We start from the raw sequence: 117,500 nt of genomic DNA on the forward strand, positions 1-117,500 counted from the left end.
CAGGCAGTGACCCGTTTCTGATCAAACCATTATCCTGGTAAGCGGGTTAGCCCGGCTGAATTCCCTCACAGGAATGAGTTCACCTGACTGGGCCTGTTCAATCATCCAGTCTAAGATGTGCTGCTGCATCATTGAGGATTAATGAAATTTGTGATCTCCCTTCTCTGATTCTTCAAGCTCAGATGGTGACGGTGGTGCATGAGATCACTGAGAAGCCTGTTGGTTGAGCTGAGACTGAAATAATAACAAAATAAATAAACCAAACCCGGACTGGTCACCTCACCTCTTATGTTACAGCCACATTCTAGTAATTACTTTGTAGGTCAGTCAGTTGTGAAGTGGACAGAAAAAATCTGTGGTGTGCATTGTTTAGAATATTTCACATATTTCAAACTAAATATTTAGTTGGCAAAGTAAATATTTAGCTCCAACTTAAATTTGTGTTCTGAACAAGTAAGGTAAGCTTACAGACTAAATATTAGCTTGAAATAAAATATTTAGCTCAGATATAAATATGTAGTTTAGATCTAAATATTTAGCTGCAAACTAAATAGTCATATTTTCACAATGTTTTTATGCATTTATAAATGTCATGTTCAAACTACATTTTTAAAAAGCAAGTTAAATATTTAATTTACAAGCTAACTATTTAACTCAGACATAAATATTTAGATTGCTATAAAATGATTTCATTTTATACTTTGACATTTCTAAATGAATAATGTGAAAATATGTCTTTGAAAAATGACCCTCCATTTTCTCTCTTATGGTGGGATACAGAACCCACCATTGCTGTTCTCATTTGTGACTGTGAGACTTTATAAACGGCAAAACCCATAAACTTAAAATGCCGTTTATTTGTTGTATTTCATTTAGGGGAAGCAGAGTGAAGCATGCTGAATGCCATTACCCCTTTCAGGTTATTAGTGGGGAAATAAATAATTAAAACAGTATAATTTCCTTCCACTTCAAAGTTATGCACTACTTGGTGTTCTGTCAAATAAAACCTCAATAGTAAAATTAGAATTTTCTTTGTTTTGCTTTAATGTAACAAAATGTGAAAAACCTACTGGTGTGAGCACGTTCTGATCCTGGTGACTCAGTCGTGACCTCATAGTCACAGTGAGGTCAGTGTGAGAACAGGTGGCAGGTCCAGTTTGACCCCCTCACCGTTAGAGTAATGCAACCAGCAGCTCCTGGCTGAGAACCACGGTGGCTGATGGGAAGAGCGTGGAGGTGTGTGGGAGGAACGGGAGGAGCTCATCACGTCTGAGGGGGATATCCCTGACTTCCGGGTGTTCCTCCGATGGCACTGGGCCGTAGCTAACACACACACTGAATATATGTCATGAGGTTTCGAGCCAAGTGAGAGTGATGAACTCTAAAGCCTAAAAATAAGCGCCGTATTGTAAATAATAAATCTCTGGATTCCTGCGTCACTGCAACAGTGAGTGCCCCTCCTGCACCTGTTGCTTTTAGCCTGGGCAACCCATTAAACAGATGGTTGGAACCTACAGAAACTACAGTCTCCATTATCCCCAAAAATACAAACACGCCACATTACGTAACCTGTAATAGCTGGAGGTTTTCATATCTAAGAGCATCATCACTCTGTGACTCTCCTAACATGGTGCTTTGTTACGTAAGCTTTAACATCTAGACATATCTAAGAGTGTGTGGATCGTCTTCTCCATCACGTGACTCCGAAATAACATCTAAGCAGATGTTGGTTAAATGAACAGTCCCATGTTGGAGCCATAGATCTTGTTTCTTGTGTTTTTCTCCATTAGGGAGCGTTTTAACCTGTGAAAGGGACAGGACCTACTTAAAGTGTGATTCTGTTCAGGTGTAGATATCGTGAAGGAAATAAATGACTATATGGTTACAAGTTCAAATGAAGGTCATCACAATGAATCGTGATTAAGAGCACGTAAAACCAAAGCAGACCAGGAACAACAGCAACCAAGAGCCTCGTAGCAACTTAGCTGCTACATCGTCGTCTCATGAACAGAACTTAGAATGATTTAGATGACTTGTTCTATCAAATCTTCTAAGTGCTGCTCCAGTGAGACATCTCTGGCTTTTGGCAGGTTATTGAGCTTCAGTAAAAGCTCTGATTTTAAAGCACACTTCATTTGGGACATGTTGGCATTTTGAATGTCACAAATATAATAAAACTCCCAGTAAGGTCCGTTGTTGGCTGTATGTTTGCAGTTGTTAATACTCCACCCTTTCTTGCAGGGAGCAAAAATGAGCATTAGATATATTGATTTATTATTAACATCCATGTCCTAGATAGAAATATTTTAAAGTTACAACATCTGAAAGCTGTGTTTGCTCAAGGAATATATTTAACTGAGTGCATCCTGAGGTTTGTCCTACACAAAGTTGTCATTTGCATAAGGATAGAAAATATGAATATAATCCTGACATATGATGATGATACTCAAAACACAATTGTTGTATGTTTCCCTATATTACTTGAGTAATTTAGATTTTTTTTTAAACTAGGATGTCTTGATTCCATCTTGAATGCAGCAGCTTAACACCCTGACAAAAGTCAGAGTTACTTAGTTATCTAAGTAAAGCAGTGCTGACCTCTAGTGTTGGTACCACATTAGAATAAGTACAACCATGCAATAAAATTAATTATGCTTAATGGGCTCCAAAAAGCTTTTTGTTTTTTCCCTCCACAAAGTTTAAAATGAAAATCTTTGTCTCTTTCAAAATTGTGTCAAACACTTTGATGTCTACTGCACTCTTTGAAAAATCTGCTAAACTTTAGATGACTGCTGGTTTGAAGCTTGTCACACAGCAGCTCTGACCAGTCCAGATGAGCGAGTGTTTTCTCATGAGGGGAGAGTCATAGCCTGGCAGGAAGCGCTCAGGAATCTGGGCTGAGATGTTTCTGGAAACGCTGCAGTGAAAGGATGCTGTGAGTCTGTGATGAAGCAAACAAACAGTTTCTCCCCATAATCCTCCTTATCAAACCAAACAAGTCCCACAGGAATGGGGTCAGCGCTCAGCAGAAATCAGCCTCACTGCTCCGGATGCTGCTTCATTTCTACTGGAGACTGAGGAGTTCTTCATTACTGACCTCACAACAGGCAAAATGTGATTAATAGGATTTTATGTGACCCATCAACATAAAGTAGTGCATAATTGAGAAGTGGAATGAAAAGCATCATTTTCACAAAGACAAACATTTTTTAAAAATAAAACAACATTGGGACATTTTACTCACAGCAAGATTTTAATTCATGATAGTTCAGTGTTACTATGGAAACCCTTGAGACAGTAGTCCCAGTTCTCTTCAGGTCTTTTAGCAGGTCCTGCCGAGTCGTTCTGGGCTGATCGCTCTTCCTCATGATGATTGAAACTCCATGAGGTCTAGATGAGCAGATCCAGTCTTAGACTGACAGGCATATGGACGTCCTCTGATTTTCTAATTGTCTCACCAAACTGTTTACCAATCATCACCCATCCCAACCTTGGTCAGGTCGACACTTTGTCCCGCCTGTCCTAAGACAGCTCGGTGGTCCTGTCCCAGGCTTACTGAAGATGCCCAGATGTCTTTTATGAAGGCAACAAATTCAAATAGGTGCAAATAATGATATAAAAGACCGGAGAGCAGCTTCAGGTCTAAGAAACTCAACTAAAATCACACTGAATGAGTTTTGTCGTGGTATAAATAATAATCCTACCACTACTTCCTGTTGTGTTTGTTGTGTTTTCCAGCAGTAGCAACATCCAGTTGTTGATCACATGACCGGTGTGATGTGAATAAAGTGTCTCTGTTGCAGTTTTGTGAAATGCACCAATTTTGATACGGTTGGAAAAAAAACAAAACAAAACAAAACAAAACAAAACACCTCATCCTAGAACCAAAACATTTCAGCAAAAAAACTTTTTTTTTTCTATTAAGCCAATTTAATAAATTGGCTCATGAGGGAACATGAGGACCCTCATGTGGCCCTCATGTTCCAATTTGCTCAATTTTAAGAACAAATGTGGGAGACAAGAATTTGGTCGTTTAACAACCAGTAAGAATTCTGTTTTGTGCAACAACAAAAAATGCAAGGACATAATTTAAAGATCAATGTGATTTTTAAAAAAAACTTTCTTTTAGATTCTCTTTCACAAATACTTATTTTCTCTTCAAGGTCTTTATTTTCTCAGGGCAGAACAAAATTTTCAATGAGTAACTAAAAAGATCCAACTAATATTCTTTTATTAATCTGCTGTGTGAAAAGCAGTTTAGAATGAATAAGTAATTTATGACTTGTAGTTAAGAATGATCAATTTAATATTAGTAATCATATACTGAATGCAAAATATTCAGTATATGAATACAGTATTAGAGGTGTTGCATGCTGATAACATTTGCTGTGTCGCTGCGTCTGGGACAAAATACAGAAAGAGTCCAAACTGATAAACGTCCAGATGAACTGAATAACATTCCAACATTTTGAAAACCAAAGTAAGAATTCATATAGAAGCTATTCGTGTCCTCTCACATGCATTAACAGGAGCTAGCTCCCTCATGTGGCCAGTCAGGTGAAATGCAGCATGCTGTCCTCACACTCCCTGGGCACGGTCACCTTGTAACTGTGGCATGCCAGTTTGTAATTGTTGCCGTCGTTGTTATCCCAGAAGTCCCATCCATTCACACGGTAGCAGACGGCAAACTCCAGGATGGCTCCTGGCTGCAAGATGAAGGGCGGGACGGGCAGACGAAACCTGAAAACATCCGTGCCTGGAGCTCTGCAGTCGCCAGGGTACCCACCTGATACCCACAAAGCTGTTGTGTGTGTTTGTGTTCTCCAGTTGGTGAAAGAGTAGTGCACTTTGACCTCTTTCTGATAGGCTAAATTAAGTACATGAACAGTTCCTGTTATGCCTTGGTCTGAGCACGTCACACGCTCCAGAGAGACTTTCTGAGAGCAGAGACGGTTCTGGAAGTTTGGCAGGGCCCCCGGGTGTTCTGGGAAACAGGCTCTGAAGTAAGGCATGTTCAGCTCAGGTGACTTTCCAAAAGTCAGTTCAGAGCTCATCAGCAGCTTGAACATCACATGTGGGGGTATCAGGGGGTCTTCCTGATGTCTGAAGACTTTCACCTCCTCCAGATCAAGACCCAGCGCATCCACAAAGCGTACCTGGACCCTCCGGGGTTCTCTCTTCCTGCCTGAAGCAGAAGACAGAGACTGGGCCCTCTTCCTCCGGAGGGACGGATCATCTGAAGGAGTTTGCTGCTGACCTCGTTCTCTCAGAGAGGCGGGTCTTGGAGACGGCGGCTGGATCCTCACCGGGGCCTTTGAAGGTGGAGGCTTTGGATCGTATATGTCTCGCAGTATGATTGTTGTGGTCGGTCTGCTGGGACCAGTGATGACCTGTGCTTGCCTCCAGTTCTTCTCACCAGCTGACCCAGACATTTTTCACTGTAAATTCAACATAATTACTACATAACCCAGTCATTTAGACTACTGTTGCCACATGCTAAATATGCTGAAGAAGAATCAGACCTTCCCAGTTGTGTCCTGTTGCTGAGCTCCTCTCTGCTGCCTGACCGTGTTGCTATCTTGCAGTTGCGTTGAGTCCAGCTGGAGTCACCTAGCAGTTAGGAGGAGATGACCCCTGCAAGCACATATTTGTGAAGCCCTACAGGAAGCAGGGTGCAAAGTTCCCACAAAGCACCAAGAACAGAAGAGCCCAAAGAAAGACCCGTGAAGCCCAGCAGCTCAGCAACAAACAACGACTCTAGTGACATGAAGACAGACTGTAATGTGTGGCCCCTTCGTGTTTGAGCTCAGTGTTTGACATATAACATGAGACGTGAACTGGGGTTGAGGTCTGTGTATTAATAGCAGCTGGGCGGTGAAGAGGCCTTTCTTGTTTATTTATAGTTACTAAAATTAAAGTTGGAAGAGTTTTGCACTTTGAAATGCCTTGAAGTGTGCTATATTTGATTTGATTTTAATTTAATTTAAGATCATTATAAGTATCTTAATTAACTCCTGTGTCAAGTCATAAACCAGTTTCAGATGTTGGGCTTGTCAGAGCACGCGCCCCATTGGCTGCTTGCGTTTTCTTTAGTGTTTGGAGACAACATGACTTAACAACCCAACCAACATGGCAGACAGCAGGAAGAAAGAGCAAGGCTGGTGTCCCGGAGGCTAAAATGAAAAAGAAGAAGCTTTAGAAACAAATTCAGCTAAATGTGCAAAGTTTGTAACCTTTTCACAAAACTAAGCTCACAGTTGGCAACGTCAAATGAAAGTGGTGAACTGTTCAGTTAAGTCAATGAACAGCGCAGGGATAACGTCATGTTGCGTAACTAAATATCTCTCAGACAAGATGCACAGTAAATTGAAAATTTTGCCCTATATTTTTACTTAACTTATAAGATTATAACTACATGATTTAAGTAAGGATAAAGTGGCCTGGTCTGAGACATGAAACTGTAAGCGTGTCACTTCATGACTCTGGCTGCTTTGGTTTCATGCCGGCTGTTTTCATTTTAAATCCACTACATTCCATCTATCCAAAAATGAATCCAAAAATTTACATTCATGAACTTCATGAATGTAAATTTAAGAATTTCAGATAGTTAGGGATATCTTAAGTAACTATAATGTCTACTAATTTCGGATGGTTGGAATGTAAAGGTGTCCAGAGTTGCCGTGCTAACGAATCTCTACAGAAAAACTGGTGTGTCACAGATCCAGCTGCTGCTGATGTGGAGTGACCTGTGAAACTGGCACACTGAAAGACAAACAGAGTCTGGGCTGGGGGTCGGACTGAGAGGACTAGAGGTGGTCAGTCTGACAGTATGAACCTGGGCAGCACTGCTGTCTGGTCCGAACAAGATGAGGGAGGAGAAGCTCCACCTTTCCTGTGGACAGTCATCCTGGACGATGTGCCTCCAAGTTCTGCCTTCGTACCTGCTGGCCGGTCAGGGTATGGTGACAGCCGGAATGCTGTTGGACCGCGCACAGGTTAGTGACACATGAACTAGAGTTTAGTACATGACATCTGTGGGAACCGAAGAGGTCCAAAAAACATTCTGTGAGGTTTCTTTATGATGAAGAGTTCTTTGTAGGCAGGAATGATTTGCTTACAAATTCCCCAGAGTTAAAATGGATTTCCAAAAGCCAACATGGAAGCTGAACACAAGTCCACTGTTATCTGGTTTTAACTCAGAATGGGGGTCAGGAGGTCAGGATGACCTGTGAGGTGACCTCAACTCGACCCGTGAAAAGAAATAAACACATTTCAGAGATAAGACAGAGCTGCTGCTTTTTGTTAGTGTCATCATGCAGGTCTAAATGTAGAAAATGTGGGAAAAGCTGTTCAATTTATTTTATTATAATTAATTCACTGAGGAAGTTTAGAAGTTTGTATTTTTCCAAAGATGCCAGTAAAAGCAGTGTCAGGTTCAGGAACATGAATTTATCAACCTGCACAAATGACATGTGACAGTACAGAGGTCGGATGATTTGGTTTGTAAACGTTTTGAGACACTTGGTGAGAAAAAAGTTACACACAAAAAAAAAATGACATCAATTTTAATAAAAATTTTCAAACACACATAAAGAATTGTGTTGAAAAAAATGTTTTGTCATCATTCTGCTGATGTGACGGTGAGCTGCAGGCTCTGTTTGAAACTATTGATTACAAATGAAACGTTTTGGAGTCACAGGCAGATGCTCACTTGCTTCATGACTAACAATGTATGACAAAGATTTCTGTCATCTTTAAACAGAAATCTTGGCTACAGTGTTCCATAAAATCATATGATGCAAGAACATATTTCCCTGAAGTTATCCATATCCACTTCTCCAACGACTCTGGCTGCCTGCCCTGCATCTGCTAAAAACAACCCTGCATCTCCATATCATGATGCTGCCACCACCACCTTTCACAGGTGGTTCAGTGGTTCACTGTTGTAAAGTTCTGCATTAATTATCAGCAACAAGCAGGAAGCACCAACTCTTAACTGAAAACATGCAGCTCTGCATTGCAAACTCCCCAAATGTGAAAAGGTATTTTTGGTTAGCTGCTGTGCAAATCCCTTAGCACAATAAAACCATCAAATTTCTTTTATGTTTGATGTATACAGAATTTTTCTGACAACCAAAGTTTACATAGCTACTTGATTGTGCAATAAAATGGCCCCATAATACCAATATATAAACCCCCGCCTCCTGTAAGGCAATCATCCTTAATATTGATTAAACAAATTCTAGTTCCACTGCTAGATTATTTCCACTTAAAACAAAACATTGTTTTCAGTGAAAACAATCAGCCAGTGGAACTCGTCCTTTGTATCAATATCCATAGAATTTATTGATCTAAAACAAGCTCCTGCATCTTAATGACAAAGAGACTTTTCAGTTAATTTTGTTTTATTTCAAGTGTCATCAAGATATTTGCACAATAAACTAGACAGAAACTAAATTCTTGGAAAGATTCTTTTGTATTTTATGGTGTGTGTTGCGCAAAAGCACAACACACACGTGTCCTCACTGTGTCTTGTTGATGTGGACACACTGAATACAGTGTGTCCTCCCTGGACACACTGCCCACATCAACAAGGGTCACTGCTGGAAATGAACCACACAGATCAACTCAGTTTACTAATTTGGCGTTTCTGAATGGAACTGAGTTTTATTTAGGAGCGTCACAGTCAGTGGAGTTGAATTCAGATGCATATTTTCTTCATATTTTAATAAATGAAACATGTCATTTCTTCACCTTCTCCATACTTTGTGCTGATCTGTCACATAAAACCTCAATAACATACAACAGGTTGTATTTTGTGGTGTTATTGTGTGTGAGCTGTGACGCCGAGGTCATTAGGGGGCGCTGCAGTAACAGCAGCCATTGTCTTAAGGACAGGTTTCAGCTGAGTCATTGTCCTGCTGTCGGTGTGTGTGAGGACTTTTAGGACACTCACTTGTTGATCATCTGCACTCATCAGACGTCACACACTGCAGGAACAGATTCAATCTGCACTAGTGAGGGTTTTTATCTCCCTGCCTGACCTGCACTGACAAACAACCTGTGAGGGGTTTTGATTGTGTGTGCGAATTTATATGAGTTGGCAGATTATGTGGGGAAACCAGCTGACTAATGACAGACAGCAGGTGGGATCTGTTTGTGTGTCTCCCTCCCCTCCCAAGTCCAGTCCAGGGTAAGACTCGTCCTTCCCACACAGAGGCAGCTCCACGTGTCAGCGACAGGTCCAGCACCTGCTGCCTCTCTGAGTGCTGCAGGAGGAAGAGGAGGAGGAAGAAGAGGAGGAAGAGGAGGAGGAGCCTGCTCCACCTGACCAGAGAGGGAAAAGTCCTCCTTCACACTCCCTCCTTTGTCTCAGATCAAAACATCGTTGTCTCTATTCATCTGGAACTTGAGAGACACGCAGCATCACAGAGGTCAGTCAGAAGGTCACAGCCTGGACCAGACCTCGCCGACATGAAGAAGGGGCTCCAGGCTCAAGCGGGACATCATGGGATGGGGGGCAAAGAGAGGGACATGTGGAGGGAGACGGAGGAGACGGAGTGGCAGAACGGGAGGACAGAGAGGAAGCTCCTGGCCTTCTGGATGTCCCTGTCCCAGAGGAGGTGGAGCCTGTTCAGGCCGTCCGTCCAGCGCTCCGCCTCGGCCGCCCGGCTGCTGAAGACCGAGGCGTGAGGAGACAAAGGGGGGCTTTGTGTGTGTGCGCGTGCGTGTGTGTGTGGGTGTGTGTGTGCGTGTGTGTGTGTGTGTGTGTGTGCGTGTGTGGGTGTGTGTGTGTGCGTGTGTGGGTGTGTGTGCGTGCGTGTGTGTGTGTGCGTGTGTGTGTGCGTGTGTGTGTGTGTGTGTGTGCGTGTGTGGGTGTGTGTGTGTGCGTGTGTGGGTGTGTGTGCGTGCGTGTGTGTGTGCGTGTGTGTGTGTGTGTGTGTGTGTGTGTGTGCGTGTGTGTGTGTGAGTGGGGGTGAGGGGGGTGGAGGTTGGGGATATGTGTGTGTGTGTGTGTGTGTGTGTGTGTGTGTGTGTGTGTGTACACTCCACTTCCACGCTGAACTTCCCTCTGAGTTAAAGTCAGATTAACTTTTCAAAGTGAAGGTGGAGGTGACAGGTCCTGGGGCTGAACAGGAAGTGATGTCATCTCACACCTGAGCTGATCCTTGAAGCGGTGATGGGTTCAGACAGATGTGCCATGGCGGTGGCACATCTGTCCCTGCAGCTGCATTTCCAGGGGAACAACCTCAGAGGCCTCGGCTGCAGACGGAGCCACTCTGCCGGGGGCCTCATGGTGCCGCCGGTCCGACTCCACATCCTGCTGGCCGGGCCGGTCAGAGACGCCGTGCAAGTATGGAGAATTATACGTCAGAGTGAGATTTTTGTAGAGAAGCAGGTCAGGTTTTCAGTGACTGCTGAGGTAAACGTGCTGCATGAAGTCAAAGAAATCAGAAAAGATGTTACTATTTAACTTGGTAGGATCCAAACTAGAGGCTCTGAAACTCTTTATGACTCATTGTTGCTCAGGAAATAAGTTTTCTAAGCTCCACTGTAAATGACAAGAGGACTGAGACTTTCATTCATTTGATGCCATTCAAAAAGGAAGAAAACACAACAGGACAAAAAACACAGCAGTTTACAAATAAGACGTTCAAGTCGTCTGACAAAAGGAAGATTGACGTGTTTAAAGTTAAAGAATTTTGTTACATTTGGAGGGAAAATTATGCTCACCTAAGAACACAAAACCAGCAGGCAACCCTGGCGCAGCTGGAGGGCCTGGTGCACTGCACAAAATATCACAGCATGAGGAAAGAATTACATGGAAATTTGGAGTGATGTTTAGATTTTTATTATTGTTGAATTTCTGTTGGTTTTCTACGTTTTCTCTTGATGTTTCTCTTTAACGTTTCCTTCATACACTTTAAGTGGCAAATGAACAACAAAGTCATGATTTTGGAGCCACTCGGTTACAGCAGCTTTTGATTCAGTCCGAAAAACAGATCAGTCTGATTTAATGCCAGGCAGTAAGAAATAAGATTGTTTATACATATACTTATTAAAGTTTGGCAGATGGATTCAAAATATAAAAAAATTGATACCAAGTAGATGTTAGTGTTGGATCGATAGTAGCATGGTAAGAATCCCTCTTGACATTTAGCTTTTAGTTTCTTAACTCTATTTTGAAAAGATTTTGTTTTAATTTGCCCTCAAATTATATTTTTTTGCACTTTGTTTATCTATGAAAAATGAACACAGGTTTTCTGTTGTTTCTGTTTTGTCGTCTCATTAAAGCATTTTGTAGACGCCTATGAACTTGGCATGAATTTTTAAAAGCTCAATAATAAATAAACCATGAAAACATCTAAAGATTAGAAGTTTGATCATGTATCAAACTTATAAAACAACCCTGTATTGGTATCAGATCAATACTAAAATTTGAAGTATTACACACCTGTAGTAGATATCTGGCTCACATGGTCCTCATTCAGGTGACCTGCACTCTCTCTCTGTCTCTGTCTGTCTCTCTCTCTCTCTGTCTCTGTCTGTCTCTCTCTCTCTGTGTCTCTCTCTGTCTCTCTCTCTCTGTGTCTCTGTCTGTCTCTCTCTCTCTCTCTGTCTCTCTGTCTGTCTCTCTCTCTCTCTCTCTCTCTCTCTCTCTCTGTCTCTCTGTCTGTCTCTCTGTCTCTGTAACTCTCTCTCTCTGTCTCTCTGTCTGTCTCTCTGTCTCTGTCTCTCTCTCTGACTGAATGAAGGACATGAGGATAAGCTGAACATGTGGATTAGAACTTTGTGATTTGTTTATGCCACTCTGTGCTTGTCGGCACTGGCAGGTGTTCCAGTAGATCTCTCAGGTGTTTGTGTTGGTTCCGGCTCTTGTGGGGCTGAAGGGAAACCTGGAGATGACGCTGGAATCCCATCTGTCAACAGCAGTGAGTGCAGCACTCACACTAAACACACACTGCAAAATAAAGTCTGTTATGAGACGAGGTGTTCGGCACTTTGAAAAGTTTCTCCAATGACTGGTGAGGAAATGGGATCATTCTGTAAATCTGCTCCCTCCTGCAGGCCAACACAGGACAGATGGACGAGACTCGGCAGCGCTGGAGGATGGTGCTCTGTAATCTGGCCCTCATCCAGGTGACCTGCACTAACTCTCTCTCTCTCTCTCTCTCTTACACACATACACACTCTATCTTATTAATAACTCACTCCAAACCTGTGGCATTTAATCTAGATCCAGAAACTCTACAGCTGTTCATATGACTGAAAACAGAGAAAATTCATCCAGGTGTCATTTGGATGAATGGATAAGATGCTGACCTCTGGCTAAAGTAGAAATGGAAGGAAGGAAATAGATTTAGAGAAGTTGAATTCATTTAAAGCAAAACCCACTTTCATTTTCAAGTCAGTCAAAGGTCAACCTTCAGCCTGACCTCAACAGCCTGAGCTCTTGAACACATAGCCAGCTAGCAGGGTGCTGTGGTGGTGCAGGGCCAGGGCACCACCCTCGTGTTGAGGCCTTGTTCCTCATGGCGATGGTCGCAGGCTCGGTTCCCGGCCTGGTGACATTTTCCGCGTGTCTTCTCCTTCTTTCGTTGCTCTGTTTCCTGTTGCTCTGCTTTCAAATGGGGCCACTAGAGCCAACAAAACCTTAAAAAAGTGAGCTGCTACATAAAGTTGATGTACTTGCATAGTCTTGATGAATGAAGCATCCAGGTTTGTGGGTCCTTGCCTCCATGTCTGAATTTAACGATGTGTTGAATTGAATGTGAATCCAGGTTCAGGCTACAGTTGTGGGCTTCCTGGCTGCCGTAGCTGCAGTAGCTCTGGGCCGTCTGAGCAGAGAGAGGGTGAACGGTATCCAGGCTGCCATCCTGTGTGCCAGCAGCATCAGCACTGCTTTCATCGCCGCGCTCGCTCTAGGTCAGCCCGACGCTCAACACTTTCATTTACACAACAGAACATAGCTGATGTGATGCGACGGCTTCAGCCGGCTGTCCTGTGGGCTGAGACAGGGCTGCTGGTGGTGGCCGTGATTATTGGCTCCAGGAAGCTGGGCGTCAACCCGGACAACGTGGCCACGCCCATCGCTGCTGGCCTCGGTGACCTCATCACCCTGTTCCTGCTTGCTGGGGTCAGCAGCTTCTTCTTCACCTTCAGAGGTCAGAGACACAACCTACCTTAAGGGGGCAGTACAGTATAAAACTAACTTTTAAGAACCTTACATTGTGTCGTAATGTTATTCCCTCATGCATGTTTGAAAAACCCTTTCATCTCCACAGCAACCGTTCAGATGAAAGGGTCTTCAAGGACAAAGTTCCTCACTTTCTAAGCTTCCGTCTCACAGAGCAGTCCTCCCCAGGAATCCTTCAGACTAGTCAGCAGCAATTAGCAGTGGTGATGTGCAGCAGCTCATTACATAAAATACTTCTCAGAGCAATGCTGCTAAAAATGTTGTTAATAAAGGAGCCATGTTGAAATAAGTTCCTGGAGTTTCAAAAAGAGCAGCAGCTTTTAAAGAGACATGGGCCCAATTTAAAGGAGTTAAATTAGGAAGTCAATTTTTTTAAAAGTCATATTTGAAACAGTCAGCATTTTTCTAGCAACTGAAGGTAACATCGTTACTTGACTTTGCTAAAAAAAACCCGATATGACTGGGAAACACATACAACTGCCACTTTAAAGAATAAAGAACAAAACGATCCCAGAGGTGGAGTAGCTGAAAGGGATTTTTTGTGATACAAACATGTGGAAAGCTTTTTACAGAATCATCATTAATGAATTTGAACAGTTTGTTTTAACCAGAGGAGGGCAGCAAAATCCTGATTAACTTCTTGCTAAGAGCTAGAAAAGAGCTGAGTCATCACAGGCAGATTGCTGTCTTCTGATTCTTTCTTTCAGATGTGTGGTACCTGCCCACCGCGGTGGGGGGCTTCTTCCTGCTGCTCACCCCCGTGTGGGTCATCATCGCCAGCCGCAGTCCACCAATCAGAGAGGTCCTAAAGTCAGGATGGCAGCCAGTCATTTTGGCCATGTCTGTCAGCAGGTGGTCCAGTGATGAGTCACCCGATCATTTCCTCAACTCAAAGACTGATTCATGAGCTTTTTAGATAACAAGCTTCATTTCCAAAAAGTCAAAACTGTAACTCATTTTTAACAAAACCATTCTATTCTGATTGATATGTCGTCATATTTTCATCTTCTTAGTATTGGTGGCCTGATTCTGGATCAAACTGTGAGCAACCCCAGCTTTGCAGGCATGGCCGTGTTCACCCCCATCATCAACGGTGAGTTAAAATAGACTAGACAAACTTTGAACCCTTTAACTAGTCACACAGCAGTGATGACCTAAAAATCAAGAGATTATTAGAATGAACACAATCTTGTTGTTACGTATGTGTGAAATGTATGTTTTTATAAAAAATTTTGGAACAAAAAATTTAACTTTTTGTTTGATGGATAAACATTGACAAAAAAAAACAAAAAAAAACCTTCAGCCTGACCTCAACAGCCTGAGCTCTTGCACACATAGCCAGCTAGTAGGGTGCTGTGGTGGTGCAGGGCCAGGGCACCACCCTCGTGTTGAGGCCTTGTTCCTCATGGCGATAGTCGCAGGCTCGGTTCCTTAAATAGGTATTATTTAAGCTTTTCTCTTAAATAATACCTATGGATAATTTTAAAGTTGACATTTGGAAAAATCAGAAAAATTTTGAAAGATTTGTCAAAATCACTTGAAGGAATATTAAAGTTCAGAGAAATGTGTCAAATTGCAGTGAGAATAAACAGTTTCCAGAACTGATTCTCCACTCATTTTACATGCAAGCTCACCTCATCCATCGCAGCACAGCTAGAGGCTGCAGGAGGTTACACAAGTAGAACAATTGTTTAAAAATAGATGTTTAAGGATGTTTTGTAAAAAGTGTTCTTATAAAGCACTGATGATCCAATTCAGTTGCTATAATCCTTTTCATTGAGCTAAAACAATGGTTTAAATTACAGTGACTGGATTTATAATGATAACGTTTCTCTCTCTAAAGACTTGCTTTTAAGAGAACAACTCTGAGCAAAGCAGAAAAATGATGACATGTGGAAATGATTGAACCACGCTGGAAGCCAGCAGTAAATCTTATAATAAATAACAGGATTAAGTGTTTTTAACTCCTCCAGAGCCTGACTGTAAACCGAAGCCCTGCTGAGGCCGAGCTCAGCGTCACATCTGAGTCCGTCATCAATCATTAGCCATGAAAGAGCTACTAGAGTCTGATTGGCCTCCGTGTCAGAGGATCCTCAGAGGGGCGTAGAGGACCAGATCGTCTGTGACCCGAGTCCTGCTGACCACAAAGCGGCATGCTGAACGGAGAGCAATAACAACGGCCTTTACATAGACCACAAGCCTGATCAGAATGCCAACTATGCCTTCACTGGCTGCTGTTCTGTGCCATCCCGCTCCAGGAAGTGCATTTGCATTCCTATGCAGGCTCTCCTCTCACGCCTTGCTGACCAGAAACACTTTCCCTGTTTTGTTCCAATGATCCTTGTGCTTCAAAGCTCTGAGAGCAGAGAGCAGTCACTCTGCTGCTCATGAAATCAGCTGGAGAGGTTTTAAGGCAAATGGAAAAATTCAAACATACTTGACAATGTCTTTTTAGACAGTTTAAGGGGAAAGAAAGGAGTCATGGAAAACAGGATTGGATTAGATTTCCAGTAAAGTGATTGTCTCACCTCTTCCCAGTGATCCTCAGAGCTCTGCTGTCTGGGGCTTTGTGCCCCTGGTAGGGTCACCAAGGTAGTGAGGTCCTGGGTCAGGGGCCTGAAGACCCCTATGACATTGGACTTGGTGTTCCCTCGTCAAGCGCAGGTCACTGGAGCCCCACTCTGGAGCCAGGCCCACAGGGGGGGCACGATGGCGAGCGCCTGGAGGCCCTGCAGCTCCCAGCCCAAAGAGGAGACACTGGGCTGCCAGGTCCCAGTGTGACCGGTGTCAGGGTCAAGTCCGTGTCGCCAGTAGTGAGTCGGGCTGGGTTCTGGTGAGAGTTGGACTCTGCCAGGGCTGCCATTTGTCACCGATTCTGTTCTTTACTTTCATGGACAGAATTTCTAGGTGAACTGAGATGTTGAGGGGAAAATGACAAAAACAGCAGGTTGACTAAATTGATCAAACATGTAAAAATAAACTGCAAACGGTTCAGAAAGTATGACTAGGAATTTTAAATATAAAATAAATAATAAAGCATGATGTCACTTGGAGCACAAAGCATAGAATTAGATTGAATAGATCTGCCCTAATGGAATGTTCACATTTCCACTGTTGCCTGAATTTAGTGGCAGCAGAGATCATTTCCACAGCAACCTGTCCTGGATGACATCAGTCGTTGACCGGCTCAGCTACTCCATCTCATTTGCTTTTGCCGCTCCTCCTTAGAAGCGATGACCGTTGCTCTATGCTTGCATGTTCTCGCAGGAGTTGGAGGAAATCTGGTGGCGGTCCGAGCAAGCAGGATGTCCACCTACCTGCATTACTGCAGCGTTCCTGGAGCTCTGCCAGTGAAAATGAGAGCTGACTGTCCTGGACCCTGCGCCGCCTTCTGCTCCTCAGGTCAAACCAGCAACGTTACATTAAAACGGTGCCTGGGTCTTTACTAACCCCTTCTCAATAAATTAATATCAGAGCAGCTCACTAATGTCTGTGATAGTGAGCTCTAGTTGGGAAATAAAAATACAACTTTCATGAGTTTTGATATTTTTCAGTGGGAATGTTCACTAAAAAATCTCATTTTCAGGTTCATTATTTATGGTGCCTTAAAGAAAGATTTGTTTACTCACAACATTAAAAAATTAACAAATCCAACATTTACACAGACAGGCCAAAAAAAGAAGTTTAAACCCACTAGTCTGCAGTTACTGCAAGTTACTATGTTAACTTTATTTATTTATCTTCTTGTAAAACATCTTGGAATGACTGAAAAAGCCATATAAAAATTATATATTAGTATTACTACCATTCTTACTAGCATTCAGTTGTCATAAATGTTATAAATATCAAATATATAAATAATACATATAGTCTCGAATAAATTTGACTTCATAATTTAACACCTTGAAATTGGGCCTCTGTCTCTGTGAGAAACTCCTTCTTCTAAAGCTCCGCCTTCAACAAGTCACCACAACATTTTTAGCGGTGAGAGTTGCTCTGAGCTGTAGCTCCTATAATGAGCTCAGGTGTTTAGTTTCAGGTGTTTGCTAATTGCTGCTGACTAGTCTGGAGGAGCTGAATGGGGGAATAGCAATGGAGGGTTGTCCTGTGAGGCAGAAGTTTGGAAACTGCAGAAGGAGTTCAGCAGGTGTTTGCTAATTGCTCTGTTTTGCATAGCTGAGTGGTTGCCATGGAGATTAAAGGACTTCTCAAATATACCTTTAAGAATAAAAGCAACACTCCAGGTATGTTTACTGATGAGGGAATAGATTTATAACATGATGCAAAGATTAAAGAGTCAATTTTACTTAATACTTTTCCTTTATTAGTGTCTTAGTCAGAGAAATTAGTGTTCAGTTCAGTTCAGTTCAGATTTCTTCAAGTCCTGTATGGACAGTTAATGTTGTGTTCAGAACATATTCATACGTAAAACAATCAAAGTTAAAACAGCAAGAGACAGAGTGTGCCCAAACAACAAAATGTCTGCCACTTAAACCAACACAACTGAATGAAGTTTCCTCCAAACGGCCCCAGGCATCGGCTTCCTCCCACTGAACTAACACACTTGTTGGCTAAATCGGTGATTCTACATTTTCTGTCTCTGTAGCTGTGAGTGTCAGTGATTGTACCCACTGGAGGTTTGCTTCTCTGTCCACGTTTGAATAGATGTGAACTCTAAATCAGCCAGAGTTCTTGTGGTACCGGGTCACCTCCTCTTCCTCTACACAGTGCAGCTGCTGCCTGCCTTCATCATCTGTTACCTGTGTGCAGCTGTGCTTCAGGTTAGAAACACTTTACTGCAAGAAGTAATAATAAAAAGTGGACAGTGTTTGAAGCCCAGCGTCGTCCTCCAGCTGGTGATTCTGCTCTACTGTTCCGTCCTGATGATCCGCTGGCTGTGGAGGCGGAGCTTGGATCCAGATAACTACTCCATCCCCTACCTCACGGCTCTGGGGGACCTGCTGGGAACTGCTCTCTTGGCCCTGACCTTCAGGTTTCTAACGACCGGCAGCCCTAAAGGAGCCGGGCTTTGACACATGTGTTCAGCACCAGGATCTCATGTGAAATGAAATAAAAAGACTGGTGGTGACTTAATAATTAGAGATGCTATAATCTGACTTTTGATCAAACCATAATTCTATCATAATCATTATTCACTATGTGGGAAAACAAAACGCTCACATAGTGAGCAGCTTGTTCAGGTGATCTTCAGTGAACTCTATGTCTTTGGCGAGCTGCAGGAAGTTCTTCTCAAAGGAGAAAAGTTCTGCTCCACAAATTTGCCCTCAGTATGCGGAACATCAGAGGTTCCCATAATAAAAGAAACTTTTCAAACAAACTGGAATAATTAGCTGAGCTTAATCCATTGTTTGATCATCAGGATGAGAGGAAATGTATGTGAGTGAATTAAAATGACCTCCTTTGTTCAGCATTGAGACATTTGTTGTCAAATGGCACTAAAGAAATAAACTGAACAGAATTGAAGCTCAGCAAATAATAACCAATTATTCCTCCTGATCCCTTTATGCAAAATAAATATTTATTACAAGATTGATGTAGGTTACAATGTGGGTCGTTTAGCATAGAAAAAAACTTAAGATATGTAAAACGACACATCACAAAATGTGTATAAACTCACATGTGAGAACTTTTATTGCTCTTCTGTATAAATGTATTAATAACAGATAAATTCACCACTAAATCTTAGTTTTATGAAGCCATTCCTCACAAGTGGTGTTTCCATTAACCATTAAATTGCGCAGATTGAAATTATGAATATAAATTTGCCTAATGGAAGACACGTCCATTAAAAAAGATTGACTCTGATGATTGATTAGCGCAAGCTCAACTGTTGAATTATGGATGTATTTCATTGAACTGTTTACATCAGTAGCTGCCAGGATTTTTAATGACTAATCATGTGAACAAGCTTATTCACATGTGATTTTAATTTCATGTAAACAATTTAATTGTGAAACTGTGTTTTTTCGACATTAGCAGAATACTGACAAAGGTTTGTTCACATATCAATGGGTTCACATATCAATGGGAACGCAGCTGGCATTTCATTCTGCTATGATGATCACTTCCTGGTCAGAATCAGGTCACAGATCCAACCAGGTCAATAGAAACAAGTGTTTATGTTGACCTGAGTATTTCTCCATTGTTCACATGCAGTTTAATGGACTCAAGCAAACACCAATTATTGCACGTCTATTATTATTGTTAGATGGCAGATGATTATATTATGAGTGTGTGTCAGTCAACATAAAACAGACTCTATAACGGTCTTGTATTTAACTTGTTTGTGTTATTGTCTATTGACAAACATCAGTATTTCAGGTCAGATGGTTTATTCTTGTCTGGAGCCTTTTTTCTTTTTCTTTGATTTCCATAAAGAAAAAACTAGTAATAACAGCGACATCCGGCTGAATTTGTAGACCTTCTGCATTTGTAAAAATAAGAAAAAAAACTATTTGTTCAGTTAAATAAAACACATGGAACCATCTTGGTGAAAATGCATTTATTTGAAAGACATGGAAGAACATATCTAGTTTGGTTTGGCTTTTTTTTAGAGCTAGAAATAATAAATTAAAATAATAGTTACACAAAAAAAAAATCTTTTCCTACAGTAAAAAACCCCCAGAACAATAGTCACAGTTAGAAAAACTGTCTTTATGCCAAGCGACAAAATGAAGGCCCACGATCCAAGGCACATGTCTGGAGACATTCGCTGTCCACACACGATCTGGATACGATTCGTTCTCCTCCTGCTCGCTCTAGAGCAGAGCTGTCCAAACAACGCAAACTTTGCTAACAAATGGTGGCAAAAGTGAGTATAATTTAGTCTTACATTAATTATGTAATGATAGCTTCTTTCTATCATTGACACATTCCATCTATAGTTCATTGTCGAGCAAAGAACCTAAAACAAAACAATTCAATTAGATCTAGCATTTTTAAAAAAAATTTAAGTTTGTGTGGCAAATGGATACTTTCCGCTTTACAATTTTGGCCAACATGGCAAAAAGTGTGGACACCACTGCTCCAGAGAGATTATCTATTGTGCAAATTCACCTTTGAAACAGCAGAAAACCAAAACTTGAACAGCATTTCACACATTCAGAGCCAGTGACTAACAGTTAACTCCACGTTTTCCATAAAATCTCATTTGCCTCGGGAGGCAGAAACTCCCATCTCCTCATGGGATGTCCTCACCAACTTTTGTTTTTCTCACCTGCTCAGATATAAAAACTTCATGTTTTTTCATTGAAAGCAGAAAGAGAAGCAGGTCCATACGTTTGTGTCTGAAAGACGTCCCGGCCTCATCTGAACTTGAGGTAGGCAGGAACCGAGTAGTTGAAGAGCAGGAAGTCCATGCGATACAGATTGTAGAGCTTTTTCTGGTAGAAGGGGCTGATGTTCTGGAAGAAGTTGGCCGCCATATCTCCAGTAGTCCTGGTGCTTTTGGACGAGGCGGGGAAGCGGACCTGCTGGTCCGCCCCGGCCAGCTGCAGCACATAGCGGGAGTCCTGCTCCAGCGTCTCATACTTCCCCACCACGTCGTAATGGATGAGGCAGGGGTGGCACAGCGAGTGCACCCGCTCCCAATGTTCGTTGAAGGGCTCTTCCCGCTGGGTCGCGGGGTCCACGAGGTAATACACAAACTCCTCAAAGGAGACGTCGTCCCCTTTCTCCAGGGCTTCTGGCCGAGGGTCTGGCCTGTGCCGGCGGACGATCTTTGTGCCGTATCGTTTGTGGAAAGCTGTATTGTAGCTCCGCGTGAATTTGTTGCGGTATGCAGAGACCAGCCGCTCAAAAGGCTCACGCACAAAAATGAACTTCAGGTATGAGCGCAGGCGCTGGTTGATCTGGGGGGTGGAGTACTCGGACAGAGTCCGGAGGTTTCCCTGGACGTGGGCCTCATTGGCGGGGATGGCTAGCGGGTCTTTGTGGTCACCGGAGACTCCCGTCAGAACCATGAGCACCCTCTTCCAGTTGGTGCAGGCCACTTTGGGCACGTAGCAGTACAGCAGGCCATGCTGGTCGTCCACAATAATGTGCTTCAGGTCTTCGGGGATGAGGACTCTGCGTTTGCGGGTGTAGGAGCGACAGGCCTCCTCCAGCAGCTCCCGGCGACCCTGATGGACGGCTGCCACAGCAGACTCCACCTGATGGGGAAAAAAAAACAGGAGCAGATTGATTCATTTGGTTCAGGTTTGGATGGTTTCAGAATGATTTTGGACAGAAAAGTAGCACACTTTGTAAATTACAGTCATGACATTTTGATAAATGCATGTCACACATATCCGATGGTTTGTTTTTTAGGACCATGTAATATTTTCCTACGATTTTACACATTTGCACTACTTGGTGTTGGGCTCATAATACACAGCACATCTGGAAAACCTTATTCCAGATTCTACTAATGAATCTCTTTACTCAACAATATACACAAATATCTCCCATTATGACAATGTGGTAAAGGATTTTTGCCAATTTAAAATCAAGAATCACATTTATATTAACATTCACGGCCTGTTATAAATACTTTGTTGTTTTCCCTTTGACAGCAATTCCAGCCTCAAGTCTTTTTGAATATGATGTCACCAACTTAGCTCCACTTTCGTTTTTTTATTTATTTATTTATTTTTACAGTTTATTAGATTGGGACAGATACTAGAAACATGGCTGCATCACAGTGTTCACAGTCCCTAGAAACGGTAGAGAGGTTCAAGTCTGGACTCTCAGGTGGAGAATGATTAATTAATTCTATTTGGAAAAAGGCTGCAACATAACAAAATGTGGAAAAAGTAAAGTGTTGTGGATACCTTCTGGATGCACTGTACCGGAGGATGTCCTCCTCATTAAATCAGATGCAGGACAGTCAGTTACTCTGCATGTCATGAGGACTTCGCTTCTCCATGGTGAGTGAAGCTCTGACTCCACAGAGGGTGGTCTCACCTCCGCTGGAACGTGCAGCTATCTGGTAAGACCAGGGGTCATCTAGTTCATCCTGTTCTCCTACTGGCACAAATGTCTTATTTACTCTTTTTATTTACTCGGGCCGGCTTGGCACTGCAGCAGCCACAGCCCCACAGCTCAGAGTCTGACTCTGTGGCCGACCCGATGACTGGCTCTCTGTGTCTGCCGACAGGCACTGGAACATCCAGGAAACACTGAGGGGCTACGCTCTGAGCAGCAGAACCTGGCCCATACTCTCACATAAACCTACACCTCACCTTTAAGTCTGTCCAAGTGGACAATGAGGGGACATTAGTAGCAATTGGGACCGTCCAAGTCAAACATGTCCTTGGGAGACAGCAGCAGGGTTTGGTACTGCTGCTGAGGGTTAACACAGAGGGTTTGGTTTTCAGGTGAACCAAATGCAACAAGGCCTGTCACCTTAACAAATGTTACTGGATGATAAACTACCCCAAAAGATATTGCGGTAAACAATGATCTTGTTTTGAGACCATTTTCAAGTAATATAATGACAATGACATCATAATGCAAGAACACCCTCTCAGAGGTCAATACATTTTAAATTTTAATAATCTGAAACTGGAAGACATTTTAAATATCACTGGACCAGCTGCGCTATGAAGCTTACAGGAAACATGTGCTGCATCCGATCACATGGTGAGTACGACCATGACATCATTGCTGGCCATAAAATGTCTTAATCGTTCCTCTTATTCTGACTTTATTGCTCCATTTTTGAAATATTCCTTCTTTATGTAAACAAAAATGAAGTGGCATCAGATTTTAGCAGTGGTAGGATTTTGCTGTGGTAAAAAACCTCGGCTCGTTCCTCCTGGTAGCACTCGACATGCGTGTTTGTATTTTACCCAGAATTCCCTGCACTCTACTAAATATTTAATAGAGAACAATACTAAATATATTGAGCCGATACCAAGTAAGTAAAGGCCAATATCATTAATACTGATACCAATATCAATACCTTTTATTACGTAGGTTTTTATATCGTTATACTGCTGACCTCTAAGTGTTTTTTTTTTCCTTAAAATTATTTTATTAAAATCAGAACAGAATCCGGACAAAATTTATAGACATCTACAAAATACAAGACAATGGAAATAATAATTAAAAAAACAAAAAACAAAACAAACAAAAAAAACAAAGCAAATTTATGTGCATATTTTTCTTAAAGTACAAAAACTATAATTTGAGAGCAAAACAAAAATCTGTTTTTGGGTAGAATTGAGAAACTACAAAACTAATACCGATTTAAAATTCAAGTAAAAATTGTAGAATTCAATAAGTTCTAAATTTCTCAAAATGTCTGACACTAGGAGCTCAGGTTCTATGAAGCCAAGATCTCTCCGTTTTTCAGAAGGGGAAACATGATAAATTGGTGGTTTGTTAAACACCAACTTTCCCCACTTTAACTATTTACTCTGCAATATTTATTGCTTATTTTTCCCAAACCTCTAAGTTTTAAGAGCTGCAGAAGATTGAGTTGGGACAGACAAACACGTTTGGCCAATAGTTTACCTCCTAATTATCATCCTGAGAGATTAGCAAGTTTTTCTATCAGGAGGAAGGAAAATTTAGAAATTATTACAAGCAGTTAAATTTAAGGGGAACCTGCTGGAGCTTGTTTGTTTTATGAAAATTAAACCTTCCTTCTCCACACAGACAGACTTGTCTAACTGTTGTGTCTTTACACAAACAGTGGATAGGTTTGAGATCTCAGTGTACAACCAACACAACCAACAAGGAAGGAATCAAAGGATAAAATGCAGGTGATAAAATAGAATATTTAAAGGTCTCGTCATCTGGTGAAGCTTTCTGTTGTTAAAAATTGAAAAATATTGATAACTATCAAATTCAAAGAGAAGGTTGAAATAGTTCAAAAAACTATTTCTGAGCACATTCTGAACAATAATAAAATGGGAAGAGTTAATTAGATCAATAACTGAAAAATATACATTAAGAGAATAACTTATATTCTGTGACTTATGTAGTTGTAAAATGTTTCAACATTAACTGCAAGAGAGGGAAGTGGTTCTTCTTTCTAAATCAAATATAAAATGGCGTTGATCTGCAAAGTCGCGTCTTAAGGCACAAAACGTCTGAAGCAGTGCAATTTTACTACTAGACATAAAAATCAAAGGGGCTTTTAACGTTGCCACAAAATAAAGAAACAAAGAAAAACAAAACGGCGTTCAGGTTTCTGAAAGAAGGGAACGTGTTCCCACACCACTGACCTGTTCCCCCTCATAGAGGCTCTGCAGGGGGCTCCTCCGGGTTTTCTGCCCACCGCTCCGCTCCGACAAATGTTCTGAAGAACAAAACACATCAGTGACAATGTTCAGCTCACAGAATACACACACTAGACATTAGTAGGTGTTGGCATATTTAAAGAGATGGGAATCACAGTCAACAATGCTCTAGCATCACAACACGTCAACAAACAATGAGGATAAAAAGTCTGAAGTTTAAGAATGAATAAAGCGGCTGAGTGCAAAGCTAACCTAACAAGGAGGCTCAGGGTGAAGAGGAGAGGATCAGTCTGAGCCTTCGGGTCGGCATCGTTTTACCACACACACACACACACACACACACACACACACACACACACACACACACACACACACACACAGACCATTTCACACAACCACACACACCCCTCCACAGCCCCCCCCCCCCACACACACACACACAGACACACCCACACCCACACACACAGACCATTTCACACAACCACACACACACACCACACACACACACACACACACACACACACACACACACACACACACACACAGACCATTTCACACAACCACACACACCCCTCCACAGCCCCCCCCCCACACACACACACACACCCACACCCACACACACAGACCATTTCACACAACCACACACACACACACACACACACACACACACACACACACACACCACACACACACACACACACACACACACACACACAATCACTGATGAACACTCACACTTGCTGAAGCATATATTTGCTTTGCTAGATTAGTGCAACAATCTGTAACATCTAACTGCCCAAACAACTAGCAGGAACCACACAACATCCCCGAAAACTTAAAAAGATCTGCATTAAGAATGACTTTGTCAGACTTTCAAAGCCAGGAGGACCAGGGAACAACGGAGAAACTCAAAAAGGGCAAGGAGAGAAATCTGTTCTACAAAATCCTCTCATTTTAAGCAACAGAGACCAACAAATCGGCCGAGAGTCACTTCATTTTAGGTGAGCTGCAGGTAACAGATACTTCCATGTAAAGCCCATCTTAGGTCACGTTAGTGTGTAAGGTAACGATAGTCAGCCCAGTGTTGCCAACCTACTTACTTTGTTGCCATATTTAATGACTTTTCAGACAAAGAATAAAAAAAATGAAAGAAATAAAATCAAAATTCAGAATCAGCAGGTCAGACCTTTGAAAGATCAGCCAGAGAAATTCAATCAGTGCACCCTTAAATTTAAGATCCTTTTTTAAATCATTCTCATCTTCCAAAAATACTGTGCACTGGTTTAGTGGCTAACCCCGTTTTATATTCAGCTTCAGAAATATGATGCATGAATTAGAAAGGGAAATATGAACCATGGAAAGGTGACATGGGCCTTGGCTCTATCATTTGCTGTTGTGTCATTCTATTTTTACCAGCACTGTAAGCTACAGCTAACATGCTAAGAATGTAAAGAAATCCTTCTTTAAAAAAAGTTTAAAGAAGGATTTTTCTATCTTGGATTAAAAAAACAAAAAACAAACATATATTCACTTTTCTTTTTTTTTTTATCATTTCAATGATCCATTTGACTTAAATCAACCCTTAAACATATTATACTAAATATTATAAATATATCCACTTGCATAAAAATGAGCCTTTATTCAAGCTTTTTTTATTATCAAGTTCTGAGTTCATTTAAAATGGGTCTCCTTAACAATGACCTCAATTCAACATTTTATTTCTCATTAATATCTACTCTGTAATAGGAGGTATGACACATGTAGTCCATAAACAGCAGCATAAAACCTCCAGATGTTATATTAACATCTGGAAACAGACCAGAGACTGCTCCACTTATGAGTGGATTATTATAAATTAATATCATTTGAGAAAAAGATGAAGCAGCAGAGCTGGCAGTTTATGGCTCTTCCAGAGGACGAGCTGCAGCCGTTTCACATATTACTCACTCGCTATGCTCCAGAGAGCCCAGAGCGCCACACACACAGCACACACACAGCACACACACTGTAAAAATGTAATGTCTGACTGCACTGGGAGTATGAAGGGCAGACAGGATTGTAAATTCTAAAATGTAATGTGTCAAAACAAATTGATGTAGTCTACATATATATATGCCTGTCTCTTACATGATCTATAAGCAGTCCTACTCAATAAGTCAGAATTTTATGAAAAAGTTCATGTATCTCAGTAATTCAGTTCACTAAATGAAACTCAGATTATTTCAAGTCTTTATTTCTATAATGCTGATCATAAAAGCCAATGAAAACATTTTGGATTAGAAAACAGAGGATTTTACACTGACCCACATCTGAACGCAACAACAACAAAAAAAACATCATTCAGTGCTTTAAACTTTACATTTCCCTCAAGCCCATTCTCAGAAAAGTCACAACATTTAGTATAGTGTGTTATAAATCCATGGAGCTTTAACTCTGTGCAGTGAAGCTGGAAGGTTTTGATGTTTTAATAAATGATCTGTCCTCATGTTTGGTTATTATTCACCAGCTACTATATATATATACACACTTTCTGTTTTTATTTCTTGTTATTCTTTTTAAATCATACATGGTTTTTACCATTACAATGACATATAAAAAAATAAAAAATAAAAATATCCTTCCTAAATTAGCTGATGGTACTTGTGCTTCTGGAACAGATCGTCCAGATAGCTGCAGTTTTTGAGGAAGAAGTGTGGAAATACTGTAAAGTCTCTCAATATTACTCCCAGGCCATTGCTATGTCAGAAACAATCTGCATTGGCTTATAACTCAAATACAAGGATAACGCTTATTTTCCACCGTTGCTCTTCTTGCTAAGCAGAGAAGAGCAACGAAGACAGCAGAAGGTCCAACCCAACATTTTTCTTTAACACTTCGATTTATCTGCTGACTCAGAACCACATTTCATGCATTAAAACATCCAAAGTCACGTTTTTCTCCTCCTCCATATAAAGGCCAATGAGCAAAGGTAATGTCTGCCTGGGTTTAGGAAATGACTAACACCTGGCAGACAGTGAGCTTCAGCAACAAGCTGAGATGGCACACACTGAATGCACACATTGTGTGACATCATCTCCCTGCTAATGTAGCATCATGGGAAATCTGAGTGGCTCTCTGGTGAAGATATTAGGACATTAAGCTATCAATTATTCTACCGGAATAATTAGATAGCTTATTCCAGTAAAATAAGCTATCCTATTCTACTGGATAGCTTATTCTACTGAATAAGTATCCGGTAGCTACAGTGATTGATTCCATATTAATCACTGTAATATATAATTATATATATATATATATATATATATATATATATATATATATATATATATATATATATATATATATATGTATATATATATATATATAGGTATATATATATATATATATATAGGTATATTATATATATATATATATATATATATATATATATATAGGTCTGACCTGCTGATTCTATATATATATATATTATATATATATATATATATATATATATATATATATATATATATATATATATTATATATAATATATATATATATATATATATATCCATCTAAAAGAGAGAGAGAGGGAGAGAAGTGAATTGTTCAGTAAAGCTCAGCTAAAGACGCTGATCGATCGCTTTGGAACTTTTCCATTTGAAACATTCTGGTTTCACCTGGTCTGGTGTGAAAACCCTGCAGCTCCACGAGTCACACAACCACAGCGCAGGAAATTAAAACGCAGGAAGGCCCATGTATGTTCGTCCTGTCTTGGCTATGAACGGAGCTCTGTTTGAATCCCACTGGGGAAACAACCCCTCTTTCTCTCCCCCCTTCAGCTTTCATGCCAAGGAGTCACTTTGCTAGAAATGCTGTAAAGTAAAAGCCTCATCCTTTTATGTGAAACATGAGTGTAAATCTTTCTTAACCTGTCAAAAAGTGTAGAAATGATGTAAGTGTGGAGCCAGAGTAGTTCTGGACAAAACTCAACAGTAAAAATCACCAATCAAGTCTTTCTCACTCACTCTAAATACTATGATTATGAATAATGTTAGTTTTATTCTAAAATGTTCAAGCATGTATTGCACATTTCTACAAGGAATACATAGAAGCAAGTTATTAATTTACAAATATAATACTCTCCAGATCTCAGACAGGACATTACAGTTAAATAAACCTGTTATGTTCCCCTCCCGTATACCGAACCTGAAGCTGAACCTGATGTTTGATACATAAATTCTCCATAATACAAATCTATAAACAGTTTCTGTTAATTATGTCAAGATGCAAGGAAGGGCAATTTTCTCTCGTATTGATCAATGGTTTTATTTTAAATATGCTGTAGGAGCCGTAGTTTGATGGTTGTTATAAATACCACCACGTTTAATTAGTTCACCTTTTGTCGCTTGTTTAATTTTTAGAAATTGAGCCACAAAAAAGCTGATAAACACAAGAAGAAGAAAACTAGACAAAACCATTTCTATTCTGCTTTTTCTCGCTCTGCTTTTTCACGCTGCTGCTGATGCTGACGAAGTGTCAGCAGTCTCGTCTAAATGTGGAACCTTTCCCCATTCAACAAACAAAAACATGATCTGATTAGTGCGTCCATACATGTCAAATTCAGGCTTCTCTACAAGTAGGTCTTTTTATATCTGCAACAGCGTGCATGATGTAAATTTTGCGTCTGCTTTTATTAGTTTCTGCAGGCATCTGTTTGCAGCCTGGACGTTGGTACATGTGGTGCCAAACACACACAGCTGATGAGAAAAACATTTAGCTCCAACATGAGCAGAGATTTGTTTGGAAGAAAACAAAGTGTGGGAGGATTTCTCTTGTTTTCCTCAGTTGCATAAGTCCATCTCTTGGGGGACTGCAGGGTCACAAAAACTGCTGAGAAACCAACTTTATTATTCCTCGTTACTCGTCTCTCGACTAGACCGTCGACCAAACCATCGCATCATCATGCATAGAACAGTCTGTCAGGTATAGTTGTGAGTGGAACGCTGTGCTCAGTAACAAGCCGTCAGGTCCAGGTGGGCTGTGTTCCCATGTGGAGAGTGTTTAGCTGAAGGAAATGTTATCTGTGCTGCTTGTTTTGATGGGTTCTGAAAAAGTCCAGGAGTAGTTTTATCTGCCACAGGGCAAATCTGCAAATCATTTGACAATAACAGCTTTCAAAACAGATGGTCCTGATCAGATTCAGAGGAAGCAGAGGACTGCTTGTATAATAACCTCAGACAGGCTGAGGGAGAGCAGTCCTCTACACACGTCCTGCAGTACATATGTGATGCTGTTATGTAATAAAGCAGTAAAATCTTCAAAAAGTGATAAAACATCACTGAAACATTATGTAATGATCAATGCAAAACATAATAAAATCCTATTGCAAAATGTAAGAGCCGATTATAATAATGTGGGTTGTAGGTTATAGAAGAATTTAAATCGAACTTTTGGTCATCTAGTTCCCTTTTCAGACACAAAGCCAGAACCTGCAGCATTAAGCTCCATGTAAACCATGAAAAACAAAATGAAATCTTGCGAGAAAATACATGTTCTAAAAAAACTTGCAAATTTATGAGTTTGAAAAGTCAAGATTTTTCTGTAAAACTCCTGAGAAATGTTGATATTTATCTAAAAATAAATTCTGCCTCCAACCTGCAACCTGCAGCATCCAGCCTGCAGCCTCCAGGTTGTTGCTAGGTAACCCAAGAGCGTGCTAGTTGATGTCATCGACTTTGTTTAGCCAGTTGTGACAACTTTCCTCAGCCTACATCCCCCAGAATGCTATGCAGCTCCGGATCAGAGTTCAGTGAAATTACTGACCCGTTTATTGGACTTATCTACTGATATTGATCACATATTTACTGCAACATATTGTTTATTGATTTATCAGATGAGAATGGTAGCTTTGAGTCATTTTTAAAGTAATATTTAAAATGGCATAATAATACAAGTTTGATCAACTCATTTTGTAAAAATTCTCAACACTGGAACTTCTAAATATTTGAAGTAAAACACAGAAACTAAATACAATATATAAAACAAAAACAGAAATAAATAGATAAAAAGGATTATGAAGTCTGAAAAAAAAATCTTCCTTCAAAAAATATGAATCATCCGAACGGAAATTATTGAGCTCATTTTAATTCATCTCTCAATTAAAGATGACCTGCTCATTGCAACAGGCTTGTGAGACTAATACAGCACCTGTATCAGTCAGAGGCCTCTTCAGACTCACTGCAAAACTGACTGCTACAGGAGACACTTCCTGCCTACAGCATCAGCCTCCAAACCGACCGCTTGCACATGATTTGAGTTATAACAACATGTAATTTCTCTTTGGCAAAAATAAAGTATTTGTGAATCGAATTATCAGGATGTTTCTTTGAAGATCTCCACTTTTCTCTTGGACTAAAGTGGACCAATGCTCACATCTGCAGTACATGCACTGGAGAGCCGCACTGAGTCCGTAGCTTAGTGTTGTGGGTTCAGAGTTCCAAAGTACATAAAAAACTGCAATCCTATAAGTGCAAGTGGAGTATTCCTCCGTTTACTGAGCATCTTGCTGTTTCATAAAGAGTTTAGACAAACAGCCTGACCTTTAGCCCACAGTGAGCAGAAAAGAACTGTTCAGCTGTTCCAAATATGGATGAAGTGTTCATGCTTATTTCTGAAATCAATCTATTCAAACTGAAAGCCAACAGGCTGTATTAATTTGTCAAAAGCATGCTGCTTTCCAAGTGCATTGAAGTGCATGAAAGCAGAAATACCAGAGTGAGTGTTCCACCGTTCTGCACACGGCTTCATTCCTGCAGACGCTCCAGAACGGATCCGGGACACGAGGCAGGACAGCAGCAGGTGAGGAGGAGCAGTCAGCAGAAAACTGACTGCAGGGACCAGATATTCACTCATTCAACCCTTCATTGACACGTTCATCTCCATGGTTACATGGATTTTGACGTGTTAAAAAAACTGAATACAATTCATCGCTTTTTTTTAAATACACAACAACTTTCACAAGAGATAAAATTTGGCTGACATTTACGCCTGCTGCAATAAATCAATTAGTCTTATGAAAATTTAAAAGAAGCTCAATAATTTCCATTAGTGTGACTTTTTTCATTTTCTGAAGGACAATTTGTTTACAAAAACTTCATTTATTTTACTTACTTATTTCTTTGGATGTTTAAATGTCTTCCAGTTTCAGTTCTAAATGTTCATTAGAATGAAAATGTATTGATCTTTCACAATGTGTGCCTGCATTATTATTATTATGCTATTATATGCCACCAATAGTAACAGCATAATTTCATGTTCCAATCAGCGTTAGAATAATGGGGCTTTTCATTATAGTTTAGTTTTCTTTCATTATGATATTTTGTTTGTTTAATTCAGTTTGTTTAAATTAGTTTTTAGAGAGGGTTTGCTAGTAACACTGTTTAACTTTAGTTCAGGTTTTAACCAGCACCACCAGGATGAGGACGGAGTGCAGTAATTTTAGACGTAAACTGCTGTTGTGGAAAGAAAAAAGAAATCGGTTATAAAAGTTGACAAATTTATAAACACAAAAATGAAGAATTTCATTTTTGTGTTTATGCATAACCATCACAGGGTTATGCATGTTATTTATATCTATAATAGCAGTAAGTTTTAGAAAGCTTTATAAACACACAATATAGTTCCACATTAAGTCATACTTTTTCCACCAATAATTACCATCATTTTTGACATTTATTTAAATGAATGGAAATGTTCTCTCAATTTCAGTCGTTATTATTTTGTTTGTTTTAGTTGACTGTAATGTTGACAGCTGATCACAGCTGGGTTGATGTTGTGTTGGACATTCTGCTAAAACCAGCTGCTGCTCCGTCCGGATTATAAAACTGATGAACTATTGAGCTGTGGGCTGTTGAATGTTGGAGGCAAAAATAATCCTAACCAGGACGTCCAGCACTATGAAGCATCTGATTGGTTAAAATCCACAAAGATAAAACATATTCAGGAAACGCTACAAAACAGTACAAAGAAGAAATCTCTATGATTATTACGACACATAACTCCACTCTGTGACATCACAGCAGGGACCAGATATCCCTCTGTTATTCCACAGTCTGTGTGGATGAGGAGGAACAGAGAGTAACCACGGTGATAATCAATGATGCACACAAACAGGGAAATGCTGCATTGCAATAAGAATTTACACTCCATTGGACTATTTCACCATTGGTCCAGTGGCGCCCCCAAGGGGAGACCAGAGGGGCCATGGCCCCCCAGGAAAACCCGCTCCAGAGAGTAATGTTCAGGCTGAAATTTTTCAGTCAAGACATAAATGTAAGTCCAATAAATAATAAATAACCCTAACCATAAATATATATATATATATATATATATATATATATATATATATATATATATATATATATATATATATATATATATATATGAAAATGACACTCACATTCAGGACACTCTTGGATGTGCAGGAGTGTCCATTAACTCCACCCCACTTTGCTGTGCTGAAGCCTCCCAGCAGCATGCTGCTGCCACTACCGTGCGTCACTCCAGGGGATGTACTGTTCTGATTGATTAGTGGTCCCATTGGATTTTATTAATGAGTATCAGAGCAATTTGGTTGCTGGATTCATATACCAATGGTTTTACATTTTTATTTATACAAAGAAATTATGATGATAATAATAATAGAAGGAAAAATGTGAATCTCATCATTCCTTCTACTTCACATATGTGTGTAATATAGATTATACTTTTAATAAAATTCCATTTTTAGATACAGCATTAAATATGGAAACAGAAACACAAAATATTGAAAAAGACTGAATGGACTTATTCAGAAAATGACTTAGTGCTCCAATGTGCAGAATGCACATGTGCACAACAGGGTCCACTGAAGCACAAAATAAGATTTCTTAAAATATAAATATAGAAAATGACCTAAATGTAAATGAATTCCAATTTGAATGTATTATGATGGCTGCAGGAATGATTGCTTCACATCTAATGATTGATAATTGCAGTCAACCTGATGGGATTGGCCACACCTGAATGGATTTGACTGGAAGGTGTTCTTTTGTCTCTGGTTGGGATCCAACACGTTCTGGTGAATCAGGCTCAGACTGGGCTTTTTACCCCAGATAAAGATGAATGTCAAACGGACACACTGGAACACAGACGAGTATTTCTGTTCCATCACAGGGTTATGCATGTTATTTGTGTTATCGCTCACCTGGCCTCAGACTGCTGTTAAAGTAGAAGATGACCACAATAAAGCATCCCAGACACAGGGCAGAAACCATCCGAATCCCTCTGGGTTTTCTCATTCTGAGTGTGTGGGCCGACTGCTGCCCGGGCTCAACCGGCGTCCGTCCTCTTCCTACTTTATTACCGATAACAGCACCGAGCCGGCCCGCTCACAGCTCCCGGCCCTGGTTATTTCCTCGCGCATGTTTGCATGTCCTTACCGGAGGACAAAGCCACGAAAAGAAAAGGAGAGAGAGAAAAAAAAGGTGGGGGGGGCGGGGAGGCGGCAGCCGTAGCGAAAAGCCCGCCGTCCTCCTGTATTTTTAACAATTACTGTGGCGTTTCTGTGCGCTGCAGGAAAACCAGCCGGACGGACTTCATTACTGCCTGCGTCGTCCGAGCGGAGGTCACCGGCTGCCGGGTTCCGTTAAGGGGCTTTTATGTGACCCTGCGGGCATTTCCTCCCGCTCAGTTAACCCCTTTCTGCCCAAAACCCAGAGGCTTGCGGTTACTCTTTAAGTAAATCGTCAAGCTATTGTCTCAGCGGGTGGACTTCCGGTCACCTTTTTCAAAGTAAAAGCTTTCCCCGAAAGGGACCGGATCAGGTTCACAAGCTGCACAAAACAAATAGATTTTTTTTTACTCCGAGTCCTGACCATTTGAAAAAACAAAACGAAAAAAAAAAAAAAAAAAAAAAAAACCTAATAATAATAAATATTTTTTTTAGAAATACTTGTTTTAATGTTGTAATAACAAAAACACATTTCCATTTTTAGAGGTTAAAATAAAGTCAAATATATGTTCAAATGAGGATGAATATAGTTATTTATTTATTTCAAGGATAACCCCTTAACACCATCTCAAATGGGGTATCAAAAGGGTTCAGTATTTTATGGGATGTTGGTATTTTTTTGAAAAAAGTTTTAAAAAAATTTAAAAAATCAGTTTGCAAAATAATTATAAAAAATTATCTAGAACTATATTACTGATACTTTTCACTCCAGAAATTCAGTGCAATTTCTTTTTAAAAAATTGAAAAAATACTACAACCTGATTTTTTATCATATAAATTACATTAAAAATATTTGTTGGTTCCTTAAATTTTTACCCATAGTTCTAAACGGGGAACGTATGTGACATGTATACATCATGTAATTTGCATGACTGCTGTACATATGCAGTGTCTTATAAAACAGACTTATAACAGAAACAAACTACTGTTCAGTGATGAAACAAATAAAAAAGTGTGAAATATATTCTACTAGCTGGTGTAGTCAAAAGCAGTTTGGCTGGTTACAGTCAAATCCCACTGGTTTTCAAAATTATATCAGCAACTGTGTTAGATTAGGTAAGATGTTATACCTAGGCAAATAAAATAACATTATGCATTCCCATAATGAGACTTTTATATAGTTATTAATTACGTCATTCTAGGCACATAAAAAACATCAATATAATAAACATAATGAAAGTCCTGCATAAAAAAAAAGACAAAACTAATTAATTATAAATAATTTTTATTATGATTTGCTTTGAAATGTATCATTTTAACTGAAACACAAGTTACCAAGCAATTTCTAGGAAACAAAAATAAATTGTATTTACGGAAAGCTTTGAAAAAGTTGGAAAAGCTAGAAAAGAAAAATTCAAGAAGAATGTTCCATGCTTTTATTTTAAAGTCACAAACAAATCCTCATCCGGGGTGTTTCTGTTCTTCTTTACTAAACTTCAACCCTGCAAACACTCACACGTGTTATACCTCAGTGTGACAAATTTAATGGCTGGTCAGGTTTTTCCTCCCAGTTTAGTGATTGACTGGGTTCTCTGCCAGAGGTCAGAACAAAAGCCAAGGGTCACAAAAAAAGAAAAAAAAAAATACTCTCTTCACTTAAACAGAGCTATGGGTGGAGGAGCAGTTATGGTAAGTAGAGTTTTAGTTACAATGAGCACTTCTGTTTTATTGCTTTGCTGAACGTTTTTTTTTTTGTTATGGAATCTATCCAATAAAATGTTCCCTTTTGTCTTCTAACAAAAAAAGAGAGAAAAAAGCAGCATTTAAAAAAAAAACACATTTTGTTAAATCTTCACATTGTGCCAGGGTTTCAGCATCTAAAGTGAAATACACAAGTAATTCTTCTCTATTCACAGAACCAAGTGTCAAAAACAGCTTTTCATCATCAGAATAATGTTTTGTTGCAAAGTAGAGCCAAGGAACTTTATGTGTTTCAGTCAGAGCCAGATGTAAAAAAACGAGGTAGTAAAAAAAGTATAAAATGGATCTCAGTGAAACTATAATAAATAGTGACTGAAGATGTAGAGTTCTGCATGTCTAAACATGTTTAGAGAAATGAAGGAATTCAGAGTTAGGATGGTAGAATGCGTCTCATTATCATACTGTACATCCTGAACCGACTTACAGAAGCTTAGAAAGCTATTCCCATTCCAAATCACGTTCCTTATGATGCTCCAGATAATAATAAAAAAGATTCTTTTTCAACAGATAATACATTTTACTTTTATAATGAGAACAAGTTTTCTTTGTTTCTGTATGAAGTATGAAAATGTTTGTTTTTTCTGTAATTTTTTTTCAAGACAACATAAGAATTGTCTTATGTTGTCATACACAAACATTGTTATCCTGTGATAACTGACACTTACATGTTGTCATCCATATCATCATTTTGTTTCAGAAACTATAAACTACAGTTGACTACATTGAATATTAGTCTTTATATTATGTGGAAAAACTGTCACAGAAAGAAACATGAAATTGAACTGACACGACCTGCACACTTTCTGTCATCATCAAACACGTACATGGAAGGTAAGCTTAGCAAGCACAAAATTACAATGTAAGAAAAACCCCCAAAAAACACTTCTAAGATAAAAAAAAACATATCAACCAAATCTTTTTTGGATGTCCAGAATTTTATTTTATGTATTTGTGAATATCTATTGCTGAAAACCAAATATATATGTATGGAAAATGTGATGTAATTTACCTATTAGATATCTAAACATTATTTACAATAATGCCTAAGATTTCAGAATTATTGATTTGTACCATGAAGATGTGGTCTATGGATATTTGGATACATTCCCATTCTGGGTTTAAAATGTCAAAATAGCCACCTAAGCTTTATAGAACCTGTCAAACTCAGGGCCCAGGGGCCAAATCCAGCCCACCATTGCATTTTATGTGGCCCTCTCCATTCTACACTACAATCTAGAGGGCCTGCAAGATAATAGAGCCTTCAAGATAAACAGTTATGTGCTTTAATATTATTTTAGCAGTCAGATCATAGCAGTTTTTAATCATATTCTGCTTTACATCAATTTTATGCTATTCCACAAATGTGGAAATTCACACAAAATCAACAGATCTACACATTTTCAAACCCTCTAATGCATAAGTGTGAGTTTATTGCACATTTTCAACAATGTCCAAATCATTGAGTTTTGCTACTTCCGCCCTGCAGGCGGCAGTGTTTCTGACTTCTGCTTCATTGAAGCTTCACTTTGCCTCAAGTCAGAAACGGTTTTATGAACCAGCCCTTGAGAACTTTCATGATCTAGATATGGCCACAATGAAGATGACTTCACATTCTTGTTTATAGGAACTTTAGAAACTTTAGAAAGGATTTAGGATTTCTAAATTTTATTAATATATTTTTATTATATTAATAAAAATATAAATATAACTGACTTACCACCGTCCCATGCAAGTAACGTAATCACTGATAGCTTGATTTTGACAAATAAGAATGTATTAATATTTTCAAAAAAGTGTGTTTTGTTTATTAAATGGTAAAACTGCTTTCTATACAGGCACATGAAGTGCAGTAATCTAACTGATATGATGTGTAACACGCTTCCTGAACCTTCAACACCATAAAACACAAGAAGGAACATCTCACAACTCCTTGAGTCCACCTTTAGCTAATTAGAGCAGTACAGGACAACTCACAGAGCTACTTTTGACCTTTGGCCTCCCCTGCATTCCTCACATCCATCGTCCCAGGAGTCACAAATCAAGATCCCCAGGAGAAGTCAGGACAGGTTTGGAAGCACGCGACTGATCAAACCTGAGGCCTAATGGAAGGCTGGTGTGAAGCCTGTCTGTGTTTACAGTCTCAGGATGGAATGGTGGCTAATGGCTGCCAGGTCAACAAGCCGGAGCACATTTTCCAAGAGGCCAGCCGGTCTAACGAGAAGTGTCGAGCAGACTCATTCCATGGTCAGAGGTTGGCACAAACAGCTGCCAGCCTGTATCTGGTTGGTGAATTAACAGGCTTAGACAGACACAGGGTCCGGACCCCGGGCTTACAGCTGTAACACTGACTGAAGCAGACAGACGAGTTCAGGTCAACACCATGACCCCCCGTACATATCAGAACAATTCATAGCATTTTATTGGATCCAAAATGAGGCAGTATTTTTTTCCAAAATTTTGTGATAAAAAAATCATATTATGACAATAGGAAAAAGTATGAAATAGCCTATGTGTGTATGTAAGCATTAATAGGCCTTTAAATCTGCAGGAAGGAACTTTTATAAAAAATATTTTTTTATTTGCTAAAACTGTCATTGAGTCATGTTAATAATACGAAACAGATAATCTGTGAAAAGATCAATCCAGATCAAATTCCAAAAGTCTGAAACGTAAAGAATGAATTTTAAATTCCACCTTCAAGAGGGTGCTGTGGTGGCGCAGGGGCAAAGCATGAACCACACATTGAGGCCTTAGCCTCACACAGCAGCAGCCACCGCTTCCACATTCAGCTCCTCTAGACTAGCCGAAGGAGCCATTCACAAACAGCTGGTGGAATGAACATCTGCTGAGCTCATCATACAAGTTACTTCTCTGTGAAACGAGTCAAAGAATGACTGTAAACAGCACACAAGAGAAAGACTGTTGTGATGACTTCCTGAAGGCAGAGTTTCAGAAAGAGCAGGAGCTTCTTAAAGAAACAGAGGCCCAAATTCAAGGCATTGATTTATAAAGTCTAATTTATTTTAAGTCATATTTGAAATATTCAGTATTTCTTATATTAACTGAAGTTAATATAAGAATATTAGTTACTTGACTGCGCTCTAAATTGATGAAACACATAATCCTGCCTCTTTAAGGTGCAGACATGGGATGCAGAGATTGGTTGGACAAGTCTGCCCTCTACAGGCTGATGACTGTCAGCATCAGCACTGTACAGTCAGCGTATGGAGACAACTGTACAGATCATTGTGTGACCGATGCATGAGTCAGAACACCAAGTGGTCAAAAACATGAAGAATAGAGAAAACCCCTCCAGCTGGTGTACAATCGTTTAACTCCACTCTGAGTCCTGTGGAAGGTGGGAAATATTTGATCATGTTCATTTTTGAAGGTTTTCTCTCACAGAACATGACTGTTAGGTTCTCCGGGCTTAAGCTGTGAGTGTGTTTCCTCAGGGTGTGTCCTGCAGGGATAAGATACAGAATGCATGACTTTCCTGATTCTCCGCAGGAAACAAACTGGTTGTTTCCTGCAAAAAAACAAAAAACAAAACAAAACAAAAAACAAAAAAACACCTGTATTTCAAAGTCAATCAATAACTGAGGAACACAGGCTGTTTCAGTAAAGGTGAGATGAATGAAAATGACATGCGGTTAGTTGAAGTTTTTTTATGTTCGGCTAGGTTAATGATTTGCAGAAAGTACACTACAAAAGGTGATCTGTGTCAGCAGCAATGGGACATTCGATTGCATAATTCCACCATGTGACTTGTGCCGGCCAGTGAGGAAATCAGCAAGTCATAGTGAGACGAGGTTGCTTTTTAATTAGGCTTCACAGCGTCAGCAGACGATTAAATGTCCTTCTGGAAAGTTCTTCAGCCGTTTCGGGACGCGTCGTTCTCCTCACCCAGGAAGCAAAGGGAAGAAAGCTCCAAGTTTCCTTTAGATAAAGTGGACATAATTCGAGTGATCTAAGTCAGCTTCACTGTGGTTTGTGTTTGTCTGGTAGACGTTTCCAGATATCACTTCCTTCATGATGGTTGCTTTATTCTAGAGATTTTGTTTATGAAGCTGTTTCAGGGTGGCTGGTGCAAAGAACCCCATTAGATTGAAATATATATTCCATTAAATATGTGGTTTTACTGTAACATCCACCAGAAGTTGCCATCTAATACGGAAATTTCCAAATTGTTCATTTTCCGACCCTGAAAATAAGAGCAGATAAAGACCTTTGACCCTGAAATCATTTCTACTCAGATACTGATACCAACAGACTGTATACGGATAATATACGCAGCAGAAACCAGATGTTCACACATGCTGAACATAAATACTATACACACAGTTAGTTTGAGTTCTTTTATGTCCGACTAAAGATATTACTTAAGTTAATGTTCAGGTCATAACACTTGATGCAACTAATCTAAACGATTTTGCAAGAAAAGTTGTTAAACAAAACCTTTAATCAAGTGTTTTCTTGAACTATACCACCATGGATTTAAATTCACTGTCTGACTTTAAATCAGACCAGACTTATATTGCTTAAGGGCATTTAGAATGACCAGAAATATTTTTATTATTTAAATATCACAATAATCATAGAAAATATGTCAGAAAATGACTTAATAATGTCTTCAAAATCAGAAGTGTACATGTATTTCTTTTTTTTTCTTTTAGGTCTCCTTCCACGAGCTTCTCACTACAGCCAGCTGGAGTTCTGGTCCATTTGTCCAGACAGAACTGGTGGAACTGGGTCAGGTTTGTGGGTTTCCACCTCACTCCAACACGCAACAATCATGAGATCAGAAATATCATCAAAGACACAAGACCAACAATCAGGTGACATAATTATCACAGAACCAATGGACCTAAGAGGAGACAGAGGACACCACACACGACGACTAACCCACGTGAAACAACAAAGCTGCTAAAAAAAAAGCTGAGATTTCATAATAAGCCCCAAAAACTGAGCTGTCATCCTCAATCAGAAATGACACATAAAGTCATGACAAAGAGACATTTTTAAGAAAACTAAATTAGAAACAACACTGAGTAAAGCAAAGATGACATAAAGAAGTAATAAGTCAAGGAAGTTTGGTCATTTTTCTAAAGTTACCGCAAAGTGGGGATGTTTTTTTTTTTTAACTCTTTTGCTCCAAATACAACTTGAAGATGTTACAGAAAGGGAAACTTTTGTTTCCAGAAGATCAACAAGAGAATATTCCAGGTACAGACAGCAGACAGACAGACAGGTGGAGATATTTATCTAATAAAAGGCGGATCAGACCAGCTTATAACTGCTGTGGAGGTGATCAGTGGCACTGGAACCAGGCAGGTCTGATGGATAGAGGCCATGATAGGCTGAGTTACAATGAATCATAAACACTGAGAGAAACAAAATATCCATACTATCAAGATCACAGTGAGTGTTGGCATCAGGGCGATACTAGCGTGATGAGGTTGATAGTTTTGTTTGCAGTTTCTCTTTCATTACAGTCAGAGCTGTAGCCTATCAGGCTATCAGGCTATCAGTTCTTCTCTGTATTAGCACAACAAAAAGCCAGAAAATCAATTATCTCCTATCGTTCATCCTGAACAGGTATCTGCCAAATAAAAACTCATCAAAGAGCCAGTTGCCATGGCAGCGCCTGCAGGTGATGGAGCTTTCAGATGAGAACAGCTGAGCCGAACAAAGGCTTCACACCAGTCTGGATGCTATTGAGGCTGAATAGTCCCACAGACACGCAGAGGAAACGATGCTATTCTTTCTGGCCTCTCTGATGCAGATGATGTGAGACGACTTCAATGGCGTGAACCTTTAAAATGTGCACACAGCCTCCTCCCACCAGATGTTCTCATTGTTCTGTCATTGCTGCAGGATGAGGAGAGGTTTACTGAAACTGTGTGGAAGATGAGTAGTAACTAAACCATATTTGGAACTTTTTAAACAGAGACTATTTCTTCATGTGACTCGCCATCGAAAGAGTTTTGCCATCCGCAAACTGTTTTTCTATTTTTAAAAGAAAAGTAGACAATGACTATTTTGTCACTATTAACCAAATTAATCGTGATGAATTGATTATTGAAATAATTGTCAACTAATTCACCATTCAATTAATCGTTAAATCAAGCATGCAGGCTATAAAACATGCACTTCGCTGAAGAAACACCCTCTGGGCTGCAATTACAAAATCTATACATTTTGCTTCTTTCTCTGTAAATATGTTCAGCCCAGATCTAAAAAACGTGTCACCACTTCAGATCTACACTGTATTGATGATGAGGCAAGCACATTTTCATGTCAAAAAAAGAAAAGAAAAAAAGAAAGTTGCAGATGCACCGTTTGCTGCAAATAATCAAACTTGCACTCAAGGAATATGATGTTATTTCAGTATTTTTCTTATTTATAAAATGAGTTGAATAATTACAAAGTATTTGTTTGTACTTCTATGCTTCTAAGATTGCATAATATAATGGAAGAAATCACTAAAGTACAGGTAGGTGGTATGTGATATGGAAGCTGAGAAGTTATTAGAATGATGTAATAAATGTTTCCTGTTTACTCATTCATAAATTGTTGGATTTGTTCATCCTTAAATTTCCATTTTTAGGTTTTCAAAAAAAAAGGAAAACATAAAAACTAAAGCAAAAATAGGATAAATATGGAATATAATTCATAACTCACATTACCCTAACTTATTGAAATGTATTATTATTATTAGTTATCCAGGTTGTTTACAGCTTTCAATACAAAACCAGGTGTATTGTACATTGTCCCTCAACAATACATAATATCTCAGAGTTACCCGTAAAGACTAGTTTGGAACTCCTGCACTTTTAACTGACTACAAAAAAAGTTTTTATGGAGTATGATATCACTGATGATGTCACTGAGTCTTTTGATCTCTGGTGGAATTCTTTCCAGGTTCATTCTGCAGTTGTTTCTGACAGAGATCTTACAAAGTTTTCGGAACTTTTGCAGACTCAGTTTTGGCGAAACAAGAATTGCTGGAAGCAATCAGAAGATGTTTCATCCTGACAAGACGCCACAGCCTTCCCCTCAGCAGGAGAAAGATGAGGCCATTTTTGGCAAAGTCCTCTCTCTGCTTTTGGAGGTGACCGATATGTTGGAGGAGAAGGAGAATTTGACCGAGCAAACGGGACAAATGCAGAGGAAACTCGGAAACATGGAACGTCTCGAAGAAGATTACATGTACCTCAAAAGCCAGATATTCATTTATAGCACGATAAATGAACATTTAAGAGAGGAGTTTTCTGAGTTGCAAGGACAATTGGAAGCTCAAGCTACCCTGAGGGATAAATACCAGAAGAAACAGAAAGAACTTGAGAAAATTATCCAAAGCAACAAAGCTTTTGAAACAGTAATTAAGGAGTTAATTTTGAAACTAAAGAATCCCAATAAACTGAAAGAAAAATATCAGGCAGCAGAAGATGAGAAAGAAATCCTGACACAAGAAAACACCAGGCTGGAAATGGAGATTCAGAAGGTCCAAAAGCAGCTTTCAATACAAAACCAGGTGGAAAAGGAGTGTGAAGAAGCGGAACGGTACAACAGAGGCTTAGAAATGAACAACAAGACTTTGGAGAAACAGCTAGAAGGTCTAGAGGACAAACTCTGGGAAAAAGAAACCAACTTTATGACTAGCTACACCCAAAACCTACAGATTAAAATCAGCCAGCTCCAAAACCAGCTTCAGACGGAAAAATACTGGACTGGCAAACTGAAAAATATCAAAAGTAATTGGATGGAAATAAGTGAGATGAACAGCAAACTTCAAGCAGAACATGAGAAGCTCAAGCTTGAGCTGAGGAAAGCTAAAAGGTTCAAGGACAAACACAGTGAAATTCAGTCTATTGTTCAAGTTAAGGAGGAAGAAAATGTCTCTCTGTTGCTGGACAATCTAAGACTTAGAAAGGAGCTGCAGAATCTTAAAAGCACGGAGGACAAAGTTGGAAAGTCAGCCAGTCCACCAAAGACAGATGAACGTGAACGAGGCCAACCTGATGAAATGCTGGATGTTATTTCCTCCTCACCTGTCCATTCAGTGAAGGACACAGAGGTCTCCTTCAGCCAGGGTGACCCACATGCTGGTGACCAATGTACCGACATTGGTCAATCAGAGACATATTCAGAGAGTTTGAGAGTTTCCACAGATCTCAGTTCCACATCTGACCATCATGTGGACGAGACTGAAGTCACTGTGGATCATGGATGTGGTGCAGATGAGACCTGTGATGGAGCTGAACCACCTCAGTCCAACCAAACGGGGAGATGGTGGAATGTGTCCCTCTATAACATGCTGTTTGCCTTACCTAAAGCCACCCACAACTACTTTATTAGCAAACAATAAGACCAAACTCACACACACACTCACACAAATTCAAATACACCAAAAACCTTTTCAAGTTTTCTCCAGGTGATGTTCAAATCACCTGGAGAAAAGCTGAATCTCAATAAGCCTTTTCCTAAAATCTCTGTTGATCAGCAAACGGCACAATCAGCTCCATTCAGGGTTGTTCCCAAACAAACAGGGAATCTGGAGAAACGTCACTTCGACATGTCTTTAGTTAAACCTAAAACCATCTGCAATTATTTTCTGCCCACACACTCACACCTAAAATAACTTCACATCACATATAACATTCACCTGATCAATGAACCAGACAAACACAAAACAAATTAAATATGCAACTAAATGTCAGAAGAATCAATCAAAAATGTTCAAACAGTAAAACATACATTTGCGGGTTCTCTTCAGGTTCTCCGACTTCTCCCTATAAAAGCTCCCTGTTAGGTGATGATAGTTCACCTGTCACCTTGTTAATTGCCTTCACTGCACACTGATGAGGTAATTAAGCTACTTGGTTCAGGTGTGTTTGACCACACCTGATTAATAATAATAGGATTAGTACCGTTAAGTAATTTACCCACAAAAAACAAACAATAGATCAATCAATCAATCAATCAATCAATCAATCAATCAATCAATCAATCAATCAATCAATCAATCAATTTCATTTCAGCAACAAGATATTTCAAAGCGCTTTACATCATAAAAACACAAAGTTATGCAAACTAGAATCAGAAATCAAAACCATCCATCCGCCCGCCCGTCCGTCCGTCCGTCCGTCCGTCCGTCCATCCATCCATCCATCCATCCATCCATCCATCCATCCATTTTCTTCTGTTTATCTGTGGTCGGGTTACGGGGTTAGCAGCTTCAGAAGGGAGACTCAGACCCCTCTCTCCCCAGCCACTTGTTCCAGCTCTTCCAAGGGAATCCCAAGGTGTTCCCAGTCCAGCTAAGAGATGTAGTCCCTCCAACGTGTCCTGGGTCTTCCCCGGGGCCTCCTCCCGGTGGGACGTGCCCGGAACACCTCACCAGGGAGACATCCAGGAGGCATCCTGACCAGATGCCCGAGCCACCTCAACTGGCCTCTCTCCATGCGGAGGAGCAGCGGCTCTACTTTGAGTCCCTCCCGAATGACAGAGTTTCTCACCCTATCTCTAAAGGAGAGACCAGCCACCCTACGGCAAAAACCCATTTCGGCCGCTTGTTCTTTCAGTCATGACCCAAAGCTCATGACCATAGATGAGGGTGGGAACGTAAATCTACTACTTAGCTCTTCACCATGACGGGCCGGTACAGCGCCGGCTTCACGGCAGACACTGCGCCAATCCGCCTGTCGATCTCCCGCTCCCTTCTTCCCTCATTCGTGAACAAGATCCCGAGATACAGGACGAAAACCACACCGTACAGCTCCTAGGATCATTGGGACACTCAAACCCCTCCACCACGATAAGGTGACAGCCTAAGGAGAGGAGCAATCAAAACCTTACATTTAATCAAGTGCCATCATTACATTCTTAATGGATTGTGTTTCAACAGCAACTCTAAACAGCCTGGTTTTAATCTACCTAAGGCAATCAGTGTTCCAGCTGTTTTTCAGTTTTCTGGAAGTTTGTTCCAGATTTATGATACATTGAAGCTGAATGTTGCTTCTCCCTGTTTGGTTCTGGAAGGTTGCTATGACAACAGAAGATCTTTCATGTATTGTGATGCTAAGCTGTTCAGTGATTTATTAACTAGCAGCAGTATTTTTAGTTTATTCTCTGACCACAGGAAGTCAGTGCAGGGACTTTAGAACTGGGTGAGACCAGAAACCAGACTGGAAGACATCAAAGTATTTGGCTATTTAATTGTTTCAACACTGATTTTTTCCATAGATATATATATATTTTTTTTAATCAGTGATTTGATGATAAAGACCTCTGTTGAAGCTTGCCCTCTAGCATCTTTCTGCTCTATCTCCTTAATGTCTGTAATCTTGATTTTAAGTTGCTTCTGTTTTCTCTTTCCCTGATTGTTTTTTTTTTTGTTTGTTTGTTTGTTTGTTTATTAGTTCTGTCAGCTGATTCGAAGCAAATCACTGTTTTGATATAGACAGTGTTGATTGTACAGCTGGTCACACAGTCATTTCATTGATGTCTTTTCCATGTTGCTGGCACAGTGCATCCCAGTCAGTGGCCTCAAAACGACACTCAGCTTCCTGTGCCCATCTTCTGTTGTATTACAGGTAAGGGGTTTACATTCTTGAGCAGAGGAAAATGAGACTGTGATCTGTGTTTTTTCCCCAGAAGCGATCTTTGTTTGGAGATGTATGAATCATTAACATGTGCATAAAACAAATCTAACGTCTGGTAGTCTCGAGCAAAGAAGCTGTTAAACATTGGCAGAGTAGCAGATAGTCAGGAATGATTAAAATCATACATTTAAAATCATAAATTTAAATATGTAATTTCTGAATGACAAAAACTCTTCCATCCTGCTGACTGGTAACAAACTTCACCTGAAGAAACATCATCTCTATAAACAGGTCCAAACTGAGATTTTTCTGGAACATCAAACAGTGACCTGGTTGTACAAACCAGAAAGACATGGCTGCCGACTCGTCTGTGTCTTTTCACATCAGGAATCTTGAGAACCACGACTACAAAAAGTGCAAAACTCAAAATATTTATCTTCCAGAGTTTGTAGGTAGATATTTATCAGAACTCTGGACTGTACTCCAGCTTCAAGGGACACAGAATAATCCAACGGCATGTAAATAGTGCTTAGACTTATGTTTGCACTTACGGTAGTTTAGCAAGCCGTCTACAAAATAATTTTCGTTAGCTGAAATGTTGAGTTACATAAAATGTTCACTTAAAAATAGGACCTGCTTCATTACCTGTTAACTTCTGACCTGATGTATTTAACATGAACATAAAAAAAAACTCGACTTCCAGATGCAGCAGTATTTATGTCATTAACCTGAATAAGTAACATTACATTTGATTTAAATGTGTACATACATTTGATGTATTTATTTATTTACATTAAATGTACATTTGAGATTTTCTTTTATCATGTTTTCCTGTCACCTTTAATATTTACTTTGAAATATTTAATCACATCAAATGTTTACTGAAACATGTACTCCATTTCATTTTACTCAAGTGAAATGTCTGATTATATAACGGTTTACTTTATCCACAAAGGACTCTTTTAAAAATGGGATCTATTTCATTGCATGTCTACTTGTTACCTGAAATATTAAACGTCTCAAGAATGTTCACATGAATCTTTATTAAATAACAGAAATCAGTCAACTCCATGTTAGTATTCAACTATACAAATATTTCAACAAAAAACAATTTGTGCAAATGCATATTTTCACAATGTACATTTTTGCATTAAACAGTACTGCCAGCTGCTACAAATATTTCAAAACAATGAGTGCAGCAAACTTATTTTTTCCCAGTCTATGTTTTACATATTAACATGTGAAGGTTTCTTTAGCAACCGTGTTCTCCAAACTGTAGCACACATACACAATCTTATCAAGAAGTGTCGTCTCTTCTCCCTCACATGTGAGCAGCAAACTTATTGGCACAGTTCTGTGTAACATCTGGTATTTGTTTCTCATGCAACCGATCACTCTTTTCACCTGGATCCTGAGGTGAGCTACAGCTTGTGTGTCTTCGACATCTTTAACATCGAGCAGACCTCTCCCTTTAGTGAACGACGGCATTTTGACCTCGGCGCACATCATTCCCGCGCTGTCTTTAATATCAAAGCCTCTGCCAGCTAACACAATATCGCCAGGTAATAAATTGGAAAGAATGCCACAGTTTTCTGCTACGTACTTGTCTGATGCACGCCCGCCCCATCCATTAGAAATAAAAGAAACGGAACCATGCGGCGTGATACCAACGAGGTATTTCATTGTGTGTCTGCCTTTGTGCTGAGAGAAGGACTGTGCGCATGCTTTCAAATTTGACGGCTTTTCTGTGCCTATTTCGAAACAGTCAACAATAATCGCCACACGCTTTCCAAATGATTTCAAAAACTGAGGCGGCATGGCGGCTTGTAAGCAGTGCCTCTCGGGCCAGCTCACTACCGGCTTAAAGTGTGTGTACAGCACATCTAGGGTGTCAGCAAAGATATCAGACAGAGTTTTGTGTGACACATTGAATAGATGGCAAAGATGCTGAACAGGCAGATCAAGTCTAAGACGCATCAGTGTCAGCACAACCATTTGAAATTGTGAAAGAGTTTGTGATGCTGGCAGAAAAGGCATAATGGTGTTAAACAACGACAACAAAACGGCTAAGCAAGGAAGTCCTGTGTAATATGTGACCTTTTTTGTGTCGTCCGTAAAAAAATTTTCGGCAGGATGTTTTTTGTTGAGCTCAGACCTGAGCTCCCTGTTCTCCTGTAACAGACGGTTTACTTCTGCCATCCTCTCTTCACACAGCTCACATTTGATTTGTTGCCTTTTTGCTGCTGGTTCATATTCATCTTCCTGACCTGCAGCCTCACACAGCTCCTCTCCAGCTGACTCCTCTTTTACAGTTTGTACCGCTGCGTGTTGATTATTTGGCTCTTCTGGGGTTTCTGATGGAGTCACTGGAACCTGATTTTCCACTTGTCGATGCGACATGTCCATCGCTGCCTTGTCTTCAGCTGCACCGCTGCAGCGCCTCTTTAATCGACCACAACGTCGGTCTGATGTCGACATATCCATCAACAGAGTTGGAACCCAGTCTGGATTCTGCTCATCCATTTCATATGCAGGTTTGCCTTGAAGAGGACATATGAGAACACAGATCAGTGTTACTACTGTAAAACTGGCAATACTAAAGCCACTTAAGCACTTTGTTTCATGTAACGTTAATTTTACTGATACTGTACTTTAAAAACAGCCATTAAATGCACCACACAGCGGTGCGGTATTCACAAAACCACTGAGAAAAACACGCTGAATACAACACACGAACTAACCGTGAGTAAACCCGAACAAAAATGTATGACAGAAAACCAACAGAGCGAATTTAGACACTCACCAGAATGGAAATGTTTGGAACAAACTTGCATATATCTCGGAATCTTGGAGAAGTTTATATCAGGACGTTTTACTGCTGATATCCAGGCCAGTCGTCTTCTTTTAGTTAGCTCAGCTACATGTTCTCCCTCACGTTGTTTCCAGGCAGGAAAACAATGAAACGAAAGTCCGTTTTCTATCTTCTTACCACTCCGGTCGTGTGACCGGACGTTACAGCCAACAACACAACAGGTCCGAACCATCGTTAAATCATTCCAACCTTCTTAAATCTGAGAGAAAGTTTTTTTTCGATGGATATTATTTGTTGCCCTTCAAGATGGCGCTCATATCCCATCAACCACTGCGCCGCAGGCTACGCCTACCAGTGACGTCAACATTAGCAATCTTGCTAACAAGCTTAGCATAATTTAGCTAACATGTGAATGGAACAGCATTACTGAACTTACACGGTTTGTTTGGAAAACGCTGAAAGGTTTTTCTGACACAAACTGCAGTTCAGAAGCTCGTTTCCCGTTGAGCCACAGGAGCGACACCCTGGTGTTAAACCACATTCTGTGACCACCGCATATTGTGAACGTTATGCGCCGTTGAGTTTTAACGCGAGTGAAATAAACAAATGGAAAGAGAGACTGTCAAAACCACACTAATATTTGATCAATGTTAAGATTATTATGGAAATATAACTCAGATGTTGTGACCATACTATTAATTATATAACATTAAATAGAGACTTTAAAACATGTTCACTTATAGAAAAATGTTAAATACGATGGACTGTCCTCCAATAAGTAAGCATTATTTGTATTTTTCAAAACATAACAGTGGGCTCACGCCTGCATTAGTAGCAAACTCCCTCAAGGTGTGTTCAAAGACGACTCGGAAAAACATGTTACTATATGTTAAATGGGAATAAATCTTTTATTAAGTGTAGAGGAAAAACAGTGGTGTAGAGGAGTTTGACACTAACAAACTTGTCATTTATACAGATGATTAATGTCCCAAATGACTGAAGACTGAATGTACCTTTATATACACGATACAGAGGCAGAACACACAAGATAAATTAAGTGTCAATAGAACTCAGGCCAACACAGCTGTTCAGACTGAAAATAGTAAAAGCAGATCTCAGAAGAGATTATGTTCTCTTTAGAGCTTCCTAAACTTAAAACGGTCATGTTGAACAAGCATACATTTCAGACTGATGCTGAATTGAAGGGAAAACGTGGAATCATGATAGTGATGTTCACACACACACTAAAGCCACGGGTGAAGCAGTTTTCAGTCTGTGGACCCTCTGCTTGCAAGAAGCAGAGAACAGTTGGGAGGGGTTTGGACGAAGGATTGGCACCACCGTCTGGTTCCTCTGCAGAAGGACATCGATCCTCGCCCACCTGAGTATGCCAGGTTACGGGCCAGGACGTCATAAACACTCCAAACACACATGTACGTTCCCATAGGTGTGTGAGCTGGAGCTCCTCTGAGAAGCAGACAGACTGATGGAGGCCAGAAGAATGACCCCGCCGATCAGCAGGCTACCTTCACATCAGACCCTTAGTGCTTTGTATGATGTCTAAACAAGCACCTTTGACCCTGTGACCTCTGGCTGGGAACCAGCAGGACAGGATAGAGTCCAATATGAGAGCACCCTGCTAAACAGGCGGGGTTTAACCTCAGCAACCAGACTGGGTGATGTCTCCACCAGACCTCTTCGACACCTCCAAGGTGGTAAAGACCTGCAGGAGGAAGAGGCAATCGTTACGGGAATGTTACTTGGTAAAAGGCCTGGAGAAGCAGGCAGAATTATTGGCACTCCAGGTAAAGATTTGTAAAAAGACTCAAAATAAATTCATATTTAATGTAGCAGCCAACAGGCCAGCAGTTTCCCCTCAGTGTACTGTAAGCCTGGCAGGCCACCAGGCTTTACTTGGGGGACCCCACCTCCAACAGGGGTCCAATATGTTGGTTATTATAATTTGTCTGGTGAAACGGATTGAAATACAGCGTCAGTACGGTCAGGATGTCAAAACATAGAGAGAATAAGGTCATGTGTCTTTCTTTTTCTTTCTGTTTGTTTTTCAATTCACCAGACCTCTGACCACTTCCTGTCTCTACTGGTCTACACACCAACAACTTCACACTTTATTGTTGACTTGTCAGCAAATAACATGAAAAGTCACAGATAAAGAATCAAAAGATGTCCCAAAAATTAAGATTTATTTTAATTACATTTATTAATTGAAGCCTTTAAGACTTCATAGCTGATGTTTAGGTATTGTTAATATCTTTAAACACCACGTGATTACCAAGTTATATTTTTACAATTTCCTCTCAACTTTAAACATTTGACTCAAACACTGGGGAATCTGGATGATTCCTAACCGATCTATTGTTCAAGTAATTATTGTAATGGCCTATTAAGATTTTTTTTAGACAGTTTTCAAATGAAATATTGATAATGGCAAAATCCAAGTTTGCCCTCTCAAAATACCAATGCATGTACATTTTGTAAAAAAGAAAATAAAAAAAACATACAAGCACTGGAGCCAGAAAATATTTTCAATATCAAAAATTAAAACCAAAAGAAATAAATGCAACTGAAAAACCATTTATAACTTAAATCATAAATAAAATGGATTACTAAATATCTAAGCAAAACTTCCCTTCAAAAAAAAAAATCAGCAAGGAAACAAAATAACCTAATGTGCAGCAATTAGCCCTGATACACATTAACATAATGAATGCATAATGCTGTATTATTAAGCTAATACACCCCATCCATCTCAACAATAGAACTGATCCATAATTCAACATCTTAAGACAATTGGAGATGAGGATGCTGGCACAGCCAGTGAAATAGCCATTTTTTATGCTTCAGGACTCAGAGACATTTTAATCAGAGAGAATAAAAAAGGTTGCCGTGCTGCTCCTACCTCAGCGCAGGTCGGGTGGATGCCGATGGTGGCGTCAAAGTGCTCCTTGGTCGCTCCACATTTCATGGCGGCACCGAAGCCCTGCGTCACCTCCCCCGCGTTTGGCCCCAGGTAGTGGAACCCGACAACTCGGTCCTGAAAGGTGACAATAAAAGCAATTAACTGAGAGGACAGAACCGTGAAGAGAGGAGGATAAATTTGCTGAAACCGTACGCTGTCCAGTTTGTTGCAGATGATCTTGGCGTAGCATTGGTTGTTGTCGCGGTTCGGCACAGTGAACTCCAGAGGCCAGAACAGACTGTGGTACACCTGTTACACAAAAACAAGGTCAGACACGCATGTGGAGACATTACATACAACATTTGGCCCTAAAGCTGCAGTATGCAACTAATATAACTAATATATATATATATATATATATATATATATATATATATATATATATATATATATATATATATATATATATATAATTTTTTTTGCATGTTTGTTGAATTAGTCACTATGTTGTGACAGTATGGTAAAAGACAGATGATCTAAAAAAGTAAATAAATAAAAAAGCAAAGATCTTTTGCATTCTCCCACTCCCATCTATGACCAACCAGTCAAAGCCAGGAGGCAGGTCTTAATGCCGTCAATCACCCCCATTTGTGGTGCTGCTCATCCCCCTCCTGCTCTGTTACGCTGCAGCTAGCATAGCCTGTTGTGAATGCTGGGCTAGTTAGCATGGCTACCATTGATGGCAGGTAAACAGTCTTCCTGTCATGTTAATTTGTTTTTCCACCATTAACACATTTATCAGCAAGTATATTAAATTGATTGACTGCACAAAGACGCTCTTCCTGCCTATGATTGGTGGTTTTTGGTGTTTCTTCAGACGGCAACAGCAGCTCAGGCAGGAGGTGGAGAAGATCCTTCTTTTCACAGACTATCCGTCTCAAACTGTCATGACAAGGTGATAGTTGTAGCAAACATGCATATGCTTTTAAAAAAAAAATAAAAAATTAAAAAGTTCTTCTATAGTTGCTACATTTTCTGCTTACAACAATGAGTGCAGGTCTACCAATCTTGAGACAAACTGGTTAAATCAGACTTACTTAAAGGAAACAAGCCTGGAAATAATTATTATTTGAACTCTTATTTGACAAGGAGACAAAGTGGACAGGATCTCAGTCAGCTGAACCCGATCAGATCTGATGAATTATTCACCTCGATGTTGTCCTGGCCGTACAGCTCGGTGGCTCTCTCCTCTGACAGGCCGCAGGCGCCGTACTCCAGCGGGGTGAAAACCGTGGTGGGAACGTTGATGTAGTCACACTGCGCACAGACACACGCATTTATCAGAGGGCCCCACACCGTCTTAGAGACCGTCCAAGAGAACATCCAGTTGGCATTAGAGACCAGGCGGTACCTTGACGGTGGATCCCCCATAGAGACGACGCGCCAGTAACTTCCCAGCTTGGATGGCGACGGGCGTCAGCTCCCACTTTCCCTCCAGAATGTCTCCGATGGCGTAGATGTGGGGCACGTTGGTCTGTTCCTCATCGTTCACTGGAATCTTTCCATTTCTGGGAATACAGTTCGGCAGGTTAACAAGGATGGAAGGAAGAAAAGCCAAAATTAAAACTTATCTAAATACAACAAAGGAAGACGGCAAGTTCAAGTCACCATTCATCATCAATGAGGTGTTAATTCTCATCAGGTACTTCAGATTAGACACACTGAAACTAGAATAATAAAATCGATGAAGCTTCTTTATTGAACCTTCACAGACACACAAATTATTACAAAATCAGCTTTCTATCATGTGAAGAACATTTCTAGAATTTAAGGACTACTGTCCTAACAAAATGTAGAGAAACTCACAGAGTTTAACTTTAGTCACATTGATCAATGCAACACTACCAGATCTCGTCTTCATGTGCAAGGTCAACACCTTGTAGTTGCCAACCGAGCAATTTTGTCGCAATATTTTATATCTCATCAATGTCATTGACCTTCCCACAGGTCAGTGACAGTAAACACACACATAGATGATATATTGGATGCAGAGATGTCTAAACATTTTGGTGCATGGGCCAAAATCATTGAGTTCAAACTGTTCGAGGGCCACTTTTTTTTTCTTTTTACTTTTCTCGTCTAGTCTTAGCAACAACAGAATTTTGGTCACTATTTCTTTCACCAAAAGGTTTCTTTAAAAACCTTTTGCTGCATTTTGTTTTGATTAGTTTTATAAGTCAATAAAATGCAGATTTGGACGCTCCAAGGTCTGGTTTTAAGTACAATTTGATAGACATTTGTGGTAATATTTATATTTACTCAAATAAAAAGAAAGCAAACATAAAGCAATAAAAAAATCACTACTGTGTTTTGAATCTAAAACTTTCCATCTGAAAACATTGCCAGCAAAATGTCTCATTTGCATCAGACATGCTTTCATTTTGATGAGCCAGTACTTAGTTTCTATCCTCATGGTTTACTATTCACTGGAGAATGGCATACCATGACACAGCAAAGATAAGAAATTAGGTCCAAGGTCAGCCTGAACACTGTAGTAAATTTCATGAAGACAGTGTTAATATTTCACAGGCTCATTGATACACACAGCAGCTCAGATTGTATATTACTATGATCATAAGATCAGAGCATATGACCGAGAACAGCTTCAGGCTCAGCTGCCAAGTCATTCACTAAACAGATCCTGGGGACCAGTCAAAGACCATTCACATCTGTTTCTGCATTAAGTTATGAGAAAAAAGCTGAGCAAAAACAAAACAAGAAAAGGAAGGTTTTGATCATAAAACTTTAGCTGTTCACTTCCTGTTGGTAACCACATGCTGACGTTCTCATTTTACCAGCCAGTCACCTTTTATAACTCCATAACAATACCCTAAACCCAGCCTCTTCCTGCTCCCCCAGCAGAGCCAGAAGTGCTGAATCACCGTGACTGTACATCCAGTCTTAAAGGGACAGCACAGAGCGAGGCGCTGCAGCAAAGGAGTCTTACTTTGGGTTCACTTTGACCCCCGCCTTGTCCAGGCCAATCTTGTCGGTGCACGCATTCCGACCCACTGCGATCAACACCTGAGGGACAGACAGAGGGCCCGGTTAGTTACAGGAAGTCCTGCGGGGTTGCTAACTTATTTGCATAGGAGTGGCTGAATTTAAATGGAGACAAAATAAAACAAACAAAAAAAACCTGGTAGTAAATTACTTCCTGCTGCTAAAACTAGACCCACAATAATAACTTTAGTCAAACTTTAACATGTTTGGTCACAAAATGAATGTAAAGACAAATTAAACAAAAGGAAAAAAAATTTTTGGATTTCATTAAACCTCAAAGGGGAGAAAAAAAAAGATGTAGGAGGAAGTGGTTCAGATTCCAAAGAAATAAGGTGAAGAATGTTTGATCAGCTGATCAGAGATCTACACACCGTGTTGTACTCGCCCTCCACCGTCTCGTCCGTCTCTGTGGACTTGGCCGTCACCTTCAGCCTGCCGGGGCTGCCTTCCTCCAGCTGCTCAATCTGACACACAGAGACAAATGTTTATTTACAGCTTGGAAAAAAAAAAAAAAGTGACACGTTTTTATGGGCGATGGCAAGAAGAACAACAACACGTGACAAACACACACCTTCGTCGGAACAAATTTGCGGATGAATTTGACGCCGTGCGTCTCCATGTGCTCTCCGGCGCGGTTGGCCATGTCCTGGTCGAAGCCCCTCAGCAGGATGGAGCGCACCATGACGGTGACATCGAGGCCCAGACCGGCCAGGAAGCCACCACACTCCAGAGCCACATACGACGCTCCGATCACCAACGTCTTTCCCGGGCAGTAGGGCAGCGAGAACAAGTCGTCACTGATGAATGGAGCAAAAACAACACAAATCACAACTCAGGAAATCATTAAATTCCACTAAACAGACTGGAATTAGCAGTCTGTTAATTCTGTATTGTCTCTGTAATATCTATATCAGTCCAGATATTGAATCAATGACAATTTGTGCTTTGAGATATGTTTCTCTGTATTGGCCAATATAAAACCTCAACTATTAAACCTCAACTAATATTGGTATCAGAACAGAAATTGAAATAAAGTGGATCGGTGCATCACTAGGTTACTTCTCGCTTGAAGTAGTTTTAGAAGACCCTGTATTACTTTTTTTCTTCATTTGTAGGATGTTTAATGAACTCTACAGAATGATAAGTTTTATGATTTACAAACCTGGCTTTCATAATTAATGTTAAGAAACTTACTTTATAAGTGCCAATGAAAATGATGGAGCAGTTTCCAGTTCTGGGAATATTTTAGTGTTCAAAGCTGAACTGAAACTCCAAGTTAACACCAGTAGCCATCTTAACACCAACACTTAAAAAAAATAGGCAAGCAGCACTTACTAAGTAATTTAAAACATTTAATTTAATAAATGCTGAATCTCCTTTTTAGTCTAAGAGGATTTAACAAACTACAAAGTTGAGGCTCACTTCACCAGAAAACATATCAGTTATTCCATTTTGAATCATAAAGATTGTTTAAAGAGCAGTGACTTTATCTGTACATTCTGGATGTTTATTAAATTGCAGATTTGCAGGCTGTAGTTAAGCAAATCATTTCAAACAAAATTTATATTTAGTAGCAACTGGCAATATTAGAAGACCAAAGTATCTACACAATTAACTAAATACATTCAGCTAAAACCTTTTGTGAAAGTTTATGAATGTCTGTTGCCTTAAATAACACATAAGGATGCACAGATACAGTAATTTAATATCAAATATTAATATTTCTGTTATGGCCAAGAACAGACATGAATACTTTTCACTAAACTTTGGGGGAAGAAAGCATGAAACAACTCCTTCAGTTAAACTCTCTATAATCCTTTGCTGTATCAGTATCAAATGACCAAACAAATACAGCATGACCAACCTGCTCAGTTTCATTTATTGGACTGGTAAGGCATAACTAATATCGACTAACTGATTTTAGTTTGTTTTTTTTATTTTATTAATCCACCAGCAATAATAAAGCAAACCATGACTAGAAATATGCAAACCATTTTATACAAGTTTCATGAGCTAGAGATTTTAGAAGCCCAAACAATTTTTAAAAACTTCACTCCAAAAATGGGATTTATATGTTGAGCTAATAAAGCAGCAGGACGTCAGTCCACTGACCTGAATTATTAAAACAGCAAAAAACTGCAGCTGAGCCAATGGGTTTTAACTGGCTTGGAAAAACATTTAGAAATTCAACAAACAAATCCTTTTTGGAATAAGCAGCATAAGATCTTACTTAAAAAAAGCAAAAACAAAAAACCAAAACCACAATGTCTGGAGTTGTCTAAACCATTTCAAACTGGGAAAAGAAAAACAGGCAGGCAGCATCAAGAGACAGCATAGGCTCCAGAACTATAACTGAACCAGATAGACCCCGAGTTCACCTTTAATAATAATAAAGGGATAGTATTTACAGGACTCACAGGGCAGAGCACAGCTTCAGCAGCCCCCCTCCGTCCCAAACAGAGTGTGTGTGTGTGTGTGTGTGTGGGTGTGTGTGTGTGTGTGCTCACCTGGTGATGCAGTACTCCTTGTCTCCAGGGACTCCCAGGTAACGCGGCCTTTCCCCTGTGGCCAACACAAACCTGGCTGCTGTGTAAAACGTCTCCTTCCCTCGTTTGTTTGTTGCCTGACAGAACAAAGAAAATTATTTAAAATGTTTACACCACAGAGCTCTGATCACATGCCAGATGTAAAACATTGTTTTCTGTGTGTGTGTTTGTCATGTCTGTTGTGTTCCTTGGTCTTCATTATGACTTCGGTTAACTCACATTCAAAGTAGTGGACTCTATTTAAGGGTACCAGAGTAAACTGGGCTGAATATCTGTGCAGGCGGTTCCTAAGGTTCCATTAGTGCATGTATTATTTTCCTCCTCCGTTACTGACTACTTAGTTTATCACGTAACTCCCATAATCACTCCCTCCAGGATATTGCAATGTTTATTTTTTATGATTGTTGTGGCCTAAAATAAAAAATGGCCATGATGCATGACTATGCAACTAGCCACCATTCACCTTGATTTTGTGAGGTTCGATGAACTCTGCATAGGCGTTGATGTATTCCACTTTCTTGTCCCTCAGCGCCACCCTGTAGCCCCAGTTCAGAGAGCCAATGTAGTTGTTGACTGCAGTCTTCATTGTGTCCCAGTTGTGTTTCACTGCAAACAGACCGATGCCGTAAAAGCCAGGTTCCTCTTTCAGAGACAGGTTGGGGTGTTGGGATCTCAGCGATCAGCAGCCTCACCTGACTCGTCAAACTCCCAACCAAACTTCCGTGCGTCCTGGATGGCCGTAGCCAGCAGGGCCGTCTGGTGCATCAGCTTCTTGGGGATGCAGCCAACGTTCACGCAGGTTCCACCCAGACCTGAAGAAGACAACAGGGTTCAGATTAACAATGGCTATCCATGAGAGAATTCATTAGTTGGATTTATGTCAAAGCATCTCACCCCACGTAGTTCCTGTTGGTGTGGGAACAACGTAGTCCAACACCATCACCTTCTTCCCCAACCTGGCCGCTTCCTGTTAGCAGAAGACCCAACATTACTGTCATTGAGTTGTACATTTCTTCTAAATCAAATTTTACGGTGCACTAGAAGTTGCATGGCTCAGGAGATTGCTGGCATTTTATTGCTGGAACAGTAGCCTAGCAACCAGAGCAGAACAGCAGAATCTACTAGATCACCTTGGAGCAGGCCAGGCCTCCTGATCCACCTCCGATGACAATGAGGTCGTAATCGTACTCTTCCTTTTCCCCGCTGAGGAGCTGCTGTAGGCTGCCGTCTTTGTGAGCCTGATGCAAATATGAACACAAAGTTCCCACAATGCACTGGTCAAATGAAAATCAGAGGATCACACTACATTGGGATGGAACAACTACAACAGTCAACCATTTGTGAATATCCCACTGAGTTTCCAAATTGAAAAAAAGTCAGATTTCACACAATGAAACTGAGAAACAAAGATAATTTGTAGTTTGTCCTTGTTCTCTTCAATTTCCAATTTTAGGTGCACTTTGTTTTGCTGTAGTAGATACAAGCAAATCAAATCAATTAGAAGGAAGTTTGAGGACTGTACACAACTTCAGAGTATTTCAACAGAGACTATCTCGGTTTACTCAGTCTATAAGGAGTGGAATATGTTCGGCAGTTTGGTTTTAAATTGAACTGACCTGTAGCTCTGTTTCTGTCAGAAGGCTTTTTTTATGTGCATTTTGAAGAATGTGATGCAAAAAGGTTGAGGAAACAGCAAAATTCAAAATAACCAGCTTGATTTCCAGAAAAGAGCTAAAGAGCTAACGGGGAAAAACATTTGCCTCAGAAGTTCTGGCGTTGGCATAGCAAATGCTCTGTGCTTTACCAGAGGCATGAAACTCTAGTTTCAAAGTCCAGTGGACCATGCTAGTTTGCGTCTTCTACTTCCTGCTTATTACAGGAAGTAGATGTATGTGTAACAGGAAGTAGATGTATGTGTAACATTAACTTCTGATGAATCACACTGTGTAACCTGGTTGAGTTGCGCCAAACCAACCTCTCCTTTACAACATTTCAAAAGTTTGCTTATTAACCAATCAACAGCAATATATATTTGTTAGACACGCAACCAAAATCAACAGATTATATATCTGATAGAATATTCACTAAACTCCAATCCAGAACCACACAGCATTCTGGGAGATGTTGGCAAAAGAAATATTTTACCCAGTCAACCTCACACAGCAAACTAAACAAAGTTTGTGGTATCACTTTACTCACTCTTTGGTTATCTAGCAACAACCTGTTGAGTAACTTGCGCAACAGCAAGAGATTTTGTAAACTGTATCTCACAACTGCTTAAAATTTTAAAAACACAGTGAGTGAAAAATGGACGAATGGGACAAATCAAATCACCGCTTTGTCAGTATTTCAAATATTTAAATCAAACAACTAATCGATAATTATTGAAAATCATCAATATTGACTGGTATGAAATACTTTCATCATGATAAGTTTTTTTAGTCATGTCTTCCAGCCCTAGTTTCAGGTATGCCCTCTGATTTATTTGGAAATGAATCAACGATTTGGCTCCTGATCTGACGTCCAATCAGTTATTTTAGAAAGTAAACCATGAATTCAGACAGTTGACTGAAGTTGGTCTCTGACTGATCTGAAGCCTTTTTCTGACATCGTCAGGCTTGTTCAAACACCCATAAGAAGTCATTTGACCCTCACCTGCATGGTTTTGTCACAACCACCAACATGCGTCTTGTTGATGAAAACCTGAGGAACTGTCCTCTGTCCAGTCATCTCCAGTAACATCTCCTGGTAGTTGGATCCATTCTCTGGACAAAAAGGTCATGGTGAGAGTGTGGGGCAGACGGCAGGTTTGTTGGGATTATGTGCTAATGAAATGCAAAACACTTAAAGCAGCAGAACAACAAGCTCTTCTCGACCTAGTGACAGTCTTAAGTTTGTTCTAGCACTTTTCTTGTTTGACATAAAGTTACTGAAAAACAAAGAAAATGAGGAGGAACCAGAACTTCTAAACATTCTTTACTTCCTTCAAAATAAGAAAAGGAATATAGATGGAGGTCTAGATAATTTTGCTGGATGACAAATTGTCCCAGAAATTGCACAGACAGATAATATTGTGTTGAGACCATTTTCTAGTAATATAACTCTAATGGCATAGTGACACATCTTCAAAGATCAACAAACTTTAAATTCTAATCAACATCTAACATTGGAAATGGAAGTTTTACATTTCTAAAATAAATAAAACAACCATTAAAATGAATCATAAAGTCTCTGTAAACACAACTGTCCTTCAAAGCAAAGTCTCGTTGAGACCAAAACACCAGAATGAAGACTTTTATCCACTTTTTGGAAGACAAAGAGAAAAATCATAAATCATGCACATGGAAATTGTTGAATTTGTTTCAATTTATCGCGCATTTAATTGATTGCTGTCTTGTTGTGGCAAGCCTGCGTCGATAGCCAAAATGTCAACACAGATGTGGGAGTTAAGAAATAATTCTGGGTGCAACAACCGGCCCGGGTGGAGGAAGTTTATCAAGTTGTCAGTAGTTGCTTCATCTCCAGCTCCAGCCTTGGATGAACAAAGTATAGGACCAGAATTTCTCGTCTGCCAGCTTGAACATATCACACGAGTGCTCTCAAACTGACCGCTAATGCTAACATTTATTAAGAAAAACAGTTTCTTCATCTGGAAGCCAGTTGGAGTTCAGAGCTGACAGAGTTCTAGGAAAGGATGTGAACATCAGTCATGCTGTCATGGCTGAATGGTCATTTCCAGCAGAGTAATCTAGTTAGTAGAAGCAGCTCCATTAACCAACTCTCTACTGTCAGCATAATCAGGAAGGTTAAAACAATGTTCAGCCAAACAAAACTTAGCATGCAGTCATTATAGATCATGATGAACTTGTTTGACATGTGACATTTCACTGTCCATGTAACAGTGGCCATGTTGCAGCACCGGCTGCAACTGATCGGCTCACACTTTCACTCAAATTTAAAACAGCCAATCACAGCTCAGTGAGTGGCTGTACAAAACTGCCATCCATCTAGGCTCCCGCTCTAAAAATGAGTTGGTTCTGGTAGATTTAGTAGGTATTTACTGCTCCCTGTCTGTGTTTAAAAAGAAGAAACTGTAGTGAAGCTGATGTTTTTTGTCCTACAACGCACATCATCCAGATCTGATGCTGGAGTGTTTACTCTGATTCATACTAGAACAAATACAACATTTTATTCAATATCTAGACTGATACTGATATTAATTTTGGCCCTTCTCCAGTTCAAAGGTCAGCATCAGGTTTGAACTGGCTTGAAGTGAGGACAAACAATGTTGAGTCTCACCTATGAGGTCCAGCTCTGTCACGTTGACCTCGACTTTCAGTTCCTTGAACAAGTCCTTCACCTGCACACAAACAGGTTTACACTTTGAAACAAACATTTTATGAGTGATAAAAATATTCAAAAGGGATCCGTTTCCATTGGAGTGGTTTCTAATGGAAACAGAAAAACTACCACCGGTACCAAACAGAACCAACATGTAAGCCTGTTACAGTACCAAATGATCAAATAATTGATATTATCTGACGGAACCTTTCAAAGCACTTTAGGTCACCGAACAAAAAACAGAAATAATAAAATAAGTTGTCTCCCCCCCATCAGGATTGCAGCTCTATTCCACAGGACTGCAAAAGCATCTCTGTGGATCAGAAACGTTGCAGACAATTGGTCTAATCCAAACATACATCAGCATTTTGTGGGCTAAAATACCGTTTTTGTCAGCAGACGGTCACCGCACAACATTTGACACACAGCAACACACTCCACCCATAAAGCTGTGAGAGTATCCACTGCTTTGCAAAAGGACTGGAATTTTTTTGTGATGGAACAACATAAAGTATTATATTTACTGTGGAGTGACAGAAAATTTATATTTTTTAATCAAATACAAACCTGAGGAGTTTGGGAAAGAAGCCCACGTGTGTGTAAATGAATGAGACTGGTAAGCTGTGAGAGAGGTCAGGAACATCGCTGAAACTAAACATTACTCTGACAACCTGATTTTAAAAAGTCAGTCTGCTGATTTTTCATCCAATCCTTTTTCATACAATACTAGAAAATGCATTTTTAGAATATCAAATTAAATCCATTTCTATATAAGAAAAAAATGTTTTTGCTTGAAATGTAGTAAAGAATGAATCTGCAGCTAAAAAAAAAAAGTATACTTCTAACATGTAAAGTGAAGCTACAACTTTGCCAATTGAGGATTTTTTTTTAATCAAGTGTTTTATTATCATTTTTAAATGTAAAATGTAGAGACGCTTGTATAGTTTTGGCTTAGTTACAGCTTTATGTGTGTTCTCTCAGCAAATTGCCTTTTTTCAGCCTGTATACTCCGGTTAACCATTTATCAATTACTAAATCTGCTGCAAAGTGTTTAAAAAAATATATAAATAAATAAATAAAATCAGTTTATAGCAATTTATTCAACTAATCACTTTAGCATATTTAGTGTTAGAATGTCCTCTACGTCTTACTTATAAAAACATTTGATAATCATGTTTGTTTCTTTTTGCTTCACACTTATGGACTTCTGTGTGTTATATCCTTATATTATATACATTGAGATTTTTAGCTCCAGTGTAAAAACTTATTTTGTTAGGTTTGACTAGGTAGCCAAAATATTATTTGAGTATAATCAATCAGAATAATAATGTTAGCCCTGAATCTTCATTAAATAAAAATATTGATCATGGTTCATGAACTGTCGGGAAGTAAAAAACAACTTACTACATCCCCCCCCCCAAAAAAAAGAGAATTACAGGAAAGTCTTCTTTTTGAGGAGTTTCTTCTTTATTTAGATTACTATTAATTAATGACAAAATGCTAAAAGAAATGTGTGGGTTTTTTTTTAATAGAATACGCATCTAATGGTGACATATGCGTTATGGTACGTCGCTACAAAAACATGTCATAGTTAACTTCCACTCCTTGACAAACCCTGTGTGAAAACAGGTTGTCTTAAGCCTCAGATTAAAAAAAAGAAAAAAGAAGTAGTCAGGTATGCAAGCAAAAGTTTTGCCACATTTATAGACAACCTGCGAATACGAGGTTTGCTCTGTTTCAGATTAACCACTGCATTTAGAGACGTGAACAGGCAGATAACCTATATTAAGTTTGGACTGCGTCTTAAAGAGACAGAGAACGAGCGGCAGCATCGACACAAAGCTCCAGCAATTAGGCCGAGCCCATCCCGTGCGGTTCGCGGGTGAAATATCGAAGTTTCCGACCCGGTCTACTCATTTAGGTTAAGCGAAATTTACTTACCTTGATACAATATGGACAGTAGGTTTTGCTGAAGACCACCACTTGGTTAGAGTCAATAAGCGTCTGTATCTTAGTTTTGAGTTCATTTTTACCGGTGTCTTTTTCGATGGGAGGCATTTTTCAGCTATTTCCGTCTGCTTGCCTAAATCAAGCTCGAATAGACGGTTTTCCAAAAATAATAAACTAAATGCCAACTACCTGCATCGGTTACTTCTGCGTCCTAATAATGCCCCTAAAGTCTATGAGGGGCGATAAAACACCAGACACAAAAGGACAGTGAACCTGCCCTCGAGTCCTGTCGCTGCTCTGAAAGCAGGTAGTAGTCTGTCAGCCGCGCCAACAGTCTACAGCATTTTCTTGTCTAACTCCTATGGGTGCGCTTGTTTATGTGTTACCGTGTTCACCGTGCGGTTCATAGTGAACTGTAGGGAACTGGAACAACCCCGCCCACGGACCAAATTGTGTGATACAAAACGAAGGTACTATGAGATACGTCACAGCGTCACACACGCCCATGTAGGAACGCATTACTCAACTGACGTTCAAGCGAGAATACTGTGGAAATAAACTCAGTTATGTAAAGAAATATTAAATCTTACTTGTTAGGAGAGCCATATGAATATCAAGCCTTATAAAGATAAAGATAAAATGTCCCAACTTTACAAAAGTAGCGCAAAAAAGCGGAGCTGTAAACTTTATTTTGTTATGAACTAATATTGTGTAGGGTAAGAAAGAAACGTCAGACATGATCAACGCTTATAGCATTTTAGCACCACTCGTCTCTATCGATGATCTCCCCAAAACAGTGGAGTCTTTCGCCACCTGCTGGTTAAAACACGGTAAAACAAAAATTGTATACTGCAACAATCACTTCAGTTTTGGCCAAGAGCCAAAAATATTGACTTCCAATCTTTCTTTCAATAATGTGAAACTGACTAAAGACTTCATTTGATTATGTGTAGTTGGTTTTGATGTATTTAGGTGGAAATTTGAGGAAACATGAGAGGTAGTTCATTACACTGAACTTATTACAAAAGTGAGCTATAAGAGATATAATCAAGGAGTCTGTCATTGGGGGGACGTATATCAGAAACCTGACTGATCAGTAAATAGCCTGAGCAGAAATGTCATAAACAATTATGTCATCAACACATCAGTAACACTTTACTCTAATCTGGTACCTTGTTTCAGTAACAAGTATTCTAACATGTTACTATTTACAATCCAATAATCAGATTAAAGTTATTCATCCATGAAGCACAATGAACACTCACTTCATCATTTGCCTGACAACTAGCAAGCTAAACACTCTGGTAGAACACACAGGCTACCAGAGTCTGGAATATTTTATTGGTCAAAAGACATTTGATTATTGGTGAAAATGAATTGATATAAATTGACTGGGAATTGAACAGGTTCTGCCTCTTTCTAAAACCAAAGTAAAACAAACAAAACAAAACAAAACAGCTCATAAAATAGTTTTAAACTCAATACAGCAGTTTGACCAACAAAAATAAAATCTAAAAAAAACAAGTTTTGTTCTTCTTGGACAACTCTCTACATCAGTGCAACAGTTTGATCTACAAAATAAATAAAAATGACACTTTTCACATCTGACAGACACCTTCACTCCTCACTGATAACTCAGTCACTTTCCAGCCCTGCATTCAGCAACTTACCAAACATGAGCCATGAAAAACACTGAGGCAAAAAATACTAAATGTTTTTTTTTTCTCCTGTCATTTTCAGCACAAACATTTAACTAAAATATCAACTGATATGTGTTACTGTCTCTGCCTCCCTCTGACTCTGCAGCCTGATGAAAAACTGGCACCTTAATCAGCCACACAAGCGGGTACATTCAGGTGCTGCAGTGAAAAAGCCACTGAATCCTAAAAGCAATTAGAAATCATGTCAGAAAAACCAGTAGCAACAATATAATAAAAAGTGTGCTGACATTACACAGAACCATCCACAGGTGACATCAACTATCCACTTACCCTACCAGCAGCGCAAATATTCCTGATCCAAATCCTGGCAGCAGCTCGACGAGCCCAGCGCTCATCTGACCCAACTGGCCACGACAAAAGACCTGACATTTGTAGCTTGGTGGGCAACCAAGTTACTATCGGCACTAAAGAGCCTGACAATGCTATGAAAAGGAAGTAACAGGGCATAGATGAATTCAAGGGCATTTACAGCCACTGTCATGCAAACACTGTTTTCAACTACCCAATAACACCTGCTCTCTTTTTCCATCCTTTTCACTTTGCTGCTCCATGGAGCTCCACTCATGTTGACTTAGCCCCTAGTTTTAGCAACCAGGAGTCAATAATGACTGGGGCAGCGTAACCTCCTGGGGCCCCATCATGTACCCATCAGGAGAGAACCGCTTTCTCCAGCTCTCATCAGTGATAAAGGTTTGGGTCACTTCAGTCACATTTTGCCTCCCCTCCGGGCCGGGGGCCCCCGGCGGCCCCCAGAAGCTCCGTCACTGCCTCCAACCATAAAGCTGAGCCTGCGTCACGCTGCTGAATCAGAACCGCGTCACTATAGAGGAACGTCAATTACGGCCGTCGCCTCCAGGTGAGTCCTGCTGTTACCAGAAAAAAAGTGGAAAAGTTTTTCAACTATGACAGTAAATGTCTCTGGGACAGATCAGGACTCGCTGAACGGAACGACAAGTTCGAACAAGACGCGGAGACAGCCGCTGGTGATGATGATGATGATGATGATGATGATGATAATGATGATGATGATGATGACAGCTGGGATGACTCCGCTCCCGCTCAGCAGGTCCTGATCTCTGCCGAGTTGATTTCGTAAGTGTCTTGTTGCTCCACCTCCAGCGCCTTGAGCCGAACCAGGCGCGTCGCAGCGAGGAAGCGGCAGACGAGGCGAGACCAGAGGAGCGGAGAGATGGCCGAGAATAAAGTGGGTCCGAACCTCCAGGCTGGAGCTGGATTCCTCGCCAAGCGGGTCCAGAAGTCCTTGAACAGAGCACAGGAGAAGGTTGGTTGAAACCGATTGCTTTTTTCCCTTCTTCTTTTTTTGTGTGTGTCTCCATTTTTTTCTCATTAACGGGCGTTAAACTCCTTCCTGAATCAGTTTGCTGGACTAGATCTCTACCAGCCCTTTTGTTGAATCTTGTTGGGGTGCAGAACTTTTCTGTTCTGTGGTTCTGGACGGGTCTCCCAGGCAGAACATTCACCAGCTGCCGTTATTTCTAGTTGACTGATTAAAACATGCAGCAGCTCATCATGGATGGTCTCTGTTCCTCCAGAGAAAAGGCCAAACTTAATCTTATCAAATTTCAGTTTATGAGAATCCTAACTTTCTCACTTTCAGCTGCTCAAAAAGAAAACTGCTTTGGTTTGCTCTGCTCTGTGCTGTGAAGTTAGAAGCTGCTCCACTGTGCGGACGTACAAAAGTTGCCACTTCCTGACTGTTCACTTCCTCTTGTTGCTGACTTTCTCACTCAGTTTGAGGTTGACTGGTTTGATTTTTGGTGCTCTGTAGAAAAACAACAATGTTGCGTATTATATATGAGAGGCTTTGGTGAGGGATGATGTGACATATACATATATTTAGCAGACAGAAAAATGAAATTGGAGCAGAGGGGAAATTCAGAAGTGTTGTTTTACATGTTGAAAACCAGCTGTGTTCAGTGGAAGGTAAAAAGGCCACATTTATCTTGTTTGGCTAAGAATTTGCTGCATGTTTGAGTATCAGTGTGTCAGGACACCCAGCGCTGGACCAACTTATCTACTACGTCATTAACAGCTGGGCTGGAATTTTATATCTGCTGATAAAGTAGGTTAATATTTGCCATTAAATAAAGATCAGCCATTTGCTACAATAAAAAAAAAAAAAAAAAAAAAAAAAAAAAAAAAAACACAGACAATATGCGAGCAGCCGCTAAATGTCAGTATGTGGGGCTCCGCTCTTTGTGTTGCCTTCTGAACAATGAGTCTGGCCAGCAGCAGTAGACTGCAGGCGATCGGCTCTGATGGGTTTTAGGTTTCACTAAAACATCCTTATTTAGTTTCATACGTATCCAAACTAAGAACAGTTTCCAGTCTAAGCATTTCTGTCAGGAGCATATAGCAATCTATTGAAAACAGAAATTAAGAAAATCTGATAACCCATAGAGACATGTGTTAGAACGGGGGGGGCCCAAAGTGGGTCCTGGAGGGTCAGCGTCCTGCATGTTTTAGTTCTCTCCCTGGTATCAACAACCCTTTCAGCATCTAACAAGCCATTATTTGATCCAGGTGTGTTAAACCGGGGAGAGAACTAAACCATGCAGGATGCTGGCCCTCCAGGACCCATTTTGGTTCCTGCATTAGAAGAACCTGAAGTAAATTTGCTTCCATTTCTAAATATTTAAAAACTGGAAACCAAAAGATGAGCTGGAACTTATCTTCAAAAATGTTGCATTAAGCTTCACAAGTTGGAAAAGACCAACAATAAAAGGAATAAATGATCTGTTTGATAATGGAAGATTGAATTTGTTTATTTTATTTTTTCATGAAAGTGCGATTAATTGCAATTGATGAATTGCAGTCCATAAAATGAACTGGAGTCCCACCTCTACTACAAATACCTGGAGATTGGACATTGCATTCCTAAGAGAAAGAAGAATCTCACCTTTTTTTTTTAACCACAGAGAGCACAAACACTTTATATCAGATGTAAAAGATGTAAAATTTGAACTTGCATAAATGATTTAGGGAGCCTTGATTTAATGACATTGCAATGGTCTAAATAACATTAACCTGACTTTCCTATTTGAAGTGTCTTGGGTGAAAAAATAAGAAGCTTGTTTTAGGATTTCTGATGCTATATACCAAAATGTGCCAAAGCTTAACATTATTAGTGAACTTATTAAAAATCAGAGGCGATAAAAAGTCTTTGCCTTAAATGGCCTGCTGTCACTGGTCAACTGTAAAGGTTTAAGAATAGATATCGTTCTGCACTTTGTCCTCCTCTTCTTCACATTCAAGACAAAATGTTGATTTTGCAGCTTTATAACTCTGCATCACACCTTAATCATTTAAATGTCCAATTGTTTCCCAGGTTCTTCAGAAACTGGGCAAAACCATGGAGACCAAAGATGAACAGTTTGAGCTCTGCTTCCAGAACCTCAACAAGCAGCAGGTACTGACACACCTCCGGCCAATCAGAATGCTTCCAGTCTGTCCTAAGAGCTAGCTTTAATAGTAAGCTGTGAGGAGGCACGTCTTACAGCCTCCTCACAAATAATCTTGCGATTAGCGATCCATGGAGACTAAACAATCAGTCTTTTGTTTCTGATGTTGCAAAGAAGCCAACACACATGTTCAGACAATCAGCTTGGCCTTGATTTGAGGATTTGGAACATATTCCAGGACTTTTTTTTTTCCATTTCGTTTTGCTTAGTTTCAGTTCTCTGTAGCAGAAGGGTGAAGAGATTACTGTCATTTAGGAAGCGACTGTTTTTTCGTTTTCTGCAAATTCAGATTAATTCTGTAAGAGGAACCTTTTGGTATGTCAGACAAAAATAATTGAACACCCCATTTGTTATTACTGCAGCTTTGTTTAGGTGGTCTGGCTGTTGCTTTTTAGTTCATGTTAGCCAAATGATTCCAGTTGAATTACTGACTTAGTTTACTGACTTTATTACAATGTTAAGGAAAAAAAAAAACAAATCAAAGTTTATTTGTACAGCACATTTCAGCAATGTGGCAGTTCAAGGTACTGTTCAAGAAAATGTCTTCTTTATTATTATTATGTAATAAAGAAAACACAATGCAGTCAACAATTCAACAGACATTATAAGTTGCCATCACCAAAATCATAGACATCAAATATGTAGGTCAATGTTTAATTTATTATGGTTCAAAAGCAATTGTAAACAGCTGGGTTTTTAGTCTTGATTTAAACTGTTTTGCAGTTTTCTGGAAGTTTGTTCTAGATTTGTGGTGCATAGAAGCCAAATGTTGCTGCTCCTGAAAACACAACTTGGCGCCTTTCTTGTATAACATGGATACCACAGATGGACAAAGATGTGCAGGGTTTCCTTCAGTGTATAATAAGCCTGATGGGCCACCAGGCTTTACTTTAAAAAAGTGGCCAGTGACTGTTTAGAACATGATTAAACAATTGGCAATTATCACACATAATAATTTTTTATAATTGCTTCTAACTTGGGGTGCACTGATTGCAGTTTTCTGGCTGATCGCCAATTACCGATCTTTTAAAAACCCTAACTTACCAATTCCGATTTTGGTCGATACCATATTTTTTGTCTGAAATGTTTCCCAATATGTCAAGACAGTTGCTGAATTGGCAACAATGGGGTGATCATTGTTAACTGTAAATGTACAGACATGACCTGGTCGGCCGGTTTGTCAGTCAAATCTCTCTCTCAGGAGAAAAAGGCACAGTGGGTGATTTTTAGATCCTTGCTGAGGTTGATGACATTGGTGGATGAGATCGACTTCACATGTAAAAATCGTCCAATCACTGATCTCCCAAAATTAAGAAAATATTGGCACTCCTGCACCTAATTCCTACAAAACAAGCTCAACTAATTGAGTTATGTTATTTATCATTATTGTTGTGGGCTACGCACTAGTGTCCCCTGCAACCTGACACTAATTGAGCAGATGTACAAATTGCATGGATTGGATGTTGTTTATGACTGTTATTAATAACTAACATATGAAACCAGCGTAGGTAAGTCAAATGCAGTGCAATTTTCTGAGGTAAACAAAGCAGGTTTAAGTGTATTTCAAGCTCCTGAGGTTTCATACAGGTCATTCTGTCCTCTGTTTTATTTTCCGTTATTGATTTTCTTGTTCTCTAATGTTCATTTTTGATTGGTATAAATTTTTTTTAAGCAAATTTATTGGAATACAAACCAAATCAATCAAAACAAAGAAAAAAAAAACTGCATTGAATTAGTTTCTATGGGTAGGTTACCACTCATAATATGGAGGAGACACTTGCTTGTTTTAAAGGGACCGTGAAACTGAGTCTGTTCATCTGTGTCTGCTATGCTGTTTGAGCTAGTTTAACCATTAGCTTGTTGGCTAATGCTAGTAAAGTGGTCTCTGCTAACACCTGCTGACAAGCTTCACTTTTTCACCTTTCTCTTGTTGCTAACTGTTGTGGTTTGGTGTATTCTCCAGTTGCCCCTTTTAGCTAGGCTCTCTTTTGTAATGTAATGTGTAATGTTTGTTTTTCTGAGAGATAACAACTAAAGAACTGATATAAAAGAAAAAGTGTCAATGAGCAACAGGAAGGAAGTTCACAAAGTGACTCGCTTGCTGCTTTCACTTCATTATCTCAACTGTTGCAACTATTTAAACGCTAGCTACTACGATTCTCCCTCAACCCACTGTTTACATCCCTGCTACTGTTTTTTTTTTCATTTCTCATTTCTAATCAGAAACCTATGTGCACATTTTTAAATTATTCTGCCAGTTACTCATTTCTTTAAGTTTGATAATGATTTATTTGAAAACTTATATTTTTCTTAAGTTGGAAATTTGCCCATGCTACACAGTCTCTTATGCTTATTTTTCAGTTTTTTTTCAGCTTCATGTGACTATGCATGACTGCAGTTGTCACTGCCTCATCACTGTGCCTCATAACTGCTTAAAAAAAACAAAAAACAAAAATAGTGGTTTGGAGTGAAAACTGTGGAGAAAACAGAAAATGTTACACCATCAGTTTGGCAATATTTTAGGTATTTGGGGAAAATAATGTATCCATCGACAATTATTGATATTGCTGATATGAAAAATGTATATGCCGACAATTTTCTGAGCTATACTGTCCAGGATTGGACATCTGTGACTAGTGTTTTTTCAATAAATGACAAAACCTGTAACTGCCTCAATTGTTTGTAGAAAGTTGTGATATTCATATTAAATACAATAAATATTTCAGAAAGTATTTGACAACCTATGCCTCCTGCAGTAGCAATTACTTAAAAGTAAATTCATCAAGTATAAAGGAGGAATTTGTTTGATCCTCTCTTGCATCTTGACCGAACTGACAGAAGTCAAACTGCTTAGACATGTGGAAGAATACATATTTTATGTATCAAAACATTTGTAATTTACTCGGCCGTAATTTATGCCATATTTTTATAGAAATCAGATTTTTAAAAAAGAGGGTCCCTGATTCCAGCTCATCCCACATTCAAACTGTATAGGTTGTTTGGTGGACATGACTGGATGCATAGTAATGGTGCCTGTAGGAGAGCTAGCTGCTTCAGCTACTTGTCGCAGTCCTATCCAGTAACATTAGTCCACAAGAATGTTCTATGACGGCTTGCTATGGCCAGTGTAGATAAGGGGGGGATGGTAGTGAACCTGGGGGAAAAAAACTCAGAAATTTTCTAGAAAAAACTTGGGAATTCCCAGAGCTCAAAAAGTTGAACAACTGCAAGAAAAAATCTTTCAGATTAATTTCAGAAATTTTCTAGGGAATAATTTGGAAAAAGCAACATGCAGCACATTTGAACTATTGTAGCAATAGTGTGAGGTTGCAAGGGAAACAATGAAGCAGAAGTGTAACTTTGGTTAACTTCTTCGTTTTGTCTGCTTTTCCTCTGGTCACAGATCGACGGAACCAGGTTGTTTAAAGACGTGAAGGCGTACTATGCGGCGGTGAAAAGTGAGTTTAAACACATTGCATGTGCTGCGTGCAGGCTGGACGTCGGCCTGCACTAATGAGGCGAAAAGAGAAGTGAATTTGTTAGATTTCTAAATTCTGATGGCTTTCGCAATTCTGTCTACGTTGCTGGGCTGCAGGACAGAAAAGCAAACTGTTTAAAAAAAAATCAACAGACGCAGCGCTGCATGTCTGACTCATTCAGTCAGGAAACAACAAGCTGTTTGACACAATGCCTCCTCAGAGCTCCGTGCAGCTGAAGCTGGTGGAGTAGCGATATGTTTTCTGATGACCTTTCTAAGACCTGCAACGCTTTTCCACAGCTGTGCATGAAACATCCAAGAGGCTGTCCCTGACCCTGAGAGACGTGTATGAGTCAGACTGGGACGGCATGGACGACCTTGCTGTCATTACAGAGGTGAGGCTTTTGTTCATTATGATACCTAATGTGAAATTGTGCATAATGAAGTGGAATAATGGCTTATGGTTGTTGAAATATATTTATTAAAAAAAAAAAGAAAAAGAATAGCATTCATTTTTTTTGTTTAGACCTCCTTATTTTGCTACTTCTATATAAGATGATGCTGGATTTCCCTTAGTGTATTATAAGCATGGCGGGTCACCAGGCTTTCCTTATGCCCCCACCAGGCTAAACATTGCTTATTTATTTGTCTTTTTAAAATGTTTGCATTTTTTAAGACTTTATAGTTGGTGTTCAGGTATTAATCTTCCATTAACACATAGTCATTAAGTGATACTTTCAAGTTTCTTGTCAACTTTAAGCATTTTTTGCTAACACTCTATTTGACAAGGTGGGCATAAGACTGACATGAGGCTGTCATAAACATGACACACCTGACTCCTTCATAGTACTTAACACTATGAAGGAGTATTTATGAATGTCTGACTGTTGTCATGAAGTGTCATTCAGTAAATATTGACACTTTTAATGCAAAGTTGCTTTAAAAGTTGCTTCGAAAGTCCATTAAAAGTGCCGACTTTGCATTATTTTGCAACTTAATGCAAAGTCGGCACTTTTAATGGACTTTCAATGCAACTTTTGAAGCAACTTTGCATTAAAAGTGTCATTATTTACCGAATAACACTTCATGACAACAGTCAGACATTCATAAAAACTCCTTCATATTCATGGCAGATGTTGCGTCATGTTTATGACAGTCATGTTGGTCTTATGCCCACTTCGTCAAATAAAGCTTTACCCATTTTTAACTCAAACACGACGGGCCACTGGATGAATGACTGTCTGGAGCCCAACCACCAGGCTTAACAAGTTTTCTGGAGGAAATCTTGTGATGCAATTCTAAAATTTGATAAATTTGTTGAACATGTCGCATGTTGACATGAACAAAGGTTTTGAATGAGAAGGAAGAAAAAATATTGAATAATCTACCCCTTTTCTCAAAATTCAGCTTGCCACACAATGATCAACTAAACATCAACTGACCATCCACAAAGTTACGTCTTTAAACACGAAACAGGCAATGTTAACAAAACAGAACTTGCATCATGTAAGTTCATAAATGCAGCTCCCAGGTCAGCATTTAAACCTGCAGAGAAGTTTTAAAGCAGCGACAGAACCTAAACAAGACTCAAAATCCACTATATTTGGCGTTTATAAAATTGTGGCAAGGGAAAAAAAAAAAAAAAATTCTAAAGAAAGCAGTGAGTATCGTTTTCAGTTTGTCTCAAGCTCTGAAAGAGAAACGGAAAGTATGATCTGTGATCTGAGCAGATGAAACTAAAGTTTAACTTCTTGGCTGAATGTGGAAGATGAGACGCCATCTTGGATAAGAAGGAACGAGGATTCTGTCATGCTGCCCCCTTCATAAATCAAGTCCAGTTAGTTGCTGAAATACAACATGAATTTTTAACATGTTTTTTAAATTTTATGCATTTTTCTATAAGTTTGCTATATTGCAAGTTTTCAGGCTTTAGATCAGTGTTTCTCAACATTTTTTGGTTCTTAATTAAATCCTAATAAGTCAAATTGAGTGTCATGTAGTGCTGTGGTTATATTGTTTCATACTGGATCACCTTCAGCACCAATGTTTACTCTATAAATGAATGCTGTCTATCCATTTTTTAATTCAAATTGGTTCATTTTTCTGAGGGATACACAGTGAGTGTATCGTGATTTTAGTTGCATAAGAGCAATACTTCGTTCTCCATCTATGGAAGCGGGCAGCATCCAGATGTACAATAAAACGCGTTTTAATTCAAGTTGCTGCTTTGACATGATCACAGCACTGCCAAAAACATATGTACAGAAATCCTCAATAAAACAAAATATTTGAAAATCAGAAACCAGACAAATGAATCACAGCAATGTCATCAGCTGGTGTGAAGCTACCAGAAGCAGGAGAAGCTACAAACACTGAAGAGAAGAAGAGCTGCCATCGATACAATTGCAGCCCAGTATTTTTAATGTTATACAAAACAGTTTTAGCAAGTTGCTCAAAGTCTAATCTAGTATTGTTGTGCATATAAGGTGTGAAGTTTACCTTAAAGCAAACGCCCACCAAAGGAATCCCAGCGCCGCCTTTTGTAAAAATTTCCGCCAGCGCCCCCTGCTGTCCTCTGAACGCCCCTGTTGAGAAACGCTACTTTAGACGGACACTTTTTTAAATTCAAGATTGTTGTTTCGACTTGATGATTATTTTAATGTAGTTTTTTGGACTGACTGACTCTCCTCCTGTGCTTCAGAGTGAGGACTTGCTATGGAACGACTTTGAGGAGAAAATAAGTGACCAGCTCGTCCGCACCATGGAGAACTACACCAGTCAGTTCCCTGAGGTCAAGGTGAGGGAAAATAATAATAATGAAAAAAAAACCGTAATTTATCCCAAAAGGAAATTAAATGTTGTCATGTGAGTTTCTTCGGAGTCGTTGTGGACGGTGGTTCTGTGGTCAGGAATGGCATACAGCAGCTGTTTCCAATACAGATGTGCTTGACCTATCTGTTTCAGATTTTCTAGACACTTTGTTTTCTCAACAAATAAACAAATCAAAATAAATTCTACGGTTCTAAATCAAAAATTATCCTAATTTACACATCAAAACATGCGTTTAACATTTTATCCAATTGTTATAAGACCTCTGTCCTGTCACTTTTTATTTTTTTGTTAACTCATTGTCTTTTTGGGGTCATTGTGATTGTTCTTTATCTTTTTCAGGACCGGGTTGCAAAGCGTGGACGCAAACTAGTGGACTACGATTCAGCTCGTCACCACCTGGAAGCTCTGCAGAGCGCCAAGAAAAAGGACGAAGCCAAAATCACCAAGGTAACGTAAATTAGCATGGTAGCTCAAAGCTGGGATTTCGTTTTTTTTATTTTCCCAACATTCTTTCCAACCCTGTTTATCAGGCAGAGGAGGAGTTCAACAAAGCCCAGAATGTCTTTGAGGAGATAAATAACGAGTTGCGGGAGGAGCTGCCTGTTCTCTACCAGAGGTATCAGCAGCAGTAACTCAACACAGACTCAGATTAGCTGGAATTTGTGTGGAAAGAAAGAAAACTTTGTTTCATGGACGAAGTTCGAATGTGATCTGGTTTCTTTGTGTCTGCAGTCGGATCGGCTGCTATGTCACCGTGTTCCAGAACATCTCGAACCTGAGAGATGTCTTCTATAAAGAAATGAGCGTAGTAAGAAATCTCACCCCTGCTGTGCGAATGAAAAACTCCAGAAGGTCTTCCTGTAATCATCTTAAGTGTCTTTCTTTTTACAGCTAAACCGGGAACTTTACAATGTGATGAAGAAACTGGAGACTCAGCACTCGGGCAAAAATTTCATCATCAAGGGTTTGAGTAGGTAGGGTAATGCTTTTACATTTGTTTTATTCATGGCTGCGGTGAAGCCCAAAATGAACCAGAGTTTGGTTTAATCTAGATGGTCAGACTCCTTGAACAACCTCTCAACCACCAGTTCAATCATCACTGAGACGGAGAGAAGCAAATTGATAATTCCATGATCAAACCTTGGAGGTCCAAGCCTTATATCAGTTATTGTGGATAAGTAAATTGCTCTACTTGGTAGAGCAATTTAAAAAAATAACAAAAAATATTTGGAGAGATTTCAGAGAAACTGGCCACAGAAGAGACCACAAGCAAAATGACATAATCAGTCGACAACTGGGCGATCATGGTCCTCCCAGGGTCCCACAGCCCCGCCCTTATTCACCCCACATACTGACATGGTTGGAGGAACACACTGCTAATGGAGACACAAATACCAAATGTAGATCTTTGTTCCACACAGCATCATTCCATTGGCCAAACTTTGGACACAAAACCGAGTAAAGCTGCTGACTCTTCTTCTTTTAAGTGTCTCACATATAAGTAATTACATTCATTTGCTTCTACAAGGCAGAGACTCCTCTCTGAAGAGAGGCTGTTCCTGAAGCCACAAGGCTTTGGTAATCAGATAAGCTCTTTGTTTATGGAAAAGATTCTTGCTGTGAAACATGGGAGGGGTTCGGCGCGATGGCTTGATACGGCACAGGTTGGCCTGACTCTGCAGGATAAGACTTAGGAAGATTACAAAGGAATTTCTGGGGCATGTTGTAGTTTTTGACTCATAGCTCTGGTTGTCATTCCTAAAGATAATAATCCAAAATATTGCATAGCAACTCTTTTCTGACAGTAAGAAGCTGTAATCCAGTTTGAGTTGGGTTTATGTTTAATTTTGCTAAAAGCATGACTGCCATTAAACAAAGAAAGCGCTTTGAGAAACACTTTTAAGGAAAAAGGTCTTTGCATAAAGTTCAATATTTTTTTAGCCCAATATGCTGATTTGCAGAAAATGTCATTGAGTGCTGAGTTCTCACCAATCAAGATTGTGCTTCATATTCCTCAAAAATGTTCTAAAAATGATCAAGACTTCATCATTATTATAGTGCTCACAAAAAGGTCAAATCAACTTTAAATGTATACACATTTAATCAACAAAGCCAGCATGTAAAAGCATTGATGCCCTTGTAGGAGCAGCTGCTTGCAACAATGATTTTTACCTCAGAGGTTGGAGGCAATTGGTCTGCAGGCATTAGGCCAACTGACACCAACCAACAGCTCAGCCTGTCTGCACAAATATTTCAGTGTGTGGAGCTCTGCTTTTGGAGAGCGGCTGGACTCCTTGTACACAGAGTTACTCTGGGAAGCATGTTGGGAGTGTGTGGGAGTACAAGACTGCAGCAGAGTGCCCTTCCATAAACTAATGCCTGACACACAGGGGTGCAAATTAGCACCCCCCAGTGGCCAAATGTGGGGAATGGTATGACATGGTGTGTGTGAATTTGAAAATGCACCCACCACTGTGGAGGGTTGGCATTTTGAACAGGAAACGCCAAACCCCCATTGGCATTTTGAACTCCTGTCCAAACTTATATAGGTGGTGGCCTGAGGCAGTCACAATTTAACAAAGTATATAAAAAATTATTTTTATCAACTGCATGGTCCAGTGTGGACGCAGTGGACTTTTATGGACAGGCATTGGGCTTATCCAATGAAATCCCTCAGGAGTGTGAGTGTGTGTCTGGCTGGGGGAAGCCAACACTAAGATAGCAGAAGGTCAGAAAAACACTGGACTAACAAAAGAAGGATGATGATAAACAGAATTAATAATCAACACTTTTTTGGATGTCTGTTAAGAGAATAAATGTGAATTTAAATGGAAAACCTCAAACATTAGGAGGGAAATGGAACGTTTAGAAAACGGCTACTAATACTATTTAAAAATGACCAGAGATTCATCTTCACTAAAAACTTCTGGGGAACCTGGTGCCAAAATGTGGAAATGCTCAACATAAGAAATTATTGCAAAAATGTTGGGGCTGAGTAGTTAGTTAGCTGATAGTAATTATTTAAAATAAATCATGGACACCTTAACAGAAGCATAGCGCAATAAGTTTGTTAAATTATTATGGATAAGTACATAGTATGGTAAACTTCTCGTCAGTAGAATGATTTTCTTAGAGTTGAGAATAAATCATATGTTTTATATACACTGAACAAAAATATAAATAGTGGCCGGTAAGAAAATGTCTCCAGCAGCCACTGCGCCTGCTGGAGTAAGTGTTTAATTTCCGCCCTGGTAAACACAAAGTCAAAGACCTTTGAGTGAGACTTTAGGAAAGTGAAATAAAAAAATCCTTCACAATTTCTTGTTGCTACATCATCAAAGTTTTTACAAGTTGTTGAATTCTTTGTATTTCAATATCTTTAATTTGGCTTGTAATCGCATCGTGTTGTGTGTTAAAGAATCAGTCTGATTTTATTTGATGTGCTCACATTTGTCCCTTATTTGCTGAGCCAATACTCTCTTCTTTCTTCTCAAACAGCTCAACCAGCAAGTCAAAGAAAAGAAAGTCCCTGGCCATCTCCAACCCCATCCCCTGCAACACGGCTTTCCCAGCTGACCACGTCTCCATCCATTCGTCCACCCAAAACGGCAAAGAGGCTGCTCCAACTTCCCCCGTCCAACAGACTCAGGGCATTTCTGAAGACACCCCCCCAGAGGAGAGCGGCGCCCCATCCGAAAGCATCACTTCGTCAGACTCTGATCTCAGCTCCAGCGGTGTGAACACACCCAAGAGGCAATCTGTGTGCGACAATGAGAACAGCAGCAAGAGCACGGGCAATGAGAGTCCAGAGGACCTGGAGGCGGAGCTCGCCATGAATCAGTCAGATGACTCTGGACTCGGGGTGCCAAAGTCTGAGGCAGCCAATCAGGAACTGTCCAGCCCCTCTGATATGGCGGATGGCAATGATGTGCAGAGTCTCGACCAGGGCGCTGGAGACACTCCATCGTCAGAGGAGGCCAAACCCGAACCTCCTCCTGTTCCGGCCCCCCGCCAGTCCTTCCACTCCACAGACCAACAGCCTCTGCTACCTGCCATAGGGGAGGACAAGACGGACATGTTTGACAATCCAGAGACAACAGAGGGGAGAGATGACTTGAATTCTCAGAATCCACCTGGCTTTCTCTACAAGGTCTACATTACTGCTATCCAGTGGCAACACAAAATGAATCTTAAGTTACTTTTCTCCATGTTCTCCCAAAATATATCTGAGTCCAAAACCAAACCCATCATAAAAGAGAAGAGAGAATTCAGATTTTTTTAAATCAAGAAGTTACATATGTTCTCTACTAGATAGTAAAACACCCCATAGATGACTGGAGGCATTCCTTCAAGGTCAACTCGCAAATGCACTGCAGTCTATTTTGTACAAAGTCACATTGATAACAAATGTCAATTTAAAATTGTACATTCACCTTAAAGCTCCCCAGTGAAAACGTGTTTAAAGGTTCTTTACCGTTTGGAGCAGAAAACGGGTTGAGAGTTGATCTCTTGACTGTGTGTTAATGTTTGTTTGTGTCATATCTTTCATTGGAGATGGGACTGCACATGAATATGTCCATTTATTAATAATTCTCACTAATGGACACAACCAAAACAGACAGTATTAACACATGAAAATAACTCAAAAATAGTTCAAATAATTTCTTACAGAAAGTTTCTGTCATGTTTGTTTTAGAGCAGGAATGGAAAACCCACATTTGAACTGTTGAGCTCAAGTTTATGGTACATTTATCTGAAAAACAGAATAGTCTATATAACTCTGAGATATTAAGAGAAATGGAAAACCCTTACAGAACTTTATTGTGTAGCAGAAGGACTTTAGTATTTAAAATGCCACATGAACTGACTATTAGATACATTATTGCAGGGGAACAAAACAATTTCTGAGTTGGAATTGAAAATCTCTCAGCTGCCTTTGAATAAATAGTGAAACTGTTCTTTTCCTCCAGGCGGTGGCGACAGAGAGCAATGAATCGTCTGAAGAAGGCCAGCTGCAGTTTGAACAAGGAGACGTCATCCTGGTGCTCGCTGACACCCAAGAGGTTAGTGTGTGTGTGTGTGTGTGTGTGTGTGTGTGTGTGTGTGTGTGTGTGTGTGTGTGTGTGTGTGTGTGTGTGTGTGTGTGTGTGTGTGTGTGTGTGTGTGTGTGTGTGTGTGTTCTCGTATAGCATATCTTGCCTTACATCATGCTGCTGCTCACATTGAGGATGACACCCTTCCTGTAAACTTTTGACCTAACAAGTCATTTCAGACCAATACTTTGTGGAAACTTGTTTTTTGCCTTCATTTGTAAGCATGCTCTTGAGGAGTTTTTGCCATTTTCTCAGAATATTTTTTTACTGCAAATAAAATAAACAACAAAAATTGTGTTCAGACACTAATTATTTATTTAGACAATCCAGCTCCTCTCTGTCAGTTCCATCCTCAGCATCCTTCTACTGATCATGTCCAAACCATCTCAGTCTGGTTTCTTGGACTTTATCTCCAATATCTGACAGGAGCCGTCAGTCAGCTGCTGACTTACGGCACAATTTTTGTCACACCCAAAGAGAACATCTTGTCCTCAAACTATACTGCCACTCACAGATGCCCACTTCTAACCTCAGCCTTCTTTTAACAACTTTTTCCTATAACTTCAGTGATTGGCTCATCAACTTTCTGCCTCTGTAGATTTCTCCCTTGTTCTTTAAAATTGGCCCCAGCACAATTCTCCTCCACTCTTCAGACATCTTCTCTCTCTCTCATTGAACACCAGTCAAAACTCACTGCTGTCTCTCCTGAACTCTTCCACTCCTCCACATGTACATCATCTACTCTTCATCCTTTTCTGTCTCTCTTGCTTCTTCCTTACTAATTTTTACTTCCTGATCCAGTGAAGCTGTTTCTTCTTCTTGTTGTTCTGTCATTTTCTTCATTTATCAGCTTTTTAAAGTATGTCATCCATCTTCCTTTAATACTCCTGGTGATTCTCTTCAGTCTCCACATCGTCCTACTTCTTCTTATTTGCTCTCTTTCTTTGTATTCACACTTCTGGTTTTGGTTCTGGTTCTGCTCTGCCTTCCCAGAATCAAAACCAAAAGAGGAGAAGCAGCATTCAGCTTCTATTCACCACAAATTTGGAACAAACTTCACTGCAAGTTGCTTTTGATTAATAATTACTTGTTGGCTACTTCATGATGTTTTCATGATCTAAGTCACTTTGAACTGCTTTGCTGCTGAAATGTGAAACACAAATAAACTCGACTTGAGAGAGGAAGGAAGGCAGGAACAGTTTCAAAACGTTCCTGCGTTCATCTCTCTGTATTTTGTTTTTTCTTTTCTCTCTTTCTACCAAAAACAAGATGACAAAAGTCTTCAGTCTGGTTCTTTGGCCTGAACCCTTTTATTGAAAGATAATTTTGTTTAGATACCGTATAATTCATTTTGCCATTTTTGTTGTTTTGGTTTATTTCTTTTGGATTTTCAAAAAATTTCTTCCAGTTCCAAAGTCAAATGTTCCTTTATGATTGAAAGTTTATTCATCTTTGAGAACATGCTCTTGCTTTATTATAGCATTGCCATTTTTTGACTTGAAACTGGTTTCAAAGTGTATCGATTATCACAATAACAGTTTATCGTCCAGCATAATTTATCATGATGGTGGTAGAAGTGTGTGTTCTAAGCTGTGTTTTCCATCTGTGTGTGTGTGTGGCAGCTGGATGGCCTGTTGAAGGGGATCAGGGAGGAGAGCTGGAAGCAGCACCAGGATCTGGACCACCACTCTGGGTTCTTCTCAGGAAACCTGGTCGGGCCGCTGCAGGCGGACTGAGGCTGCCGCCACTCTGACGTTTCTCCTTCCTCTGAGCTGATACTGGGTCATGATGATACTGACGATGATGATGCAACCTGTGGAACAAACAGAACCAAGCTGATGAACATTACATAAGTGTTGTTTGGAAATGTTCCAGTATTTTCACCTCTTTATGTTTTTACAAGATTTCTACGAGCCACTGTGAAACAATTTTTTGAAGCTATTTTTTAATGTTTTACAAAAAAAAATCAATAAAGTTCTAAATGATGGGGGGAGATTTTCTTTTCTTTATTTTTTTTAAAGTAAGACCTAGGTTAATACTAAAATAGATTTAAGTGCTGCTATATAACTGGGGGATTTTTACAGACTATCTGAAATGATGTGCGCTGTAAACACAAAGACACCTGCAGCTCATCAGCATTTGCCAAGGATGTGAAAATATTTCAAAACTCTGGAAACACACGGGGGGAAAAGAAAGCCAAACTATAAAAACTGAACAAAGATTGAGCTAAAAATGTGTTGGTCAAAAAAAGCCACATTTTGGAAAACCGTTTAATTTTCCTTAATTATGATAGTTTTGGGCTTTCTGATTGTTTTATTACACACATTTTCAATAAAGTACATTGGACATTTGGGCTTTCACCTGAAGAGAAAATAACCATTCAGCCCAGGACACATTTGTAAGCAAGACTGGTTAGAAAAAAGGACCAGTTCTTTTTTAAAATGAGAACTGAACATTTACAAGCCATAGAATTGTGAAACAAAGCCACCTTGTTCAGTTGTGTTAAACCTGGGGTGCTCAAAGTGTGGCCCAGGGGCCGTCTGTGGTCCCCTGCAGTATTTCATTCGGCCTCTGACCACGAAACCTGGATGGAGCAAAGTTGATTCAGATGGACACTTTATTTTTACCATTTATTGTCAGAGACATACACTGCAGGCCTGCATTTGTATTGGGAATTCATGTGAAAAAAAAGCATAATTATAAGGTGAGCGATCCAAGGTAAAAACATGTCTGCCGACCCCTAAAAAGTCTTAAATTTATGCATCAAATTAAGACCTTAAAATGACTTAAATTCATTTCAAAAAGCAAGTTGGTTCTGTATATGTTGATCACAGGTCTGAAATTTTCTTTTGACAGGATTATTTTATTTCGAGTACATTCTATGTATTTTGTTTTCTCGTCAGGCTCAAGGTTAAGTCAGGCAGACGCTTTGCGTTCTGTGACTCTCTGGTCACAGACTCGTTCTAGCTAACTAGCTGTTGTGTCGTCTACCTTATTATGTGTTAAAGTTTATCGGCAGCCATCTGGATGGAGTTATTGCGTATCCTTGGACATATAGGTCTTAAATTTCTTTAGTATTGGCCTGGAAAAGTCTTAGATTTGAGTTGGTGAAACCTGCATTAACCCGATGGTGCAAAACCTTTTTATGATTTAGATCTACGATGATTTACAGATCCCATGTCTGCAAAATTTTTTGTTTGAATAAGATCCTGCATGGTTAGTTTATTATTGAGCAGATTAATGTTTATTTTTAAAATTCTCTTGTGAAAAATAAAAGGATTATGCTCCCTCCCCCTCAAGTCCTTTCGACTTCACAGTTTTGGACCATGTGGCAAAAAGTTTGGACTCTTCTGATCCCAACAGCTGGTGATCCGTTTTTTTGTTTGTTTGTTTTATCAGGGGGTTTATGCATACTTCATATACCTGCACAGCCATGAAGAGATTGATGTTAAAAGGAGATACTCTCAGTGGAGCACTGTGGGCTTTGCTCCAGTCTGAATCTAATTTATTGTTACTTGTCTTGTGTTTTTTTCAGAACTGGGTGAGGACATGTCAGAGGCTTGTTTCCTCCCTGCTTACCTCGCGCTGCTCTGCTTGTTTGCAGTGTGAGATTTCCTTTGGGCTCCTCTGAGGTCAGCCGGGGCTCCGTGTTGCCATGACGCAGCTCCATCAGTACGCAGCGTTAACATGAGGAGGCACACGGTGGATAAACACAGAAAAAGTTCCCCTGTCAGCTACGGAGTCTCAACCCCTGCATGGTCGCATTCTTCACCTTTGTAGAGTTCACCCTGTGTAAACACCCTGAGCTGATATAAAAAGTGATTTAAGCTTCCATTTCACATCGATTGAACATCTCTTAAACAAGCCTCTGGCAGAAGCGCCACAAAGCGCCTCACATGGGAGACCGCAGGAGAACAAGTTGCTCTCTGTGGAAATGAACAGAGGAAATGTTTAATACGTGTTTCTTCCTGAAACGATATTCCTCCACACTGCGGGCAGAGGCACGACTGGTAAGGGTGAGGTCAGAGGACGCGGTTAGGAAAACAACATTAGCAGGAATGGACGTGTATGCAGCTCGGTGCTTCTGGGAGCTAACCCAGTTCATCTTCTACCTGAAAAACTGATGCTAAAGCTAACTGACTCCTGACTGGTTCTGCTCATTTTCACAGATTTAAAGGGACAGTATTAAAGCTGACTTTTTTGAGCATTACATCATTGTATTATTCCCCCATCAAAATCATGGGGGAATGTTGTCTTGATTTTTTTATGCATTTTTGAGAAAACCTTTAATCTCCTGTGCCAAATTTGCAAGATACCTGCTGACCCTAGCTCCTCCAGGGAGCTGCAATTCCCAAGCTTCCAAGTTTCCACATCACAGCTCCTCAGCTCCTTCAGACTAGCCAGCAGCAATTAGCAAATGCCTGTTGGAACTGTGTATCATATGAGCTCATTAAACCAGCTATCACTCAGTCCAATGCAGGTAAAAAATATTGTTCAAGGGTTAATAGAGGAGCCATGTTGTGATGACTTCCTGAAGGGGGAGTTTCAGGAAGAAACAAAATAGCACTGTGTGACTGGTTCTATCAAATTTAGTGCATTACTGATAATTTCTTCTCCATATTATGAGAGGTGAGTTTCAGTGGAGTTGTCATGGCAGTAGAGATGTTGGCATGTTGTTGGAATATTAAATACATTTTCAAAGTGGAGGAAGGCTAACAAGCTGGTTCACTATTTTCACCTTCCATCTGAAAACAATCTAAAAACTACATTTTGTGTTGTCTTTGACTAATGTTTACATTGGTTTGATGTTCCGAAACATTAGAATGTCAAAAAAGTGCAAAGAAAATTTGAAAATCAGAAACTAGAACTAAATACATCTGATCTGAAACGGTCACAAATTAATTCATTTTCTATAGAAAGCAACAGATTAATGTAGAGGTTTAGGAATATATTCTATCTAAAGGAATACTTCTGCAATATTTCCTATTAAGTTAAAATTGTGTAGAATCCCAAAACCAATAGCACCTGTTGAAAGAAAGAAAAATTAGGAAACTAATCCAATAATCTGGAAAGTAATTAGATTTTCACTGTTTTCTTTTCTTTTTAAAGGAGTAAATTCTCTGTCACTGGACTGCATTGTACAGAGCTTTTGTTTTGTCGTGAGCTTAAACTACAATTATTTTTATTCATTGAAAATTAAAACTGTTTCTCATGCTGTGAGTATTAGGGAAAAAAACTTCCTTGTATAGAAACAAGCCAGATCAGATCATTACAATTAGAAGAACAACTACAGGCTTCCCCGTTTCCCGTAGTTTAAACATGAACTCTCTCCTTCTTCCCACGTTTTTGGCTAATCAAGTAATTAAGAGCCACATTGGGCCCCAGAGATACAGTTCACAGACCCCTAGCCTGTTGTCATGGCTCCACACATGAGCAATTTCAGGTTTTTTAAATACCCATACATGGACTTTAGAAAGTACTGAGCAGAATTCCCCCTCCCCCTCAAAACTCACACATTAGCAACCATGCCGCTATTTTAATTGTGATAATCATGTTGCTCCAGTGTGTTTGGGTGGCCCTGTGTATGTTTGTAAGTGTGCAGCAAAGAGTCCTCCATTATTCAGAACCAGCAGCAGCCTGACTCATACGAAGGGTGCATCTCTTATCGCCCCTTTTTCTGATATAATGCAGACATGTCCTTTATGTGTGTGGGTGTATGCGTGTGTGTGGGTGTATGCGTGTGTGTGTGTGTGTTGGAGCACCTTTGTATGCGTGTGTGTGTAACTTTTGGCAGTCTGTGGTGGTTTTGGCTGTGAAATGTTCTAATTTTCTCCACATGGCTGGCTCCATGGCTATTGGAGAATGAAACCTTTAAACTTTACAAGCACCCGTGTGGAAAAGTAACTTCAGCCAAGCTGAAGAGGTGTTTCAGAGAGCTTCTGTTACTCAGACCTTTACAATTAGCTAGCTAACGTAACTGGAAAAGCAGCCATTAAGCTTTTCTGCAGCTTCATAGCAGTCTTCGGCCAGAAACATACTGGTTTTCCACAGGCTGGTGCCAAATCTGTTAAGATCACCCGATGCTCATTTCCCCTCCTCATTTCGTCTTTGAAAATTAGCTTAAAAGACACAGTGCAGTCCACAGGGTCCATAACAGATGGGAATATCACTTCCTGTCTCCATGTTTCAAGTTCGTATGTTTATTGTTTACTAGCTTACTCCGGATGAATCTTTACAAAGTAATCTTTCTGCAATGCAGGATGACATCCATCTGCTACTGAGTTTCTTCTGGTTCGCTTTCTGTTATGGAAAATGGTAAAAGTAAATGTTTCATTTGAGCTTGATGTGCATTTCCTGGTTCGGAAAAGCAACAGTCGATTTAGAGCAGGGCATGTGTTTGTATCTGATAAGTCATTTTAAAAGCACAGCTGGGATTTTACGGCACTCGGCTGACGATTGGCCACCGTAATTTGACATATTTCAGGATGCAGAGCCACACCACAGGAAGGGACGGTTCAGAAGTTAACCAAATAGTGGATTCTACAGAAAAACAAACATGTTGTAGGGTAAAGAGGACCTCTCCCAAAGTTCCTTCGTGTTTTTAAAAATCTCTAAATAAAACCATTCAGGCACTCTTCATCTAGTTTACATTATTAAAGTGTTTAATTGCCAGTGGCACTCCCCTGTGCCAGGCATTTTTCAGGCCCGGCATGAAAAATGCTGACGTCCCCACTGGCACTTTTTTAAAAAAGATGTTGATAGGTTAAAGACTGAATCTGTTTTATTTGGGTCTTTTTGATTAACAAAAGATTAAATATATTTGAGAAGTGGAAAGAAAAAAGTTAGGGTTGCATATGAATCAATGATTCTCACCACATTTTGCTGTATTTATAGTAACTTGTGGAAGCTTCTGTGATCAATACTCTGCTTACCCAGCCTGACTGTTAGGTGGAAGGTCAAGTATCATAGTGATTATAAATTTTCTACATAGTCTTTACATTTTTATAAGAATTCATATGCTCCATGAGAAGTCCAAGCCTTGGCATTGTGCTTTAGAACATAACTTCCAAAGAGTCTGTGCCTCCAACAAGCCATCACCTCTCAACGTTCAGATACTCTGTACAAACAAAAAGCAGGTGGTTTTTACCAAGCCAGTGGTTGTAGCATTGTAGAATACAAAGTTTAAGGGGTGTGAAGTCATTTCCAAGGACATGTAGAACAGATGATCATGTTGTGTCAACAGGTAGTTCATACTTTATGCCAGTAGAGCTCCAATAGGACTCATTACTTGCTCTGGTGTCAGGTAGTAAAGGTGCCACTGTGCTGCATTATTTTAATCGGGAATAGATTATGGAGATGAAAGTTAGGGTTTCGTACCAAGAAAATGTAACACTTGGTTGTACAGTGTGGCGTACAACACAGGCTGTCCTTGTTACATATGCAACTCAAGCTCATGATGAAATGAACTGCCAGTTAGAATAGCAACCAAACTCATAAGCCATTATTTATATCATTCTTCTTTCTATCAGCTACAGCTTCAGGGTGCAGTTTAATGTGCCATTTAGAGTTGTGTTTTTACAGAGTGAACACTCTCCGTCTCCAAGTAGTGTTGCCTTTGGCCGGCTAAACAGCTTGGCTAAGTATTATTCAAATCAGAGGCTCTCCTTGAGAGGTTCCCTTCTTGCCCCCCAACACACACACGCATGCACGAATACATCTATAAATAATCCCACACTGCATACCTGCCTGTCTGCTGTGATAGAGAGAAGCTGAACTCCAGCAAAATTCTGACAGACGAAGTCGAGAATAGATGTGATCAGTTCATGGGATTTCTCACTTTAGTCATGTTGAATTGTCTTGACATGCTAGCTTTGTTGGGGAAAAACATCCTTTTCAAACTCACAGAACACTTACAGTCATTTGTCTGCTCAGGGTTTGCTCACAGTTCAGCGAACTTCGGGTTGAGACAAACGAAGGCTTGGACAGAAGTCAGTTCCCTCTGCGTTCCCTCCTTATTGCGACCCTAATGTCAGAGAACACTCAAAGCAGTTACAATCTTGAAGTTCATCAAGAGAATGCAGAGTTTGTGCAAAGCAGTGATCACAGCAAAATGTTGCTACTTTGAAGAAAATACAATATAAGGCGTATTTTAAGTTGTTTTACACTTTTTTGTTTAGTACATATTTCCACATGTGTTAATTCATAGTTTGATGTCTTCAGTGTGAATCCACAATGTCAATAGTCATGAAAATAACGGAAACTCATTATGAAAAGGTGTGTCCAAACTTTTGGTCTGTACTGTACATTATATAAACACTCATCCAGTCTCAGTGAGCCAGATTTGTTGTTTTGCTATCACTTGTTAACAAATTCAGTCTGCAGATGTGTAAAGTCCAGGCATAAAGATCCCACAAGACTCAGAGCTGGAGTCACAGCTGAAGGTGGGTCTACCAAGCATTAATCCAGGCTTCCTTAATAATGGCTTACATGATTTATGAATGCTTTTGCATAGCAATATAATGGGGTGTGCTGAATGATTTCCTTTACACAAGTTGAAACATAAAGTCTCCTTTCTCTTGTGATGTGTAAACTGGGGACCAGGCTGCCTCTGGGAACACTTACAGCTCCACCCAACAGAAGAAGATACAACTTTCCCTCCTCTCTCTCTCTCTCTCTCTCTCTCTCTCTCTCTCTCCTCTCTCTCTCTCTCTCTCTCTCTCTCTCTCTCTCTCTCTCTCTCTCTCTCTCTCTCTCTCTCTTTCTCGGGGTTTACATGTCCTCATCCACTCTGGAGCAGCACCGCAGCGGACCTGTTGGAGCTGCGGGGTTGCTCTGGGTTGTTCTGGGTTGTGATTTGGTGTTAAGCGCACAGAGGTGGCCGGGATCAGGAACCAGGACGGATGATGCGTGTTGCGCCGCGCCTCTTCCATGACAGAAGAGTCTGTGAGCCGCTGAGATGTTCGCCCTTCCTGGACTCTCACCTTCGTCCCGGCCGCGGGGAGGCCGCCGCCGCCGCGCCGCGCTGCTGCTGCTGCCCGTAGTGGCGGCCGCGCTTCAGCTTTGTGCCGCTTTTAACCTGGACGCGGAGCGACGCACCGTTTTCACGGGAAAGCGGGGGACTTACTTCGGATATTCCGTGGAATTCTTCGGGAACTCATCCAGGTGAGGCCACAGCACAACTCCGCGAAGACTGGCTGGATATCATCAGCACGACCTTAATAACAATAATAAAACAACCGAAGATAATTGCAAATCATAATTTCTTCCTAATCCGAGTCTTTTGTTTACTTTACATCCGGTCTTCTGTTGTAGCACAGACACAAAGACCCCAACCCGTCTGAATACTGTAAGTTATTATTGGACAACTGTGTGACGTTTCAAAGATGATTTGGACTTGTTTGGTGTTTTTAGATATTTCTACCTAAAACACACATCCTTCATTTGCACTTTGATCTTTTCCACACACGTGCGCACTCCGATGGAATTCCTGCGCGAGTCTGATTGGAACCAGACGCACGAGACTGTGTGATTCAGAGAGGAGGGGGTTAACCCACAGCAAAGAAAAACACGCCGAACAGGGCTCCAGGAGGACAGTGGGGCTTTTTCATTTGGCTTTTTTTGACAGCTCAAGAAGAGAGGGAGAGAAAGAGAGAGAGAGAGAGAGAGAGAGAAAGAGAGAGAGAGAGAGAAAGAGAGAGAGAGAGAGAAAGAGAGAGAGAGAGAGAGAAAGAGAGAGAGAAAGAGAGAGAGAGAGAGAAAGAGAGAGAGAGAGAGAAAGAGAGAGAGAGAGAGAGAAAGAAAGAGAGAGAGAGAGAAAGAGAGACAAAGAGAAAGAGAGAGAGAGAGAGCTTCTTCTTGTTCTGCACACAGAAAGGTCCATCACCTGGTTTGGCTCAAGTTCCCTAAAGGGGATGAATGAGGTGTGAAGTCTATTAACCAACCTGATGGTCGTTGGGTTAAATCTGAAACAACCTGATGGCTTCAGATTGTTTCACATGACAAAAAATTTCAGAAATGATGCATTTACAAGATGAGAATCGGTTTGTAGCTCATTCTGACTTTGTGTTTTTAGGTGTTATGATGCAAAGCACTTTGAAATTCCTTCCTGCTGAAATGTGCTATACAAATAAAATTTGACTGATTGATATGGAGAACAGATAAGGCTGTGTGACATGTCTTAAGGCCCATAGAAAAAAAAATCTTTGCCTAAGAAAAAAAAAACTACAAGGAAATAGGGGGAGTCTATGTGCAGCACTGTACAAAATATTGCATTGTGTAACTAAATAACTGCAGCTGAAGTAACAAAATGTTGCACAGTATTTAGTTCATGAGATGAAACAAGCTTTAGCAATTTTCTTTGGAAAATTGAAAAGAAAATATTTCTGTTTTGTTTTCTCAAATAATTTTTAAACTTTTTTAAAACAGAGTGTCATGAGTGTAGGAATACCCTAGTTGAAATTTGACTAGACCATATCCAGTGTGCTTGTCTACAGTGCACCCCTCGTATTTGCAGGGGTTACAAACCATAATAAGTAAATTCAGAGACCCCCTTTAGAAAACACTAATAACTACTACCAGTTAAAACACAAATCATACCTTAATATGCATTAATAAGCTCAGTCGAAACTATGTTGGAGCAGGTAGAAGCTAACATCCACTTTATTGGAGTACAACCAATTAGCATCAAGGAAAATGAATGCTACTCCTGGATTGGCCGCTTTGCAAACACCAGCCAATAGCCAGTATAGTACCATCTTTTGATTTCACAAGATGCATTTTCTTTCATTTATGCTTGACATATGCTCCAATAAAAAATAAATAAATTAATTTAAAAAAAATTATATATATATATATATTTTTTTTTTCAAGATAATTTGGAATTACATTCCGCAGAAAAATCTGTGTATTTTCAGAATACACAGGATTCATTGACTAAACCCATCCAAGCATTGAACAGATGCTTAGAACAAATCAATGTGTGGATATGCCATAACTTTCTCCAGGTGAACAGAAACCAACCTGAAGTTATTATCTTCAGACCTAAAGAGGACCGATCTGGACTCAGCACACAGCTTTACCAGTCCATCACAGAGACACACACAAAAACTAATAAACTATTAATAAACGAGGCCAATACATTTTCAGGCCATTGTAAAACATGTCTGGTCCTAAACTTGGGTCTTCACTGGCTCCAGACCTCAGATCATTATGGATCCTGTTTTTTCCTCAGACTTGTGGTTCTTCAGTCTGAGCTGAGGTTGTACTAATCTCACGGTACCAGAGCTGGTGGAGACAAAAATCTAATGCCAACCAGACACTCAAACTACTTTGGCACTGAACCAGTTTGGTTGGCTTTACTTCAGCATTCACTGGCTAACCTAAAGTTGAACAACTTACGATTAAAAGCTGTAATAACCAGACAAGCCTACCGCGAGCTAGAACCAGACGAACAGAACCATCAGAACAACCTGTCTGCTATCACAGGTTTTAGATTTGTGACCAAAGCCAAAAGCTGAGTGGCTTGTCTGACCACTCCTGTTGTTGGCTTTCCACAGCTGCTGTAAACGTCCAGAGGACTCAGTTCAACACCTAAAATCTTTTTACACTGTTGCGTTCAGTAAGAGTCCAGTCACTCACTGTGGCCATGGAGTTAATACTCTCTCTGGACTTTTATTGATGCTATAAGATTTTCATTTTCATGATGGATTTAATGAGACAAAAAAGTTCTGGTTCCTGGTGTTGAATTTATTGTGAATTTTCTTTTATCCAAGGTCAATATTGCACAAACACCTCCACTAGTATTTGGATAATTGTTGCCTTTTGTAGCCATTGTCAAATTCCTAATATAATAGACGACATTACACTTTAACAAGTCTGTTGTTTTTCATTACTTCCTTCTAATAACAGAAATCACTCTGTAATCAACGGAACAACTGTTGGGTCACAGGTGACATAACTAAAGAAAATATATTTAACAATTATTTAATGTTTCTGGTTGTTGACAGGTGAATTTACATATTAGCTAAATATTGAACTCTGAACTGTGGTAAATGATAAATGGCCTTTACTTGGATAGTCCAGAGGACTCCAAAGATGAAAGATGGTTGAAAGACTGCAGTCAGTCTTTCAACCATTCACTCACTGATGATGATGAGCTGCTGGATAGTAGCCACAGGCTGCCAGCAGGCAAGACTGGTGGGTGTCTTGCCCAAGGACACAATGACAGAGACAGACGGAGTGGGGATTGAACCGGGAACCCTCCACTGCTAGGCAAAGTAAATATTCAGTTTGAGGCTAGAAATATTTAGCCTTCTAACTAAACATTTAGTATGAAGCTAAATAGCTAAACTACTCCAGTTAAATATTTAGATTGAAGCTGCGACATTTAAAAATAGTGAAAATATAACTTTGAAAAATGAACTCCAGTGTTTTATTTTATGATGGGCCATGCAATCAAAATCAATAGGTTGTTAATTTTTGTCTGTGTAACTTTACAGGTGACATAATAGATATCACGCTGCTGAAATAGGAAATGTAGCTTTCAGCAGCTAACAGGTGAGCCTGCAGTAAATCCTGCCTGCTCTCCGTCAGGTTTCCTCTCACCATCATCCTCTGGGGCTAACAGGCTAACATGTTGGGCTAATGTTTTCCTCATTGGAAACTGGTTTAGATTTTCTGGGCTTGCTTTGTTAAACCCACGGTGGTTAGTGGGCATGTTGTGAGCTAATTACTTAGATTTTGATTTAGACCCATTTGTTTTGAGGGAGCTGGGTCTTTTTTCCCTCACAGTACTTATTATTCAGAACAATGCTGCGCTTTGTCCTCAATCAGCTTCATGTGTTTTAACAGCTTACAATTGTTGCAGAACATAAATGCAGACTGCTGGTCTGTGGGAAAGTGAAGCTCTCCTGAACACATCTCTGCTGATTGCATTGTTTTTTCTGGCTGCCATGCATTGTGACACTTATTAGGTTGTTTATCCATACTTAGCATTATGAAGAGCGGCCCTTGTTGGTTCCAGGTTAGCTCTGTTTTCACTGTTCATTGTAAGGTTAGATGCAGCATGTGTGGGAAGGTAGTGTGCCCATGCAAAGACATGTGGGAAATAATTACACATCTGTTTTAGTCGTCTTTCTGCATGTACTCTGCTGACGGTGAAGGACTGTTCTGCTCATTGGTCTTCCTACAATTCTGGCCGTTTGGCTGCATTAAAACAACACAGTAAAAATAATGGAGCGACACTAAAGTAATCACTTCATTTTTTGCGATATGACAACCTTCCCTTTCTTTTTATTGTGTTTTCTGTATAATTGTGAAGTGGAAATGAAAACGACACATGGTTTTCAACATTATTTATCCGTAAAAACTGAAAAGAGTGATATGCATTCATATTTAACCCCCATTTGAAAATACTTTATATAATGACCTGCTGTTCTTGCTGCAGGCGTTTTAGTGGGTTTGTTAACTGGCTTCGCACCATCCAGACATTGATGTGCCGCAATGTTGCCAAAAAAACACAACCTCATTCAGATTGGATGGAAAAACAATCTGTGAGTCTCAGATCATAAATTAGATTTATGTCTAGCCTTTTACTGGGCTATTCTGACACACAAAAACATTCTAAAGGATGATAACCCTGCTACTTAAGGCAAAGGTGTTGTTATCTTGTTGCCTTTAGTCTTTTGCTGCCATGTTGGTTTTCATCCAGTAATACTCTGTCTTTAGATCCACTTATCCTCCCATCAACTCAGATCTCAAAGAGAACCATCCCCACATAATGATACCACCATCATGTTTTGCTGTGATGGCTTGTTTACACAGACTGTGGTGCACACTATACACTTGACCATGATGGCTAGAATTGTGAAGTGCATAACTAACAGTTAATAGAGACATATTACTGCAGTGTATAAAACTAGATTGGACCATAAAAAAGAAATTGATTCACATATTTTAGACAGTCTTGGATGATTTAGTGTGAACTTTGGTACAGTTCGGAGACTTATGTGAATGCAAAGCAGACTGGAGATTGCAACCAAAGCAAGATGCGTACTATTGCGCTGGGCATGCTGGGTGAATACAACCAAAACAAATGTGTAGGTAAGACTAAAGTGAGAGGGAAAACAGCTCTTAGATAAAAGATATGGTGAGATAAAAACTGAAATCCCACGGCCTCTAAAATCTGACACCACACACTTTTTGTTTGCGTTTCATGAAGAAGGAAGTTGCACCCAGTGTCTTTTTCATAGGTTCCTATGTTATTTTCTTCAGCAGTTCTTGGTGCAGCGCCGCCACAGGTGAGAAGGGATAAGCAGGTTTTCCAAAGGGTTTGGTTGGTTTGACTCAGTGCCATGTGACAGAAAACAGCAGCAGCTGAAAATGTAACAAATGTTTCAGTTTCGGTCCGGAATGGAGGCATGAAAACACCCTGATAGAAGTCATGTTGCACAGGATTCAGTGGCTGACACCCTCATTGAAATGAGCATCACAAATAGTTTCCTGATGAATGTGAGACTTAAAAACCTTTAATAATATACATTTTTTACATTGTATGCCAACATGTTGTCTTGAAATCCACTCAGGGGAAAATTGCACAGTACATGTTTGACCTCACCCAGCCTGTGACTCACTTCCCCATGAGCAGATGTTCCTGGTGAACACGAGCTAAAGGAAAGGAATCCTGCTCTCAGGCCTCAACAGAGGCATCTATCACTCCTCTAATACACAGCTTATTGTCAAGCAGCCTATCGTTGGCTGTTAAATTTTCACTGCTGGCGCTTTTCATTGACTCGGCGGTGTAAGTTACAACTCCACACGTGCAGAGATCACAGGAGGTGAGGGTGATTAAGTCAAGTGGGTTTTGAAACAGAGGGCCGTGCCATGGCTGCCTCAGCGTCCGCAGAGTGAGCACTTTACAAGGTGAGCTTATCCTGCCATGGAAATATTCCACTTATGATCTCCAGACATGCTGGGGAATGAATGGAAGAGAAAACAGTCTGGTGGATTTCTACCACTGTCACTGTTGGCCATAAAGCTAGCATTTGTCTGCAACCTCACACATCATTTAAACTGTCTGTCAAAAGGCAGTTAAATACTAGCATACACTTAGCATAAGAGTAGCTGCGTTTCCTCTACAAATGTGTGCAGTGTTTTGTCGTTGTTCTGCTAATATAGAAACACCACAGTTTCTTAATTGTTAAATAAGAAATGAAATAAAAATGATACCTAAATAAGTTTGTTCATAAGTCATTAAAAATCATGGCTGCGACGGATGTAAACTGTTCCATGAAATATATTAACAATTCAGACATGGTGGTAGTGCTCATTATCTACCAGCCAATCAGAGGAGACGTCAGCATTTTATTCAGGAGATGGAGCGACAAGCCCCGCCTACTTGGGCGCGGCGCTTTGGGGTGATTGTATTTGCTGATTTTACAGAAGAGTTATGGATTCAACACATTTGAACTAAGTAAACGTCACAGTGCAATGAGACTTCCTGTGGAGCCAGATGCTCATTGTCTAAGGATGCCAGTACCCGCCGTTTGAATGTTATGATGTAATAAAAGTGTTTCCGTTTTAATTTTGTGAAAAACACACATTTCTACATGGCTGAAAAACCACCTGATTCTAGCAAAAAATCTTTTCATAGAACATGACTTTTCTAGAAATTGCAGTTTTTCCATTAAACAAATTTATCTTGTAATTCCTATTTGCACAATTAAATTGTCAATGGAAACACAGCTAATTACACAGCAAAGTTTCCTCTTACTCCATTGAGGTAAAATTCAAAGTAAGAAAAATTTAAACTGTTGCAGAAGAAAAACCAATGAAAAGCTTCAACAAGTCTTACAATATGTTGTAACAAATGTGTTACAGTGTTTAAAACTGTAAATCAGTGATGATTCCAACAATTTCTTTTTAACTGACTTTCAGGAAGTGAATTTAGTGATGTTTCTCAAATTCCCTAGGATTTTGGTGAATTCATTAGTGGTTCATCCTACAAATTAGTCATTATCCTACAAATTATCTAGGATAGTTTGGTCTATAGGATAGTGGACTAAATCCTGGTTTGGTCCATATTGTGGATCAGAGTTTTTCCCTGTGGATTGTCCAGAGGCACCACAGAGCTGACAGACTGAGGCAGCTTAGCTTTGGGACAAACAGGCCGTTGGGCTACAAAATGTGAAATCTGACTTGGTTTCAATGCAATGACTGCATCATAAAATAAGTTTGTTGTCTGCAACTCCTATGTGTACATTGGCCTGTACATGATCCATTATGACCATAAAAAACACTTCTATTGCTGCTTGTATAAATTCTGACAATTCAATATCCATTATTCGCCGCTGAATACATGTTTATACACTTGGTGTAAAAAATTTTTCTTTGCTCTCTGGCGTTGAGTAGACTTACTCTCTCCCTGTTTCTGGTCAGTATCAGTCTCAGCTGCATTTTACTAGAGTTTCACAGCAAACTAATTACACCGATGTGGAAGGAAAATCATGGAAGATATAATTGAAATAATTCATTAATTCAAAAAATGATATCAAGCTCTTTTTAATTCAAAAGGCAAAGACTGTAGCAGGGTCTGTAAAAGCAACTTACATGCGTCCATATTGTGAACAGCTCTGGATGTTTTACTATTTTTATTGCTTTCACAAATCATCAATTATTATCAACAAAATTTAGCCTTTTTGAAAAAAAAAGCCTCTTTACTGTCAATGTTAAAACTGATTTACATTAAATAAAACGTGTAACATAGAACCTGCCATTTCCTCCATTCTTTCTGCTAAGCTGTTCAGTTTGTCAGGTTGCGATGAGATCAGCTGTGAACAGCCCCTGCCACAAGTTCTCTTATTACTTTAAGGTCTGTGCTTTGACTAGACCAGACTCCAGAATCTTCTCCTTGTTGTCTTCAAACCATTTATAATGCTAAAAATTGGATTGCAGGGTAATTATGGGATCTGTTTTGGAGTTGTATTCTTTTAGGCAGCTGAATCTTTTGTTGATGCTAGTTTTAAGATACCAGGTTATGATAGAAGAATGTTAAAACAGCTCTTCAAAGTTTAGGTTATAAATCACTGAACGGATTAGAATGCAAATTAAAGATCTGCTGTTGTATCAACCTTTACACCTCTCAGGTTCTTGTTCTGGTTCTGGTTCTGCTCTGCATCCAGAACCAGAACTACCTCAAATAACACAATTTATGACAAAATCAGCTGAAACACTGAGCTCCTTTAAATCAGGGCTGAAAACCAACCTGTCCAGAGTTGCTTTGATTCATAATAAATAACCAGAGCATTGATCAATATATCTCTTGTATATTTGCTTGATGATTTTGATGATATTTGACTAAATGTAATGTTTATTGTTTGTTTCAGAATTGGTTACTGTATTATGTTTTCACTGTATGAAGCTTTGAATTGCCTTGTTGTTGAAATGATAAATGTGAAAACTTGTACAGGCAGCCATGACATGACACATGTTGCATATGAGAGCAGTCGATGTGAGACGCCTCCTCTGAGTTTGATAGATGTTTCATCCAATCAGCTTCTAGTTTTTATGCTCTTTTGAAAGGAGTTGTTTGTCTCAGTTCTTTCTTACTGTCACTTTAAGGCATAGTAATTTTTAACTATATGCTAAGATTCCAGCTGTAACAACCCAGCAATAGCGGCAGAGATTTACCCTAATGCAGATGTGACAGCTGGAAACTGCTCTCTTAAAACCTCATAAAGTAGTTGTGAAAAAACTTACAAGCCCTCAAAAGCAAAGCCCAGATGTCATTAGTTCTAGTTTGTATTTGAAGCTGCCTTTCTGTACTTCTCGGTACTGTAAGTGTGAATGTAAATGACTTAAAGATCATTTAAATGTAAAAATTTATGCATTTTTGTGTTTTTTTTCTAGCAGTTTGTTAAACTTTCTGTGCTTTTTTGCTGTCCAGTATCAGTGTCCTTATTGGAGCTCCGAAAGCCAACACCAGCCAGCCGAACGTCACCGAGGGAGGAGCTGTGTACCGCTGCTCCTGGAGGCAGAACAACTGCAGCGTTCTCAACTTTGACCAGCAAGGTATCACAGTTTTATTCAGACTCTACCGGTCAATCACTTCTTTTCTGCTTACCAGATGAATGTATGTTTGTAGGAAAGCAAAGTTAAACAACTTGAGTTGGCATCAGACTGTTTCCTACCTTACCATGTGTCGTGGTGCAATAGAGAGAATGGAGAACGCAACATTCAAAAAGAAGAAATGCAGCGTCTGGTGATGTACATGAGTTCAAGACTTCAGTGACAACCAAATGAACATTTTATTTAATTTATCTAATTTCTTTTGAGCTGCTAAATTGAATAAATTGCATTAAGATGCGCCTTAGTTCCTCATATTTTTACTCAACACACTGAATTAAAGCTGAAAGTCAGCCCTTCATCTGACCTCCAACTTTTATGAATATGATTTTCTTTGAAATTTGCTGCAAATGCAGTGACCTTCTGGAGACGCAGCCAAACTGGTCAGAAAAAGATGGAGCCAAACAACTTTTTACCCAATCAGACTGCACTCCTTTGATCATGTGACACCGCTGCATTGTGTCACATTTAACTATTAAGAGACACAAATCTTTAAAGTAAAACTGCATACACATAATAGACAATGTAAAGTTTCAGGCTTATAAATTCAGTGCGAACAAAAAGTCAGACTCTAATTATACTATAATTCATCCATAGTAAAATTATACACATTTTCTAAAGCAGAAAAGTTTGTAAGTTTGTTTTTGATGCTATTCTTTGTTTTAAAAAAACAACATTTAGATTAGAATTTAACTCTAGCTATTACTGATTAACATTTGCAGTATTACAAATTTATTAAGTCAATAAATATTACTAAGAATATTGGTTGAGCAGGAATTTAAGTTTATTCCCAATACAGCTTAGCGACAATTTAACAGTCAGACCTACTTGTTGTATGTGAGCTAACCAGTCAACACAACGTTTCCTGAGGTTGTTGGGGAAATATGCTGCCTTGTTACTTTCCTCTGAATAACAATACGCTTCTCAAACACTGTGCTTTAGCTATTAGTCATAATTTATGTCTTGAAATATTCATTCAAAGTAATTCAAGTAAAATGTACGATTACATGTCAGGTTAAGCTCTAGCAGTTTGTTTTTTTAGAACACATGTTGCCATCCAGGATGTTAAGACGTCACTTTTCCCCTGTAGTGAAGTCAGCTACACTAGTTGATGATCATCTCTGTCTGTTCAGCCGTAAAAGTGGCTGAGAGAAGCAGAACCATCCTGAGTTAACCACCACTGTGCTTGACCCAGAAGTCAGAAAGTCCAGCTGCTGCCCCCTTCAGCTGCAGGTTCTTTATGTTTTTCTTGCTTTTTAATGATTCATAAATCCCTTTTCCAACCCCAGCCAGGGTGAAAGGGTTATGAATGCAGTTTTTTTTTTTTTTAGTTTTGTTTTTGTCTGCTGGGCCACATGTTAAATGAGCTCAGACTCATAATGGGCCAAGGACCCTAGAGGACGTGGGCCGCGTCCGACCCTGCTGGGAAAATAATTGGCTCCATCAGCAACGCAGGAAGCGATACAGAGCGCTGTCTGAGGATCACAGGGTGTAGCTTATTGTAAGCATGGAGTTTACCCAGCGCGAGTGCAAACCCAGCGTGCATAAATACACACCCCAAAAAATGTTTACAAACACAGGCAGACTGAGGACAGTACAACACTGAGGACATCAGGAGGGTCAGCGTTCTCTCTTAATCTTACAGTTTCACAATCTGTTCCAACGCTCACGTTATTTAACACATGAAAACTTTCTGATGCAACTTGTTTCAGTGGACATTTATTGTATCGTTTATCATTTATTGTCATAAATTTTACAATTGCCTTGAGAGAAAATCACCCCCTGGATTAATAAGGTATCTACATACGTACATTATCATGGTAAGATGGCACTTCTGGTGGCACTTCTGGTGTGTTCACACCAAACGCGTCAGGCGCGTCTGGTTACTTTTCCTAAAAGAAGCGATTCACAAATAGGAATATTTTTCAAGAGCACTACTTATGATTGCTGTGATGCTGTCACAGTCATACAGTTCCCTAAAAAATAGAAGTAATAAGTTGTTCTTATCATCATTATAACAACAGCACCATGAAGCATGGTGATAAATGTCCATATTGCTCACCCCTAGAGCATAATGGTTTTTTTAACAGCAACATCTTGTGGAGATGAGATATTTAATCAAGTTGCTTAATTCCAAATGGTTGCCAGAGATCAACACAGACTTTTTATTTCCAACTCTCCCTAAAGTTATTATTCCTGTGTTACTACCAGGGCCCCATCTAAAAACAGAACCTGACTGTGAAGAACAGCCATTTGGGCTGCAGGAACAGCATGATCTCTGCAAGAGGTTTGATGTCATAGGAAGTAGATTAAAGCTGCAGAGCTCTGGAATAAAGCCATAATACATCCATGTAAAAAAAAAAAAAAAACTAACAAAAAAACAACAACAAAAAAACACACAATGATGAAATGGTTATTAAATTAGAGAGCAGCCTCCATCTACAGATGTGGACTGACCCTGGTGAGAGTCAGGAGTTAGGGCTGAACTAAGGGGTGTGTTCTTTATTTACCTCAATGTACAGTTTAACTCATGTAAACCATACATTTACCTCAGTAAATGTTAGGCTTCATTTACTGAGGTATATATATCTATATATCTAATATATTTTATATAGATATATAGATATATATCTATATATCATATATATAAAATAGATATATATATATAATATATATATATATCTATATATCTATAATATAGATAGATAGATAGATAGATAGATAGATAGATAGATAGATAGATAGATAGATAGATAGATAGATAGATAGATAGATAGATAGATAGATAGATAGATAGATAGATAGATAGATAGATAGATAGATAGATAGATAGATAGATAGATAGATAGATAGATAGATAGATAGATAGATAGGAATAAAGTCATAATATTTAATTTACAGGGGTCCTATTGAAGGAGGCTCTGGCTGCTGCCTGAATGAAACTCTGGATTTCTGAGTCTACTCCCCTCCTCTGTGTTTCTGCAGGTGACCGCCATTTTTACATAAATGGTGTGAACACTCAAGTTGAGTTCAAGTCCCATCAGTGGTTTGGAGCTATTGTGCGTTCCCATGGTAACAGCATCTTGGTAAGATCTTGTAGGCTTGTTTCAAACTTTTAGTTCGGCTAATTTGGGATTTCTGGATATTGTCGTCTTGCCATATTTGTTATTTTGTTACGTTTCAGTTTTGCTTTCGTAATTAAGCCGGTCCTGCTCTTGCTGTGTCCAGGCCTGTGCTCCCAGGTATTACTGGAGGACGGAGCACGACACGCCGTTCTCTGACATCACAGGAACCTGCTACCTCTCTGTTGACGCACTCAAAACCTTTGTGGAGTTCGCCCCGTGCAGAACAGGTGGGTTTCTGGACCGATATTACGTATATACAACCGCACCCACTCTCAGCTGTTTTATTGCAACACAAAGTAACAGCTGTGGCCATATTTTGGTGTTTCTTGCTGCAGAAAGACACGGCCCTGCTGGACAGGGTTACTGTCAGGGAGGATTCAGTGCTGACTTTACCAAGGTACAACAGTTATATGCTCAGCTGTTCACTTATTGTTTTAATAGAGTTTCTGCTCCCTTTGAGAATGACATGTAATATATTCAAAGGGTTTAAATCATTTTATCGGGATTTATTGTGGTAGACAACCAGAAAGAAGTATATAATACTAAAGTGGAAGAAACATAATAAGATTTTTTCAGGTGTTTATGCATAAAAATCACTGGCAACATTTTATTGAGTTAATTGCAGGGTCTGTAATTAATGAATGAATTGTATTTTAATCTAAATATATCAACCAAATAAGCTAATTATTGAATAAACAAATTCATGAGCTCAACAACAAAGATATGTACTAGTTTTATTCTGGTATTTAGGTTCTTTACTATCAGGTTGGAACAAAGTGTTATTCTATCCATTCATCTTTTCAGATGATCTTTCATGGAGCTTCTATGCTGACATTAGCATCAGCTGCTACATGTTCAGCTTTGATGCTGTTTAGGTCTGTATGCTCCAGCTTATGAAATGAATAGTTTTCATATTGGATTTAAGTTTTTAGAAGTGGAATAAAAGAGGTTGAGTGTGTCTCGTTGATTTGCAGCCCCTCCCCCATATATTTAGATCTATCACATAAAATCCCAATAAAATACACTGAAGCTTCTTATTGTATTAATAAAAATGTGGAAAACTTGAAGGTGTATTAAGTTTTTACGAGGCAGAATATAAGTGCTCTTGCAGACTTTGGACCTCAGGAGGAGCTACTCTGCTACTGTTGTGTGTGTGTGTGTGTGTGTGTGTGTGTGTGTGTGTGTTGTGTGTGTGTGTGTGTGTGTGTGTGTGTGTGTGTGTGTGTGGGTGTGTGTGTGTGCTACAGGATGGAAGAGTTGTTCTTGGAGGGCCTGGCAGCTTTTACTGGCAAGGTGAGCTGAGACGAGCGTCGAGCAGCATAAAAACCTTTCAGAAAATTGATTTTGACCTAACAATTCAAATGTCGTTGAACCTTTTGTAGGTCAGCTGATTTCAGCCACTACAGAGGAGATCGTTAAGGCCTACTACCCCTCCTACTTCCTGCTGTCAGTCGCTGGACAGATTCAGACCCAGCAGGTCCAGGGGAGCTACGACGACAGCTACCTGGGTGAGAAAGCACACTTGAATCAATCAGGCTCCAATATGAAGTTTAGCTTCAGACAATAATAATTGATAATACGTCCATTAGAATATTCAATAATTTTACTCAGAACCACACAGCATTCTGGGGGATGTAGGCAGAGAAAAGACTTTTACTCCCTCAGTTTGTTTTTAAGTAGAATATGATCAAACTTTTCTAAGTGTATTGAACGTTGTTGGATACTCGGGTGTCCAGGCCTGCTGCGTGTGTTGTCAGTTGAGATTTCATAGTCAACCGTAACGATTGCCTACATTTCTTGTAACAAATTCCTTCATTTCCCACAATCCTGATGGATGTTGGCAAGTTTGATGAGCCAGTTGGGGTCTCGCCCTGTTTCCTAACCGTCCTCTTTGAGTTCCCCAGCCATGACTACGTTCCGACCTCTGAGGAGAAAAGAAGAGTTAACAAGAAGAGTTTAACATGAGACTGCTACTGCTACTACTTAATGGCTTCTTTTTGAGTCTGTATACTCCAGTTAACAATCAATGAATTACTCAATTAGTTGACAATTAATTCAATAATCGATTTATTACTCAGATTAACCCTTTCAGTCCGAAGTGGAAACTTTTTGCTTCTAGGAGGGGAAGAAATGTTTTTGTAAAACATCTAAAACTGAACTTTTGATCAGGATTAGAAGTGCTTTACCAAAAACTTCAAGTCATTCAAAATGTTGTCGTCAATGACATCAGCTGTTTCCATCACAGATGTGCTTGAAACTGTTGTCGATGTCCGCTAATGTCAAAATGACACAATTTCGCAATGTGGGTGTTTAAGAAACACATTTAAAATCACATGGATGACTTTGTTCACACAATGTCATTAAAAAGCATGCCGCTCCATCATCCTCCAACCACTTCCTGTCTTCTTCTTTGTGGTTTGTGCCAGCAGCAACATCCGGTTGTTGATCATGTGACTTGTGCCATGTGAAAACAGTGTTTCCACTGTAATTTTGCAAAACAAAGTAATTTCAAATGGCCTGAAAAACCACTGTATCCCAGCGACAAAACTATTAATTGAAAAACGAGGTTTCTTTCATACTGGTGTGTTTCTATTATGCAAATTTATTCTTTAAATGTAAAACTGGGCAATCCTGTAGTCACTGTAATGAATCTGATTTCTTGCTCTGTCCTCCTCCCACTCCGCCTCTCCTGCAGGTTACTCTGTGACCAGCGGCGAGTTCAGTGGGGACGCTGAGGAAGGTGAGGGTCATATTTACAGTGCAGAGAGCCGGAGTAACAACACACATGTTTGTGTTGAAACGGAAGGGGATTATTAAGTCTTTTCAGGAAACGGGAGCATTTGGGAACTCGAGGACTGATTGCCTGTTTCTGTTTGCAGATTTCATCGCAGGAGTTCCAAAAGGACTCATGCTGTATGGTTTAGTAAGGAGTTTCTTATTACTGTTCCTTACATTTTAAAATGGAAGCTTAAAAAAGTCTAAAGATGTCAAATTGCTGTTTTTCTTCTTTATAAAAATAGCAATCCGTGTTTTGTTGTAGGTGTCCATTTTAAGTGGGAAGGAGCTGAAGTCTCTGCTGAACCTGACAGGTGAACAGGTATGTGTTTCCAGAGCCTGACTCCTTAGAGGGGTCAAAGGTCACAGTGAGCACTGCTGGAAGTGCCTAAAAAGCCTTAAACCAAAGCCCGAAACAGAATACGGTGCTGGTTTCATGGTGGAGGTGGGTTTGGATGTTGAACCACTTTCTGAAAATACACTCAGGGATGATGAATCATTTCAGTGACTGAAATGTCACTGGCTTAATTTAGCAGCAGCACAAAGTTCCCCATTCATGCCCAGATTCATTCTGCTTCAGTAAGGGAAACTTCCCACCACTGACCTTCTGCTTTAGGTGGTTTTTGGGTTATATGCTGAAGTCATATGTGCTTTACCAATTTTTAATAGACCGCTTTAAATTCTCTTTGATAGCATCACCTTCAGGCCTGTCGTTAACACGTTTTGCTTGACCAATATGTTGTCCTGGAAATGATTGTGGCTCAAGTCATTTTTTGCCAAAAGATGGTTTAGGAAAAAAGAAAAAATCATTTTGGCAAAAAAGTACGTAGCCCATTATTTTAGGAACATGATGTATTATGGCATAATAATTATGCCATTATTATTAAAATAATGATGGCATAATAATACAAATAATCTCTCTCAAAATCAATACAGTATAATTACTAAATAACACTTCATATAGTTTTGGAAAAGTAGACAAAAGTGACAAATAGGACTTTTGTTAACAAATAGTGGAAAAAGAGAAACAAGAAAAAGCAGCAAACATGCAAATGAAGATTATTGAGTCTATTTTAATGTGTCATGTGATTGATTGTGACAGGCTTAGCATCACCGTTATTTATAGGATGACTTTGTACAACACAGTGGTGTCCTGAAAATATAATTTAACTCTTTGAACTTTTTTATGTGTGTAATCTCAAACTTTAATGCAATTGCATTAGAATTTTATATGATGGCTCACCACAAAGTAGAGCATTATTGTGAAATTTTGAAATGTCCCAAAAATGAAACCATAAAACTGCAGTGTGCCCTTGTTTTTACCCCACTTACTACTTTACTCCTAAATAAAATGCAGCGCAGACAATCGCGTTTCAGAACCTGTAGTTCATCCTGCTGTGGTAAAAAGCTCTTCACCCCAGAGCTCTTTTGGATGCTCACTTCATGTTATGTTGTGCTTTGATTTGTGAAAAGTGTTGAGGTAAATGTTTTCTACTCAAATGTCCCTCACATTAAAATAAATCTGAAAAACCTCTGAAAACATTTGAACTCTTCAAATGTTGGGGCTCTGATTGGGTTTCTGTTTGGCTGTTTCCTATGTGAACACGATGAAATATTATATTTTGATTCTCTTACAGTGGGATTCAACATTTCAGTAAATCATTCTGTACCTACACATCACCTTCCTAAAATAATGGCATTAACCATTTTTTTTTTTAGCAAAAGTGATTTTGGAGAAAAAAAAACAGCCAGTAAATGACTTTAGCAATTGTTTTAGGAAGGTGACAATATTCAGGATAACACAATTTACATGATTTATTTGTTTGAATTTAATCTCCAAACAGCAAACCAGGGACCAGTTCTGTTGTCCAGAAACAGTTTTAATCTCCCAGTTCTCCAGCTCTTTGTGTTACTTCAATCTCCCAGGAGCTCAAATACTGAGCTTTCATGAAAAGGGAGAATAAAGACTCCAGGGGATTGTGGTATTGAGAGATTTGGAGCAAATCTTGTGGAGTGGTAGTGCAGATAAAAGGGACAGGCAGGAGAAAATGAAAGAAAAGAGAGGGATCTGTGCACTGTGGTGTGATTACAGGCTAACTCGGCCCTGTTTGAAATGTATTCCAGATGGGGTCTTACTTTGGCTACGCGGTGGCGGCTACTGACATCAACAACGATGGGTAAGTGAAGGGAGGCGCGGTGACGCACATAGTGGCACCAAATAGTGGCATGTAAAATGGTTGAAATAAGAGCAGAGGGAGAATATGCTAAAACAGAAGATATTTCACTGGAGCGGTGTGGACTGAGGGGGTTTTGAACACTTCCCATGCAGATGAAGAGTAGACTGATATTTTCTAAGAGGCAGAGAAACTTTCCTTCCTTCTGTTGGCCTTTTGAAACCTTGTCAGTTCACCCTGTTGAGGCGTCAGGATGGACGCCATGGCTTCCACTTGTTCAAGTCAACGCTGACAAAATACCAAGTAGCTTTTGGTCTAGTTTCTTATTACACTTGAAATAAGAAAAATTAACATACAAACAGCTTTAAAACTATATGAGCTAGTTTTAAGTGAATAATTCCTCAATATTGAAAAAGTACTTGGCAGCAATGTCTCCATCTCTGTCTTCATCATTAAGAATCCTGTCTTTTCCACACTGTTGACAGATTGGATGATCTGGTTGTTGGAGCTCCGACATTCATGCACCCGGGGTTTAACGGGCGTCTGGAGGAGCTGGGGAAGGTCTATGTTTACCTCCAGAGGGGCCCGCTGCGTCTGGAGCCGGCTCTGACCCATCTGCTGGGCTCACAGGTCTTCGGTCGGTTTGGCACCTCTCTGGCTCCTCTGGGTGACCTCAACCAGGATGGCTTCAACGGTACACCTGCACCCTTTACCTAATGGACTTCTGGTTTCCATGATACAATATCTAAATATTTGCCTGCCTTCTCGCCACAATTATGTGCAAAACTGTGTTTTTTTTAAGTTGTTAATCTTTTTTATCTTGACACTTTCACATAAACCTACTTCTTTAGAAGTAGGTTTATTTGCTAGTAGCAGATTAGCAGAAGTGTGACCACCGCTGATGAGTATTCATCTTGAGTCTCTCTCATAAAATCCCCCAAAATATGTGGAAGTTCAAGATATAGAAGAAGAGAGATAGAAATCAATATTCCTCATTCAAACTTGAAGTTAGTAGAGATGAGAAATCAGAATGTTTTGCCTGAATGAGTCTGATCCAGAAAAGGTGAAAGATCAGAACCAGTAGATCCCATTAGGAAAAAGTCAGTAACTCCTGATATCGTCTGAAAAGCTGCTTGTTTTTGTTGCCTGTTCACACTTACAACCACATCATGTTGCCTGGCAACGTACCAGTAGAAACACATAAATGGAGAGCGTTAATGTTCTGTTGCTGTCTGAAATCAGACATGGCTGTCGGCTGTCCTTATGGTGGAGACCACCAGCAGGGCGTGGTCTTCATCCATAACGGCCACGCTGGAGGACTGAAGGACACGCCCACTCAGGTTCTTTCTGGCCAATGGGCTTCCAGCTCTTTCCCTGCCAGCTTCGGCTTTGCTCTGCGAGGTGACATGGACGTTGATCAGAACGGTTACCCAGGTACGAGAGGGCGGGATTCGTCATTGATGCAACTTTTACCTATGAAGCCTCTTCTTTGATGCCTTCATTTTGCTTTGCAGATCTGATCGTTGGTGCTTTCGGCCTTGATAAGGTCGTCCTGTACAGGTATGATTCCTCACTTTGCGTATTTACTGGGAAAGTCTGACAAAACGTATGCACACCCTGTGAACTGTTTCACATTCTGTCACGTTTTTATAAGCTTGAATGAGTTTTAGGATTGAATGTAATGGACCCAACACAAAGCAGTGACTGCTTGTGCAAAATGAACTTTCCCCTTCATCTTCCTATGTGTACTGACTGTGGAAAACTACAAACACACATGTACTTTGTGCTATTTGTTTTTTTTTTGCTAATGTAGTGTATGATGTATTTTGTACTATGATATTTAATAAAAAGATTACAAGAAAGATTCTTAGATGCTGAGTTATAGAACATCCCAAGAGGATTTTTTTTGTAACATATTTTTTATATTTTGTTTGTATTCAGATTCAGATGTTTCCATCCATTTTCTTTGCCATTTACTATTGCTGTGTGTTTCCCATCAGAGCGCGGCCGATAGTAAGCGCCGGTGCTTCTCTCACCGTGCAGCCGGCCATGTTCAACCAGGAGGAGAAGACCTGTTCACTCATCACTGAAGAGAGAAACGTCTCTGTTTCCTGGTATGGACTCCACCTCTTTCCATCTTATCTAGTCTTTGTCCAACACAGAGATGTATTTTTATTTCTTTTTTTTTTCTTGATTTGTTCAGAGTAAGGAGACGTTATTCTGCTTTCAGTCTCTTTCCACAGTTTCCACTTAGCCAGAAGTGTGGAACAGTTTTAGATTTGGTGTGTGGCAGCAGCCAAATTGGCCAGCGTCTTAATCTCAGCCTCTCTAAGCGAATACAAGGAAGTACTGTTTTAGTGCTTCTTGTTATTTTTTTGCTGCTTTGGCAACATGAAGGATGTGAGGAAGAAAAAACAGCAGAACAGCTGGAAGAAAGATGGAAAAAGAGCAGAAAATAGTGGTGGAGTTAGGAGCTTAATATGGATTGTTGACTTTTGAATCTCACACTGGTCAACAGTATGACTTTACTCCTCGACTGTATTTATCCATTCAGAGTTGTAAAAAAGTATTCAGACGGATGTTTTCACGTCTTTTAATTTTGTGGATTTTTCACTTACAATTTATAAAAAAATACTAACTTAGAGTATTGCATCAGACTAATAAGAAAAGCATTTTTAAAACAGAAAGGTGGGTTTAGTAAAAGAAAAAAAAAACATGTTTAACATCTACTCTTAGGATGCTATTTTCAAGTGATACTGTAGGACCAAAAGTCAAACTTTATTCGTTTACCTCAGTAAGGTCAAAGTTCATGACTCAACAACAAGAAAGAGACTGGGCAAATATGGCTTCCATATGGGAAGGTCAAAACCACGAGTGACTCAACAGAACATCAAAGATTCACATTTCAGGACTTTTTAAAACTCATTCTGTGAACTGATGAGTCAAAGTAGAACTTTTTGGAAGGTGTTCATCCTCTTACGTCTGCCATGAACCTAACTCGGTCTGCTGTACTGTGAGAGCTACTAGAATGATGACCTACAGCACATCAACAAATGGACTTTGGAATCACTCTGACAAAACAAAATAAAGGTTTTGAAGTGGCCTAGTCGAAGTACGAACACAAACGATGATGATGCAAAGGGCCATTCATGCTGGTAACTCTTGAGTTATCTTTGTGTGTCATAAAAACATTTATCTGAGATATTTAAGTGTGACAGAAAAGTAAAATATAAAGAAATCTGCAAGGGGGTAAAAGCCTTTTCACAGATTGGAAAATGAAGAGGAAGAAAAACGGAAAGAAAAGTCAGGTTGTTTTCCTGACACTTGCTGCTCTATTAGTTCTTGTTCCAACCTGCTGCTGTCAGTCAGAACCACAGACAGCAGCTTGTGAATTAGCATCAGTCTGGACTGTTTTCCACTTCTGACTCACATGAACATTAAGATAAGAGTTTTTTCATGGTTGAATTAAAAACTTCTGTGAACTGGGCTGGAACAAAATGTTTGCCTCATTCCTGATTTACATTTTTTTTTTTTGCTTTTTTGGACGTTTGCCACACATCAGTGTTTCACAACATCAAGCCAATTTAAATATTGGTCAAAGACAAAACAAGAAAACACAAAATGCAGTTTGTGAATCTGGTTGTTTATTATTAAGGGAAGAAAAAGCTGAATAACGAGTCGGGCCTCTAGTAGCAGCAGTGACTGCAATTTTGGCCTCACATCTTTGTATAATTGTTCTAATTCAGCCACAAGGGAACAGCATTTCTTAAGTTCTTGCCACAGAACCAAAAGGATTCAGGTCAGGACTTTGACTACACCACTCCAAAGTCTGCACTTAGTTTTTCTTCACATATTCAGAGATGTGAATATGTGGTTTCAGATTGAGGCTGAATGTTTTTTCTTTCTCCCGTCACATCAGGATTTCGGGAGAAAGCTGGAATCAAACCTGCAACCTTCCGGTTGTCAGACAGCCCTGCCCATCGAGTCGCAGGCAGGTCCAATGGATGTATTGATTAAAAGCAGGTGTTGCAAGACTCAGTACTGAGCCTTGTGTTACTTGTGTTGCCTTTGACTAATATTTAGAGTGATGTTCTGAAACACTGAAATCTGACAGACATAAAAAACAAAGGAAATCAGGAGGGAAAAATCACTTTTTCACACCCCTGTAAATATATTTCTCAGCTTGGTTTCACCTCCCCAAAACCACGTCCAACTATATCACCCACATATCCATGTCAAGGAGAAACATCAGCCTGAACAGTTACTGTAGATTATTATAACTTTGTGCTTGAACAATGACTAATAATGGGTCATGAATGAGCAGCAGTAGCTTTTCTTCTTGCTCTCTGTTCACCTACAGTGTGAGCACCAGGTTCTGTCTGGAGGCCTCTGGGAAGCACCTCCCCTCTCATTTAGGTAAGACATGTTCTCTCACACACAGTGGCACACACACACACACACATGGTCCCCATTACCTTGCTTTTGTTGTGCAGCCACAAGTATGCTGGACCTCTCTGTGGTCAATTTGGCAGTTAGGATCAAGATGAAAGAGCAATTGTGTAAATACAGGATACGGTTTAGAGAAGCGTGTGTGTTTATTTAAAGTATGGCGTTCTGTATTGTCTCTGCCTTCTGCTGTGTTTTTAATGTGGTGTGCGATGATGTTCTATGTACTTCCCAGTAGAAGCACAGAGGAGAAAAGAGGATTTCTCTGTGGATGTGTGTTTGCATTCAGTCATAGTGTTTATCTGTGGCTATGCATACATTGACATTCCAAAAGCAATGAGATGATGCATTTTTTTTTCTATGCTTGTTTCTACCACTGTATGTACTTTAAAGGTTTCCTGGTGGAAGTGCAGCTAGACAGAGCAAAGCAGAACCAGAAGGAGTCTGTGAGGAGGGCGCTGTTCCTGGAGAGCCAGCAGCCCACCCTGTTGAAGACCCTAAACCTCACAAATGGTCAAAGGTTCTGCCATGAAATCAAGATCTACCTGCGGGTGAGTCTTTAAACTGTGTTCCCCTCAAAAAACAACAATAGCAATAAACAAAGTATTTGTTTAGTGAACCAATGACCCTTTTCTTCTATTCAGTGAAGCTGGACTCAGGTAAAATAGTTATACACTAATAATGGTTATCTGGTACCAGCGACTTTTTTAGGATCTACTTTGTGGAGTCGGGCTGAGAGTTCGGATCTTAACGTTGGACATTGTGAAAGAAGCTGAGATGACGACATAGAAATAGTGCAGCAGATAATTGAATATTACAGCACAATGTTTTACACGTGGTTAAAAACACTTAACTTGGCACAATATTTTTTTTTTTTAGAAAAAAATACTGAAAACTTAAAGATGGCGATTATTTTTTATCATGATCATGAAGCAAAATTCACTTCTGCACTAAAGTTGTCAATATTTGTCACAGGTGAAAACTGTTAGTATCAAATTACATACATCTGGACCCATAGAAATCATATTTACTAATGATTGCTGGATCTTTGAAGATGGCCATCATGGTTGTCATGGAAAATCAATTTCTGCTCTAAAGTTGCCAGTAGTTGCTGCCAGTGGTGGACGCAGCTAACCAAAAGTCAAGTTCACTAACTACAAATGGGCTAAACAAGAACCGTTGCTATGCAAATGATAAACAGCTAAACACACAAAAACATTAGGAGACGCTAACGCCAAACCGCTAAACACAAGGAAATTAGCAAAAGCTAACGGCAAGCCGCCAAACATATAAAACATTTTGTAGGTGCTAATGCTAACCATGAAGACTACTATCAGTCTGCGTCAGACATCTTCAGTGTTCAGTTTCTGACTTTGCTTATCATCACTTTAAAGTTGTCTGAATAGCAGGAACAGATTACACATATAATGTGACATAAAGTTCATCCAAGTTATGAAAATGAGTAGCTTGGTAAGAAACTTTGCTTCTTACAGAGGCTTAGAGCTCTCTGCTGTTCATGATTGTTTCCTGGAGGTGTTTTGAATGTTACTCAGCCACTAACGTTTGCCAGTGATGCATGGGAATGTCTCAGTACATGTGCCATAACAGTAGTATTAATATATCTGATATTAATACTGCCAAAATCAGCCCAAACTTTCATGTTTGTACATCCCTAACAATTAGCTCTTCTCATTCTCCAGCTTGTAACTGCTGGGTTTTTCACTGCGTCTCTGTCTCTGCTGCAGGCCGAGGACGAGTTTCGGGATAAACTCTCTCCCATCGACATCAGCCTGAACTTCAGTCTGGACGGTCGGGTGGCGGCAGATCAACACGGCCTCAGCCCCATCCTCAACTACCAGACAGAGCAACGTGTAGAGCAGAAGGTAGGATCATCATGTCCTGCTGGCGGCCCACCAGAAACATCACTGTTCCAACATAATGAATGGATTATCTGTTCTCACTGAATGGTGGCACAGGTCAAAGCGGTTTCTTTGACATCCAGAGGACTTGAAGTGCTCAGTCTGCTGCGTTGCTCTCAGATCCTCTGTTGCATACATCGACTCCGTGGTTTCTAAATGTTTTAAAAAACGTGCACTGAGGTTTGTAGGTGGACCAAAGTTCACTTTTTTGGTCCTCATCAGGGTTTGCTTGAGCGTTTACACCTCTCCAAACGGACCAGATTTTCCCGGCAAACGAACTGGAGTTCCATTAAAACAAAATAAACAGGTCCGGTGTGAATACACACTCAGTTTTTTACTATTCCTGGGCTTGAAAGCAGAACATCAAGCCTTATGCTTCATATTTTGGTGGAATTTTCAGTGATTGTGAGAACATAATGTGCTTTATGAAGCAGAGGGAGAATGACACAATAAATACAAATCTGAAAAATTATTTATATTTAGCCTCCGAAGAGTCAGTGCCACCTTTTCCTGGAGTTGGGGCTGCAATCTTTTAGGTCTCTACCTGCTCTGTTTATCTATAAACTGAAATAAATGCTCATTCTTCTTTGTCAAGTATCTTAATTTCTGTCAGACTGGATGGCCAGTGTCTTTATCTCACCACAGATTTGAAATTGCTTCCAGTTCTGGACATTAACTGGATCATTGAAAATGCATGGTTATGATCTTTGTTCCTGCTAAAGAACAGCATCTGCTCAACACAATACCATTTACTCATCCTGGGTTTGCCCACATCTGCACAGTGTCTACACATTGACACACAGTGGAACAAAAATCAATCAAACCTCGGTGAATTCAGGAGCTTTAGAAACATTTAGCATCGCTGTGTTTTTTCTGGCTCACTCTCTGTTCAGCTGCTCATCATGTGTGGCTCTTTCTGTTTCTACAGTTCAGAGGGAAAAAACCCGTCCAAGTCTCTGAGCCTCCATTTATCATTGGCGAAGGTGAAGCAGTCCAATGAAACACGTTTAGAACCGGCTTCATTTGGCCGTAACCACATTCATTCACCCTGCTTGTTTTCTGACTCTAGTTCAGGTAAAGAGAACCGGTTGGTGGAGCTCAACTCAGCTGACCAAGCTCCCAGAAACACACACGCACACACACCCTGACACACACACACACACAGACTGCAGGCAAGGGACTCACACGGCTAGAAGGTTTTTGTGGACATAGCTCTGCCTTGGAGACGCAGCTCCTCCTTTCAACTTCAGTTTGTAAGCTGCCAGCCACCTCACTCCACCATTACGCTCCTTCAGACTAGCCGACAGCAATTAGCAAACATCTGCTGAGTTCATTCTCAGTGAAACTCTGACAAAAAATTATGCTAAAAGGTTAATAGAGGAGCCATGTTGTAATGACTTCCCAAAGGTGCAGCTTGAGAAAGAGCAGGAGATTTTAAAGAGACACAGGCCCAATTTCCAAGTGTTAAATTATAAAGTCAAAATTCTTTTAAGTCATATATGTTATGTACAACATTTTTATAACAACTGAAGTTAAAATAGGTATTGTGCTATAAAATGGTTCTGTGTGCCTGGAAAAACAGAATTATGCAATTAGACCTACAATGTGAACACAGCTAAAGAGAGGAACACCACATGATGTTGAAAAAAACCTTTTGCTGTGTAGACAGGTTTTACCTCTATTTCCTAATAAAACCATACATAATATTACGCTACAGGCATCAGTTACTTGAACATTGATTTGCCAGAACTTTTTCATTTCTCCATGAAGCTCAAACTGTTGCACAAACCCAGTGAATAAACGTGGTTTCTGATTCAGGAGGAGTGAAAAAGGAGATGATCTGTCCAGAATGATCCGTTTGCTCCAGCCTTTCCTCAGACCACTGAGGTCAGAGAGCGTAGCTCTGTGAGGAGTTACGCCTCAACATTAACTGACCACAGTGAAACCAGAGACCACACCACTTACACGGCCACACAGCTTGAGTTTTAGGAACCAAACTGATGGTGACCACAAGAGCATAGCGGATGATGTCATAAACATCACGATGTGCAAAAATAGAGCCGCCTGCCCTGCGCACACTGTGACTCCAGCACCGTGTTCCTGTTAATGCAGAAAAATGTCTTAAAATGAAGATGGAGATTTCTGTTTCAAAGCATAATACATCAAATTACTTTTTTATTGACGCTGATACAGAAGTAGCGATTCACTGATCCAACATTAATATCTATATCGATCCTGATATTGAACATAATTCTGGGTTGGGTACCGGTGGCTCTGTTCCCGATCCATGAGGGCAAATCTATTCGGGTCTAATTTATGCTTTGTGCTCTGAGTGACGTCATTTTTTATGAATTATTTTACATTATATTTAGAATTCCTTATTACACTTTCTGAATCATTTGACAGAAGATTTGATGCAGTTTATTTTTTACATGTTTGACCAAAGTCAAACATGACCAAAACTTGTTTTTGTCATTTTCAGTTCCTTTATTTTCTATTTTACATCAGATGTTGTTTTCCTAGTGACAGAACAAACAGTTTTTGTGTGTTTGACCAACCCTGTGAAGCTGTTAGTATTTTTAAGTCTTCTGCTGGTGCAGAGTTATCAGATAAAAGTGTAATTCGTTACATTCATGTCTGTGTTTTTAAAAAGAAACGTTTTAAGTCATTTTAGCTGTTTTTCAGTATCGGCTCGTTATTGGCCGGTACCAAACCTATGTTGGTCCCTGAAGTGAGAATAGTGGATCAGTGCATCCCAAACCTGCAGCGTCGTCTCATTGCTCCTGTTTGTGTTTCATTCATGCAGCAGTGGAGGGTCTGTGGTGCCACATGGGTCACGGCTCTGCACAAGCACAAAGGAAGCTCTGACAGCTCAGTCTGGGTGGGGCGCTGCGCGCACATCTGCTCCTGGTTTGTTGTGTGTGCTCCTGTCCTGCGCGAGGCGATAGGCCCAGCCTCAAAACCTGCAACGTTATGAGAGCGAGTCAAAGCAAAACGAGAACGCAATTGGTTTTTAAACGCCACATCTGCCATTTTCTCGTGACGTGCCAGAAATTTCACCCTCTTCTTTCAGATGATCAGATGATCCCAGCACCCAGTGTTATGTGGTCAGAGGCTACATGAAAAATCTGTCATGTGAAGTGGGAAACAATCAGGAAGCTGGCTCACTGAGATGTTTGAAAACACATTAGTCACTGCATGTAAACTCAGGCTGAAATGTTTCCCCTCTAAGGCAAAAGGTCTGATCTTCCTTACATGCAGCTTTGCACTAAAGAAAGTTTGCTTTGCAGAAGTATTTACACCACTGACCCTTAAACTTTTTCACATCACATCGAAGCCATAATGATAATGTAATTGCGCAAATTTTATTATGAAAGTACATTTACTTAAATGTTGAAATTTATTTATTTATTTGATGAAAAAGTTTCTGTCCAAGGTTGAGGTGGTTTTAGGCCATATTGCAATTAGTTTATGTTACAAAACTGCAATAGAAACACTTTTTTTCTGTGTTTTTGAATCGCACGAATCACATGGCCAACAACCAACAACTGCTGACAAAAACCACAAAGAAGACGACAGGAAGTAGCTGTAGGATGATGGCGCAGTATGTTTTTTAATTACTTATCACATGAACAAATGTATTCATGTCTGATTTTAATAACATTTTTTATTTAGTGGAAACACTGCAATTGCAAAATTGTGCTCTTTCATCATTAGTGGAATATGGACAACATTTTGTGCACATTTGAAAGTCAGAAACAGACGGCTGATTGAAGCTTCTGTCATGAAGAAATAAATAATCAAACACAAAATCACAGTGACAAATGATAATATAATTATATTATTGTTTTGTATATTAGCAATGAATTCATGTTCTTTTTATTTACATAAAAAAAAAAAAAAATAGTCCATAGTCTATCCTAACTCCTGCTTCTTGGTTCTGCTTTCGTTGGCGATTCTAACCATCTGAATTTCTCTGTGGTGGAGTCAATATAGTTGTATCTTATCTAACCGAAGCTAAAACAATGTCTCTGGATTGACCTGACTGAACACAGGAATGAACAGGAAGTGGGAAATGCCTGGGGGAACAATTAGGTGATTGAAGACAGGTGAGTGGGAACAGCTAAGTGGAGAGACGGTAAGTGAAGGGAAGTGAGGACATCAAAGGAGCAGCACTGGCAGCGTAGAAATCCTCCAAACAGAAAACATGAGGTGAGCAGAGACAACAGACATTCACTGGGAACTTAACCAACCAGTAAGGTCAGGGAAAAAAAAACCTTACAGGTTTAAGGTGTCTTTAACGTTAAGTTGGGTAAAAGAATTTCATTGGTTCAAGTCAGTGTGAAATCGGCTCTTACTCACATGTCTCACCAGGGGATATTAGAGTAATAGCCACATACTGCATGTCAATAACCAA

General features: G+C 39.7%; 7 protein-coding genes across 7 annotated transcripts in view; 3 read left to right on the top strand and 4 right to left on the bottom strand.

Moving 5' to 3' along the window:
* Positions 1 to 3,251: 3,251 nt before the first annotated feature.
* ppp1r3db (protein phosphatase 1, regulatory subunit 3Db) lies at positions 3,252 to 5,784 on the bottom strand. The gene is made up of 2 exons (XM_055022041.1): positions 5,523 to 5,784; positions 3,252 to 5,438 (listed from the first exon to the last, which is right to left on the bottom strand). The coding sequence occupies exon 2, from the start codon at positions 5,430 to 5,432 to the stop codon at positions 4,554 to 4,556; it is 879 nt and encodes a 292-aa protein (XP_054878016.1). The 5' UTR covers positions 5,433 to 5,438; positions 5,523 to 5,784; the 3' UTR covers positions 3,252 to 4,553.
* Positions 5,785 to 9,205: 3,421 nt separating this feature from the next.
* Positions 9,206 to 19,226, top strand: LOC129352585 (solute carrier family 41 member 1-like). Its single transcript, XM_055021652.1, has 10 exons — positions 9,206 to 10,354; positions 11,835 to 11,933; positions 12,070 to 12,141; positions 12,783 to 12,927; positions 13,020 to 13,166; positions 13,906 to 14,050; positions 14,212 to 14,291; positions 16,466 to 16,600; positions 17,864 to 17,979; positions 18,052 to 19,226. Exons 2-10 carry the CDS (start codon positions 11,904 to 11,906, stop codon positions 18,229 to 18,231), a joined length of 1,050 nt encoding a protein of 349 aa, XP_054877627.1. The 5' UTR covers positions 9,206 to 10,354; positions 11,835 to 11,903; the 3' UTR covers positions 18,232 to 19,226.
* A 480-nt stretch (positions 19,227 to 19,706) lies between these two features.
* Positions 19,707 to 34,174, bottom strand: LOC129352595 (carbohydrate sulfotransferase 11-like). Its single transcript, XM_055021664.1, has 3 exons — positions 33,673 to 34,174; positions 24,433 to 24,506; positions 19,707 to 21,369 (listed from the first exon to the last, which is right to left on the bottom strand). Exons 1-3 carry the CDS (start codon positions 33,764 to 33,766, stop codon positions 20,524 to 20,526), a joined length of 1,014 nt encoding a protein of 337 aa, XP_054877639.1. The 5' UTR covers positions 33,767 to 34,174; the 3' UTR covers positions 19,707 to 20,523.
* A 13,136-nt stretch (positions 34,175 to 47,310) lies between these two features.
* Positions 47,311 to 49,740, bottom strand: LOC129352578 (uncharacterized). The gene is made up of 2 exons (XM_055021639.1): positions 49,090 to 49,740; positions 47,311 to 48,826 (listed from the first exon to the last, which is right to left on the bottom strand). Exons 1-2 carry the CDS (start codon positions 49,328 to 49,330, stop codon positions 47,520 to 47,522), a joined length of 1,548 nt encoding a protein of 515 aa, XP_054877614.1. The 5' UTR covers positions 49,331 to 49,740; the 3' UTR covers positions 47,311 to 47,519.
* A 241-nt stretch (positions 49,741 to 49,981) lies between these two features.
* On the bottom strand, positions 49,982 to 64,254 carry txnrd3 (thioredoxin reductase 3). The gene is made up of 16 exons (XM_055021618.1): positions 63,910 to 64,254; positions 61,927 to 61,987; positions 60,283 to 60,392; positions 58,758 to 58,865; positions 58,522 to 58,594; positions 58,320 to 58,439; positions 58,091 to 58,233; positions 57,589 to 57,704; positions 55,653 to 55,878; positions 55,453 to 55,545; positions 55,026 to 55,102; positions 53,430 to 53,586; positions 53,228 to 53,335; positions 52,232 to 52,327; positions 52,019 to 52,153; positions 49,982 to 50,821 (listed from the first exon to the last, which is right to left on the bottom strand). Exons 1-16 carry the CDS (start codon positions 64,024 to 64,026, stop codon positions 50,759 to 50,761), a joined length of 1,803 nt encoding a protein of 600 aa, XP_054877593.1. The 5' UTR covers positions 64,027 to 64,254; the 3' UTR covers positions 49,982 to 50,758.
* A 1,600-nt stretch (positions 64,255 to 65,854) lies between these two features.
* Positions 65,855 to 82,514, top strand: bin2b (bridging integrator 2b). The gene is made up of 13 exons (XM_055021630.1): positions 65,855 to 66,495; positions 66,567 to 66,921; positions 68,989 to 69,069; positions 72,525 to 72,579; positions 72,900 to 72,994; positions 75,301 to 75,396; positions 75,771 to 75,878; positions 75,962 to 76,047; positions 76,164 to 76,239; positions 76,323 to 76,405; positions 78,930 to 79,581; positions 80,402 to 80,494; positions 82,147 to 82,514. Exons 2-13 carry the CDS (start codon positions 66,829 to 66,831, stop codon positions 82,258 to 82,260), a joined length of 1,632 nt encoding a protein of 543 aa, XP_054877605.1. The 5' UTR covers positions 65,855 to 66,495; positions 66,567 to 66,828; the 3' UTR covers positions 82,261 to 82,514.
* Positions 82,515 to 89,330: 6,816 nt separating this feature from the next.
* The window catches only part of LOC129358144 (integrin alpha-5-like), a 44,050-nt gene continuing 15,880 nt past the window's right edge, over positions 89,331 to 117,500 (top strand). The window contains exons 1-18 of the mRNA XM_055027004.1: positions 89,331 to 89,686; positions 98,466 to 98,590; positions 101,630 to 101,730; positions 101,873 to 101,996; positions 102,105 to 102,166; positions 103,017 to 103,062; positions 103,152 to 103,277; positions 104,465 to 104,509; positions 104,649 to 104,692; positions 104,810 to 104,866; positions 106,669 to 106,721; positions 107,204 to 107,412; positions 107,961 to 108,152; positions 108,233 to 108,278; positions 108,719 to 108,832; positions 111,079 to 111,134; positions 111,558 to 111,715; positions 112,910 to 113,047. Of these exons, the coding sequence (XP_054882979.1) occupies positions 89,481 to 89,686; positions 98,466 to 98,590; positions 101,630 to 101,730; positions 101,873 to 101,996; positions 102,105 to 102,166; positions 103,017 to 103,062; positions 103,152 to 103,277; positions 104,465 to 104,509; positions 104,649 to 104,692; positions 104,810 to 104,866; positions 106,669 to 106,721; positions 107,204 to 107,412; positions 107,961 to 108,152; positions 108,233 to 108,278; positions 108,719 to 108,832; positions 111,079 to 111,134; positions 111,558 to 111,715; positions 112,910 to 113,047 (1,902 nt within the window). The 5' untranslated portion in view covers positions 89,331 to 89,480. The remainder of the gene's footprint in view (positions 89,687 to 98,465; positions 98,591 to 101,629; positions 101,731 to 101,872; positions 101,997 to 102,104; positions 102,167 to 103,016; positions 103,063 to 103,151; positions 103,278 to 104,464; positions 104,510 to 104,648; positions 104,693 to 104,809; positions 104,867 to 106,668; positions 106,722 to 107,203; positions 107,413 to 107,960; positions 108,153 to 108,232; positions 108,279 to 108,718; positions 108,833 to 111,078; positions 111,135 to 111,557; positions 111,716 to 112,909; positions 113,048 to 117,500) is intronic.

The sequence above is a fragment of the Poeciliopsis prolifica genome, unplaced genomic scaffold, assembly GCF_027474105.1.
Source record: "Poeciliopsis prolifica strain line A6 unplaced genomic scaffold, Auburn_PproV2 SCAFFOLD003, whole genome shotgun sequence".
Taxonomy (NCBI): Eukaryota; Metazoa; Chordata; class Actinopteri; order Cyprinodontiformes; family Poeciliidae; genus Poeciliopsis; species Poeciliopsis prolifica.

What these genes read in the sequence shown, in the direction of transcription:
- txnrd3 (XM_055021618.1), bottom strand. Translation starts at nt 64,026, where the DNA reads ATGCCTCCCATCGAAAAAGACACCGGTAAAAATGAACTCAAAACTAAG. An exon ending in GAGGCCTGGCCTGCTCCAAG is followed by an intron (nt 58,595 to 58,757) that starts GTGATCTAGTAG and finishes TTCTGCTAACAG; the next exon opens with GAAGCGGCCAGGTTGGGGAA. An exon ending in TGGAGGGCGAGTACAACACG is followed by an intron (nt 55,103 to 55,452) that starts GTGTGTAGATCT and finishes TCTGTCCCTCAG; the next exon opens with GTGTTGATCGCAGTGGGTCG.
- bin2b (XM_055021630.1), top strand. Translation starts at nt 66,829, where the DNA reads ATGGCCGAGAATAAAGTGGGTCCGAACCTCCAGGCTGGAGCTGGATTC. An exon ending in ACGAAGCCAAAATCACCAAG is followed by an intron (nt 75,879 to 75,961) that starts GTAACGTAAATT and finishes CCTGTTTATCAG; the next exon opens with GCAGAGGAGGAGTTCAACAA. An exon ending in TCTATAAAGAAATGAGCGTA is followed by an intron (nt 76,240 to 76,322) that starts GTAAGAAATCTC and finishes TTCTTTTTACAG; the next exon opens with CTAAACCGGGAACTTTACAA.
- LOC129352578 (XM_055021639.1), bottom strand. Translation starts at nt 49,330, where the DNA reads ATGGTTCGGACCTGTTGTGTTGTTGGCTGTAACGTCCGGTCACACGAC. An exon ending in TTCCAAACATTTCCATTCTG is followed by an intron (nt 48,827 to 49,089) that starts GTGAGTGTCTAA and finishes GTCCTCTTCAAG; the next exon opens with GCAAACCTGCATATGAAATG.
- LOC129352585 (XM_055021652.1), top strand. Translation starts at nt 11,904, where the DNA reads ATGACGCTGGAATCCCATCTGTCAACAGCA. An exon ending in CATCGCCGCGCTCGCTCTAG is followed by an intron (nt 12,928 to 13,019) that starts GTCAGCCCGACG and finishes GGGCTGAGACAG; the next exon opens with GGCTGCTGGTGGTGGCCGTG. An exon ending in CTTCTTCTTCACCTTCAGAG is followed by an intron (nt 13,167 to 13,905) that starts GTCAGAGACACA and finishes TCTTTCTTTCAG; the next exon opens with ATGTGTGGTACCTGCCCACC.
- LOC129352595 (XM_055021664.1), bottom strand. Translation starts at nt 33,766, where the DNA reads ATGAGAAAACCCAGAGGGATTCGGATGGTTTCTGCCCTGTGTCTGGGA. An exon ending in TAACAGCAGTCTGAGGCCAG is followed by an intron (nt 24,507 to 33,672) that starts GTGAGCGATAAC and finishes TTTGTTCTTCAG; the next exon opens with AACATTTGTCGGAGCGGAGC. An exon ending in GCCTCTATGAGGGGGAACAG is followed by an intron (nt 21,370 to 24,432) that starts GTCAGTGGTGTG and finishes TTTCCCCATCAG; the next exon opens with GTGGAGTCTGCTGTGGCAGC.
- ppp1r3db (XM_055022041.1), bottom strand. Translation starts at nt 5,432, where the DNA reads ATGTCTGGGTCAGCTGGTGAGAAGAACTGGAGGCAAGCACAGGTCATC.